At 40.6% G+C, this 105,932-nt stretch overlaps 3 protein-coding genes across 7 annotated transcripts; 1 reads left to right on the top strand and 2 right to left on the bottom strand.

Annotated features, from left to right (window-relative positions):
* Window positions 1-22,472: 22,472 nt before the first annotated feature.
* On the bottom strand, window positions 22,473-58,913 carry TOR1AIP2 (torsin 1A interacting protein 2). Of its 3 annotated transcripts, XM_009439175.5 has the most exons (6): window positions 46,940-47,025; window positions 37,625-37,737; window positions 34,202-34,376; window positions 32,413-32,931; window positions 29,088-29,189; window positions 22,473-28,380 (listed from the first exon to the last, which is right to left on the bottom strand). In XM_009439175.5, the coding sequence occupies exons 3-6, from the start codon at window positions 34,233-34,235 to the stop codon at window positions 27,623-27,625; spliced, it is 1,413 nt and encodes a 470-aa protein (XP_009437450.1). In that variant the 5' UTR covers window positions 34,236-34,376; window positions 37,625-37,737; window positions 46,940-47,025; the 3' UTR covers window positions 22,473-27,622. The 3 variants fall into 3 exon arrangements, with proteins under 3 accessions (XP_009437450.1, XP_513042.2, XP_024206136.1); XM_513042.8 differs by lacking the exons at window positions 37,625-37,737; window positions 46,940-47,025 and adding an exon at window positions 58,779-58,913; XM_024350368.3 differs by lacking the exon at window positions 37,625-37,737 and having other exon boundaries at window positions 46,940-47,076.
* On the bottom strand, window positions 43,972-46,941 carry LOC104003910 (torsin-1A-interacting protein 2). Its single transcript, XM_054656383.1, has one exon. It carries the CDS (start codon window positions 46,678-46,680, stop codon window positions 46,285-46,287), a length of 396 nt encoding a protein of 131 aa, XP_054512358.1. The 5' UTR covers window positions 46,681-46,941; the 3' UTR covers window positions 43,972-46,284.
* Window positions 58,914-63,467: 4,554 nt separating the features above from the next.
* TOR1AIP1 (torsin 1A interacting protein 1) lies at window positions 63,468-101,502 on the top strand. 3 transcript variants are annotated; one of them, XM_063810734.1, is made up of 11 exons: window positions 63,468-63,663; window positions 63,826-64,502; window positions 66,211-66,288; window positions 70,828-70,887; window positions 81,623-81,664; window positions 82,796-82,882; window positions 85,463-85,519; window positions 89,274-89,315; window positions 90,058-90,126; window positions 95,432-95,488; window positions 98,881-101,502. In XM_063810734.1, the coding sequence occupies exons 2-11, from the start codon at window positions 64,028-64,030 to the stop codon at window positions 99,666-99,668; spliced, it is 1,755 nt and encodes a 584-aa protein (XP_063666804.1). In that variant the 5' UTR covers window positions 63,468-63,663; window positions 63,826-64,027; the 3' UTR covers window positions 99,669-101,502. The 3 variants fall into 3 exon arrangements, with proteins under 3 accessions (XP_063666804.1, XP_063666802.1, XP_001143381.3); XM_063810732.1 differs by having other exon boundaries at window positions 63,504-63,663; window positions 63,767-64,502; XM_001143381.8 differs by lacking the exon at window positions 63,468-63,663 and having other exon boundaries at window positions 63,751-64,502.
* The last annotated feature ends 4,430 nt before the right edge of the window (window positions 101,503-105,932 follow it).

Here is a 105,932-nt window from a genome sequence, read left to right as displayed (position 1 = left end):
GTAATCCCAGCACTTTGGGAGGCAGAGGTGGGCAGATCGCCTGAGCTCAGAAGTTCGAGACCACCCTGAGCAACATGGTGAAATCCTGTCTCTACTAAAACACAAAAAATTAGCCGGACGAGGTGACAGGCATCTGTAGTCCCAGCTACTTGGGAGGCTGAGGCACCAAGAATCACTTGAGTCCTGGAGGCGGAGGTTGCAGTGAGCCAAGATTGCACTACTGCACTCCAGCTTGGGCTACATAGTGAGACACCATCTCAAAAAAAAATTAAGTGAGCTGACACCTCACTTAATTTTAATGGATACAGTGGGCATTATGGTCCCAATGTGACACCTCACATTAATGATAATGGCACATGTGGTAGCCACTATCATTAGCAGTATAGCCAAGTCCAAACTCTACCACTCACAACATGACAGCCAATAAGTTGAGAGAAGGTGTTGGGGTACGGAAGATGACTTTATTTCCGGGCGCTTCCAACTGAGAAGATGGAGGACCAATGTCCTAAAGAACCTTTTTTTTTTTTTTTTTGAGTCAGAGTCTCACTCTGTTGTCCAGGCTGAAGTGCAATGGCACAATCTTCAGCTCACTGCAACCTCCACCCCCTGGGTTCAAGCAATTCTCCTGCCTAGGCCTCCCGAGTAGCTGGGATTACAGGTGCCCGCCACCACTCCCAGCTAATTTTTGTATTTTTAGTAGAGATGGGGTTTCACCACAGGCTGGTCTCTTGGCCAGGCTGGTCTCGAACTCCTGACCTCGTGATCCTCCTGCCTAAGCCTCCCAAAGTGATGGGATTACAGGCATGAGCCACCGTGCCCAGCCAGAACCAACTTAGATTGATAGATTTTTTTAGGCTTCTTTCATATTAGAGGAAGAGGGACCATGCAGGGGGTGAAGGTCTGGAGGTGACTGGAGGCCACAGACATCTGGCTGTCATCAGGGGTCCAAGGAGGTTGCAAAACTTCTTTGTTCATGGTCAACTGCTTGTCAGATCCACCTTGTTGCTCTAAGTCTTTCAGACAGCACTGTTACTTGCGTGCACACTTCCTCATCTCCTCAGGAGTCTGTTTCAAAAGAGAGGTGGTCATTAGTACTAGCGTTAAACTGTAATCAAAATGCTTTTCGTGGTTAGCTTGGCCTGTGTGTAGGGATGAGCAAAGGCAGTTGGCTTATGAGGTTAGAAGCAAGATGGAGTCAGCGATGTTAGATTTCTCTGGCTGTTACAGTAGGATGTACAGACAGAACCGAATCTGGAGGCAGCAGGGCCCCCCACAGGGGCTACTTAGGCAACAGGAAGGAAGGCTCCCTCTGGGCTCTCCCATTCTCCCCACTGCACCAATGTCCACACCTGCACTCAGTCCCTCCTCCCTCGTACTACTTGGTTCTCCACCCAGTGAGCTGCCGGGCGATGAAGGATGGATGGCCGTTGGGAGGTGGAGAGAGGGGCCAGCTGGGGCCAGCCTGTGCCCCCACTGCCAGGTCCACCTCTCTCTCTGTGTGGAACCTCCCACCTCTGCCAGTAACTCTGCCTGTGACTCATTGAGGGACCCATGCTCCCAGCAACCTATGACTGCATTTTGGCCTCATATTTGCCCCAATAAACTGAACGAATGAAGGAGAGCATTCATATTTCAACTAAGAGCACAGGTCTCTGCTTGGAGACAGAGACTCACTCTGTCACCCAGGCTGGGGGTGCACTGGCGCAATCCCAGCTCACTGCAACCTCCGCCTCTGGAGTTCAAGTGATTCTCCTGCCTCAGCCTCCCGAGTAGCTGGGATTACAGGCACCTGCCACCATGCCTGGCTAATTTTTGTATTTTTAGTAGAGACAGGGTTTCACCATACTGGCCAGGCTGGTCCCAAACTCCTGACCTCAGGTGATCCACCCGCCTTGGCCTCCCAAAGTGCTGGGTTTACAGGTGTGAGCCACCACACCTGGCTGCGCTTCTTGTTTCACTAGCTTTCAAGTTCAAGTCTTGGGTTTGAAAGCTGGTTCCGAAAGGAGTCAGAAGACCCCCAGCTCTTCCTCTTGAGCCCGAATTCTTCGGCCCATCCATCCCTGGCTCCACTGGGCTTCTCCCAGAACCTGCCACACATTCTGGCTTTCCTACTACCAGAAGTGGGCAGGGACTCCAGATATCACTGAGCAGGTGAGAGGGGAAGGAAGGGCAGGAGAGAGGAAGCCCAGATGTGCAGGAGGGAGGGAAGGAAACGGGCTCAGGCAGAACATCTGCATCTTCACAGTTAGGAAACCAAAGGAGAACCACCTGGAGGACTGGACCTGCCACACGCCTGTCGCTCCTGCCAGTGCCGGCTCTAAGGGACCTGCCTTCCCTCTGCTCTGAATCCTCCTCCCTCGTGTCCTGCCGGGCTCCACGGAGAAGCAAGAGGGATGATGGCACAGCTGCACACCCAAACCTGTGGGTCACAGGGGGCTCCATTCCCCTAACCGTCAGATAATCGCTTACATCCCATGGATATAAACTTTCAAGAAATAAAATTAAGGTTATCTTTCTCTATTCAGCTTACAAATGGTTCAGCTGACTCTGAAGCCCTGCTGCACCCCTCTTCATTTGACAGACACAGATGCTTTACTTACAATGGGGCTACATCCCAATAAGCCCATCCTAAGCTGAAAATATCATAAGTCAAAAACTGATATAGCTAACCTACCAAACATCACAGCTTAGCCTACCTTAAACATGCTTAGAACACTGACGTTAGCCTACAGTTGGGAAAATCATCTAACACAAAGCCTATTTTATGACAAACTCATGACTATCTCATGTAATTTATTGAAAACGTACTGAAAGTGAGAAACAGAATGGTTGTATGGGTGCTCCCAATGTGGTTTCTACTGAACATGTACTGTTTTTGCACCATCATAAAGTCAAAAACTTGTAAGTGAAACCATTGTAAGCTGGGAACCATCTGTGCTGGTTTTGTCACACTACTTACTGTGTGATTTAGGCAAGTTTTCTATGTAATTCTAAGTTGTTTGGGGGAATGTCATATGAACAGACTTATCTCCACTTCAACATGAGCTGAGGCAGCTTTCCTGGTTCTAGGCAACTGAAATAAGGGAAATAAAACTCTGGGGACTGAATTCTGCCAGTTCTATAAAACAGTATCAAACCTCCACTGACAGCCTTGGAGGAGGATGACCGGCAAGATTTGAACAGCCACCAAGCGCCACCAAGCTCCCCTAACCACCTGCATGCACCTGCCTTCATCTCTTCTGGGCCCTTCCATGGGTGCCAGTGGAGCAGGGCTTCTTCAAAGCAGCTCTCAGCACCTTTGCCTTTTCCCCTTGACCCTTTTCTTAGGGGGAGTGAAGCGTACTTTTTAGAAGTACTATTTCTGCTAGAAGAAATAAAAGCTGTAAGTATGCTCCTTAATACTTTAGTCATGAGAGTTTTTATTCTAGATCCAACTGAACAACTTGAGCTTGAACAGACGCCTGACACCCTCACAAAATCTTCTGAACTCTTCCCTCAAGCACAGGGGCCCAACCAAAGGGACAGGCCTTCTCCAGGTAAGCAGCGTATGCTGTTAGCCACCAAACAGTCAGCTAAGGAGGCCATGGCTCAGACCCCAGGGAGGGGTATCTCTAACTCTTCCCAGGCAGGAATCTTTTTTTGTTGGTTATTTATTTATTTATTTATTTATTGAGATGGAATGTCACTCTGTCACCCAGGCTGGAGTGCAATGGCGTGATCTCGGCTCACTGCAGCCTCCGCCTCCCAGGTTAGAGCGATTCTCCTGCCTCAGCCTTCCAAGTAGCTGGGATTACAGGCACCTCCCCCACCACACCTAGCTAATTTTGTATTTTAGTAGAGTTGGAGTTTCACCATGTTGGTCAGGCTTTTTGTGATTAGCTTGGCCTGCATGTAGGGATGAGCAAAGGCAGTTGGCTTATGAGGTTAGAAGCAAGATGGAGTCAGCGATGTTAGATTTCTCTGGCTGTTACAGTAGGATGTACAGACAGAACCAAATCTGGAGGCAGCAGGGCCCCCCACAGGGGCTACTTAGGCATCAGGAAGGAAGGTTCCCTCTGGGCTCTCCCCTTCTCGCCACTGCACCGATGCCCACACCTGCACTCAGCCCCTCCCCTCAAACTCCTGACCTCAGGTGATCCACCTGCCTTGGCCTCCCAAAGTGCTGGGATTACAGGCATGAACCACACTGTGCCTGGCCCAAAGCAGGAATTCTCAGGCAGGCAGAGCCCTGGAGAGAGGGATGGGAGGAAGATGAGAGGAAGGATGGAGGCCATCTTTTTAAAATTTATTTTTATTTATTTTATTGAGACAGGGTCTCACTCTGTCCTCCAGACTGGCGTGCAGTGGTGTGATCATAGCTCAGTGTAACCTTGAACTCCTGGACTCAAGCAATCCTCTCACCTCAGCCTCCCTAGTAGCTGGGATTACAGATGTGTGCCACCATGCTCAGCTAATTTTTTGTAGAGACATAATCTCACTATGTTGCCCAGGCTGGTCTCAAGCTCCTACCCTCGAGTGATCCTCCCTCCTCAGCCTCCCAAAGCCACCATGCCCAGCCAGGAGGTCATCTTCATGTTCCTAGTCCCTGAAAGGCAAGATCTTCTAAAGCAGCTCCATTCAGGCTATAAAAAGCTCAACCTTCTCCAAATATGTGAAATTATTGTCCAACAAACATGTTCCAATACATTCAGCATAAAGACACCTGGGATTATTCATAAGGATAACATTTCTGCTTCTAAACTCATTTGTTGGGCAGCCCTGAACTCTTTCTGAAGCTTAGGAAATGGACATCCAGCCAGGGCCGTGCCCTAAGCAAGGCAGAAGCCACCCCTGCAGAAAATCCCCCTCCACAATCCCAGGTGCCTCGCTCCCAGGATATCATTTGCCAAGGGTGGCTAGTCCCTGCAGGGAGCCTCTCCTAGGCCTCCAGGGAACTGCTTGGCCTCCCACTTCCTCTCTAACCTGTCAACAACTCCCCCCTCTCCCCACACCAACAGAGGGAACCCAGCCACAGCTGATAGATGAGGCAACCCTGAACTCTCAGGGGAGAGGACAGTTCCGGTCTCCACAGGGGTGGATGGCCAGAGGCTGGGTGGCCAGATTGCACTGGGCATGTGAGGTTGCCTTCCCATCCAGGTGTAGACAGAAGACGACGTGGCTCCCCCGGCCCTGGCCACAGGCACCTGAGCGTGTCTGGGACTCAGGTGCAGGCCTTGGGTACAAGCCAGGTCTGCATCCACTCTCACCCATCCCTGCAGGGACCGCCCTCCTGGGCTTTGCCTTGACCCAGAGTTTTTCCATCCATTGGGAATTAGATCCTTATTCCTAAAACTAGCAAAGAACCACTCACTTCCCCAACAGGATGTTTGTTCTGGGTCTAATGAGACATTTTGAAATTCAAGTCCCTCTGAACTCTTTCCCCAAACTAAAGGGCTCCAGAATGATTAGAAGACTCCAAACCCCAGGCCCCTGGATACTCAGGTTCCCACCAGCTCCCCCGCCCTTCTCTTAACTCTGCCTCCCTCCCACCCTGCCTGGCCCCTCATGTCCCCATCAGAGGAGGAGTCATGAGCTGGTGAGAATGAATAGGAGGAACCTAAAAGAGAAAAATTAAGAATTGAGAATTTTACAAAAGATGCAAGTTATAATATAAAATGGAAGTAAAGAAAAACTGGAAGGACACACACACAAAAACTAATAAAAATAGTTTCCTATTGGGAGGGAGCAAGGAATAGAAGACACAGAGGCAGAAATGAGGCTTTTCAATTCATGCCTCCTTGTTATTTTGGTTTTTGTCAGTCTGCATTTCAAAAAGAAATTTTTCCGAGTACAATTATACAAAACCCCACCTGAGAATTGAGTGCATTCTGGGTATTCTCCCGCAGGGGCAAGACGACGGAGGTATCTGCTCTGATCATTGAGCCCTGAAGGATGCCTTGTTAGTGGAGAGCAGCCTCCAGCACATCCTGCGTGTCTTAGGACAGGACATGCCATGACTTCCTGCTCTGGAACAGGGACTTGGCTCCCTTTGAACCTCTCTGGGGGCTTTCAACAGGCAAAGGGCCTGCTATGCTCCAACTGCTGAGCAATTTTCTCCCCACAAGGTCAAGGGCAGAAGGCTAGAGTGAAAAACAGTGGCAGCTGGCACAGGTTCGTTCATATTGTATGAATTTTTTTTGTTTTTGTTTTTTATTTTTTTGAGATGGAGTCTCACTCTGTCGCCCAGGCTGGAGTGCAGTAGTGCGATCTCGGCTCACTGCAACCTCCACCTCCCAGGTTCAAGCCATTCTCCTGCCTAAGCCTCCTGAGGAGCTGGGATTACAGGTATGTGCCACCATGCCTGGCCAATTTTTGTATTTTTAGTAGAGACAGGGTTTCACCATGTTGGCCAGGCTGGTCTAGAACTCCTGACTTCATGATCCGCCCGCTTTGGCCTCCCAAAGTGCTAGGATTACAGGCATGAGCCACCGCGCCTGGCCCATGAATTTTTAAAAAATATTTTTGTTTGCCGGGAGCGGTAGTAGTTCGAGACCAGCCTGGCCAATATGGTGAAACCCCTTCTCTACTAAAAATACAAAAATTAGCTGGGTGTGGTGGCATGCGCCTGTAATCCCAGCTACCCTGGAGACTGAGGCAGAAGAGTCACTTGAACCCGAGAGGCAGAGGTTGCAGTGAGCCAAGATTGTGCCACTGCACTCCAGCCTAGGCGACAGAGCAAGACTCCATCTCAAAATAAATTAATTAATTAACATTCACAGTGTTGTGCAACCATCACCATTATGTTTCCAAAGATTTTTCTTTTTCTTCTCGTTTATTTGAGACAGGATACAGGGTCTGGCTTTGTTACCCAGACTAGAGTGCAGTGGTGCAGTCTCAGCTCATTGTAACCTCTGCCTCCCAGGCTCAAGCGATCCTCCCACCTCAGCCTCCCAAGTAGCTGGGACTATAGGCACACACCACCATGCCCAGCTAATTTTTGTATTTTTTGTACAGATGGGGTTTCACCATGTTGCCCAGGGTGGTTTCAAACTTCTGAGCTCAAACAATCCCTCCGCCTTGGCCTCCTAAAGTCCTGGGATTACAGGCATGAGCCACCGAGCCCGGCCTCCAAAGATTTTTCATCACTCCAAGCAGAAACTCTGGAACCATTCATGTTTGAATTATTTTTAACAGATATGTTCAATTTTTGTATGTCAGCAAGGCCTGGAGGTAGGTTCATCTTGTCGGGAGGATGGGGCTCAGTAAATCTGTAGGTAGGCAGGATGATGAGGGGTCATCCCTTCTCTTCTCCCAAGTTGAAATCTCCTAAGCAAACACTGACTTCAAGGAACTCCAAATATAAAGGGATTGGAATGCAGCTTCACAGCCTGTCCTGGGGGACATGTTGGGGCGGTTCACGCAGGCAGCAGATTTTAAGATGAAAAGAAAAGGGATCTAGACAGTGGAGAGACGTGAGCGAAGCAGGGCTAGAGGAGACCAAAGTGGAGAGAAGGCAGTGAGACACCTGGGAGGGGGAAGGCGCAGGGCAAAGGAAACAGTGGTGGGGTGGGCGGCTCAGCCTTATGCGGCCTGGCCTGGCCTCCTTCCTCCCAGGCTGTGAGCGCACTGAGGTCCTGGGCTGTGCCAGCTGAGGAGATGGATGGCAGAAGCCTCGGGGCAGACCACTCACAGGTCCCCAGGCAGAAGCTGTTCACTGGGGTAGACCCCACAGCCTTCTCTCCAGGCCTTGCTGCACTGGGCCATCTCCTCGTGGTCCCAGGATGTCCCAGCAAGTGGAGCACTGACCACAGGAGTAGGGGTGAGGGAACAAACCAGGCACACACTCCTGGCATCGCCAGACCTTGGCCCTGAACCCCACCCAAACGGATCCATCTAAATGATCCTGAGGTCTAGGAACCCGCTGGGATTCGACAGAAATGTGAGCCCATCAGGTATTCAAAAAGGGTCTGTGCCAGTCCCCTAAATAGTTTAAAAACAACAACACTAGAAATTTTCTCTATCCACCTGGAATGAGTTTTCGGTTACAATTCTGACCCCATGCACCCTTCTCCACCCACCCAAATCCTACCTGTCCTTCAAACCTTGTCCAGGATTCTATGATTTATTCCCCCTGAGGCCCCTGGAAGCAATCACTCCCTTTTCTGGATAAGCAAAACATCCTCTCTCCACCTCCCCGCGTGTTGCTGGATTGCTGGTATCTGGCATGCCCTATATTTTCCCTTGCAGACAGGTTGTTCCTTGAGGCTGGATTCCCCACTGCACTGGCCCCAGCACCCAACACAGGCCTTGCACACGCTTTGCAGCCAGCCAAAGCCAGCTGAAGGAACCAGATGCACTCCTGTCTTTCATAGGCTGGAGGGTTTTTTTTTTCTTTTCAATGTCTTTCACTGTGGTAAAATACACATATAAAGCTTATCACCTTCACCATTAAGTGGGCAGCAGTTCAGTGGTATCAAGCACATTCATAATGTGTGACCGTCACCACCATCCACTGCCGTGACTCTTCATCTTGCAAAACTGAAACTCTATACCCATAAAACAAAAGCTCCCCATTCCCTCAACCCCCAGCCCCAGGCAACCACCATTCTAACTCTCTGCCTTTATGATTTTGCCTACTCTAAGTGCCTCACATAAGTGGAATCATACAGTATTTGTCTTTTTGTGAATGGCTTATTTCACTCAGCATAACGTTCTCAAGGCTCATCTCATGTGGCAGGTCGGAATTTCCCTCCTTTTAAGGCTGAATAATATGTCACTGTATGTATGCTATACTTTACTTATCCATTCATCTGTGGATGGATAAATGGGTTGCCTCCACATTTTAGTTACTGTGAATAACACTGCTATGAACATGGGTGTAGAAATACATCATTGAGAGCCAGGCGCAGTGGCTCATGCCTGTAATCTCAGCACTTTGGGAGCCTGAGGTGGGCAGATCACCTGAAATCAGGAGTTCGAGACCAGCCTGGCCAACATGGTGAAACCCAGTCTCTACCAACAATACAAAAATTAGCCGGGTGTGGTGGTGGGCACCTGTAATCCCAGCTACTTGTGAGGCTGAGGCAGGAGAATCGCTTGAACCCAGGAGGCAGAAGTTGCAGTGAGAGGAGATTGCGCCATTGCACTCCAGCCTGAGAGACAAGAGGGAAACTCCATCTCAAAAAAAAAAAAAAGAAAAGAAATACATTGTTGTTGAGACCATGCTTTCCATTCTTTTGGGAATTCTACTTCTGTCCCTAGAAGTAGAGTTGCTGGATCATGTGGTAATACTATTTGTAATTTTTTGAGGAACCACCATCCCCATCCCGTTTGCCACAGCAGCTGCAACATTTTGTGATCCCACCAACAGTGTCCCAGAGTTCAATTCCTCCACATCCTGTTAGGTTACGAGGTTTAAGAGGATGAAATACTGGGGCTTCATTTACACCCAAGCACATGATGATGGTAGAGGTTTAGTAAGATTGTAGTTTGAACTCCTGGGGAAAATGATTCCACAGTCCATTTGCAACAAACGGGGTAATTTGAGGACTTGGAGCTGGGGCGTCTGCTCGGACCTGTACCTCAGAGCACTCGGAGACCTGCCAGGGCTTTCCTCATCAGCTTCATGATCTGGAGCACGAAGTATTGAACAACCAAAGCCACACTCCTTTGGTAGCATCTGAGTTTTCAGTTTCTTTCTCCCTGCTTCTCTGAGCTTCTTCCCTTTTGGGAATTACACAGCAATCGGGACCAACCTAACAAAACTAGCTGGTCATTTATAGATTCTTCCAGACTGGAACTCCCCAAAGCCAACTTACCCAATATGGTGCCACCACCCTTCTTGCTTCCATGTCCAGCTGTGAAAGGTAGGATTCTAGAGCCATTGGCAGCAGTCTGGAGGTCAGGGCTGGGACTTTTTCAGGTGCAGGTTTTTCAGGAGCTGCTGACTGACCTGGGTATCCAGGTCCAGAGAGGTATCCACAGACACTGCTGTCTCCCAAAGGCAGTGGCATGAAACCAAGAGCACTGCAGCAACGTAAAGCACCCTGAGTGGCCAGGCAGGGCTGCAAGCACATGAGGCCATGGTTCTCTCCTGGAGTGGACACACTGAGGACAGTCAGCCTCTTGGTACATCAGTAGCAACTGTAGCTCTGCCCCTTGCGCAGGAGCATGGGGAACAAACACGCATCTGTCCAGCCTGAGACCAGTGTCTAGAACCATTCCCAGCCCAGCCAGTGGAGACTCCAGGGCCAATCCCTCTACTTCCAGCTGCACATCAGGCCCTGCTCCTGGGCTGTGCCTGCCCAGCGGCTCTGCTCACCCTGCCTCCTCTGCTACTGACTCCACAAAGCCCCTCAGGCCCAGCTGGAAACCTGGAAGTGGCATTTCCCTGCTGCTGACATATCTGATAGTACTTGGACTGGCGGGGACACGGGGTGCAGTTTGGATTCTGGGATAGAGCACAACGGACCTCTGCATCATGTGGGTGGGAGGTGCAAGGGAGCGCCAGAGTGAGGGCTTCCATCAGCCCCCGCCATGGCCCTTCCCAGGCTGCCAGTCCTGCAGTTATGGGTGGCGTAGACAATACGCACCTCCAAGCGGGGAGATGGGGTGGTGTACTCTGTAAAACAAGAATGCTGAGAAAGCCTCAAATGGAGGCAAACAGCCATTTCCCACACCCCCAGATAGTTCAATGGTAGGTTCTTGTAAATACTGTACTTCCCTGGCTCACTAAGGTTTCCCCACAGTGGAAAGACCAGTGGCCTTGGGCCCAGGATCTAGGTTCTGGGCTCAGGTCTACACTGTAACCTGTGGCCTTAGGCAGTCACTTAGCCCCTTGGTTTCCCCATCTGCAAAATGACCCTTTCAGTCATTCCATGTTACTATTTCATGCCCCCTTTTGTTTCCTAGACTTTCTTGACTTACAGGCCTCTAGGCAAAGAAACTCAAAGCCAAAGTGTAAGAAACCTATTAGTGACCCAAGTCCAGTCAAATGAAGCTAGGACATTTCAATAAAGACGAAAGAACGTGATTTTCAGAAATCCAACTCATCTACAACTTTCAGGAGTCTCCGTGTTGCATGAAGTTATGTAGAAAGGGGCCGGAAATGATCATTCTCTTGGTGAGCCCAGTGGTTTCCTCTACGATTGAGTCCGCAACTTTGACCCCTGAGATCCGTTACTCTAATGGTGAACCGACGTGCTCCTACGCTGAAGTGTGCAGTAAGCCCAATCCGTGCCTGGATTTTGAAAAAACTGCCATTAGAGAGGAGAGTTAACAGAGAGAAAACTGTTTATTCAACTAACATTTATTGAGGACCTAAACTAGACACCAAATGTTTGTGTCAGGTGTTAGAGAAATAAAAATAAAAATGCCACCCCTGCCCTCAAGGAGCTTATTAAATTCCAGGGTGGAAAATTAACATGTATTTTCACAGGTGAGCTACTAAACCTTCCCAGGTATTTACTTGCTTGAGACTAAAATAAGCTACAGTGGAGACTGCAGGTAGAAAGTGGAGTCAGGTGTTCAAAGACTGGCCATAATCAGAGACTGGTGGGTCCATCTGCCTGCCAAATGTGGAATCATTACTTTAGGAAGCTGATGTTAGCCTCAGTGTTTCTTTCCCACCAGACTTTGTCCTCGGGAAAAGAGTGAAATTACTACGGATGGGTCTAGATCACTAGAGGAGGGGCAGGGAGCTATTGATCAAAGCGTTTTGTAGACAGTGAAGACAGACTTGCTACCAAGCAATGGGCTTACTGCCCGACACACAGAGAAGCCAATACTATGGCTTTGGGCTTTGAGAAAAGAAAGGCTGGCCGGGCACGGTGGCTCATGCCTGTATTCCCAGCACTTTGGGAGGCCAAGGTGGGTGGATCACGAGGTCAGGAGTTCAAGACCAGACTGGCCAACATAGTGAAACTCCGTCTCTACTAAAAATACAAAAAATTAGCCGGGCGTGGTGGCGGGTGCCTGTAATCCCAGCTACTCAGGAGGCTAAGGCAGGAGAATCACTTGAACTCGGGAAGTGGAGGTTGCAGTGAGCCGAAATCACGCCACTGCACTACAGCGCGGGCGACAGAGTGAGACTCCATCTCAGAAAAAAAAAGAAAAGAAAGGCTTTGTTCTGAGGTCAACTGCTAAGGGGACAGCAGGCAAAACTCAAATCTGCCTCCCAGATCTGGGTTTTGGGGCAAGTTTTATGGGTTAGGAAGGACAGGTTGGTATGTGAAAGTGCTGGCAGGGCAGGATTTGATTGGAAGGACTTCAAATGAGACGACTTTTGGTAAGGTATGGGGAGGGGTCTTATCACCAGAAATTCCTAGACAATTGACCCCCCACTTTTGAAAATGTTCCAGTGTTCAGGTTCCACATAAGTCCCAAACGTTTAGTTCCATGGTTGGGGAAGAGACTTTAGTTCCCAGTGTCATTTGAGGTCGAAGTTTTCTTTTCTGTGCATGCCCTGGCTGCGTAAGTTGCAACTTCTTAGCTCTGTGTCTGCAAAATAACTGGCCATTCTGTTATCCACAGAGTAGGGCCAGATAAGACTGGTCTGGTGGTTACAAACTGAAATTCAACCAGAGATGGATGCAGATATACAGAGGATGTGCTAGGTGAAAGGCTACAGTCTTGAGAAGGTAGACAGAAATAATGTGGTAAATGAAAGCAATAAGAGGAGAAAGAAGACAGATGCTAAGATATGCTCCTGACCATTAGAATTACAGAGTTCTAGGGCTAGAAGGACCGTCAGAGGTCATCACATCCACCTCCACCTCAATGCATGACCACAGAAACCATCTGACAGGAAAGGGTGTGTCCAGTTTTGAAGGATAATCAAACAATCCTGGAGTGCAAGGTGTTCATTACAGAGCAAAGCCAGCCCTGGAAGAGCCTGACCCATGGGCACTCAGCAACTATTATTGAGTCAACCAGCTGCAAAGGCTCAAGGGAAGGGGTTTGCATTTGCCCTTCTCATTCCTCTCAGAGAACTCAAGCACCTGCTACCTCGTTGTAAAAGGGAAGAAAAAGACTGAGCTACGGAAGATACATAGGCAGAAGATACTTAAAAAGGGGTTATAACTCCCATGCGTTCATTTCTTAGACACTGGATCCACACAGGGACTAAAACAGGAGACCCAGAAGTGGCTACAGGATGGGAAAGAAGCAGATGGAAGATGCAGGACTTCCTACATCTTTGTGATTCTACAAGAAAGTGTGTTTACAGGAGCTGGATAAATGTAGCAGGCTTTGGCCACAGGGGCACTTGGGTCTGTACCCCACATGGCTAACAGAGCCAAAGCCCTGTCACAGCATTGTCGTGGTTGCAGCCATGAGGCCAGATCACAGCCAGCCCAAGACCGTGTTGAGGATGAGGAGAAGGTGGAATCTGGCACCCCTTGGCGGGGCAGCTACAGGTGGCCGTCGTAGTGAATCAAACCCAGCAGGAACCACTCAACAAAACTACCTTCACCTCCCAGATAGCCACAGCTCACTGGGCCACCGTCATTCTTCAGCATCACCTCACGGCAAACAAGCCAGTTCTCACTCCAGTTTTTAACATTTTAAGAATGTGAAACTAGAGCAAATTTTAAATAACAATGCATAGTTGTGGTTTTCCTCACAGGGATGTTTCTACTCCTCCCATTGGCACCTGCTTTAAACATTAAGTGGAACATGTGATCTCAAAACCACTGAACGACTTTGATGTTCGGGATGAAAAAGAAAAGAGTGAAGATGGTAAGCAAGGGACCATTTGCTAATTTTTCCCAAATGCCTCTGTGAACCCCTCCCCCCATAAAACAAATCTGTTTGCTTTTTAATATGGTGTGTTTTCTCCAGATGACTGTGAAAATTCCTGCTCATTGATGCGACCAGCTGGGACTGGTGGATGGAGAGTTAATCAAAACAACTACGTAAATCTACAGGTTCTCATCCTTCCTCTGCAAAAGGTTGTCTATGCACCAGAACAAGCCATCTCTCTAGTCTTTTAGTGTGACAAAAACTTATATGCAATGCTGCCCACCAGGAAGTAAGGTAAGGCAAAATGATGGGGACTAAATGCTGTCTGAAAAATAGCCGCTCCAGCCTGAGCAACGTAGTGAAACCGCATCTCTACAAAAAAAAAAAAAAAATTTTTTTTTTTTTTTTTTTGAGACGGAGTTTCGCTCTTGTTGCCCAGGCTGGAGTGCAATGGTGCAATCTTGGGTCACTGCAACCTCCGCCTCCTGAGTTCAAGTGATTCTCCTGCCTCAGCCTTCTGAGTAGCTTGCATTATAGGTGCCCACGACCACCCCAGCTAATTTTTTGTATTTTTAGTAAAGACGGGGTTTCAGTATGTTGGCCAGGCTGGTCTTGAACTCTTGACCTCAGGCAATCCACCTGCCTTGGCCTCCCAAAGTACTGGGATTACTGGCGTGAGCCACCACGCCAGGCCAAAAAAAAATTAAAATTAGCCAGGCACGGTGGTGCATGCCTGTGGTTCCAGCTATTCCAGAGACTGAGGTGGGAGGATTGCTTGAGCCTGGGAGGTCGAAGCTGCAGCGAACTGTGTTCGTCCCACTGCACTCCAGCCCAGGTGACGGAGCGAGACTCTGTCTAAAAAAAGAAAGAAAGAAAAAAGAAAAACCCTGCTCATGGTCTTCACCCAGTTTTTACTCCCCATCAGACTACAGCTCTTCATCTCTTCAAGACCTTTCTGCAAAACAGCTGCTGCATCCCCATTGGGCCTGAAAGGGTCACCCCCTCAGATGAGAGGCATGTTTGCATTTTCTTTCTACCTGGGTTTTGACCTGGGTTCTGTGCATGAAAATTTGTCAGGGGACAACCAGCCCAAATCACAGCTGGGAATATCATTATCTGCTGCAATGAGTAGCAGATAATGACCCATAGGGCCTAGTGGATTAATTATTTCTAATGCAGGGCTGGTTTCTCCTCCTGTATCCTCTTCGAAGCATGCTGCTACAAAGTCTCAAAATGTTGATCCACTTTGAGACTTTGAACAGCATATTGCTTATGGATACCCTATTGTCAGCAAAAAAGGACATCCTCCCAAACTATATATTCTTAGTCCTATTTCCCATAGATAGAAGAGGGAGGATCCTATTCAAAGGTTACAAACCTTGGGGTGGAAGGAAATATTCACCCAAACCTTACGAGGGGTTTTTTTCTCCGTATGTCATTAGGATAGTTGATGTTCAACTCAGTTGTTGGCACATGTGGGTATTCGGTAAATATTTGCAAATTGAATGTGTAGCCTCATACCCAAGATTACAGAAAGCAAAAAAGTCGGGAGACAAAAGGATTACAGAATTAGGAATACTTGGAGAAGAACTAAGGACCACCAGTGGCTTTGGTATGAGGGTGTTTATATTCTTATTCTAGGAATAAATATTTTCACAGAGCTTCTATTATTCAACATCATTTGTAAGATAATCCAGTAGAGAGGGGTTTCCTTTCACAGAAAACCATGGCAGTTAGGAAGCAACTCAGGCACTGTTTATCTCCACGAGGGTCCTCAGTGAATTGAGTCGTTCCAAAGATGAATAAAGATTCCTTGTTTCCAGAAAATGGAAGGAAATCTCACAGTGCTGGAGGGAATAGGGGAAGCAGAGATAATCCATTCTCATCTTTCATATTTGACTATGAAAAAGAATTGGTATTTTAAACAAACTTAGAACTTCACCAGATGTGGGTTTTTAGATTTGAGACACAACACTTTGTAGCTGCTTCCAGCCATAGTAAAATCATAAAAACAAAGCTACCCAGAACAGAGTTTGCTTGCTTCTTGGATATGCAGACTTAATGTCATGAAGATGCCAATTTCCCACCAGATCACTAGAAAAATTAATGCAATCCTATGAAAAATATTTACTTTTTAGACAAGGTGATTTTAAAGTTCATTTGAAAGAATAAGTAATAATGCTAGAAAAATTGGGAAAAAAAAATGAGCCACCACCAGATATTAAAGCCACAATAATTAAAACTGTGTGGTACTTATGCCTAATCAGCCAGGTCAATGGATCAGCATAGAACATTCAGAAAATAAGCACAAATACATATGAGAATCCAGTATGTGACAAAGTGGCATTTCAAATCAGTGAGGAAAAGATGGATTCTCAATCAACTATGTTTGAACAGTTATAGCAATTCAAATGAAGCATGTCATTGATTTGTTAAATTTGAATATTCACTTTCAAATATATAAATGCAGTCTATAATGTAACTTGAAGTGGAAATCACCTTGTGTGCATTAAAAATCTACCATTCAATTTAATAAACAGTTATTACTGCAAGAATAAAATGCTGCAATAATTTATGATCAAGAAAGTTTATGTACAAAAATTATTATGAACCTGAAAATAGGGAAATAAACTGGCAGTCGTTAACATTGAGGTATCTTTAGAAAAATATTAGATTATTTTTCAAACAAATGCCACGTATTAAAATGTAAATAATACAAAGCAGACAAAAAATTAGACATAATTCTCATCTTCATATGATTATTTAGGGTACTTTTAACAGAATAGTCTTTAAAAACTGTATTTAACTTTGTTTAGGCTATGAGTCTTAAAAAAAAAAAAAAAAGTCCTATTAGGAATTCTTCACATTTTGTAAAGATGTATTAAAAATGTCAACTTTGTCCAGATGCAGAGCCCCAGGCCTGTAATCCCAGTACTTTGGGAGGCTGAGACGGGCAGATCAGAAGGTCAGGAGATCGAGACCATCCTGGCTAACACAGTGAAACCCCGTCTCTACTAAAAACACAAAAAATTAGCCAGGCATGGTGGCATGCGTCTGTAGTCCCATCTACTCGGGAGGCTGAGGTGGCAGAATCGCTTGAACCTGGGAGGCGGAGGTTGCAGTGAGCTGAGATGGTGCCACTGCACTCTAGTTGGGCAACAGAGCGAGACTCTGTCTCAAAAAAAAAAAAAAAAAATAGGCTTAGGGCTGCGCTCCTGTAGTCCCAGCTATTCACAGGAGGCTGAGGCAGGAGGATCACTTGAGTCCAGGAATTTGAGTCCAGCCTGAGCAACATAGAGCTCATCTCTTAAAAAAAAAAAAAAAAATTATGAAACTGACTTGTAGCATACTTTATGTAAGACATTCAAACAAGATGTTTTTTTAAAGGCTGTGTGAAAACTAATTACTGAATATTTGCAGATAACAATACCAATATTGCAGGGCTTCTAACAAGCAATTTGTATACATAACCTGGTGAGCCTCACGTGGAGAACTCGTAGCTCCAAGCCCCCAGCAGCCTGTCTGACTTCAAATGCAGGGTCCAGTAGGCCTGTGACTTCAGCCCTGCTCACCACTTGGGAGTTTTTATTCTGTTTCTGATCCTCAAAGATGCATCTTGTTTTTGAGCCTGGCTCTGTCTTCTAAAATTTTCCTTGAAATATTTTACCTATTATTGTTATGTGTTTGGAGTTACAGAGATGTGCCAACTCCAGGTGAAAGCTTCAAACGGCATCTCACGTAATATTGTGTCTGCAATTGGACGGTTCTCGGTCTCACCAACTTCAAGAATGAAGACGCGGACCCTCGCGGTGAGCGTTACAGTTCTTAAAAGCAGCCCGTCCAGAGTTTGTTCCTTCTGATGTTCGCATGTGTTCGGAGTTTCTTCCTTCTGGTGGGTTCGTGGTCTCACTGGCTCAGGAGTGAAGCTGCAGACTTTCGCAGTGAGTGTTACAGCTCTTAAGGCAGCGCGTCTGGAGTTGTTCCTTCCTCCCGGTGGGTTCGTGGTCTTGCTGGCTTCAGGAGTGAAGCTGCAGACTTTTGCAGTGAGTGTTACAGCTCATAAAGGCAGTGTGGACCCAAAGAGTGAGCAGCAGCAAGATTTATTGCAAAGAGTGAAAGAACAAAGCTTCCACAGTGTGGAAGGGGACCTGAACAGGTTGCCACTGGTGGCGCGGGAAGCCTGTTTTTATTCTCTTATCTGGCCCCACCTACATCCTGCTGATTGGTCCATTTTACAGAGAGCCGAGTGGTCTGTTTTGACAGGGGGCTGATGGGTGCGTTTACAATCCCTGAGCTAGACAAAAAGGTTCTCCATGTCCCCACTGGAGTAGCTAGATACAGAGTGTCGATTGGTGCATTCACAAACCCTGAGCTAGACACAGGGTGCTGATTGGTGTGTTTACAAACCTTGAGCTAGATACAGAGTGCTGATTGGTGTATTTACAATCCTCTAGCTAGACTTAAAGGTTCTCCAAGTCCCCACCAGAGTAGCTGGATACAGAGTGTGGATTGGTGCATTCACAAACCCTGAGCTAGACACAGGGTGCTGATTGGTGTGTTTACAAACCTTGAGCTAGATACAGTAGTGCTGATTGGTGTATTTACAATCCCCTAGCTAGACGTAAAGGTTCTCCAAGTCCCCCACCAGAGTCACGAGCCCAACTGGCTTCACCCAGTAAAGCCCCCACTGGGGCCGCAGGTGGAGCCGCCTGCCAATCCCACGCCGTGGGCCCGCACTCCTCAGCCCTTGGGTGGTCGATGGGACTGGGCGCCGTGGAGCAGGGGGCAGCACTCGTCGGGGAGGCTCAGGCAGCACAGGAGCCCACGGAGTGGGGGAGGCTCAGGCATGGCAGGCTGCAGGTCCCAAGCCCTGCCCCACAAGGAGGAAGCTAAGGCCTGGCGAGAAATCGAGCGCAGCGCCAGTGGGCCGGCACTGCTGGGGGACCCAGTACACCGTCCGCAGCCGCTGGCCCGGGTGCTAAGCCCCTCATTGCCTGGGGCCGGCAGGGCCGGCCGGCTGCTCCGAGTGCGGGGCCCGCCAAGCCCACGCCCACCCGGAACTCCAGCTGGCCAGCAAGCATCGTGCGCAGCGCCGGTTCCCGCTCGCGCCTCTCCCTCCACACCTCCCTGCAAGCTGAGGGAGCCAGCTCCGGCCTTGGCCAGCCCAGAAAGGGGCTCCCACAGTGCAGTGGTGGGCTGAAGGGCTCCTCAAGTACCGCCAAAGTGGGAGCCCAGGCAGAGGAGGTGCCGAGAGCGAGCGAGGGCTGCGAGGGCTGCCAGCACGCTGTCACCTCTCAGTATGATAATAAAAGATGTTACTGAATTAATGGTTTATCTTAAACATTGATTTGTATACTTAAGAATTAGTGATCCTAGAAAGTGTCAGATATAGGTCAAAAAGACAAAGTGTCTTTTTTTTTTTTTCCCTGAGACGGAGTCTTGCTTTGTTGCCCAGGCTGGGGTGCAGTGGCGCGATCTTGGCTCACTGCAACCTCCATCTCCTGGGTTGAAGCAATTCTCCTGCCTCAGCCTCCAGAGTAGCTGGGATTACAGGCACCCGCCACCACGGCTGGCTTTATTTTTAGTAGAGGCAGGGGTTTCACCATGTTGGCCAGGCTGGTCTTGAACTCCTGACCTCATGCTCAGCCCACATCGGCCTCCCAAAGTGCTGGGATTACAGGCATGAGCCACTGCGCCTGGCCTTTTTTTTAAGACAGGGTCTCACTCGGTCACCCAGGCTGGAGTGCAGTGGTGCAATCATGGCTCACTGCAGCCTCCACCTCCCCAGGGTCAGGTGATCCTCCCACCTCAGCCTTCTGAGTAGCTGGGACTTACAGGCATGTGCCACCACATTCAGCGAATTTTTGCATTTGTTGTAGAGACAGGGATTTACCATGCTGGCCAGGCTGGTGTCAGACTCCTGGGCTCAAAGGATCCACAAACCTCGGCCTCCCAAAGTGCTGGGATTACTGGCGTGAGCCACCACGCCTGGCTAGTGTCTCATTTTTAGTGTGTGTATGGGGGCCTTCTGTGAGCCCTAAAGTCATGTGGGCAGATTCCACAGTAATGAGTGCCCTGAACATATACATAATAGGATCTGCCTACTCATTTCCTTTTCTTAAAGTAGATAATACCTTGGACCAACAGCTAAGATCTTTTCTGCTTAGCTTGATGGAGCTGCTTCTGCACCAAACATTCTATGACTCGAATTGCAACTTCAGACTTGAAATCATTTTTATTGTATCCTGTTTAAAATGACAATTCCTACAGCAACTAAATAATTCATAGCCACTCACTCCCTTATTAATCAGTATTGAGGCCTGTTCTAGTGTATGGTAGAACACTAGTATGTAATATCCTCTAGTGGTAAGTTTATGCATTAAGAAAATCTCGTTGCTGCTAATCTACTGTCGACGTTTGTGGAATGAGTATTAGGAAATTCTGTGTTCTTTGCCTTCAGGCTCATCTTATCGCTTGACTTTAGCTCCTTTCAGTGAAAGCTCATATGTTAAGATATGCTAACTCCCAAAGTTCCTATTTTTCTAAACTGCAAAAACAAGTCTTTCAGATTTTCAAAATTCAATTCAGATTTGTTAGAAAATGATTCTATAAAATGTGTTAATAAGACCTTTGGTTTTAGTTGGGTATGGATGGGGGTGGGCGGAGCAGGAAGCTGGGAGAAGGTGGGTGAGGGGCTGAGATGGGTATTCAGGTGCTTCTGCTCTGTAATTCTGGTTTGGCAACATCTTAAGGCAGAAATTCTGAACACACCCCCACCTCCCCTACTCCCAAAACATAAGGTAAGGGATATCCACACTTAAAAAACACATTCGGCAGGGCGCGGTGGCTCATGCCTGTAATCCCAGCACTTTGGGAGGCCGAGGTGGGTGGATCACAAGGTCAGGAAATCGAGACCATCCTGGCTAACACAGTGAAACCCCGTCTCTACTAAAAATACAAAAAAATTAGCCGGGCGTGGTGGTGGGCGCCTGTAGTCCCAGCTGCTTGGGAGGCTGAGGCAGGAGAATGGCATGAACCCGGGAGGTGGAGGTTGTAGTGAGCCGAGATCGCGCCACTGCACTCCAGCCTGGGCGACAGAGCAAGACTCCGTCTCAAAAAAAAAAAACAAAAACAAAAACAAACAAACAAACAAAAAAAACACATTCACAGGCTGGGTGTGGTGGTTCACGCCTGTAATCCCAGCACTTTGGGAGGCCGAGGCAGGCGGATCACCTGAGCTCAGGGGTTTGAGATCAGCCGGGACAACATGGTGAAACCCTTTCTCTACTAAAAATAGAAAAATTTAGCCCAGCACAGTGGCCTGTGCCTGTAGTCCCAGCTACTTGGGAGGCTGAGACAGGAGAATTAATTGCTTGAGCCTGGGAGGCGGAGGTTGCAGTGAGGGGAGATTGCACCACTGCACTCCAGCCTGGGCAACAGAGCAAGACTTTGTCTCAAAACACACACACACACACACACACACTCACACTCACAACAGCACACCCTGGGATAGCAGCAATTCCCAGGGATCTACTTACAACCCCAATGTTTCTCCCATACTCAGGAAAGCTTCGTTAAGTAGGAATAGCATTCCAAGAATGCTACCCAAGAGCTGCAACAGATTCTAGGCAGGGTCTGCCCTGTACCATTTCACTGATGGCCACAAAATGCCACCTGACAACCCTCACAGGATTCTCTAGCTCCTCAGCTTACTGCCATATGAGGGCAGTTTCCTTTCCCACCATTAATCACCACATGCCCATTTCTATAAACCTGCTATTTGGGGAAATTTAATCAAGAATCAGTCCGCTGAAAAAAAATCAGATTTATTCTTTATTCTGGTAATGGCCAACTAATCTGAATAAGGCACATCATCAGCATCCATAAGAAACAAATACAAAAGCAATCCCTGTTATACAGAAAGGGAGTGCAGAGAAGTGGGACGTTAGTATTGGCAAAGCACACATATTTTTTGTTAAGCACAAATAAGCAAAATGCAATTGGGTTTGAAAGTCAATGTGCTGTTTCTTTTATGACAGGAAAGGCAAATAGATTTAAATTTCCTGTGCTCTGATGAACCAGGAGCAACTGCCTGGAGCTTTGTGTTGATGTGTCCTCAGGCCTAGAAGGAACACAGAGAGTAGGGCTGTGACTGCCGGGGGCTTGGCCAACTCTGCCCCATGCAATGTGACTCAGCCTGTTGCTTCCCAAGTCTAAAATGTTCTTTTTGGTTCATGTAACTGCTCTTAGCCAAAGGCAAATTTAGTTTATAAGCCTCAGTGAGGAAAAGCAGGAGACCATTTGCCAAAATAAGAACCAATTTATGGGCTTTTCAAGACATCAAAGCAAGTGGGCACAGATAATGCAGATAATACTGGAAGGAAAGGTACTGAAGACTAAGGTATTTACCTTTTTGCAGATTAGGGGATACTGATTATGTTCTCAGGCCATTTGGATTGGCCTATAGAGATATAGAAGTTATAGCACAGTTTACCAAACATCGCATGTTCTCACTTGTAGGTGGGAATTGAACAAAGAAAACACTTGGACATAGGGCAGGGAACATCACACACTGGGGCCTGTCAAGGGGTCGGGGGCTGGGGGAGGGATAGCATTAGGAGGAATAGCTAATGTAGATGACGGGTTGATGGGTGCAGCAAACCACCATGGCACGTGTATACCTATGTAACAAACCTGCACGTTCTCCACATGTATCCCAGAATTTAAACTATAATAATAATAATAATAATAAAGAAGTTATAGCACAGTTTATTAGCTAGAAATGAATTTTAACAGCCCCGTCTCAGTCTGAATGAGGCAAATTTAGGCCCACATCATTAGGTATTTCACAACTTAACACCTAAAATTTAACATAAATTTACAAAAATAAGGCTTATTTTAAAGTCATCTGGAGAAACTGTTTTACAGGTATCTTAACTTTATTTAGCTCTCTCTAGAATTAATTAACATCTTTGCAAATATATTATTCAACCAAGCATTTGCCATAAAGATAAGCATCAACTTTCCCATTGGACAAGTGATAGTGTTCAAGCTACTTGACTTGTGAAAAACAAAAAACCACCATGACTTCTCAACAAATACATTTTAAAATGAAATATGCTCAGGCTGATAAACAAACAAGATATTAAAATGGAGACTGACATTGAACTACATAGTCAACTTGAAAAACACAAGAAGACAATGCTCCTATAAAATGATATATTATTGGCTTTACAAAGACATACTGGTTTATGTTTACAGCTATGTTTTATTTTCAAATGATAAAGGCTTCATGTTGCTATTTGAAAGTACTTCTCAACTAGCCGGGCATGGTGGCGTAATCCCTGAAGTAGGAGGATCATCCCCTTGAGGCCAGGAGGTCCAGGCTGCAGTGAGCTGTGATTGTGCCACTGCACCATAGCTTGGGTGACAGAGTGAGACCCTGTCTTTAAAACAAAAAGAAAGTACTTCTCTGCAAGTAAATTTTATGGATATAATCTTTATTCTGATTAAATAAATGATTACCCTAATCAGCTATTATTTATTATTTTCTATTTAACATTCATTTTTGAAGTGCCAGAGACCTGCCTATGTCGCATAAAGTTTGGTCAGATATATGCAAATGCAGTGTTGGTGAAGATCATCTGAATAATGATCACTTTCACATGCCATATTTGTTATATTTTAGTATCACTGCTCATTGTGCTTCCTCTCTTTAATAAAGTATAAATCAAGCAATTAAAAGCTGTGTAGGCCAGTCGCAGTGGCTCACGCCTGTAATCCCAGCACTTTGGGAGGCCGAGGCGGGTGGATCACTTGAGGTGAGGAGTTCGAGACCAGCCTGGTCAACGTGGGGAAACCCCGTCTCTACCAAAAATACAAAAATCAGCTGGGCGTGATGGCACGTGCCTGTAATCCAGCTACTTGGCAGGCTGAGGCAGGAGAATCGCTTGAACCTGGGAGGCAGTGGTTGCAGTGAGCCGAGATATCGCACCATTGCACCCCAGCCTGGATAACAAGAGTGAAACTCTGTCTCAAAAAAAAAAAAAGGCTGTTAAAGGGTCAAAACCATCTCAGCGGCTAGCACTATTTAGTGGAGTCACTAGCTAAGAGAATGGTGGGTTACCAGCATGCTGAGCCTCATTAACCACCATACACTTGGGGGCTTCCAAATGAAATGTATTGAAATGTCTTTATTGATTGCTTTTTAAAATAGAAATATGAAACAAATTAGCTTTACTATTTTAGTGATATGAACACCTTTAGTGATACGAACTTCTCTGCCAACTCCTGGAAACTAACCAGAAAACCTAAAATTTACCCTAAGGGAAGAAAAACCTCAAGTCCAAAGACAGTTTCTGATTCTACCAATTGGTTCTACAATTCTGGGATTACTCAAGAAGTAATTTATATTAATATACAGCGTAATGAAAGTTGTTCTGTAAGAGTAACTAAATGGCAACGTTTAGGTACCACATACAATATTGTATGCCCACAAATCATTTTTCTAAGTCAAATAAGCAAATTATCTTTGACAATAAAAGACGAATTACTAGACACACAAAAGAAAATCTGAAACCTTAAAAAATGTCAATAGGCCGGGTGCGGTGGCTCACGCCTGTAATCCCAGCACTTTGGGAGGCCAAAGCGGGCGGATCACGAGGTCAGGAGATCGAGACCATCCTGGCTAACATGGTGAAACCCTGTCTCTACTAAAAATATTTTTTAAAAAATTAGCCAAGTGTCGGGGCGGGCACCTGTAGTCCCAGCTACTTGGAAGGCTGAGGCAGGAGAATGGCATGAACCCAGGAGGCGGAGCTTGCAGTGAGCCAAGATTGCACCACTGCACTCCAGCCTGGGCGACAGAGCAAGACTCCATCTCAAAAAAAAAAAAAAAAAAAAGTATAGAACAAATAGAAATTAACCTAATACATTAGATAATAGATTTGAATTATCTGTACATTTATAAAATATGGTCTTATGTTTAAAAATAGTCATTTTAGTCATGAGAAGGCCCAGAGCTAATATACTGCTTCTTTTAAAAATGATTTTTGAGGCCAGGTGCGGTGGCTCGTGCCTATAATCCTAGCACTTTGAAAGACCAAGGCAGGCGGATCAATTGAGGCCAGGAGTTCGAGACCAACCTGGACAACATAGCAAAACCTCGTCTCTATTAAAAATACAAAAATTAGCTGGGCATTGTGGTGCATGCCTGTAATCCCAGCTACTTGGGAGGCTGAGGCACAAGAATCACTTGAACCCAGGAGGTGTAGGTTACAGTGAGATGAGATTGTGCCACTGCACTGCATTCCAGCCTGGGTGACAGAGCAAGACCTTCTCTCAAAAAAAAAAAAAAAAAAAAAAGAAGTTTGGTTGGGTGCATTGGGTCACATCTGTAATCCAAACACTTTGGGACGCTGAGGTGGGAGGATCACTTGAGGCCAGGAGTTCAAGACCAGCCTAGGCAACACAGTAAGACCCTGTCTCTATACAAAATAGTGTGGTAGAGTGGTGTGGTAGTCTGCACTTGTAGTCCCAGCTACTCAGGAGGCTAAGGTGGGAGGATTGCTTGAGCCCAGGAGTTTAAAGCTACAGTGAGCTATGATCAAGCCACAGCACTGCAGCCTGGGAGTCAGAGTGAGACTCCATCTCAAAAAAAAAAAAAAAAAAAAAAAAGACTTTTGAAATAGCAGACAGAAAACTGACAACACCCTCAATTGATTGCACTATACATGGAAGGGAAAATGTTTTTAAAAAGGCTAAATTAAAAAATTATGACTTTAGAAATTTATTTTTCTAAATTATTTTGAAGAGAAATGATGAAAAACCATATTCAACTGAATGAAGAAACAAGAATATGCGACATACTGGTTCCTTGACAGATCTGAGGTAGCACAGGTCAGCAGGCCAATATAATAGTTATACAAGGCAACACTGGTTTTGTGGATGTAATGCTAGCATCTAAGATCTAAAAAGACAGAAAAAATGTGCATATGGTATACAGATTTTCCTTCAACTTCCTCTGCTTTTATACTGGATTGACAGTGATATTACATTCACCATGCTTTAACTTTTTGTTCAGGTCTTTTCCCAAATCTCTTGGAAGCTTCCTTCGAAGTCCCAAATGCAAATTCTTCCTTCAGGTATGCCCCTACACTCAATTGAGCAATTACTCAATTGTAATCTTTTTAGGTATCAATAAAGATCCCTGTATCTTCTTAGTGTTTCCTAAAATCTTTCCATACTTTAATCAGACTTCTTAGATATATACATATGATCTCATATAATGGAGAGGCCAAAACCCAGTTGAAACAATCCAGGATTATGGTGATAGTCTATATAATGGAACAGACCCTTTGTTAGGTCGAGATCATTTTACTAGAGTTCTGCTTTCAGAGCTCAAATGCTAATCAACTACTATCTCCATACAAACTGTTTTCAATCTTTCTTACAATCACAGAACATGGTCCGTCAGTACTGAACATCAAAACCTCTGAGAATCTACCCACCATTTCTGCTTCCTCTCACTAAGTATAACATCTCTTAGATTTCTCTAATTTTTAACCTAATGGTACTTCTATAACTAGTTGGTCAAGAAATGAGCTGCATTACATAATGTTCCATCATTGCATAGAAATAAACTGGTAAAGTTATGCCAAATGTTCATATAAAATTTACTATTAAATTGGTTATTCAAAAATAAATTTTTAAAATAAAACAAATAAATTGGTTATTAAAATCTGTTCTGCTGAGAGTCTACAAACTCTTACCCTAGACAAGTATAAAATTCCATGCAGAGGGGACAGAAATGACGATTAACAGAAATGAACAAAAGCATCAAAGACATGCTAGTAAATGCTAGCTTATACATTCTGCTGTTCATGTATAGATCTTTATCCTTCATAAATAATGTATCTATACAATAAACCTGTATTTCATCTTCCTACTCATAAGATTTAATACATTCATTTTTTAAACATATTTCCTATCTTCTAAGATGTTTTTTCACTTAATCAATGGTTTTCAAACTCGAATATCAGTGAAACTCTTTGTTCCAATGAAATCTCATAGAGAACCCCAACATATAAAACAGTTAAAAGCAGAACTGCTCTGATACAAAGTGGAAGGGTGCCAGTAGACACAGTTTGAAAATCACTGCTGTAAATCGTTCAAGAAAAGCTGAAGTAAAGATATAGCCAATTGGAATTTCTTCATTTCCAATGATTATAAACAATTTCCCCACTGGTTCTCATTTTTAAGAACGTTTGAGTACAGCTGCTTATACCTCAGCTGAATGGAATAAAAGCACAGTGCCTTACATGTAGTATTTAGGTAGGTACTTAATGGTTTGAATTCTTATTTCTTTTATCATACTACTCAAAACTGCAAAATTAATATAAGATATAATCCCGTAACTTTAGATTATTAAAGTAAGGTTTGAAAATATTCAACATGTGATAGAAAAATTTTCTAAAGGTTATCATTGCTTCATAATTCTAATTGCTTTAGTCCAAGTCCAAACATTATCGAAAAGGCTCTTCAGAGTCCCACTCAAGAAAAAAAAAAATCACTCTGTAGTTACTCTAAGAAGTAAGAGTATCTTCCTGTGCAATGTTGCTATATTTTAGAATTTAAAAAAAATTCTCATATATATCATCCATATTTCAAACCTGATTTGGTCCAAAGAAAAAAAGTCAGGTTAATTTTTAGCTTTGTCAAGGCTTACATTAGAAAGATTTTACAAGGAATAAAAAATAAAAACTTGTTTCTAAAATAAGCTCATCTTTGTTTTTCAGGCTATTTCCTCAAGCTATTTTATCAACCTCCTTCCATATAAATGGAAGGCCTTTAAACAAACTTTTTCATAAACATATACCTTCTGTAACCAACTCTGTGCTTAGCTTTAGAAAAGGCACCCCTGTTCTTCTATGCTACTCACTGGCTGGACTGGCAGTACCAGGTGTGAAATTCGGCTCCACAGCCCACTCAATTTGTCTGAGTCCATGTGGTTGAAGGAGCTGGGAGTGTCAGAGTTGGTAAACTTGGCCCAGAGTAAGTCTCTCACTTTTTCTTCCGTTTCCCTTGGGCCTACACTTGCTTCTAATGTTTCCTCCTCTAGCAGAACAGTCAGGACCAGGGCCACATCTTTAAAGGCAGCATTCTCATGATCACAATACTTGTAGAAGATCAAAGTGGAGCCGGCAGGGAAGGATTCGAAGTGGTGTACCACAGCAGCCTTCTGGCCATTCTCAAACCCATAGCTCAGCTCCAGGTCAACCAACAGCTTGACCGTGTCACTGTCCTGCCAGGTCCTTCCAGCCCCATCAATCTGAATGGGAGAGACTTTCTGGGAAGAGGTGTAGGCATCTGCAACATGGTGGCTCAGGCACTTCAGGGTCTCTCTTCCCTCCCGAGCTGCTGTAAATATGATGGTGGCTGGCTCAGTGGGGTTGGAAGCATTGAGGTGCTTCTGGAGAAACTTCCGTCCTCTCTGCCACAGGAAGGAACTCTGGCCTGGAAATTTATCTTCCAATTGGCTAAACTGGGCCAAAAAGGCCTCCAAAGCTGGATTTTTGGGCACTTGCTGGGCTGGAGAGGAATAGTAGCTATTCACAGAACTTGCCACAACAGCCACAACCAGGACGACAAGAATCACAGGGCCTGTCAAAAGAATGAAAAAGGAATAGAAAATTACAGAGAACACAAGCCAGAAACAAAGCCTGTGGTAAACTGAAATGAGGCAGAGATACCGGCAGGTTTTACTAGGAGCAATAAGTTTCTTTTGCATAAATTGTTTAAACTTTCAATCCACCAGAAGTACCTTTTCTCTAATCTCTTCTCAGATTTAATTATTTGAAGATATATCTGTTAAAAGATAAAAGCTACGTGGAAGAGTTAAGTACTCAGTAAAAAAATTTTAAAAATAAAAGGTAAAAGCTGAGTCTATGTATTTGTTATTATAACTAATGATGTAATTTAGACATGAGTGATCAAGATTTTTTTTCATCTTCTCAATGCACCTACTACCTATAGCCGACCATTTTTTTTAGGAGTCATAACTTTAAAGTGCACTTGAAAAATTAATATTCTCTAATTAGAAAGGCAGTTTTTGTTTCTTGTTTAGGAAAAGCCTTTCCTATTGTGAGAAATTCCATTTTGTTAAGCACAGCAAAATATCAGCCAGCACCCGTAAGGGAAAAATCCCTAAAACTCTAGTGTACTATTTTACTATGTCTCACTACCAATCATTAAGTAAGTATATATAAACACAATGTTAAAACTGTTTAAATCTGCTAGTTTTCTAGGCATTTTCACTGAGGATTTCTGAAAGTGAATCAACACTGCAGTAAAACCAGGTTTGTTCTCACCATAGCTCCAAAAACCCTTTTTATTAATCTGTCTCATGGTGTCCTGTGCATTCTCTTTAATTTCTTCCAATTTTTGTGTTTGTTGTGGATGACTTCCAGCCTCTGGAGAGGAAAAGAATCAATATTATTTTTAGGCAGTACACTAATGACAGTATGTATACCTTTATATCTCTCACCAAACCAAAGAATGATTTGACTAAAAGGCTTTCTATACCTTGGCCAGGTACGGTGGCTCATGCCTGTAATCCCAGCACTTTGGGAGGCTGAAACAGGTGGCTCACTTGGGGTCAGGAGTTTGAGACCAGCATGGCCAACAAGGTGAAACCCTGTCTCTACTAAAAATACAAAAATTATCGGGCATGATGGCGGGCGCCTGTAATCCCAGCTACGTGGGAGGCTGAGGCAGGAGAATCGCTTGAACCTGGGAGGTGGAGGTTGCAGTGAGCCGACATCGTGCCACTGCACTCCAGCCTGGGGGACAGAGCAAGACTCCATCTCAAAAAAAAAAAAAAAAACCAAAGTTAACATTTTTCCTGTCTTTTCTTTAAGACTATTACTTTTATTCTACTTAGAAGAATAAAATGAAATGCTGTGAAATTCATTCAAGGATAATGTTGCTATATTCACAATTCCTTACTGCCTCTTATATCAAAGACAAAGACATTTAAATAGTGCGGCCAAACTTACCTAAAATGTAATTCAGCAAAATGTATAAAATCAAGAAGGGATTTAAGAAATGTTGGCTGTACACAAGATTCAACTTCACAGGGTAATTGTGCTCTAATTCCAGTGTTCGAGTTTCACATGGTTCCTCAAGACCCCGAATATAAAAATAACAGAGGCACTAAGTTCTAAGATAGGAGAGATTAGTGTACAGTTGCAAAATAGCTTACAAAAGCAAATTTGAAACTCTTAGTGAAGGAGATATACAAAGCAAGGAATATAAGGTGAAGAAAATTCACGAAATATGTAAAAATCCAGGTGTAGGGAGGGCATGCCAAGCTTAAAATATGTGGGTGAAAAGAAGGGCAACAATTTTTAGCACTCTAAGCTAAATCACACTAGAATCTAAATTTGTGCTTAACCCCAGCCAGGTACTTCTATTAGCATAGATGAGTAGGATCATCTTCACTTATAAAGAATTGTTCCTATCACCCCAAAAAGTAGGTTCTTAAAATATCATATCATAGAATCTAAGAACTGAAAGGATCTATAATGGACACCTACTCCGGCCCCATTACTTAACCTATCATGAAAAAAGGTCCAGGGATATTAAAGATCTTGCCCAAGGTCACATAAAGAGATGTAGCTGGCCGGGCGCAGTGGCTCACGCCTGTAATCCCAGCACTTTGGGAGGCCGAGGCAGGCGGATCACAAGGTCAGGAGATGGAGACCATCCTGGCTAATACGGTGAAACCCCGTCTCTACTAAAAATACAAAAAAAAAAAATTAGTTGGGCACGGTGGCGGGTGCCTGTAGTCCCAGCTACTCGGGAGGCTGAGGCAGGAGAATGGTGTGAACCCGGGAGGCGGAGCTTGCAGTGAGCCGAGGCAGCGCCACCGCAGTCCGGCCTGGGCAAAAGAGTGAGACTCCATCTCAAAAAAACAAACAAAAAAAAAAAACAAAAAAAAAGAGATATAGCTAAGTTGAGATGAAAACAAGGTTTCTCATCTCTTAGAGTATAGATAACCTCATTCAACTATATTAAATTGCTTTCCATACATAAACTGCATTTTTTTTTTTAAAGACAGGGTCTCACTCTGTCAACAAGGCTGGAGTGTGGTGCTGAAATTTCGGCTCACCACAGCTTCAACCTCCTGGGCTCAAGCAATCCTCCCACCTCAGCCTCCTGAGGACTATAGGTGCATGCAGCTGTTTTTGTGTTTTCTGTAGAGATGGGTTTTTGCCATGTTGCCCAGGCTGGTCTTCCTGGCCTCAAGTGATCCACCAGCCTTGGCCTCCCAAAGTGCTAGGATCACAGGAGTGAGCCACCACCCTTGGCCTAAACTAGATTTTTTTAAACAATATTTTTTCTACTCACAGTGAACCTGCCTAACAGTGAATTTTTTTTTAAGAGATGGGGTCTCACTAGATTGCCCAGGCTAGCTAGAATGCAGTGGCTATTCACAGGGGTGATCATAGCACACTCCAGGCTTGAACTCCTGGGCTCAAGCAATCCTCCCAACTCAGCTTCCCAAGTAACTGGGACTAGAGGTGTAAGTAATTGCACCTAGTTCATAACAGTGAAATTCTGACGCAGGTCATGGTCCTTACAGATCACATTCATTCATCTGACAAAATTCATAAAGGTGTTTCTATGTGCCAGGTGCCAGAGATACACAATGAATGAGAGGACATAGTCCTTGCCTTCACTGAAGTTACAGATTATTCTAATGATTAATAAATAAAACATATATTTGAGATTAGTCATTGATTTGCAGTGAAACATGAATTACTAGCCCTTGCTGAAGTCCCTGATGAACAGAACATCTTATATTTTATATTCTTTTGCACTGGCAAATGGGCATTTCAGACTGAGCTCTTCAGAGTGCTTATAAAATACAAACCCACACAGACAATCACAGAAGGTGAAAGCTAGAAGAATGTTTGGATATCATCTTGTCCAACTTCTTCATTTTACAAACAGGAAATTGAAGCACCAGGAAGGGAAGATTTTCCCAAGGTCACCCAAGTCAGCAAGTGGTAGGGCCACAACTAGAATTCACACCTCCAGTTCCAGTTAAGGATTTAGCACACTGCAACGCTTACCTTCATAAGGGAAGACATGCTTGTTCCTCTTAACATATAGGCAGAAAAAACCACGTATAGAGAAACTAACTGACTTACTCAAAGTCCTATAAAACTGAAACATGACTGAGTTAAGGATACTGTCCCATTAATGCTCATTTTTAAATATACCCATCTCTTGATTTATGTAACATTTAGTTTCCCAAAAAGTAAAAGATTTTAAAAATTGTAAGTCAAAATATTCTCATAAGAAATAAAAAACCAGAAGTGAATTTTTTAAAAGTCATGCCCCTTTTTGTCATATCACATTAATATAAACAGTTAATAAAAACATGCTTAGAAATGCAGTTTATGTGTAGGAAGCAACTTAATATAGTGGAATGAGCTAGCCTAGATGAGAAACCTCATTCTAAAATCAACTCAGTCATGGCTTGGTGTGAGCTTGGGCAAGGCCCAAAGGCCTTAATCCTATGAAAGATAGACAAAAGTTCTCTGGATAGAAGGCCTCTGACTTCTGCTGTGTTCTCAGTTAACAGAGCAGTACAAAACAGGAGGGTAGTTCAGGGGGTTCTCTTACCTGGGGCCAGCAGTCGCCTCCTCAGTGTATCCTCACCCTCTTGCCCTGCACTGGAATGACCAGGACTCTGGGCCTCCTGGGAGTCTGTAGTAGGTGGTTCCTGAGATGCTCCAGTTCCGTCACTCGCTTCCTTAGGGAGGGCCACAGAGCTGCTCCCTAAGTGTGCATCTGCTCTTCCTACCTTGTCACTTGGAGAATGGCTGGGATCTGGATCCAAGGGTTCTTCACCCAGATTTTCTGAAGGGAGGTGATGCCCTTTTCCGCCATCCAGAAAACTCTGCTTGTTCTCATCTTCTGTTTTATCCTTTGGATGTTTCCCCACATTTGCTTCATCTGGACTTTTTGATTTATCACCTGTATCTGCACTTTCTGGACCTTCTGTCTCTACCTCTTGGTGGTCTTTGCTAAGACCACAGGCAGAGTGTAGGATCTCAGCTTCTTCAGCATTACTTGCTATGATTGTGGTCTCCTGCGCCTGAGAATTTACTGATGGATCATTTTCCAAATCCTTTTGAGAGTCTATTGAGATAAAAGTTTATAATTTTTATTGGAAAAAATTCCCCATAAATTTATATTTTAACAAGGTCCCTGTTTAATAATAATATTTACATAGATTTTCATGGTTTACAAGACACTTCCTAAACATTATTTCTCTTGGCTCCCACTAAAGGCGATTAAAACAACAACAACAAAAATCTTATCATGTTAATAAATATAAAATGACACTAATATAAAACAAATTATATGACAGAACAAACTTTTGGCTATATTAAATATATCCTCTTCCCTAATGAAAGGCAATGCTCATCAATGGTAGCAAAACCTTATGCAAAAGGCTGATAGGGACTTTTATAGTGGATGAGCCAGACTGACAACTGCTGAACCCAGTGACCAATCTTCACATCATGAAAACAGGGAAACCCAAACAGATATCATTTACTTTCTAATACAATGCAGTAAGAAGTACTCTAGACCACTTGGGAAGTATTTTTGCCAAACAACTAAACTTAAATCTGGTAAGCTTCTAGGGCAACCAGTTTCCAAGAAATATAGGGATACAGGAATACATTAAATTATGCCTCAAGAATATAATCAGCAAAACCCAGCACGTGGGAAATTCCAAAAGACTTTGTTTCTTTAATAAAAGTAAGAATGGCCAGACATGGTGGCTCATGCATGTAATCCCAGCACTTTGGGAGGCCAAGGCAGGTGAATCACCTGAGGTCAGGAGCTCAAGACCAGCCTGGCAACATGGTGAAACCTCGTCTCTACTAAAAATACAAAAATTAGCTGGGCGTGGTGGCAGGCGCCTGTAATCTCAGCTATTCTGGAGGCTGAAGCATGAGAATCACTTGAGCCCGGGAGGCGGAGGTTGCAGTGAGCTGAGATCACGCCACTGCACTCCAGCCTGGGTAACATAAAAAAAAAAAAAAAAAAAGAAGAAGAAGAAGAAGAAAGATACCTTCTAAATATAGCACATCACGGGATATATATAACTCTAAAGATTTGTCTACCATCATTTTTTAAAGAAGCATTGTATTTTTCCATTACTATAAGTCCTTACTATTGGAGTCTCTAAAACACTTATCTTCCTTATATTATAATTAGGGTCTCGCATTATAGTAAAATTCAGTAAATTTGAAAGAATAAGTATAATCAAAACAAATGAACCCACTGAATTAGCTTTTTTACTTCAAAACCTCAGATTTTAGTCATCAGAGATTTTCTCTCTCTGCACACCCCTGGTTTCCTACAGCAGCACCCTCAGTGCTAGACAAATCAGTCTTACCCTCTTGAGGTTCCCTAAGTCCACTGTCGGCCATGTTTGTGTTCTATCAGAGTTGGGAGGATACTTTTTTTAGTACTTGGTTTTCCTTGTGAAGATGTCTTGTTTTCTTCTTGTCCCAAGTCCCAACAGACTCATGCTTCCCATGGACCCAGGAAATAAGGCATATATACAGTGACTAAAACAAAATGAAAAAATATTAAATGACTTTTTATCCATACAAGGGAGAAATGCAAGTATCAGCTTTATTTATTAAATATGTGTAGCTTGAGTACTATTTCCTCTGTGAAACTTTTTTCATGAAGAAAATTTCCTTTCATGAGAATCATATCCAAATCCTAGACTACTGAAAAAAGCTCCAGATTATTAATCTTTCACGAATTTCATAATCTAATATATTCCAGCATAGTTGAAAGAGTATAAAAAGTATGATCAAGTGACCAGAATCTTCAACAGACTAGCTTGAATTAAAATAAAAAATAAATCTAAGAGTAGAAATTTAAGTCATTGCTGAAACAATCACTGCAGATTTCCTGGATGTCTTCAATTTCTGTCCCAGATAATTTTCTCATAGTCTGCCTATCAGGAGCTTTCACTTATATTAAAAAGTAACAATGCACAGGAGGTTCCCACAAACTGAGATGGCTGCTTTGAGGTGTACCACTACACATTTGGACTGACTTTGAAGTGGTTTTCTCGAAGTATTCTTTTGTAAAATATGGAGACAGATATTCCTTTATACAATGCCTTTTTATGCAGTGCTCAAAGACAGACAAAGAAAATTATTAAGGTTTACACAAAAGGAATCAAAATCAAAGGCACTTTATAAGCAATAAAAACAATCATATTTTATAGTTCTTATTTTTTTGTCAAAAACAAATTGATCAATAAAGTTACTTAACATTTATTCCCTATAAAAATGAGAATAATGATATCTATGAGGTTTAAATACAAAAATATATAAGAAAAACCTGTGTGAAGTGTTATAGTTTTTGACAGCCTAGCTGGAAGGCTAGCCAACTGGCTGTCTTTATGTTTTTCTCAGTACTCTTTTGTAACATTTAAATTTACACATTAAAAACTTTGATCCCCAATGCCTACACGGTGCCTAGTGTATAGTAAGAACTCCATATTTTAACTTAAAAGCTTATGAAAAAATAAATGAATGTATAAATAAAGAGTGATGCCATAGATAAATTGGAAGGGAAGAGAAGAGTTAGGGACAGACCCTTCTTTCTGCCACTGTGAACACTTAGCGAAGTGTTCGGAGGGTTCCTTGTCACCTCTTTTATCTTCTTCAAGCTCCTGGGATTGGGCTTTCAAGCCATCATATGTTGGAATGAAGTTTTCTCTCCTATCCTAGCTCATGACAGAAAATAAAAAGTCCCCAGTCCTTTTTAAGTTTTGTTAAAAAAATTTTTCCTGCCAGCCAAAACCAAGAAAATAGGCTAAAAGTTTCCTATGTACCAATAACAAAAATTTTCAAAAGGAATGATGCTACTCACAATAACCATAAGGAACCTAGAATAAAAACTAAAAGATACCTAGTAATAAATCCAACAAGAGATATGTAAGATCTTTAGACAGTGGTGAATTTTATGGTATGTAAATTATACCTCAATAAAGCTGTTTCTTTAAAACACAACTTTAGGGATAAAAATATAGACCTTTATTGAAGTCTATAAAAAAGAGATAAGTAAACAGAAAAAAAATATATCATGCATAGACAAATAAGACTCAAAACCATTGATGCCAATTTTCTCCAAATTAATCTACAAATTTAATGCAATTTGAAACAAAATCTCAAGTTTTTTGATTATTATTGGTTTCTAGTGAAATGGAAAAGTGGGTCCTAAAATTCACAAAGAGCAGCAAAGGATCAAGAAGAGTCAGCATAATTCTAAAGAAGAAGGGGGGCAATCTTTACCAGATATCAAACCTTCTTTAAACTTAAAAATAGGCTGGGCACGGTGGCTCATGCCTGTAATCCCTGCACTTTGGGAGGCTGAGGCAGGCAGATCACCCAAGGGTCAGGAGTTCGAGACCAGCCTGACCAACATGGTGAAACCCCATCTCTACTAAAAATACAAAAATTAGCTGGGCATGGTGGCGCATGCCTGTAATCCCAGCTACTCAGGAGGCTGAGGCAAGAGAATCGTTTGAACCCGGGAGACAGGGTTGCAGTGAGCCCAGATTGCACCACTGTATTCCAGCCTGGGTGACACAGCAAGACTCTGTCAAAAACAAACAAACAAACAAAAAACTTAAAGTAATAAAAGCAATGGAGCACTAGCACACGAATAGACAAACAGTATACAGAATAGAGAGTCAAGAAATATATGCATACATACATAAGGAAATTGGCCAATTCACAAAAGGGAAATAATGAATTAGTGAATAAATAGTTTGGGGACAACTGACTATTCAAATAGGGGGAAAAATTAGATTTCTGTCTCCTATTCATATAAAAATCAACTCCAGATTAAAGACCTAAATGTAAACAGCAAAACTTTTAAACTTTGAGAATGTCAAATATCTTTATAACTGCAAGGGTTTCTTAAATAAGATATACAATACACAAACCAGAAAGGAAAATTTGACAAATGTGACCCCATTAAAAAATTTTAATTTCTACACAAGATATCAAAATTAAAAGGTAAGTCTCTGACTAGAAAAACATCTGCAACACATAAAACCAGTAAGGAATTAATATTGAGAACACATAAAGAATTCCACAAATCAGTAAAAGACAAATAATGCTATGAAAAGTGGGTAAAGGGATGAATAAGCAGTTCAACAAAGAGGAAATATGAAAACCTAATGAATATGAAAAAAGTCAAAGAAATACAAAAAATAAATTAATGGTGAGATAACATTTCACACCAGCAGACTGGTAAAAAGTCAGGCTATATCAAATGTTGATGAGGATTTAGAGATACAGAGAGCTCTTAAACCCCTAATGGCAATGAAGTAAACCTGTTACTACAACTTTAGAGAGAAATATGGCAAGGAAAATTAAGGCACACACTCTACAAATCAGCAACTCCATTTTTAGACGTATAATAGAGAATCTCATTAATACGCCCCAAAATGTCCATTGCTGTATTGTTTAAAATGAGGAAAAAATTAGAAAATCTAAATGTTCATTAATAAGAAAGTGGGTTTAAAAAATTGTCATATTCTTACAATGTAATATTATGCATAGCAATTAAAATAAATTAGGTTATCTTTAAAAGTTGTAAAATTATAGCAGTGAAGTACTGCTGACCAGGCACAGTGGCTCACACCTGTAATACCAGCACTTTCAGAGGCCAAGGCAGACAGATCGGTTGAGCTTAGGAGTTTAAGACCAGCCTGGACAACATGGTGAAACCTCATCTCTACAAAAAAAAAATACAAAAACTAGCCAGGCGTGGTGGTGCATACCTGTAGTCCCAGCTGCTGAGGTGGGAGGATCACTTGAGCCTGGGAGGCAGAGGTTGCAGTGAGGCAAGATCACACCACTGCACTCCAGCCTGGGCGACAGAGCAAAACTCCGTCTCAAAAAAGAAAAAAAAAAAGTTTAATATCTTTACTGAGGTGGTGGTTCCATTTGTTATCAAACTTAAAATCTGTACATTAATTGTATGTGACATAGATTATCCTCAATAAACCTTATTGCAAACAAACAGAACTGAAGGTTTTCAAAAATGTATTACTTGGTTACTAGGTTGCAGTCCAAAAGAATCTGCAAAGGTGCCATCACAGATATTTCTATTATCTTACAAATGCTTGACATACACCTTTCCTGTCACAAAGCACACACAGATCCTACAGCCCACTTCATTCAGACCTTTTGTAACATATCATCACTGTTCATAGTTGAAATGGCATTTCCCTTACAGTACAAGAAGTGGGACAAACAAGGAAGTTCTTGACAAATCCTCAGAAAAGGTCACATGGCAGGGTATCTGAGAGATCTGGAGGCCACTGTTTCAGAGGCAGGTCAATCTTTTTTTTCCCCCCCAAGATAGAATCTCACTCTTTGCATAGGCTGGAGTGAAGTGGTGTAATCTTGGCTCACCGCAACCTCCAACTTCCAGGTTCAAGCGATTCTCGTGCCTCAGCCTTCGTAGCTGGGACTACAGCTGCGCACCACCATGCCCAGCTAATTTTTGTATTTTTAGTACACACAGCGTCTCACCATGTTGCCCAGGTTGGTCTCAAACTCCTGGCCTCAAGTGATCTGCCTGCCTCAGCCTCACAAAGTGGTGGGTATTACAGGCGTGAGCCACTGCGCCCAGCCAGGCAGGTCAATGTTTTGAACAGTGTCTGATCCCTATCAGGGTATGTGTTCATTAGGAACCTCTGGACTGCATAATGGAAGTGAGGCAGAGCCTCATCCTGAAGGAAAATGCAGTAGCTGGAGACTTTCTACAGCTGTAGGGAAAACCACTCCATAAGCATGCCCCAAAATAGATGCTTTTGATAGTATCTTCTACAAGGAACTGATGAGACCTGTGTGCTTCACATGGCAACAAAAGACATTCACTCTGAGTGAATCCCTTGCAAGTTCAATTACAAAATGTTGGTGTTCAGTGCTCTATACATGGCGGTTATAATGATTTATATTTCTACTTAAATAAAATGTAGCCTCATTGCTGACAGTCATTTCCACTTCCTCGTGACGCTGAAATCTGCAGCAAAACTTGTATCATTTTGCTTTAGTTGTCTCCATCAAGGCTTGTAACAGGTGAAGGCTGTAAGGTTTTATTCTCCATTTATGGAGAACCTACTAGACGCCGGCTGAGGGATGCCTTGCTTAATTTCTATTTCCTGGGACTTTTCTAAGAGGGACACAGATTTGCCTCAACTGCTTCCTCTGTAAATGTGGCTGCCTTGTGCTCTGTTTTCTAAGATGTATCCTTTCTACTTCATCTCACCGTAAAATGGTAAATGCTTTGACTACCTGGTAGGTGACATTGTGTGGTATACCAAATGACTTTTTACATAACCAAGTTTAGAAGATTCCAACATACAATATTAAGTGCTATAATGCTAACTACAATTCAATACATATTACATGTTTATAAATTTGGGCCAGGTATGATGGCTCATGCATGTAAGCCAGGATGTTACAATTCTGCTATGAAAACAAGTAGTAACATATAAAGCATACACAACTATAAAAGTTACTATTTATTGAGTGCTTTCTTTGTGTCAGGCAGCATTCAAATCACTTTATGTATTAACTCATTTAACCTTCACAACACTTCGAGAGGCCAAGGCAGGAGGATTGCTTGAGTCCAGAAGTTCAAGATCAGCCTGGGCAACATAATGAGATGATGTCTCTACAAAAAAAATTTAAAAATTAGCCAGGCATGGTGTCACATGCCTGTAATCCCAGCTACTCAGGAGGCTAAGGAGGACGATCCCTTGAGCCCAGGAGTTCAAGGCTGCAGGGAGCTAAGATCACACCACTGCAATCCAGCCTGAGTGACCCTGTCTCGGGGGAAAAAAACAAACAAAATAAATATATGTACATACATATATATGTTTGTGTATGTATATATATTTGATACTAATGAAGGTTTGAAAGTATTCCATTTTTTGTCACTACAGAGTGATATGTTACAGCATGTACATGTACAGAGAATAATGTACAGCATTATTAACATATATAAATTTATAACAAAACATAAATACATAAATGGAAAGGATACATATCAACTTCCATTTAGTGCTTGCTTCTGCAAGGAATAAGAGAGGGTGTCAACTGTACACATAAAGTTTCCTTAAAAAAATAAAAACATCTGAGGTAAATAGGATAAAATGTTCATATATTTTAGATCTGGGCAAAGGTCTTACTATATTATTCTCTGCACTTTTCTGTATGTTTGATGTAGTTACTGCCTTTTTAAATGAGTAATAAAATAAATCAGTCTCTGTAAAAAAAAATTAAGTATCAAAAGGAAAGACCTGTAATGGAAACTCTTTCAGCCTACATGCAATGACCTTACATTACGGAGTACGCTTCCACCATAGCCTCCTAGACATTTTGTCACAACCAGCTGAGAAGAGACAGGACACGGAAAAGCTGCCTGTGAGAACAAAATCAGAGCTGGGAGAGCAAAAGGACCTTACCCATCCTCCACTCCATCCTGCAAATTGCTAGCATTGCCATGGTGACCAGTGAAAAAGAGGGGAAGGGATGGTGACCTGGGGAAAACCTGGGGAGGGGAGGCATGGTAGGTATCAGAAAGTACTAAGACCATTTTTTAAATGGAGAAGGAAATTAGAAGTTTAGCAGCCAAGAAGAGCACAAAAGAATCAGCCATTCCAGGATGGTAGTTTAGATATAAATGCCATCATGACAAATGTATGACAGTTGGGGTAGAATTAAGTATATATCTTTATTTTTAAACACAATTTTATTTTAGTGAATGATGCCATTTTAGGCTCTAGGGATAAAAAGAAACTGGTATCTTGGCCCTGAAACAAGTAGTTACAATCCTGCTATGAAAACGAGTAACATATGAAGCATATACAACAACTATAAGAACTACTATTTATTGAGTGCCTTCTTTGTGCCAGGCATCATTCACAGCACTTTATTAACTCGTTTAATCTTCACAACAATCTTATGAGGTGTAGACTATTAACATTCCTACTATTTTAGAGATGAGGAAACTGAGATACAGAAAAGTTAAGAACGTTACCCAAGAACACGTGACTACTGAGGGCAGTTAGGATTTGAACTCAGGTAGTCTAGCTGTGGGACCTAACCATGACACTTTTAAAAGCTTGTATTAAGCATACCACAAGCACCCTGACTCTGGAAAACTTAAATCTAGGTTTGAATTGTGACTCCAGCACATATGACCTGAGTGAATTTGTACATATCCTTCAACTTTTCTCTATTTCTTTTCTTTTTCCTTTTCAGGGACCTACTACTTCAGGAATTTGTTTATTTCAGTGTTGTGGAAAGTCTCAGGTGATAAAAGTCATACAGCAATTATATCTACCATAATTAAGATTATAAAATGGGCCTAAACATTGTGACAAAAATCTGCCTTGGGTCATCCATCCCTCCAGGCCTTTTAATCTTTACACCTAAGACCATTTGACTTATACTACAGGCTCAACCTCATCCCCAAACCAATCTTGTCCTTCATCAGGAGAGATTTAAGAAGTTTTTTGTTTTTGTTTTTAGATAAAGGGCCTCACTCTGTTGCCCAGGCTGGAGGGCAGTAGTACCATCATAGCTCACTGCAGCCTCAAGCTCATAGCTCACTGAGGCTCAAGTGATCCTCCCACCTCAGCCTCCTGAGTAGCTGGGACTACAGGCACATACCACCACATCCAGCTAATTTTTTTCTTTTTAAAACTTTTTTGTAGAGTTGGGGGTCTCACTATGTTGCTCAGGCTTGTTTTGAACTCCTGGGCTCAAGCCATCCTCCTGCCTCAGCCTCCCAAAGTGCTGGAATTACAGTGAGCCACCAGCCAATAAGTTTATAATAATTCAGCCATCAGTTCAAACAATTGGCTTAGTTCTAAAACTAAGACTCGGTGGACACGGCGGCTCATACCTATAATCCCAGCACCTTGGGAGGCCCAGGTGAGTGGATCGCTTGAGGCCAGGAGCTCAAGACCAGCTTGGGCAACATGGCGATACTCCATCTCTACAAAAATAAAAAAATTAGCTGGGCGTGGTGGTGCAAGCCTGTAGTCACAGCTACTTAGGGGGCTGAAGTGGGAGGATCACTTGAGCCCAGAAGGTCAAGGCTGCAGTGAGCCATGATGGCGCCACTGCACTCCAGCCTAGGTGACAGAACGAGACTCTATCTCAAAAAAACAAAACAAGTAAGACTCTACCTTATTCCCCAGTTCTAACTTCTGCTTTTGCTTTCTTGCCCTACATCTTTCCTCATCCTAAAGATTTAGTATGTGCCATATGTTTGGTATATGTTATTGCACTTAAACCTCACAACAGTATGAGGTAGGTATTATTACACAACCTTTTTCACAGATGAAGAAACTAGATACAGAGAGGTTAAAATGCCTAAGGTCATTTAATAGTATCAGAATTAGAATACAAACCCAGCTGGCTGCAAGGCCATTATTTTGCCTCTATAAAAAGCAATTTTCAAGCTGTGTCCCCAAAATTCCATGGAGACTCAGGGTTGCCAGGGAGACTGGAGAGATGAAAGGGCTGCAGCTCATCTCACTTTTATAGACAGCTATGACATGTGGACTGCCACATATTCTTTGGATGCCATGGACTCATTTCTGCCTTCCTGTTTGCCTGGGCTTCCTTCACCTGTAACTCAGAGATGAATCTTACCTCACTCACTCACATCCCCCAACAGCCACCTCTTTGGTGGATGTATTTTCTTTCCGGTCTGCCCTTGCATGTTTCCATTAACCTTTTCACTCACTGGTCTGCCATAAAATAACAGGAAGTAGTTATAATGATCATTTTAGAAATGCTACCATAACATATAAGCAATATTACCAACTCTTCCACACTATAAAAATAGAGACGAGTGTAGCTCACACTATTTAAAACACTGGATAACCCTCCAGATCATTTGTCATTACAATTAATTTTACCAACATAGCATTTATATTTTAATAAAATTCATTATTCATATCAACTATGGAGTATTCTAGAATAACCTGCAATATTTTAAGCCATATGAAGACATACTAGAAAGACCTAAGGTGAAAAGCTTTGTTCAAAGGCTTCCTCAATTTTCTCCTTTGCTCAATTTTATGAGCTCTACTACATGATGTTGATTTCTGACAGCTTATCATATAACAGGTATGTGATGTTTGAAGGCAAAGTAACCCTCTAAAATTAATATTTTGATTCATTTTTCTTGCCCATATATTCACATAGTTTATAATGACACCGAACAAAACTGTTTGTGAAGAAGACTGAAACATTCCTGATTAGTTTAATTAATGAGAAAAATGTGGCTGAGTTATGACCTAAATTATTAACAGTGATCTTCAGTCTGACATGAAATCTCTTTTTACATAGCCAGTATTACCAAATAAATGGTACTATCTTGCAGTACTATGAGTATTCTGCTCCCATCCTTTTAAGCCAGATAAGTAAACACTACGGACGTATTACTACAGCATTTCTCAAAGTGTGGTCTAGAGAGCACCTGCATCAGAATCTCCAAAGGTACTATTTATATCTTTTATGTTGTTTTTTTTTTTTGAAAGAGACAGTGGTCTGACTATCTTGCCCAGGCTGGTCTTGAACTCCTGGGCTCAAGTGATCCTGCTGCCTCAACCTCTGAAGTAGCCGTGATAACAGGTACATGCCACGGCACCCGGCATGAGGTGTTATTTATAATATGCAGATACCTGGGCCCTACAAGCAACCTGAGGAATCAAAATTTCTAAAGCAGACCAAGAAGTCTCCATTTTTAAACAAGCTCTCACAGGTACTGCTTAGGTATTGATTTGAGAAATCAATGATATAAATCCTTTTAATCTGATCTTACTATTTAATGGAGATATTGACTAAAACAAAAACAAAAACCTTTTCTCTATTTTGCTGATATTTAAATTTTCACATTTGTAGAATGTTTCTTAGTATATGTCCTTGTAACATAAGCATTCTCTAATAATTAAAAAATTTAGGGGCAATAATACTGATCATAATACTATTCTCGAAAGCACTCTCTCAAAGTAAATTTTCACTTTTTAGGAGGAGTTGTAGGATAGTGAAATTCTTCATTAAAGAGTTAGTGATAAACTAACTAGTCTTCAGTCAATTTAGCAGTTCACATAGTTTATTCAGCAATATAACAGGAGAGAACCTCCATTGTAAGAGACATAAGGCAGATACAGGGTGCATCTCTGGGGTACATTCTTCATACAGACTAACAAATAACTTAAGGTTTCACAACATGTAGCAAGTATGATTTGTTGCACACCAACAGCCATTCATTCCTCACGTTTTCCTTGCTAAAAGAGCCCTGGTCAGGCACGGTGGCTATGCCTGTAATCCCAGCACTGTCGGAGGTCAGGGCAGGTGGATCATCTGAGGTCAGGAGTTCAAGACCAGCCTGGCCAACACGGTGAAACCCCGTCTCTACTAAAAACACAAAAATTAGCCAGGCATGGTGGCGGGCACCTGTAATCCCCACTACTCGGGAGGCTGAGGCAGGAGAACTGCTTGAACCTAGGAGGTGGAGGTTACAGTAAGCCGAGATCGTGCCACTACACTCCATCCTGGGCAAGAGAGCGAGACTCCATCAAAAAAAAAAAAAAAAGGCTGGGCACGGTGGCTCATGCCTGTAATTCCAGCACTTTGGGAGGCCAAGGCGGGTGGATCATGAGATCAAGAGATCAAGACCATCCTGGCCAACAATGGTGAAACCCCATCTCTACTAAAAATACAAAAATTAGCCAAGTGTGGTGGCGCACACCTGTAGTCCCAGCTACTCGGGAGGCTGAGGCAGGAGAATTGCTTGAACCCGGAAGGCAGAGGTTGCAGTGAACCAAGACTGCCACTGCACTCCAGCCTGGGCGACAGAGTGAGACTCTGTCTCAAAAAAAAAAAAAAAAAAAAAGCCCTGATTTCTTCAATGGAGGCAATGTGGCCTACCCAGGCAATGCTAACCCTATTCCCCTTTGCCAAGGTTTCCCAGGCTCCCTTGTAAACTGGTACTTTCTAATGAGATGTAAGAAGAAATTTGCTAGGGATTTTTGGGAAAGACTTGATTCCCAAATAAAAGACTGACTTGAAAGAAAGCCTTTTGCTCTCTACTTCCAGCCTTTCCTAGGGATTAAAATGTCTGTTACAACAAGAAGTCATATTGTACTCATTGAGAAAAAAAAACCTAACGATAAAAAGCAAACATGGATCCTAGGCCGGGTAGGGTGGCTCACGCCTGTAATCCCAGCACCTTGGGAGACCGAGGTGGGAGGATGGCTTGAGCCTAGGAGTTGGAGACCAGCCTGGGTCATACAGCAAGACTCTGTCACTATTTTTTAAAAAGCAAAAAAAAAAAAAAAAAAAAAAAAAAAGATCGCAAGGGGGAAGGACACAAAGAAGCTGGGACCTTGATAATATTGATAATATTGCTAAAAGCACTAGATACCTAGATACCTGGCATGTTAAGTGTAATTTAAAAATTGTTCAGTGGCCTTTGAGATGTTTTCAACAGCTTTTTCTAAGTGGCTTAACCCCAACTCTGGGTCCATGATTTTCATGAAAGTCCAGAATGTGGCCAATGTTCAGCAGACCTCCTTAGTTCTAAGAAAGATGCTTCCTCTAGACTGTTCATAATATATATGAAGTCAGGCTTGATAATTTCTTTTGTCATACATCTCCTGATAGGTACTTTTCCATTTCCAGGGGAGGACGTTGTAAATTCAGTCACCACAAAGACAAGACAGTCTTTTGTTTATGTAAAGCCACGTAAGTATGGACAGGTGGCATTTCTGCATGTTTCTGCATAACCTATGTAGGTGTTTCCTAATAGAACGTGATTTATCTGACAGTGACCAGTTATCAATAATCTCACAGCCACACTGAGGATGGGCCAAACAGGGCCAATGATGAATAAATGGCTATATAAGAACAAATTTTATCTATCTATCTATTTATATATATATCTCATCACTGACCAATGCATAAGAGGTGAGTTTACAACAGTGTAATTTCTTATTAAAATTCACTGGACTAATCTAGGATCCAGCTATAACGAGGCTGCTTTCCCACAAAAGTTATCATTAGAAATACCACTATGAAGCACACAGTATAGGACTTCCCCTCTAGGACTACTTTGTCATATGACACTCATTAGGTTGCAGAAATTTTTTTAGGAGTGATAAGTTAGTTCCAAAACAGTTTATAGGAAATACGGATTAGCCTCAGTCTAGATGAACAGTCTGGCTGGAATACTAACTAAATTCATGTGAATAAAATATGTATAGGCCACGGAAGCAGATCCAACAATTTAAGCAGTTCCCAAAGTAGTGACAATCTGGGTCAGACTTAGAAATGAATTATTTTTCCATCTTCCTTGGGCTACCTACACAAAAGCCTCTAGACTTGACAATTTTGACTATTATAGAAGCTATTTGTTTTGGCCCAGTTTTTTGTTTAAGGTTTTATCTGTTCTGGTCAAGATTAACTGTAATGCAGGGTTAAAACCAGCTACTCGAGAGTCATGTATTCTTTTTCTAACCAGTGGAGGACCCAGAAGAAATGGATGGCAAGCTTTCTCAAAGGTCCATCTGGTGAGATTCTGGGGAGCCCACTCAAGTGGGAAAGACCAAGGAAGAACAAGGCTTCTATTAGCAGGATTATCAGGATAACACTCAGGACAATAATCAGCTCTGTTAATACGGTCTAAGAATACCTGGTAACATTCATTTTCAACAAGTTCAGTTTGGTACAACCAGTGGCCTAGTTCTAAACTAGGGAACCACTGTTGTCCACAATCAGGGCAATGTGAATTATCTGAAAACATCTGGACCTAGAAAGACAACACAGACAGCAATGTGACAGCAAGAGACAACAATGACAGAGAGAGACGCCCAAACAGCAGTCCTATTACAGGTTTCGTTTACCAATTTCTTAGTTCAACCAATATTATTTGGAGAGCCAAATAAACTTGGCTTGCACCTCCGTGCAATTCTTCAAGATTTCGTTGTCTATTTTTCACTCAATTGCAACTCAGTCTCTGAACTCAGGGACCGATCCAGTTTATAATGTTATCAGTCACTTACTAGCAGTACAGATCTCAGGATAGCTCCTTCAAATCCCAGCTTCTCAAGAAGAGATAGGGCTCTAGTCTAAATTAGTTATATTTTTCTTATGCGTTATCAGCTGCTGGTGGTGTCACACAGAGGCACTTGGCTTACTCTGCTTTGTTGGTAAGGTTATTGTGTCTGCTTGGTGAAACAGAGGAGCTGACAGGTCCAATGGGTCTTTTGTTGGCGCTGGCACTCTTGCCGTTGTAACACACGTACCCAAGTCTTAAGGCCTTGGCACTTTATAGCAATGTAGAGGGGTCAGAAAAACCTGGCAGAGTCCTCTTGATCGTGGATCCAATGAAGTCTGTCTTGGGAGGACATTAATCAGGACCCAGTTGCTGTGAAGAAGCTGATGCTCAGTTGGCTGAAGAGTCTGGGAATGCGTCACATACCTGTAAATGATAAAACTTCAGACGACTCATGGGTTTTGCAGTTGTTCACATTATTATTAGAAACATGCATTTGGAAATTATTCAGGTTAGTTAAGGCAGATAAGAAATGTCTCATGGGTTTTCCCATGACTATTTAACATGGGTTCAAACCAACTGATATGTTGGCACTAGGAAGAATTCTGGATCATTTATACTAGAACTAGCTTAATTTCTTAGGACTATATTTCTTCTTTACTCCATGTGTGCCTTGGGAATAATAAGGTCTGTATAATCACGTCTAACCTGGTAAAACTTAGCGATCTCTTGTACATCTCTTCTGTGAAATGGGTGCCACATATGGTATCCCCATAACGTATGGGATAACATTAATGATGACAGCCTTTCCATAATAGGTTTCAATCCATCCAAAAAAAAAAAAAGCTTACACAGTTTTTAGATAATATTCTTAAAAGCTAACCATAGAAAGTTGGATGAAATCCTTTTGAAGGCTAAAAAAAAAGTCAAAAATCAAGAGGGGCAAGTCTCATTGCTCACCATCTAGTTGTTTGTTATTCTTGTTTTTTTTTCTTTTTGAGACAGAGTTTCATTCTTGTTGCCCAGGCTGGAGTGCAATGGCACAATCTTGGCTTACCGCAATCTCCGCCTCCTGGGTTCAAGCGATTCTCCTGCTTCAGCCTCCCAAGTATTACAGGTATGTGCCACCATGCCCGGCTAATTTTGTATTTTTAGTAGAGACGGGGTTTCTCCATGTTGGTCAGGCTGGTCTCGAACTCCCGACCTCAGGTGATCCGCCCACCTTGGTTTCCCAAAGTGCCGGGATTACAGGAGTGAGCCACCGTGCCCGGGTGCCCACCACCTAGTTTTATTGGTTTATACACAGTGTCATTCTGAGAAGGCAAGTAAGGCACAGCCCTGAGCAATAGTCCTGAGCTATTCTTGGAAAATGCATAGTAAATAAGTTGGAATTTGCAGATGTTATCATCATCTTTGCATTCCTTCATGACACTGGATGTAGCATGTAAATAAGGTGGGACAGTAGGATGTATGGAGCAACTAGAAGGCCACCTAGAGAGTATCACAGAATCAGAGTACTATATATACCATGCCTTTCTCCAATGTTCTTTTTGTAAATTCTGAGACTTGATCCTATGAGAGTAATAAGAGACACTGGGGAGGGCATGAGTTAAAATATAAAGATCTGGCCTGAAAAATAGAAGGAATTATAGCCTTAGTTGTGGTAAGCCAAAGCACTTTCCTTACAGAAGTAATAGCTGTGATTCTCAGATTTTAAAATGGTAAATTTAAAAGGCGAATGAAGAGGCTCTGATAGTGCTACGACAACATGGGGCCCATATTTTGATGGAAGTCCCAGAGCGGGTGAAATAGAGTCAAGTAGACATACTGATGTGTTTTCTGAGGTTAGGTAACAATGTACGGGTGAGGGCTACTAATTCAGTTCCTCAGGCAGAGTGGACAAAAGGCTTGGTTTCCGACTCAATGACTAGATACTTGGTGCTGATAGCACAGGGCATAATAGATTTCCCTGAGGGTCTGCTGATAAGAGCTACCAGTGAAAGCTTCAGCTACTGAATTAAATCTTGGGTCTCTAGTCATGGTACAGAGAGATGACGAATAAAACTCCCACAATGGTGGATAAACACAAAAGATAAAAAATTAAAAGTCTGACATTTAATTGATCAGATTTTACATTTTTAGAGTGAAATCAAGTATATGCAACAAGATACTATTGTAGTGTCAGCAAGATACTATTTCACATCTACCACACTACAAAAACTGACAAAGGGGGTTCCACATACTATAGCAAAAACCACTCCTCCCAGAGGACTCTATTGGTAGGAGTCAAGAGAAAGCCCTAAAGCTCCAAGTGCTCAGAATAATTCCATCCATTACCCAACCTTCAGTTTTACAACTTCAAGAATCAAACAAGCACTAGAATTCCACTTCAAGAATCAAACAAGCACTAGAATTCCAAGTATTCCTGCATCAAGAGAACTCCACCATTCCATATGTTTCAGACAAGTCTTCCCTCCTCTCCTGGTCCTTTAAACCTCTGTAGGCAAGAGCCAACAGGGGGCCCCAGAACTCCAAATGCTCAAAATAATACCACCCATTACCAGCTTCCTCACTCATTCTTTAGCCTTAGAGCTACTGGATGAGGAGTGAAGAGAGGGGCCTGGGAAAATGCTCCTGGCAAGATTCCTAACCCCCATCCCCACCCCAACACTCACAGCTTCAATACAGCTTCAATTATCTGCTTGAAAGCATCAGGACCAATCTCATACCTATATCTCTGTTCATGTCAATCACCACCTGAAACACAGGACTTCTTGGTTATATCCCATCCCCTTAGCCTCAAATCCCCCCATATGGCTCTATCAGCAATGCAATAACAAGTACTACTAGGCTTGCTTTATTTTTTTCACATAAAACAGGTACCATTTTGCTATATTATTTATTTTGGCTATTTTTCTCCACTAAAATATAAACTCCCTGAAAGCAGGACATTTTACCTTTCTATTTACTGCTATAGTGTCCAATAAATATTTCCGGAATGAATAAATGACAAAAATAAAATGTAACTTGAATTCTTATAGTCTAATGACAAGACTATAAATCTGTACAATCACTTTTGGAATTGGCATTACCTAGTAAAACTGAAGATGTGCATTTCCTATAACTCAGCAGTTGCACTCTTAGGCACATATCCTAGAGAAACTGCACCTGTACATTTAAAAACATGAATAAAAATATTCATGGTAGCACTGTGTAATAGCAAAATAACAGCCACAATGGCCACGAACAGGAGAATGAATAAATTAAGGTATTGCTGTACAACAGGATACTGTCATTCTAAACACAGATGAAACTCAAGAATGTTGAGCTTAAAAAAAAAATGCAAGTAGCACAAGGAAAAAAATAAACACATGCACACATTCTTATATAAACTTTCCACTTACATAAAGTTTCAAAAGGATATAAAATTAATGTGTTGTTTAGGGATATTTTTTTGAGACGGAGTTTCACTCTTGTTGCTCAGCCTGGAGGGCAATGGTGCAATCTTGGCTCACTGCAACCTCCGCCTCCTGAGTTCAAGTGATTCTCTTGCCTCAACCTCCCGAGTAGCTGGGATTACAGGTATGCACCACCATGCCCGGCTACTTTTATATTTTTAGGAGAGACGGGGTTTCTCCATGTTGGTCTTGAACTCCCAACCTCAGGTTAACTGCCTGCCTCAGCCTCCCAAAGTGCTGGTATTATAGGCATGAGCCACCACCCCAGCCCAGTTGTGTATTTTTAGTAGAAACGGGGTTTCTCCATGTTGGTCAGGCTGGTCTCGAACTCCCAACCTCAGGTGATCTGCCCGCCTCAGCCTCCCAAAGTGCTGGGATTACAGGTGTAAGCCACCGTGCCCGGCTGCAATAAAGCTTTAAAAAAAAAAAAAGAAGTATTAAGTCCAAACCTGAGGATAATTATTACCTCTGATGGGAGAGGGAAGGGTGGGGGATGGAGGGCATTCAAAGAATTTCAAAGATAATTGTAATTTTGTTTTCTTTAATTGGGTGAAGGTACAAGAATACCCACTGTATCATAAATCCTAATAGCTTACAGCATCTCTATTCAATATTTTATAATGTTTAAAAGAGAAAGAGGTTAATAAGCAAAACCAAACTTTCACACTGTGGACAAGACCAGTAGCAGTTAATCTGCTCAGAGTCAAAGCAGGTAACTTACATTGGGATAAAGAAGAGCAATATAGAAGGATATGGATCTTTGTTTTCCTCACAAAATTTTAAGCAACCATCTCTTCATAGAAATAAGGTAAAAGAAGCCTACCTAATGGTTGTACAAAAGAGGGTTTATCTTAGCATACTCTCTGAAGGCATGAATTTCTGTGTAGGGAAGTTGCTATTTCACATGACGCCTTTGTACAAATTAGAAAAAGGCACAGTTCCTCCAAGCAATATACAACTCAGAAAACTTTATTTGGCAGGATATTAAACAGTATACAGTAACCCTCTGTCAGATAATAACACTTAGTAGCTAACACTTATGGAGTGCTATTTTCTGTTCTAAACACTTTATTCGTATTAACTCATTTAATCTGCTCACAAAGCCAAAGGATACTCTTCCACTATGAATAAATATTGGCGGTGGGAGAAATCACCCCTCATAATTTTTCACTTCCACACCAAAAAACAGGATAAACTTCCAGGAGTCCTGAATCCTCTGAAATTACATGTAAAAATCTTTACGGCTGGGCACGGTGGTTTACGCCTGTAATCCCAGCACTTTGGGAGGCCAAGGCGGGTGGATCACGAGGTCAGGAGATGGAGACCATCCTGGCTAACACATGGTGAAACCCTGTCTCTACTAAAAATACAAAAAAATTAGCCAGCCGTGGTGGCGGGCGCCTGTAGTCCCAGCTACTCAGGAGGCTGAGGCAGGAGAATGGCGTGAACCCAGGAGGCGGAGCTTGCAGTGAGCCGAGATCGCGCCACTGCACTCCAGCCTGGGGGACAGAGTGAGACTCCATTTCCAAAAAAAAAAAAAATTTTTTTTACATACACATGTGCATTTTTTTCCAAAAAGATGGTACATCCTTTTAAACTCCCAGAGGAATCTGAAATGATTCAGGACCATTAGGCACTATGGTTCCTAACCATTTTGCTATCAAAGGTAACTTTTTTCCAATCCCACCCCTCCTCCTCCATTTTGGAAAGATGTCCAAACAATCTGCAGTCTTGTAATAATTTCGTTTTCTCATTTTTAGTAATCGGATATGTAGATCTGCCAAACAGAAGTTCTAATAAAACAAAAAACTAATGCTACTAGCCTTGGTTTAAAAACTTCCATTATTTTAAATTAGACAAAATACTTTATATCCCTATAACACAGAGTTGGAAAGATCTGGATATCCTAAAACTGGCTTCCTTTCTCAACTTCATTAGCTTAAGTCCAAAGCAGCTGATTTAAGGTAAGTATATGACTATCATTAGGTTTTTAGAAATGCTAAATAAAAATACCTTGAGAACTACCATTACTTTATGATTGTTAAACATAATTGTTTCACTTATTTGAGGAGCGCACCATGTGCTAGGCCCAATGCCAAGTACTATGGATACAGAAAGAACAATCATTCAGGACTTCTAGATGTCTAGGGAATCCAGACTGGAACCAGTGATTTAGGTGAAGGCTAAGGGCTCTTAGAGGGATATAAAAAGATCCCCTGTAGGCTAAGGGCTCTTAGAGGGATATAAAAAGATCCCCTGTAGAGATCACAGGAAATTTAGGGAGGCCCACAGCAAAAGCTGGGATGCTTGTATTTTCAAACCTCCTTCACTAAAAACAGTGAGCAAAAAAACAAAATTTGAGGAGCTTCTCTACTGCACAAATGCTATACAAAAGAAAATACAAATCAGGGGTTTTGTGTATGTAAACTAAAATAAATTTAAGATCCTTCCTGAAACTTTATTAAAAGAAAATTTAGAAAAGAAAATAGTACTTTCACACCAAAATAGAAAATGTAGTTCTATTTAATCCACTGAAATTTACATCAACTAACCATGGCAACTTTTTAATTAACTTCTCTAAATAGTCTATCTTGTTCTTTGCTATTTCCTGAATGTATGTTAGTAAGTTCAAATCTGCCTTCAATAGATAAAAATTCCCTTATTCTTTTTTGTGGTAGCATAATAATTAAGTTTCAGACTGAGTCTGGATTGGAATGACTTTTCCAGGCAATTTATCCCTTAGACTTCAGCCTCAACCAATTCCTCATATGATACATAAAATCAAGATAGGCACATAGAAAAAGTATAAATGCTTTAAACTCTCTTGAATTCCCATTTTAAATATTTTCTTCTAGGGGGTACTACAGTCAAGGCTAATCAATAATCATAACTTTTTTTGTATGAGATGGTTTCTCCAATAAGTTTCATACACAAAGTGAAATCTTAAGAGTTTCCTATTTCACAACTACCTTAGATAATGAGAGATTAAGGAGTATGAAAAAAGGAATCATTCTTCTTTTTGAATTCATATAATCTAAAATAATTTTTTGTTGAAAATAAAATGCTCCTGGAAAAAAGTCAACTTGTTTTGTGAGAAACTACTTTTAATTTGGCAATCTTGAGATCACTGAGAGAAGGCATATGGATGACAATCTTCAGTACTATTTAGTACACACACTGTTCCCTCTTTAGAACAGAGAAGCCAAATAAAAAATATGACCCAAGGTTAGAAAATAGCTGCAGAATGTTCTCCTCTCTCTTGCCCCAGGAACTGACAAACGAAACAGGTGTGTATGCATTGCTACCATACTTTTTGAGGGGGATGGCCATAAAGGAGAACAACTGGTTTGGAAACTTACTGGTACATTTCTATCTATGTTGCTCTAATGCTCCAAAAGCCCATGGTCCAAATTCTGTCTACAATTTCACTTCAAAACACCAGCAGCCAAACCTTTAAGGCTAATACACAACTTTCAACAGTCAGATCTGGTGCCAAGCTTAGGTATTTCTATAACTTGTGCTAGCTATTTATTGTCTGTCTAAAACTAAATTTCTAAGTCTTGCCCACTCCTCTGTACCATATCCACTGTCATAATATCCCAGCATTATTATTTTCACAATTTTTCGTTTCTCTGTATTTTCACTAACTGGTGACTTATTCTAGATTTTTGAAAGGAAGTTTGAAAAAGTACTAGCCTCGGAACAAAAAGCACTCTACTTCCTTAGGGAATTGTTTTTTACACAGGAACTGAATGCCTGGCGCAGATCAAATTCTACAGATATTCTCCAAGTGCAGAAAGCCTTCCTTTCCTACTTACCCTTTTTCATACTCCCTCCCAACTCCTTTGACTTGTAGCTCTAGTTTCGGTTGACCATGTAGAGGTATTAAGCTATGCACGAAGGATCTAAGAGTTTGCTAAGATTTCTGACAGTGGGTGGCACAACTGACTGCCAGGTTTAGTTCAACTTCCCTGATCACTTTTAGTATCTACTTCAAGTCAACATATTTTTATTAAACTTTTTATTTTGAACTAATTTTAGACTTACAGAAAAGTTGCAAAAATAGCACACAGTTCCATTATATCCTTCATCTAGCATCTTATATAATTAAAGCATAGTTATCGAAAACAAGAAATCAACATTGGCACAATTCAATTAACTAGAGGCCATATTCAGATTTCACGATTTCTTTTAGTTGTTGTTTTTCCTTAGTGTCTAGTCTATGACAGTTCCTCAGTCTTTACCTGTCATTTGTGACCCTTTCTTGTCTTTGTGACCTTGACACTTTTGAAGAATACTGGTCAGTTATTTTGGGTTTGGTGTTTTTTGTTTTTAAAAATAGACATGTGGTCTTGCTATGTTGCCTAGGCTGGTCTCGAACTCCTAGGCTCAAGCGATCCTCTTGCCTTGGCTTCCCAAAATGCTGGGATTACAGACATGAGCCTCTGCACCTGGCCTGGCCAGTTATTTTGTAGAATGTTTCTCAGTTTAGATTTTTACAATATTTTATCATGATTAGAAAGATAAAAAGATTATGCATTTTTGGCAAGAATAACAAACGTCACAGAAATGCCGCTGTGTCCTTCTCACTGCCTCTTTGGGTTCATGATGTCCTTGTCTCATTACTGGTGATGTTAACCTTGATCACTTTGTTAACATAGTACCTCCACTGTCAGATTACTATTTTTTCTTTGTAGTTAATAATTATCCTGGGAGAGATACTTTGAGACTTGTAAATATTCTGATTGTCCTCTAACTGGATTTTGTCTGCAACAACTACTATGGTACTGTTTCCCTAATGGTGGTTTTGTATTTCCTTCTTTCCTTCTGTGTTTATTAAATGGAATTCTTCTGTTAGAGTTGTCCCTTCTCCCCTACTTATTTATTCACTCAGCAATATCAGTATGAACTCATTTTATTTTATGGGTTAAAGTCCAATACTATCATTATTCATTTTATTGCTGAAATTGTTCCAACCTGGATACCAGGAACTCCTTCAAGTTGGCTCTTGGGTCCTTTCGACAAGGTCCCTAACTTTTTCTAGCATTTCCTTACTTTCAAGCACCATAAGATTTTTCAGGCTCATCTTGTATTTTCTCTGCTCCCGCACTAAATCAGCCACTTCTCTAAAAAGTCCTAGTTCCTTTAAAAACCAAGATCTGAATGCTCAGTGCTACTGGGGTATAACTATCAAGTCAACAATATGGACAACAAGTGTTTGTTTCCTTACTATATTAAACTCACTAGCTGGGAATCATTAGCATTACCTGGGAGCTTGCTAAAAGTACAAATTCAGGCCCCAACCTAGACCCACTAGACCAGAATCTCTGAGAGCCTCCTACAGGAAGTTATGTTTTAACAGATTTGCCAGATGACTCTGGTGTTCACTATAAAGTAGCTGGGTGTGGCAGTGTGTGCCTGCAGTCTCAGTTATTTGGGAGACTGAGGTGGGAGGATCGCTTGAGCTCAGGAGTTCAAGTTTGCAGTAAGCCATGATAGTGCCACTATACTCCAGCCTGGGCAACACAGCAAGTCCTTGTCTCAAAAAAAAAAAAAAAAAAAAGATAAAGGAAAAGAAAAGAAAAAATAGTTATAAAGTACCTTTATACAGTACCTTCAAAATATACTGTAGTCAGGTATGGTGGCTCATGCCTATAATCCCAGCCCTTTAGGAGGTTCAGGCAGGAGAGGACTGCTTGAGCCCAACAGTTCAGAGACCAGCCTAGGCAACATATCGAGACCTTGTTCATACAAAAAATACAAAAATTAGTCAGGTACGGTGGTGTGTGCCTGTAGTCTCAGCTACTTGGAAGGCTGAGGTAGGAGGATCACTTGAGACTGCGAGGTCAAGGATGCAGTGAGCCGTGATTGTGCCACTGCACTCCAGCCTGGATAAGAGAGAGAGATCCTATCTCAAAAAAGAAACAAACAAAAAACTGTAAATACTGTTACTTTTATACAAAGAAAGTTATAAGTCAGCCTCCAGGATCAAGTCCAATCTACAAATATGACCTAACATCCATAAAGCAAATCTACAAATATAGAACCCAATATAGCACTATCCTCTAAGGTCAGACTGCCTAGACCTGAATGACTGCTCCAGCTTCTGACTTGGTGTTCCTCTCTCTCTCTCTATGCCCTTGGTTTTCTTTGTTTTTTGTTTTGTTTTTGAGATGGAGTATCGCTCTGTCGCCCAGGCTGGAGTGCAACAGCGCGAACTCAGCTCACTGTAACCTCCGCCTCCCAGGTTCAAATGATTCTCCTGCCTCAAGCCTCCAGAGAAGCTGGGATTACAGGTGCCCGCCACCATGCCCAGCTAATTTCTTTGTATTTTTAGTAGGGACAGGGTTTCACCATGTTGGCCAGGTTGGTCTCAAACTCCTGACCTCAAGTGATCCACCCACCTTGGCCTCCCAAAGTGCTGGGACTATAGGCGTGAGCCACTGCACCCAGCCCCTGGCTAATTTTTTCCTTGGTTTTCTTAATTACAAAATGGAATAATAGTACTTAGATGAAAGAGGCAGTGTGAAGATCAAATGAGATAATGTGCAATACTGGCAACCACAGGGGCACAAAAGAAGTCCTCAAAAACCGTAAATAATTATTATTTGAACTATTAAAGGCAAAACCAGACAGCTTCATTTATATAATTAAAACCCCAGAAGACACCAATGTTTCAAAATTTGACTTTTTCCAAAAATGTCATTACATTTACATGATAGATACTCATGGTCAAGGGCTGAAGGAAAATCTCTAAAAATCAAACAATTTGATTTGTTGAGGTAGTGGAGTTATAGGTGAATTTTCTTCCCAGAAATTTCGATTACCAAAATTATGTGCACAGTTCATACCAGAGCCATGGCACCAAAAAAAAAAAAATCATGTGCCAGCTCCTTTAAATATTAGTAAAGAGGAAAACAGCCCACACAGTGACAAAATAGGAATTCAAACCCAGCTATGACTCCAGTCTATGCTCATTACCAATGTTAGGGACACGCTTCCTTATTCCCAAGTGCTTGATTTCTGTGCAAAATTTATGATAATATATGATCGCCCTATGAATTCCTTCTTGTAGGACACAGTTTAATCCAGTAGTTCATATGATGTAGAAATATTAATGAAATTTTAACACAATCAAAATTCTAAATGGTAAATAAAACAGCCAATTCTTCATTCTTTAAATTTTTTTGGAAGTTGTCGAATCTCCAAGTTTATGGGCCTTCACAGTTGACTTAGTGAACAACCTCAAAGTGATAAAGCAGACAAGGCTTTTTGAAGCAAACATTCCTTCAGGAAACTCAAGTGGCACTTCAAAGAAGTGTGGACTTTCCTGGAATAGAATTTTGACTTCTGTGTTCCATGGAAATGAATGGAATACAGAAATTACTTCTTAGGCAAAAATAAGTTATATACAAGATACAATACATTATTAAAACACCCAATAATCCTCAAATAATTAGCTACATTCTGAAGTTAATTTATTTATAAATTATTGAAGCTCTCAAGCTAGCATTACCTCTACATTAGGAAAGAAACTAGATAAAATAGTTCTTAAATGAGTCACGCAAGGTTGCGTAACAAACCAGCAGAAAAACAGGTAATCAAGTTGTGGACTGCACGTTCAGCATAATAAACATTACTGAAGACAGGCACTCAGTTTTCATAGCAAATGTTAGTTTTTCAAACTATTCTAATCCACACAAACTCTTCCAAAAACATCTGTAGTTACTCTACCATGAAGTTCCTTTTTTTATTAAATGTTTCCACTGGCCTTTTATATCCTCATCTTGTGCTCAAAAAATAAAGCTCAAAAAACATGGATAACTGCCACAGCTTAAAACAAAGAAAGGATCTCTCATACAGATCCAAAATAAAATGTGTTAAAACCTAAAGACAGGTAAAACAAAGCCAGTATGTTTAATCTATGTAACTCATTTCTGGATCTGTGTAACAGTATAAAGTCTGATAATTAAGCATTACTCATAAAGTAGAGAGTACTATGAAATTTGTTAAAAGAAGGAAAAGGCACAAACTTTTTCATCAGGTATTAAATACAATTGGGAGAATGGTACATATATAATATGTAAGCAAAATGGTAGGAGGTCTTACTAAAACTTCAACTTTGCCCTTTTTAGCACCAATTTTTTTTTTTAAGTATTATCTTTTCAGGATTAAGATTATGAATGTCGAGAACCTAGGCATGTTGGGCACGGAGTAATCGCCGCCTACACTAGTAGGCAAATTTCCCACTTACATTTCGAACCCTAAAATAATTCTGCTTCTCACCTTAAAGTCTAAACCCAAAAATTTACTCACATCTTAACCCATTTAATATTTATAAGATTCAGTTTCTTTTTATCCCAAAACAAAAATATACCCCCAACCTACCTCGTTTACTGTTTGAGTGAGGCCAGGCGTGGTGGCTCACGCCTGTAATCCCAGCACTTTGGGAGGCTGAGGTGGGAGAATCGCTTGAAGCCAGGAGTTCGAGACCAACCTGGGCAATACAGTGAGACCCTGTCGCTACAAAAATAAAAAATAAAGTAATTAGTAGGGCATGGTGGTGCGGGCCTGTAGTTCCAGCTACTTGGGAGGCTGAGGCGGGAGGATCCCTTGAGCCCAGAAGTATGAGGCTGTGGTGAGCTATGATCACGCCACTGTACTCTAGCCTCGGTGACAGGGCAAGTACCTGTCTCAAAAACAATAAAAATAAAAATACCATTTGTGCGGTACGAAGGTGGGGGTGGGGAGGGACCGTTTCTGAAAGTCCTTTTCAAAAATTCAAGATATCAGTTTCAATACTAAAACATGGAAAAGCTGCATAGTCATTTTGTTTACTTACAAATTCTGGCGAAGTTTTAAATCGTAAAACTGTTAGTATCAGGAGAGCCCTTCGAGTATTCTCTCCGCTCCACACCGCTCGGCTGCACCCAGCGGCCGCCGCGGCCCGAATGTCGTCCAGGGTCCCCGCCCATATGACAAACACTTTCCGCCGGAAGGCGCCCGTGGAATCCTGGGACTAGTAGTCTCCGTGCCCTGCCTTCTGCCTTCTCCATCCTTCACCCTCTACTGCCAGGTCGTCTGACCCAGCGACAGTCGCGGTAAATGCGCGACCAAACCGCAGAGGTCCCATGCAATCTCATGCTGACAGGATTACAGGCATCTCTGTAAGACGTCGACCACCCTGACCTGAAATTCATAGACTGAAGAAACTCATAGGACCAACACAGTGAGCAGCAGTACCAAATGATAATGGCAAACACCATGTCCTGGAACACACCCTCTGTGCCATTAAGAGGAGCATGTAATCCAATGAGTTGCCTAATCTAAACCTCAGTTTGCTCGTGTGTCAAATGGGGACAACGTTACTTACCTCATAAGTTTGTTATTAGTAAATTAGATGACGTATGCAGCATGTCTGTTAAATGACAGTAGTGACAAAAAATAGCTATTGTTTTGATCTACTAATTTTATAAATGTGAAAATTAAGAGATGGTGAGCAATTTACCCAAGAACATACAATTTGTTGGGGGCAAAATGAAGTAAGTCTAAAATTCCTGTTCTTGACCTATACCAATTCAGGACAAATCTAACCAAATTTCAAGAAGAAATCTACTCATGTAAAACTCCCTTCCCCTTTCCTCTTTTTTTTTCCATAACAGTCCTGACCAACACACTATTTTACTTATTTTGATTTTTGCCCGACTCCTCCCATAGAATATAATCTCCAAGAAGGCAGGAAACATTTTTTGTCTTTTAGTCTATTTTGTTCACTGCTGTATCCCCAGCACAGAGAACAGGGACTGCCTACTACATAGTAGCTCAAGTATTTATTGAATTAATAATTCCTCATTTAATGTGATTTTTGGTGCCTTCACTTCTCAATCACCCTCTTTTGGCAGAAGTGACAGGATTTGGTAACACTCTTGGATGGTGTTTAATAATTAACTGCAATTCCTAATTCAACAAAAATACTATATTCCATTCACTTTATTGTGTTTAATTAATTTCAGTATAACATTTCCAGGTATTTTCATTTGTATTGTCATTAAAATATTTTTCTATCATTTGTAAGACTGGGGAATAAATGGAGCCAGCTACTATGTCTTTAATTAACTTCCTCCTGTTTAATATTTTAATCATCTTTTCCTTATTAAAATTGTTTGCCTACTTCATTTCTACTACTAAGTCACAACGGATAGATTTATCTCTTTAAATAAATGAATTTCTGCTTACCCTAAAGCAAAAAGTTCCTGTACAAAAAATTTATTGTTCTAAAATGTTTCATTTAAAATAATTATTTTGGCCAGGCGTGGTGGCTCACACCTGTAATCCCAGCACTTTGGAAGGCCAAGGCGGATGGATCACCTGAGGTCAGGAGTTCAAGACCAGCCTTGCCAACATGGCAAAATCCATGTCTACTAAAAATACAAAAATTAGCTGGGCATGGTGGCAGGCACCTGTAATTCCAGCTACTTGGGAGGCTGAGGCAGGAGGATCACTTGAACCTGGGGTTGGGGGAGGCTGCAGTAAGCCGAGATTGCACCACTGCACTCCAGCCTAGGCGAAAGAGCAAGACTCCATCTCTAAATAAATAAATTAATTAATTAAAAATGAAATAAAATAACTGATTTAGGAACCCAGTCTCAAGAGCACAGGATTTCCAGACCTAGCCCTAATAGTTAAGTGTGTGAATTAATGGCATTTAATCTGAATTGTAATTTTTCGTGTTCCTGTCGTTCCCAATAAATGGCAAATTCCCTAAAGGTAAAGCAGTCTTCCTCATTGCTGGCACACGTTTGATAAGTAAATGAATTATTAAGTGTATTCTTTGTTTTAATCATTTCTTTTCTTACCGGTCTTCTTTTTTGGGTCACTGAATTCCTCCAGATTTCTCAAATTCCCAAAGTAACTAATATCCAGAGCTGAGGCATCCTTTTTTAGTGGCCCAGCGCATCCCTTATAATATTGGCTATGAGTCTACTGTCACTGTAATGTCACCTCTTTTCAGCCACTCTTATAGTCTCGATAATAGCTACAGCAGAGTATCTAGTTTCGTAACAGTTTAGCTTTGCCTCAGAGCTAGTGATGAAAGTTTCGTATCTGTAAGGTTTCTAGGTGAAGGAGGCAGTCACAGTAGAGGTAGGTTTCCTTATGCTTTCAACCTAGACGAGAGGGAAAATCCGATGCATATATATATGTGTGTGTGTGTGTGTGTATGTTAGCATTAAAGTTACCATACCTCTAATTTTACATTGTCTCATTAATTTAGTTGAAAGGCCATTCCTAAGCCTTTACAAGCAGTTTTAATTACAAAATATGCATATTCTGATTATTCAATAATATGCAGAACCTCTCCTCTGATTGTTCAATATGTAGAATCTCTTGTCTCTTTTTTAATTTGTCCCTCAAACCTAAGTTTTACAAGCCTGTATCCAAGTTTTATAAGCTAGTATCCCAGTTTCTACATAGTCATCTGTCTTGGTAAAATGTTTCAAGGAGGCTTTAATGTTCATAATATGAACTCAATATATTACTATAAAATTTATATTTAATAATTAAATCTCTTAAGGAACTTATACTATTGTGTTACTAATGAGTAATGTAATAGCCACCTTAAAGAGAAAGCCCTGCTTAAAACATAAATAAAAGCCACGTATTACCATATCAATACTTTTGAGCATTTTGTTGGAAGAGTAAATCTAGCTAATTTCCGAAATATACCATCTAATCCAGACTGACAAGGAAGAGTATCCTTTTCATTTTTCCTTAAAAGACAAGAAGAAAGAAGAGAGACAGAAAAGAAAGAAGTCTCTCTTTTGTTACTGCAGTTTTTAAAAGCTATATTGTATATAAAGCTACAGTAAACTAAGCTCCTAACAGGCCAAACCTTATCTCACTCTAAAACTGTAATTCCTCCTGCCTGTTGCCAAATTTATGGACAATATTAGTAAAAACATAGTACACAGTCGGGCAGGGTGGCTCACGCCTGTAATCCCAGCACTTTGGGAGGCCGAGGGGCGGATCACGAGGTCAGGAGATCGAGGCCATCCTGGCTAACACGGTGAAACCCTGTCTCTACTAAAAATACAAAAAAATTAGCCAGGCGTGGCGGCATGCGCCTGTAGTCCCAGCTGCTGGGGAGGCTGAAGCAGGAGAATGGCGTGAATCCGGGAGGCAGAGGTTGCAGTGAGCCGAGATCGCGCCACTGGACTCCAGCCTGGGTGACAGAGCAAGACTCCGTCTCAAAAAAAAATAAAATAAAAATAAAAATAAAATAAAAACATAGTACACATTACGACTTAAGTAGTTGAAATTTGTGCCAAGTTTGAGCAACAAATGAGTTGCTCAGAAACATTTTAAGGTGATTACTTGGAAGAATAAACAAACACCTTCAAACTTTTCAGAATCGCTCATTGTAACTGGTATCCAAATTACAATTTTTTAAATCTATTCACTCCAATCATACAAAGCCCTACAAGCAGTTGTATATTTGAAGGCAATTTAAGCTTTCTTTCAATAATTATTCAGACTTTACACGAACTTAATCGACCTTCTCTGAATGTGTCTAAATTTGGTTAGGTATTTGCAGATTAGCCACATCTGTAAACATTTGTATAAGGAGGTGAAACAAATAGATTTTACCATGCTTTCTTATTCCATAAAGTCCATAAAGCATTCTAAATCAAATGTAGAGTATCAAGTCACATCCAGAATAAAAGTAAAAATAATGGATCACAACTTAAAATTACAGTGCTGTCTTTAATTTAAAAACTTGTTCATTTCTCACTGTGCACAATGTAGCACTAACATGGTCTTCCGAACACTGCTGCTTGGTATAAAACCGAGAAATATTAAAGACCAGGAATAAGGTTATGTGTCCTATGGGTACATTTCGGAAAAGAAAATACATCCAACGAGTATGACTCTAGATAGGATTTTGTACACCCTCAACAAGTGACAAAATTTAAAACTAGGTAACCGCCCTCATAAGGTACTTGAAACTAAAATTTTTGCCACGAAAACATGGCATGTGCAAAAGTTATCTCTCTGGCCATCACTCCTGCTAAGGACACTGGGAAGGACATGGTCAACGTAGCAGTCGATCAAAAAGATTCCAGGGAAACTGCGCAACAGCCTGGGGCCGAGAAGCGAAACTTGGTCTTCTCCACCCTCGTCGCACTCGTTTTCCCCGAGACTTGGTACTGGGAGATAGGACGGGAGTCTCCTACACGCAGTCAACACTTGCCACGAGCGGCTAGACTTAGGACAGGCAAGTTGCCCTGCCACCCTTCTATCGCCCCCACCCCTCCTTTACTTAAGGGCGATGGCAGAGACGTCCTCCTCCCCCTTCTCCTCCTCTTTGGTGCCTCCAGCCAGGAGGCGGGAGCGATCCACAGCAGCTGACCCAGCTCAGGCACTGCCTCTCTCACAGCCCTCAAGACACACCATGGGCCCAGAGGCAGCTTTGCTACACAGCAGCGACGACGCAGGCGGCGGCCCCAGCGACTCGCAACTGCCTCCCTGACCACAGCGGCCACCGCCTAACACCCCCGAGAAGCCATCGCCACCACCGGCAGGAGAACCTAGGGTCCATAAAGCCATCTTCGCGATCGACTAAAGCTACGTCAACAACTATGGCGGGCGACGGGCGGCGGGCGGAGGCGGTGCGGGAAGGATGGGGTGTGTACGTCACCCCCAGGGCCCCCATCCGAGAGGGAAGGGGCCGGCTCGCCCCTCAAAATGGCGGCAGCAGCGATGCGCCTGCGTACAGAACTCCTCCGTCGCGCCAGGGCCGGCGGGAAGTGAGGTTCTCGGACGAGCCGCCAGAAGTGTACGGCGACTTCGAGCCCCTGGTGGCCAAAGAAAGGTCCCCGGTGGGAAAACGAACCCGGCTAGAAGAGTTCCGGTCCGATTCTGCGAAAGAGGAAGTGAGAGAAAGCGCGTACTACCTTCGGTCTAGGCAGCGGAGGCAGCCGCGACCCCAGGAAACCGAGGAGATGAAGACGCGAAGGACTACTCGCCTTCAGCAGCAGCACTCAGAGCAGCCTCCGCTACAGCCGTCTCCTGTTATGACCAGGAGAGGGCTGCGGGACTCTCATTCCTCTGAAGGTGAGGACCGCGGAGGTAACAGTCCCAGCCGCGAGCCAGGGAACGCGCGGGGGCGGGCGCGCGCCTCGGTGGAGCTCATGCCCGCCTGGGTACTAAGTACTGGGATTGGCTAAAGGGTATTCCTCAGCCCCCTCTGGACTTGTGCCGCCGTGCAAGGGCCACCCTGACCCGCAGCGGGGAAGGAAGCGCCGACCGGAGGAGTGGAAAGATGGTCGTGTGGAGCGACCCGGGCAGGGCTGGGGCGCTCTGCCCAACATCGGGCATCAATTTAGGGGAGTCAGAGCTGCCTTTTTCTGCAGGCCTTCACGAGGGGACAGCGAATTACTGCAGGGTCGGTTTCATTTCGGTTCCCTCTACCCTGCGGATGTTTCTACAGAAACCACTTCCATTTCCTTCTTTAACGCTCGCGGGCCAGAGTCCCCAGCTGAGGATCTAACCTTTCAGTCTTTTTCCCTCCTCACCCAGGTGGGCAGAGAGGAAGGAGAAATTTTGTGAGTGGGCATTTCGAGGGATTGCTGAGTTTAGTGAATTGATTTGAGACCTCACCCAATACTTTCAGCGAAATGGGGTAACTCATTTTTCCTGAACTGATGTTCCCCAGTGTTTGATAAACTTGAGCTGATTGCTGTTTCTCCAGTGTGGTGGTCCCTGCCAAAAATCTGCCACTTTGGTGGCCGTCACTGTAACCTCAAGTAGTCTGGCAAATCAGACTGACAAAGTAACCTGAAAAACAAGACTATTAATTAGAGTTTTCGTCTAAATGGACAAAAGGGATGCTGACAAAGTGAGTGTATAGTGTTAGGTAAGTCATAGGTGAATCCGTTTCCTTAATCTATCCTCTCCCACCCTGCCCCCCCATTTTAGGACCTAACACTGAGTCACAGATGAAGTTTCATGTTAATCCCATGTAAGGCACCTGTGAGGTAAAAATCAGCGGACCTGAGTCACAATGGGATGACATAGTTTGTGGTAGACTATTGATATGCGGAGGAGTGGGTTTTCAGCTTAGAGCACGGTGATAGGCTGCAAGTTTACCTGCTGACTCGTGAAGGTACTGACAGATTTGAAGACTTGATTTTGGAAACTTTATGTTAAAGTTATGTCAGTTATTTTTGGGTGTAGCAACTGAAGACAGTTTAGCCCATATATGTGTTAGTTTTTTCTCTTAAGATTACAAAGTTTTTGCAGACAAGGAGCCTATCATATATTTGATAGTAATTTAAGTACTTGGTTTAATTCAGTATTTTTCAGTACCTGGAAGAATGCTTTGTACATGGTAGGCAAAAAATATGTTACATTGTATTGAGTTCCACAGAGCCTAGTGCAGTTATACAGGCTAACTTTTTTTTAACAAGTAAACAATTTACCCCTATTTTATTAAATCTTTAAGGATCTAAACATTTTTCACTCTTCTGCTTTCTTCCACATCATTTGTGACTCTCTACCCCATCTTTTTGATTTTCTGAAGTAATATATTTTTGTAAAACAACAATGGCAAATATTATTATATTCTGTTGAATTCATTTCTGTCTCAAGAGGAGTTCTGACTAGTATATTTCCTAAGTTTTGGTAAACCTAACCACCTGTTTCTAAAGAAACGAATTTCTTGCATTTTTGCTTATGTATTGTTACAAAAATGCATAATCTGTGCCATGATCTCCCAGGTCATATATTCTGAATTTTAACTCTTGTTACGTCTGTTTTTTAGAAGATGAAGCATCTTCCCAAACTGATTTAAGCCAAACGATCTCAAAGAAAACTGTCAGGAGCATACAAGAGGCTCCAGGTAAGAATAGTTAACTTTTTGTTTTTCTCCTTACCTACCAACTTTTTAAATGTTCATTGAATTAAGCAATGTAAGTATGTGTAAAGAAAAGACAAGGGCAGACACGTGAGTACTCAAGAGTACCAGCCACCCATATAACCTTGTAAGATAGGTATTATACCAATTTCATAGAAGAGAAAACTGAAACACAGGGAAGCTAAGACAATTCTGTAAGATCACATATGTGACTGAGCCAAAATTCAAACCCAGGTTTGTCTTCTCCAGAGCCCTTTCACTTTCCCCCCAGGTGCCTCACTGTCATTCTCTCATGTCATAACTAGCTACTCAGTAAAGTTTGTTCAATGTCAAATGAATGAATATGTTATACTGCCCTGTGTTTAAAATGGATTAACTTTTCTTCATGGTAAAATCTTGACACAGTGTGATCAGTCTTTTCAGTTTAATACTGTGGTTTATCAAATCTTAAGATGCTATTGACTATAAGAAACACCATCATTGTTTTATGTACCACCTAGCAAGGGAAAATGCTGCCAATTTTTTGGTAATTTGTAGTAATATGCCATAATTATATGATGCATCCCAATTTCAAAGATGTTAAAGTGTTTAAAAAAATTGTCAGAATCAATGTAACATGGAAGTAGGCTACATTTAATAGTTCACTTAAGTTTTAAAAGCTGATTAAAATATTTTAAAAAGCTGGGGAAGGGATCAAGTCCAGTTATTAATGCTTTGGGTTTTAGTTCCATTTAATTTTCAATTTGCTTTTTTTGATATTAGGAAAGTCTCACAATAATAAACAATCATAGCTATTAAAACTGATAATCCTTGGTTTTTAGTACCCAGATCCTGACTTATTTACCTGTTTCTAATAAGATTATGCTTTATAATGTGAACTATTGTATTCTAAACTTAGAATAAGTATGTCTGGTTCAAGTTCAGTTTCAAATAAAAACACCTTTATGCTAATTTTTTTTTCTTTTTTCTTTTTTGAGACAAAGTCTTGCTCTGTTGCTCAGGCTGGAGTGCAGTGGTGCCATCTCCACTCACTGCAACCTCCACCTCCCAGGTTCAAACAATTCTCCTGCCTTAGCCTCCTGAGTAGCTGGGATTACAGACGCCTGACACCACACCTGGCTAATTTTTGTATTTTTAGTAGACATAGGGTTTCACCATGTTGGCCAAGCTGGTCTCGAACTCCTGACCTCAGGTGATCCACCCGCCTTGGCCTCTCAAAGTGCTGGGATTATAGGCATCAGCCACCACGCCTGGCCTATCCTATATTCCTTGAATAGTCTATGTTACTGTGTTAAGATTATAAACTATCTTAGAAAAATGCTTTGAATAATGATGATATAATCAGATTTTCTGGGCCATTTTGGAAAACCATAATCTTGAATTTATTTGCAGTAGATTTTATGATATACCTGGGAAAGAGAAAATGTCTAATTTTAAATCTAGAGTAATTTATAAAAATTATGGAGTTAAGTAAATTGGTATAATGAAGACTACTGAGTGCTAGCCTCTGGACCATTATAAAACTATTAAGTAATAGAATGTCTTGAATAGTCTTTTTGGAGTTTATATTAGGCTCATATTTAAGAACTGCTAATGAGGTACACCATAGCTGCATGAGGTTGTGGCAAGAGCATTGGACCTCAGTGAAGTTACTCACTCATCTTGAGCCTTAGGCCTTTACCTGTGTTATTTGCCCTGCATAACTCACAGGGCCTCTGAAGAAATGAGATAGTACATTTGAAATCACTTTGTACCCGGTAAAACATGCAAGTGAGGTTTTTTTTTTCTCATAGCCCTTTACAAGAGATGTGAAGTTCATACAATTTTGCTTAAGTGTATCCTTTTTCTCAAGAAGCTTATGCTATAAATAGAAATTGAAAATGTTTACCAATATAAATGACAGATTAAATGGAATCTGCACATAGATTACCTGGACTGTATCGATAGCATACTGTGCATTCAGTATTACTAGAAATAAGAGTATGTCTGTCTTTGAGAGGTTTGAGATACTCAGGGTTTTCTTCCTCTAAAAGGTGCTTTTATACTACATCTAATACTTGGCATATTCCCATCCCATGCCTCTTAATGAAAGGAGAGTTTAGGGAATTATTAAATGCTTATAAAGTCTAAGAGAAATTATTTAAATGGAGTCACTCTTTGATGGAGGACTGCTTTAAGTACAAGTTTAAGGTAAAGATAAGCCCTTCTTCCTCATAGAATGATAGACATTCAGTTTAACTTTGATATTCAAAATAGTGCTATAATTGTATATAAGGCTACCGGTGTGGTCTGACAGAAAATTATGCAAAGATGCCCTTACGAATAAAGACCTAGGCCCGGCATGGTGGCTCACGCCTGTAATCCCAGCACTTTGGGAGGCCAAGGTGGGCGGATCACGAGGTCAGGAGTTCGAGACCAGCCTGGCCAATATGGTGAAAACCCCATCTCTACTAAAAATACAAAAACTAGCCAGGCGTGGTGGTGGGCACCTGTAATCCCAGCTACTCGGGAGGCTGAGGCAGGAGAATTGCTTGAACGCGAGAGGCGGAGGTTGCAGTGAGCCGAGATCATGCCACTGCACTCCAGCCTGGGTGATGGAGCCAGAGTCCGTCTAAAAAAAAAAAAAAATACCTAAACCAAAGGACCACCTTATAAAACAACGTAGTAAAAATATCTACATCATTTGGTTATCTTGTTATTGGAAGACTTGAAAATGTTGATTAATTCAGAACAGGAATATAGTTTGAAATCTTCTCGTTTGAAATTCCATAATTGAGTTGTTTTCACTTAAAATAGCCGTTAGGTTGTTTAATCAATTCAGGTTATATATACCTACATAACAGTTATTCTCCTATGGCCAGATTCATTTCTTTCTGGAAATTATGACACTAATTTTATAATCCAAAAATATATTAGGACAAATTCTATTTACTTTTCCAGAAGTTAAATGGGTATTTTTGTTCTACTAGTGTGGTTTCTAGCTAAATAATCAGATAGTTGTTCTTAAATGCTTACTATTTTATCATGAACATTTGCTTCTCTAGCTGCTGTAGTTAGAGCATTCATTCTCCAGATAATTATTGAGCACCTACTTTGTGCCAGTCTCCATGCTTTGATTTGAGGGTGCAGTGGTGAACAAAAGCAGACAAGTGAGGAAGCCTCCTACCAAAGAAGGGTACTTGGTATTTTGTTCTCTCATACCTCTCTCTGGTACCCTGTGTCTTTCAAGTACTTTACTTGGCTATGGGCTATGTATATAGTAGCACATGCAGGAAATGCTTCTTAAATGAAAAGATGGGAACTGAAGTAGTGATTGATGTCTGTAGAGTCAGTTTGATTAAACATAGCTTAGTAAAAGCAGACAAACCAAAAACAGATTTTAGGTTTTAATTAAACCTGAAAAGGCTAGAAGTATAGAGAAGAAAAAGAGGAAGGTAGTTGTAATATGTGGAGTAACAGGAACTAAAATTTGCCTTTATTATCATGTGTGCAGGGTTTTTGTTTTTGCTTTAAAGAGACAGAGTCTCACTGTCACCCAGGCTGGCGTGCAGTGCAGTTATACTGCAGCCACAAACTCCTGGACTCAAGCTATCATCCTCCTGCCTTCGCCTCCCAAATAGCTGGGATTACAGGCACACACCACTATGCCCAGACAGGGTCTCAGTATGTTGCCCAGGCTGGCAAGATTTATTTTTAAAGATATCGATATAAGTTCTAAATACTTGATGTGTGAAATACTGAGATAGATATTTCATAGAATTTTAGAGCTGGAATATTTAAGGGGATCATCAAAGTTCCAGAATGTGGTTTTTGCAACTCAGAGCTAAGACATAATGCTTTTTTATACAGATGAATGAAACAAAACATAATAGAATCCAAATTTTGATACATGTTTGGTTTTAGAATATGTTATGTGAGGTACTTGGAGAAAACATACTTTTATAGGTGGTTTTCTAGACTAAAATTAACATTTTAATAGGATCGGCTTCTCTGCTATCCCTATGCTATTGAACTATAGATGGTCTAAAATAAACCCTGGCCCACATTAATGTTTTTATTTAAAATTAATTTGCATTTCTTCAACACAAGGTTAAATAGAATGAGCGTATTGAATCTCAGGATGTTAACCCTAAAATTAAAATATTCCATAAATAATCCACAATGAGGGTCAGTCACAAATGGAATAGATAATTGAGTTGGTACCATAATACAGATTTTGGTTCTTAATTGAGCAATTTAGAAGAATTTTATTTAGTATTTCTTTCCTTCCTACAGCTACGGTTTGCTGAGAAAAAATGCAAATTTCTCCATCAAGACTATAAATTTTATATGGCAGGAAACTTGTCTCTAGTTCACTATCATCACTAGTTCACAACAGTTGTCACTTAGAAAGCTTGTCTCTACTTCTCTAGCATAAATAAAAGCTCTGTAAACCTTTGTTGAATAAATAAGGGATGATCATGTAATAAAGCTAGTATGTTTCACATTTTATATATTTTTAAATGTTTTCTCTTCCTATATTAGCAGTGAGTGAAGATCTTGTAATCAGGTTACGTCGACCCCCTCTAAGATACCCAAGATCTGGTAAGAGATTGTTTGTCTGTTGGTTTACCTTTGTTATAAATACAGTTTTATTTTTAAATATGGTTGTACATGTATTCATATGATTCAGAACTTAAAAGTTACTGTAAATATACATTAAAAAATCTCCCTGTCCCCTCTGTCGTTCAGCCAGCCAGTCTCTCTTCATCAAAAGCAACCAATGTTGTCAGTTTATATTTTTTGGAGATATACAGAAATTCATGGATGAAATTATCTTGTCCTTTTTATAATACAAATTTTGGCTTTATAAACTCTCATTTCTGTCTTTTTTTTTTTTTAATTTGAGACAAGATCTCGCTCTGTCATCCAGGCTGGAGTGCAGTGGCACAACCAGGGCTGACTGCAGTCTCAATCTCTCTGGCTCAAGCAGTCCTCCTGCCTTAGCCCGCCAAGTAGCTGAGACTATGCATCCACCACCACGCCTGGCTGATTTTTGTATCTTTTGTAGAGATGGGGTTTTGCCATGTTACCCACATAATCTCAAACGCCTGGGTAAGTGATCCACCCACCTCAGCCTCCCAAAGTGCTGGGATTACAGGCATGAGCCACGGCACCTGGCTTACTTTTCTGTACTTTCTTGTTTATTTTTACTTAACATATATACAGAGATATTTCTATATTCATATATAAAAAGCTTCCTTTTTTAAAGAGATTGTTTCTTATATATTCCTGTGATTCTTTATGATGATTTTAAACTGTGGTCAGGGACTTTATTCTTCCAGTATACTGCTAACAAAAAATTCAAGTTGGAGCTCTGTGGCACAGAACGACAAAATGTCCCTCCCTCAGTTATCTTTTTGACTAAAACGATTAAAAGTATTGCCCTGAAATTGATTTCATGACTATGAAGAAAACTAGTAAAGCCACTCCAAGCAGTCTACTTTTACTTCATTTTCCTTGTTTTTTTGGCTCTTAAAGATGCTTTATCATGGGAACTGAAAAGGAAATGTATTTATCTTTATATTAGGCTTCTGTAGCTTCCCATTCTCTTTATCAAAGAATGATGTTGATTTATTTCGATAGATAGTTGACTATCCTTTTAAGTATTCCAGTGGTAAAGATCTACTAAGGTTTTGTTAATGAACCTGTGGTAAAGAACCATATGATGCATTTCCTTTTCAACCCTAATCATTCTCTTGCTATGTCTCTTGCAGATTCGACATACAAAACAAATAGAAATACTAAAATGAGTGAATTATGTTCGTTTATTTCTATTCTTTTTTTTTTCCAGGCAGGGTCTCACTCTCACCCAGGCTGGAGTGCGGTGGCGTGATCTTGGCTCACTGCAGCCTCCTCCTCCTATTGTAGTCCCAGCTACTCTGGAGGCTCAACTGAGCCTCCTACTTCAGCCTCTGGAGTAGCTGGAACTACAGTCATGCATCACCATGCCAGGCTGATTCCTGTGTTTTTTATAGAGATGGGGTTTCACCATGTTGCCCAGGCTAGTCTCGAATTCCTGGGCTCTAGCAATCCACCCGCTTTGGCCTCCCAAAGTGCTGGGATTATTGGCATGCACAACTGCGCCCAACCGTATGTCTAATTCTTACAAGGTCTCTTTGAGGGTCCAGATTAATAGAATACAAGAGTATATATATCTAGTCATTGGCTTGAGAATACTAATTTATTATGTCAGCTTGTGGGGACACAGTCCCTATGACTAGGACCTCCCATAAACAGCCTTGGTTTTTGTTGTCTGTAATTATGCCTATGTTATTGCTTAAATTCATATAAAAACATGTAATCAATTTAGTCCTGCTAGTCTTCATTAAATTCACACTATTAGGAAAAAGGAGATAACAACTTACCAATTAAGGTTTTTCTCTTGATTTATTTTTTGTTTTTGTTTTTCTGAGACAGAGTCTTGCTCTGTCACCCAGGCTATAGTACAGTGGTGTGATCTCGGCTCACTGCAACCTCTGCCTCCCAGGTTCAAGCAATTCTCCTGCCTCAGCCTCCCAAGTAGCTGGGATTACAGGTGCCCACCACCACGCCCAGCTACTTGTTTTGTATTTTTAGTAGAGACAGGGTTTCACCATGTTGGCCAGGCTGGTTTCAAACTCCCTGACCTTGTGATCTACCCCACTTGGCCTCCCAAAGTGCTGGGATTACAGGCATGAGCCACCACGCCCGGCCTTTCTCCTTGATTTTTATTTTTATTTTTTATTTTTATTTATTTATTTATTTTTATTTTCTTGAGACAGGCTCTTGCTCTGTCACCCAGGCTGGAGTGCAATGGCGTGATCTTGGCCCACTGCAACTTCTGCCTCCCTGGTTCAAGTGATTCTCCTGCCTCAGCCTTTCAAGCAGCTGGGATTACAGATGACCACCATGACACCCAGCTAATTTTTGTATATTTAGTAGAGATGGGGTTTCACCATGTTGGTCAGGCTGGTCTCAAACTCCTGACCTCAAGCAATCCACCTGCCTCGGCCTCCCAAAGTTTTGGGATTATAGGCGTGAGCCACCACACCTGGCCCTTTCTTCATTTAGAAAGTGAATTCGATACGTTGTTCACAGTAAGTTCAGTGTCCTTTGCTGTAATACGTTCGTTGAACGAGTTTTAATTCATTTCAGTGTCTGCCTGGCTATAGGACATGACATACCATGATTTGTGGTTTTAAATGAATCTACGTTGAATGTTGTTAGACTTAGTTTTTTTTACATTTTAATTATTTTCTAAATTTGAAGATGAGCCAAAAGGGAAACGCTTCATTTTTCTTTATAAATCATTGTACCTTCCTCTAATTCATCTTTCACTTAAGTTCAGGCCACTTCTTTAGAGACTTAAAAAAGCTTTTTAGGCTGGGTGTGGTGGCTCACGCCTATAATCCCAGCACTTTGGGAGGCTGAGGTGGGCAGATCACCTGAGGTCAGGAGTTCAAGACCAGCCCGGCTGGCATGGCAAAACCCCGTCTCTACTAAAAGTACAAAATTAGCCAGGCGTGGTGGTGCTGTGCACCTGTAACCCCAGCTGCTTGAGAGGCTGAGGCAGGAGAATCACTTATACCCAGGAGGCAGAGGTTGCAGTGAGCCGCGATCACGCCATTGCACTCCAGCCTGGGCAAAAAGAGTAAAACTCTGTCTCAAACAAAAAAAAAAAACTTTTTTGGGAGGCCAAGGCGGGCAGATCGCAAGGTCAGGAGACTGAGATCATCCTGGCTAACACGGTGAAACCCCGTCTCTACTAAAAAATACAAAAAATTAGCCGGGCATCGTGGCGGGTGCCTGTAGTCCCAGCTACTTGGGAGGCTGAGGCAGGAGAATGGCGTGAACTCGGGAGGTGGTGCTTGCAGTGAGCCAGGATTGCGCCACTGCACTCCAGCCTGGGGGACAGAGCGAGACTCCGTCTCAAAAAAAAAAAAAAAACTTTTTGAAAAAGAGAACTTGGAACTGAAATAACCTAACACTCTTTGCTAGATCATTTTTATAAGCACCTTGTAATAAAAACTTTGTTTTTTATTGTCTGAAATTATGTCATATTATTTAAATTCATTTTTTTGTGTGATTGTAAATTTAAAAAAGAGATTTTCATTTTAAAGTAATTTTCTGTGGGTTTAATAGAAAGAATGAGGCTGGGTGCGGTGGCCCATGCCTATAATCCCAGCGCTTTGGGAGGCCGAGGCGGGTGTATCACCTGAGGTCAGGAGTTTGAGACCAGCCCAGCCAACATAGTGAAACCCTGTCTCTACTAAAAATACAAAAAATTAGTCAGGCATGGTGGTGGGCACCTGTAATCCTAGCTACTTGGGAGGCTGAGGCAGGGAGAATTGCCTGAACCGGGGAGGTGGAGGTTGCAGTGAGCCGAGATTGCGCCATTGCACTCCAGCCTGGGCGACAGAGCGAGATTTGGTCTCCAAAAAAAAAAAAAAAAACAAACAAACAAAAAAAACAAAGAATGACATTTTTCAATTCCTTTATAGTAATGTTAGTACACCTTGGAGTATATGAAATGGCCATTCGTGGAGCTTGAATACTAGTGATATCACCAGACTATTCTTTGCTCTCTCCTGCTGCCCCACTCTTGACTCTGTTCTCAAAAGCGTGATTGGCATCGAATAGTCTTTTTTTTCTTTTTTGAGACAGAGTCTCAATCTGTCACCCACGCTGGACTGTAGTGGTGCGATCTCAGCTCACTGCAACCTCCACCTCCCAGGCTTAAGCGATTCTCCTGCCTCAGCCTCCCAAGTAGCTGGGATTACAGGCACATGACACCATGCCTGGCTAATTTTTGTATTTTTAGCAGAGGCAGCATTTCACCATGTTTGCCAGGTTGGTCCTGAACTCCTGACCTCAAATGATCCACCTTCCTTGGCCTCCCAAAGTGCTGGGATTTACAGGCATGAGCCACCATGCCCAGCAGATAGTCTTAAAACTATCTGTACCAGGGGTTAGCAAGCTACCGCTTCTGGGTGAAATTGGCCTACAATCTTTTTAATCAGCCCATGAACTAAGAAGGAATTTTTACACTGCTGAAAAAGACAAAGCATGTAACAGAGACCTTATGTGACTCACAAAGCTTAAAATATCTACTATTTAGTCCTTTATAAAAAAAGTTTGCTGACCCCTGATTTATACTGATGGCAAGAATAAAGACAACAAGGCCGGGCACGGTGGCTCACACCTGTAATCCCAGCACTTTGGGAGGCAGAGGCGGGCGGATCACGAGGTCAGGATATTGAGACCACGGTGAAACCCCATCTCTACTAAAAATACAAAAAATTAGCTGGGCGCAGTGGCGGGCGCCTGTAGTCCCAGCTACTTGGGAGGCTGAGGCAGGAGAATGGCGTGAACCCGGAAGGCAGAGCTTGCAGTGAGCCGAGATCCCGCCACTGCACTCCAGCCTGGGCAACAGAGCGAGACTCCGTCTCAAAAAAAAAAAAGAATAAAGACGACAAATCACGCAAATGGTCATTTGTTTGTTGTCAGAGTAAATTCAGGAGTTATATACTTGCTCGAACATATATTTATTACAACACTCCATACTAGGTTGTACCCAGAGCACAAGAAGAAAGGAAACAAGCTGGGCCTGGTGGCTCGTGCCTGTAATCCCAGCACTTTGGGAGGCTGAGGTGGACGGATCACCTGAGGTCAGAAGTTCAAGACTAGCCTGGCCAACATGGTGAAACCCTATCTCTACTAAAATTACAAAAAATTAGCCAATTGTGGTGGCAGGCACCTGTAATCCCAGCTACTTGGGAGGCAGGCAGGAGAATCGCTTGAACCTGGGAGGTGGAGGTTGTAGTGAGCCGAGATCGTGCCATTGCACTCCACTGTGGGCAACAAGAGCAAGACTCCATCTCAAAAAAAAAAAGAAAGAAAGGAAACAATGACTCCTGTGTTCTATCCAGTATTCCTTTGAGAAAGCACAGTAGTCTTATTTATATTTTCATGTCTTTGTCCCCAGACAAAACACAAAGTAAGCCAAGTTTATGTTTTCTTGAGTGGCCTTTGCTCCTCACACCAAGTACCTCCCACAAATTTATAGGAATAGCAAAATCTACAGGAGAAATGTAGATGCTTTGGCACCTGGGCTTTCAAAATAACTAGGGAATTTTATAAGTTGTAAAAGGCCGGGTTATACCTAAGGTTTGAATTCCTTAAAAACTGTGGCCAAGTAAAAGAAAGTAAACAAAGTGGCACAATTAATGCTTGGTTTTCACTAGAGGGGATGACTGTTAAGTGATCTATCTTAAACATAAAGACCTCGGACTTCTGAAAGTAGCTTTTCCTAATTGGTTGAGGTTACTGGAAAATATAACACCTTCTTAAACAGCATGTTTAATTACCATTTGTCTATATATTTGCTAAAGCCACAGCCTTTATGATTTCTTTAATAATGTTTTAATATTAAGGATTTTTTGCTCAAAATATGATTTTAATTCTCAAAGCTTCTGTATGAACATTGGGAAGAGTAATACCTTTTTTAAAAAAGTATTTTTTTAAGGCCAGGCATGGTGGCTCATGCTTGTAATCCTAGCTGTTTGGGAGGCCAAGGCAGGTGGATCGCTTGAACCCAGGAATTTAGCCTGGGCAATGTGGCGAAACCTCGTCTCTACGAAAAAATGCAACTGTTAGCTGGGTGTGGTGGCACGTGCCTATATTCCCAGTTACTTGGGAGGCTGAGTCTGGAGGATCACTTGAACCCAGGACGCAGAGGTTTCAGTGAGCAGAGATTGTGCCACTGCACTCCAGCCTAGGCGACAAAAAGAGACCTTGTCTCAGAAAAAAGAGGCTGGGCACGGTGTCTCACGCCTGTAATCCCAGCACTTCGGGAGGCCGAAGCAGGTGGATCACCTGAGATCAGGAGTTCAAGACCAGCCTGGCCAACATGGCGAAACCCCGTCTCTACTAAAAATACAAAAATTAGCCGGGCATGGTGGCACAAGCCTGTAGTCCCAGCTACTCGGGAAACTGAGGCAGGAGAATCACTTGAACCCGGGAGGCAGAGGTTGCAGTGAGCCGACATTGCACCACTGCACTCCAGCCTGGGTGACAGAGTGAGACTCTGTCTCAAAAAAAAAAAGCAAAAACAAAAAACAAAATCTAATGCTTTAACTTTCGACATGTAGCAGCCAAGTTTAAAATAGAGGTAGGTGAAAAACAAAAGAGGGAAATGAAATTAAAGCTTATGTAGTCATGGCTACTGATTCATCATCAGATCGCACTTAAATATTTATTTCCATTCTTTGCAGCTTGGGTAAAAAGGTGGAATGTTTAAAACCTTGCAGGTATCTAATTATTAAGCACTAATTTCAGACTTTTTCTTAAGTTGCTAAGTAACGTTAATCATAGTATGAGAAATATTAGCAAAAATCTGGACTGAACATCTTTATTCTATAATCATAAAATCTATTTTATTCATGGAACAAACTTTTTTTATTTTTATTTTTTTTGAGACAGGGTCTCACTCTGTCACCCAGGCTGGAGTGCAGTAGCGTGATCTCGGCTCACTGCAACCTCTGCCTCAAAGTGCTGGGATTACAAGGCATGAGCCACCATGCCCAGCCAAACATTTTTAAACACCTTCTTTATGTCAGTGACCGACCTAAGTGCTAGGATCATAAATAGCCATTCAGGTTTTTTTTTTCCTACCTCTTAGATGTACGTGATGTAATGGAAGAGAAAAACAAGTTTACAAATCTTTTTTTTTTTTAAGTGCTGAAATAGTGACATATGTCTGCGGGATCCTAGACGAGAAGCACCCTACTCAGTGGAAGAGGTTGAGGTGGTTTTATGAGTTGGAAATGACATTTGGATTGAATTTTGAGGGATGAATAGCAGGCAGAATGAGGACGGAGACTTGCAAATACTACAGTTTGCTTTATAATAGACATTTTACCTTTAGAGAGCATGCAATATGAGAAATTAAAGTCTTTTATATTATAGACAATACTCTCACACTAGCCATAATTCTTTATCTGAGACATTAAATAATGTTTAGAATGACATTCGAAATCATAGCAGGCTTGGGTTTCTTGAGCTTTGTTTACCAGAATGAAAACCTTGTTTTAAAATGTATCTGTAGCCAAGACAGTAGATAACCTGATTCAATAATGATTGATTGTTAAATCTACGGGGATTATTATTATTTAAGATCTAATTCATAGATATTATTGGATTATAAAACACAAAATAGTACTTTTTTTGTTTTTAGTGATGGGATCAAGATAGCATTGCATAACTAGTTATTCTTGTTTTGAATACTATTGATAAATATTTGTTAGGAACATAGAATTCTAAAAAAGGATCTTTAGTTACTAGATTAAATCCAAAAGTCTGAAAAGTGTTGAAAAATGGATAGAATCCATGATTTATTAGATACTTCAAATATAATAACATGTTAGAAGTATTAAAATCAAATGGGGAGCTCCCTTATGTAAGCTGGCTAAAAAATAATTATTAAACCATCTCTCCATGCTAATTAGATAACACATAGATAAGCAGAAAAAAGATTGAATTTTAGGCAACTTGATATATGGAGAAATGACTGTTAAATGAATTGGCTCTAGACAAATTGACCTGGAACTTCAAATGTGTACAGAAATAAAACATATCTTCAAATGTATACAGATAAAACATACCTATCGAAAAAAGGGATTACTGTATTAGTCATACTACTGTACTGTGTACTGTACTGTACTATTCTGATAGCTCAACAAATGAATGTAAATCTCCAACATATCTTTTCCATTATTATAGATTCTAAAATCTATTCAGCCTTAGTTAAAGAGGTTTTGTCTACCATATAATTTTTAGAGTAACTATGTAAAACATAACACTGAAATATAAATGGGACCTTAGTAAAGCCTACTGTATTACATGAATTACACTTAGAAGTTTGTTGGAACCTCTCATATTAGGAAAAGTTCAGCTGTCAGCCATTTCTTTATTCATCTATTCAAAAAATTGGCCAAGTGCAGTGGCTCATACCTGTAATGCCAGCACTTTGGGAGGCTGAGGCAGGCAGATTACTTGAGCTCAAGAGTTCGAGACCAGCCTGGGCAACATGGCAAACAAAACCTTGTCTCTACAAAAAGTATAAATATTAGCAGGGTGTGGTGACATGTGCCTGTAGTCCCAACTACTCAGGAGGCTGAGGTGGAAGGATGGCTTGAGCCTGGGAGGGAGGGATTGCAGTGAGCCAAGATCACACCACTGCACTCCAGCCTGGACGACAGAACCAAACCATGTCTCAAAAAAAAAAAAAAATTATTGATTGTTTACTATGTGCTGTTATGAACAAGACTGATGAGGTGGTAGGATTGTAATAGACTGGAAGTCAGAAGAACCTCCGGTCTTCTGGCTTTTTTTATTATTAAATTAGACCTATACCCTTAGACAAGTCACTTGATATCTATGAACCTTACTTATGAAAATCTTCCCTTATGATGAGATGGGAATCAGATGACATTCATGAAGGGTTTTTTGAAAATCAAATAGCATCATGCAAATATTAAGGACTTAGCATTTTAAGATAATAACAAAAATATGATTATTGATTCTTAAGAAAGCATCTTGTATTTGCATGCTATGTGAATAGTTACGTAAATGAATAAAGTAAAACTGCTATACAAAAATATGAAGTACTATAATAATTATGCACTTAGAGAATAAAACTTCAAAAAGAGAACAATACCTTTTTGTAGGAATGGAAATATTAATTAAAAATTTTTGGCCAGCTGTGGAGCTCATGCCTGTATTACAGTCTCAGTACTTTAAGAGACCAAAGTGCTGGGATTACAGGCTAGGAGATGGGAGGATTGCTTGAGGCCAGGAGTTTGAGACCATCCTGGTCATGATGTAAAACCCCATCTCTTGTTTTAAATTAAAATCTTAAAAAATATTTTTTTGTTTGACTTTTCCTTTTTCTCCCTCAAAAAAGAGAAAAAGAAAGGACAGTGTTCCTAAGAAACCTAGAGCAAAATAGTACTTAATACACCAGAGTCTAGCTCTTTAAGAGTAACATGGTGTTATCAGCAGTTTTCTCTGGGTTAGTTTTTTTTTTTTAAATAAAAAAATGTTGGCAAATATATTTCAGATACTGATTTGCACTTGCCACTGTCAAGAGGAAGTATTTTCAGTGGAACTCAAAGCTTGACTAGTATTATACTAATCTAATTAAATGGATTTAAAATAAATATTTTCAAATTCACCATATAATGTGTTAGCAGTTGCTTTCTATAATACTATTGTCCCTTTTAATAAGCAAATTGAGGTTAAAATCAGTAGAGATAAAAGCTGAAATTTTCTCAGCTTTGTTGAAGAAGTCTAAATCATGCTACTTCTCTACATATGATCCTTCAGCGATATTTTAACCCAATTGTGAAATACCTGCATTTGGGTACATCTCACTATTTTTTTTTTTAAGTTTCAGAATAGCCCATGTAAAAATACTATGTTCCAAGTTTATTTGATGTGTTTTGCTTATTTATTTTTGTTCAAATTCTCTTTTGCACTGGAAAACAGTGACATACATGGACCCGCCAGAACTAGACGTTTCTTTACCTTTCTTCCTCTTTGGATACACCAATGCTCGAAAGAACTGGGTTATCAGTCCAGTTAGTGTAGTTGGTTTTTAAAGGGAGTATAGGGGATTTGGCAAATAAGAGAATGAGAATATAGCAAACCTATACACACTAGAATATTTGTCAATGTAGAATTTAATGTTTTTTTTGCATACAAAGGTTACATTTTAGAGTAAAAATAGACCGGTGACTGAAGGAAAATTAAGCACTTCATTTCCTTTTTTTGTTTGAGACAGAGTCTTGCTCTGTCGCCCAGGCTGGTATACAGTGGCGTGATCTCGGCTCACTGCAACCTCTGCTTCCCAGGTTCAAACTATTCTCCTGCCTCAGCCTCCCGAGTAGCTGGGATTACAGGCACACACCACCACTCCTGGCTGATTTTTGTATTTTTAGTGGAGACAGGGTTTCACCATGTTGACCAGGCTGGTCTCAAACTCCTGACCTCAAGTGATCCACCCACCTCGGCCTCCCAAAGTGCCGGAATTATAGGCGTGAGCCACTGCACCCGGCCAATTCTTAGTGATTTAACAGAAAAAGAATTTATTTAATGTGTCCTCATGTTCATTTTCCTAAACGAGATGCTCTTTTATTTATTTCTAAGCTTTAACTTTTTTCCTAAGCTTTTGTTTATTCCTAAGCTTTAACTTTTGATGTTATATGTTTAATATTTGATGTATGCTTTTTTCTTCTAGAAGCCACCAGTGTCCAACAGAAGGTCAATTTCTCTGAAGAAGGTATTTTACTTGTAAATATCATATAATATATACTTTAAGTCTTTTTCTTTACATTAGAAGCCATTCTGATAGATATTTAAGAAGTGGGAACAGAGCCGGGGACTGTGGCACATGCCTGTAGTCTCAGCTACTCGGGAGGCTGAGGCAGGAAGATCACTTAAGTCCAGGAATTCTGGGCTGTCTGTAGTGCACTATGCCGATCAGGCGTCTGCACTAAGTTTGGCTTCAATATGGTGACCTCCCGGGAGCGGGGGACCACCATGTTGCCTAAAGAGGGGTGAATCCATTCAGTTCAGAAACGGACCAGGTCAAAACTCCCGTGCTGATCAGTAGTGGGATTGCAACTGTGAATGGCCACTGTACTCCAGCCTGGGCAACCTAGTGAGAGCCCATCTCTTAAAAAAAAAAAAAAAAAGAAGTTAGAACAGAAAATAATGTGTTTTTCTTCAAGAAAAAAAATGCATGCTTATCTGAACTGTTAACTGGGCAGAAATAATAGGACAGATAGAATGAGTGATGACAGCCTTACATTTTAAGCATCTTTTGTCTATTTGGGTTCATTTTAAGCAAAGATAATATTTTCTATTATGGTATTAAAATAATCAGTTTTCCAAATTCTCATAACCAGTTTATGTTTGAAAAGTACAGGAGTAAAATTTAGTTTTTGTTGAAGCTCAGCATAATCTGAGGGTGGTCACTTGCATAATAGAATGTTTGTGTGCAGGTGTGTGTACACTACCCCTCTACCACCAACACACACACACAAATACACATCTGAATTTAACTACACACTAATTATATGTAGTTTTCCTCCCCATAAACTTTTTCCACTGTTTAACGCTCATCTGTTCATTTTTGACTCTACATTAAAGCCTTATAGTTTTTTAGATATTACTCTGAATATTTGTTTAGGAAAGTATTATGTGCCCCAGAGGACACAAATTGAGATAAATTTTAGTTCCTTTGGAACTTTGGGATTCAAAATAATAAGCATGATAAACAAACAGTAGATCTATATCTGATAACTTAAAAGCCTTCTTTTAATGTTAAATTATTTGCTTGGTTTTTTTAAATTCAGATCTTCTGAGCATTAAAATAGACTATATTAGTATATTGTTTACTTCTCTTTAGGAGAAACTGAAGAAGATGATCAAGACAGCTCTCACAGCAGTGTCACTACTGTTAAGGCCAGATCCAGGGATTCTGATGAATCTGGAGGTAATATTGCTTTATATACATATGACTCTTCTCATAGAACTATCTTTGGTATTCCACGAATTTGCTTTTTAAAAAAAACTTTCAAATTTTTATTAATACTTTATAAAAAGTCGTGAATTTTTCTTTAAATATTTATTAAAATTACTGATTTCGTGTGTTCATCCGATTAATACTATGTCATGATATCTAAACAAATCACTTTTAGCTTTTTTTGATATTTGTGGAAAATAAGATATTTTTGTGCTCAAAAGAAGAGTTACTTGTTGTTTTTGAATTTTATAGAGAAACTAATCACATTGCCATTGGGACTGACAACACTATCTGGAGTGTTACTTTTAGGAAGTTTTCATTTAATTAGATAACTAGCTTTATCTCTGGATTTTCAAATTCAAACCAAATTATTAATTAACAAGTTCTGATTGTTTATGTGAATTTAAGTTTATTCAATGAAAGAGTTGACTAAAGAGAGAAAAATACCAGTTTGAGGCTTAAGGTAATGTTGAACAAGACCCTCCCCCCCCAAAAAAAGATAACGCTAAACAAATTTGTAAACTCTGTAAATAATGAGTAATTTTATACTTTAGTCCTGCACTTTCCCTTCACCACCTCCTTAAAATTTCTGTAATTCCAATTCTTTTTTTTTTTTTTTTTTTTTTTTAAGGCAGAGTCTCACTCTGTCACCCATGCTGGAGTGCAGTGGCGCAATGTCGGCTCACTGCAGCCTCTGCCTCCCGGGTTCAAGTGATTCTCCTGCCTCAGCCCCCCAAGCAGGTGGGATTACAGGTGCGCACCACCACATCTGGCTAATTTTTGTATTTTTAGTAGAGATGAGATTTCACCATGTTGGCCAGGCTGGTCTTAAACTCCTGACCTCAGGTGATCCACCTGCCTCTGCCTCCCAAAGTGCTGGGATTACAGGCCTGAGCCACGACGCCTGACCTGTAATTCCTATTCTTTACCTCATCATTTCACTTTAAAAATAAGTACATAAGCTGGTTTGGTTTTTGTTTTTATTTTTTTGAGACAGGATCTCTCTCTGTCACCCAGGTTTGAGTGCAGTGATGCGATCATGGCTCACTGCAGCCTCGACCTCCCAGGCTTAAGCAATTCTCCTGCCTCAGCCTCCCAAAGTGCTGAGATTATAGGTGTGGGCCACCGTGACTGGCATTATACGCTGGTTGTTGGGCATTTGGTATTCTGTGTGTTTCCCACCCTTCCTCATTTTTCCTATGAATTCTTGATACAGAAATGGAGATTTGTAACATGCTGGTAGTGTCTAGCTAGAATTCCTGGGTTCCATTCCTTCACTTTTTAGCTGTTTGCCTTTAGAGAGTTATTTAACTTCTGTGTTCCTCAGTCTTGTCATCTGGATTGTTGTGGGGGTTAAATTAATTCATATATGCAAAGCACTTACCTGGCACATAGTAAACACTAACTAAGTGCTGTTATTAGTGTTCATACATATTACATGAAGCTCTAAAAATTAGAGGTTAATTAAGCCATTTATATAGCCAATAGTTTGCTGCCATTGCTACCAGCATAACTATTTGGAAGTACATAAACCTCAGGTCCTGTGATTGCGCGATCGCACTTCAGCCTGGGCAACAGAGCGAGACTCCATCTCAAAAAAAAAAAATATGGGCACTTCACCTTTTTGTATCAATGTGTCTGTTTCCAAAACAGCAACCTGATCACTTTTAAACTAATTTAGTTATAAATTCTACTTTTATATGGGAAAAAATGTTTTTAAGAAGAGTAGACTGAAAGCAAGGCATGGTGATAGGTACCTATAGTCCCAGATACTGAGGAGGCTGAGGCAGGAGGATCCCTTCAGTTCAAGACCAGCCTGGGCAGTAACGTGAGACTCCATCTCTTAAAAAATAAGAAGAAGAAAGAAAGAAAAAGAGTGTACAAAAATATTGCCCACTTGCAATAAAAATTTAAAGCAAAAATGGATATTAATGACTTCAAGATGATCCACTGTTGTAAACTTTGAAAATTTTCCGCAACTCAAAGGTTTTATTATGTCATTACCTTGGGGCATGTTCTGTATCATAACAATTTTTTAAGTGGCTATTAGCTAATATTTTAGATGTGACATGACTCTTTAGAAACTTTTTTAACCTTTTTTTTTTTTTTTGAGACAGAGTCTCACTCTCTTGTTCAGGCTGGAGTACAGTGGTGCGATCTCGGCTCGCTGCACCTCTGTCTCCCTGGTTCAAGCAGTTCTCCTGCCCTAAGGCCTCCCGAGTAGCTTGGATTACAGGCACGCGCCACCACGCCCAGATAATTTTTGTATTTTTAGTGGAGACGGGGTTTCACCACGTTGGCCAGGATGGTCTCAAACTCCTGACCTCAGGTGATCCGCTTGCCTCAGCCTCCCAATGTGCTGGGATTATAGGCAAGAGCCACTGCACCCAGCCTAGAAATTTTTTAAATAAATTATGCATCCACGTTTTTAACCACCTGGGAGTTACCCAAATATTTTTGCTCTTTTTATTAATTTCTCACTGTTGTCTTGTAAAATGTGCAGTTTAAAAGTTGGATATTATTTATAGTGTACTGTTTTTTATTTTTTAGATAAAACCACCAGATCATCTAGTCAATATATAGAATCATTTTGGCAGTCATCACAAAGTAAGTAAAGCTGTGTTTACAGTGTCTTCCTGTGAGCTTGGTCAAATGATGTTCCTATTTTTGAAGATCCTCTTTTGAAATTTAATGTAAATATTAAACAAGAGGAATAATGAATGCTAAAAAAAACTTATCCGATATCTCTCTACCACTTGACCTTGCTTATTGAGTTATTATTCTCTATACCCAAACCTGAATTTGAACTTAAAAAACAAACAAAAAACTACTACTTCCTGTGATTTGTTGAATGTCTTTGCTAGCAGTATAAATGGGTTGATTGCTTTTATTTTAACAGACTAATGTAGTAGTTTGAGCCTATTTATATGCACTTATTCTAATAAGGACATAAAATTTTATATTAGTACAATTTCAACTCTGTTGTAAAAGTTTGGAAGGATGAATAAATAAGTGATAAAGCACATGTAATAAAAAGTTAATGGCAAGCTTGGTTATGGGTATATAAATATTCATTTCAGTCTTACAACTGAAAATTTTTGTGATCAAATATTGAGAAAATATAACAAAAAAAGATTGGAAAGTCATATACCAAAATGCTAATAATGGTTTGCTTAAGAATCATTGGTGACATTTTTTTAATTTTATTATTTTCTTTTTTCTTTTTTTGAGACAGGTTTTCACTCTGTTACCCAGGCAAGTGTAGTGGTGCGATCATGGTTCACTGTAGCCTCGAACTCCTGGGCTCAAGGGATCCTCCTGCCTCAGTTTCCTGAGTAGCTAAGACTACAGGCACGTGCTACCATGCCCAGCTAATTTTTAAATTTTTTGTAGAGATGGAGTCTCACTATCTTGCTCAGGCTGGTCTCAAACTTTTGGGTGCAAGCATTCCTCCCACATCAGCCTCCCAAAATGCTGGGATTGCAGGTGTGAACCATTGCGCCCAGCCACCTTTATTATTTTGTTACTACTGTTTTTTTCTTTTGACATTTTTAAATCAAGTCTCCCAAAATCTGAGTTAGTTATTAATCAACCAAAAATATCTTTGTATGTAAAAATCTTCAAGAACTTTTTTTTTTCTTCCACATTACTTTCTTTTCTTAAGAAAAAACTTTTGGAAGGCCAGGCATGGTGGCTCATGCCTGTAATCCCAGCACTTTGGGAGGCCATGGCGGGCGGATCACTAGGTCAAGAGACCGAGACCATCCTGGCCAACATGGTGAAACCCCGTCTCTACTAAAAATATAAAAATTAGCTGGGCGTGGTGGCGCGTGCCTGTAGTCCCAGCTACTCGGGAGGCTGAGGCAGAAGAATGGCGTGAACCTGAGGGGGCAGTGCGGAGCTTGCCGTGAGCCGAGATTGTGTCACTGCACTCCAGCCTGGGCGACAGAGTGAGACCCTGTCTCAAGAAAAAAGAAAAAAAGAAAAAGCCTTTGGAAATCTTTTTTAAAATCATTGTATTTATAGAATTCAATTTTATATTTTTTATTTTAATTTTTAGTAGGTTCTGGGTTTGTGACTATAAAATGAGACATAAAATGAATTAGCTGCTGGGAAAAAATCAGTTGTGGAAAATTACTCTTCGAATTATTTTATGTATTTGCCCTATTTTACTCCAAATCTTTGATCTTTGGAAACTCTTAAATGTATCTACCCGTATAAATGATATTATACCCATGCAGTGAGATACTATTTAGGCCAGGGGCGGTGGCTCACACCTGTAATCCCAGCACTGTGGGAGGCCAAGGCAGGTGGATCACTTGAGGCCAGGAGTTTGAGACCAGCCTGGCCAACATGGTGAAACCCCGTCTCTGCTAAAAATACAAAAATTAACCAGGCATGGTGATAGGTGCCTGTAATCCCAGCTACTTGGGAGGCTGAGGCAGGAGAATCGCTTGAACCCAACAGGCAACGGCGGCAGTGAACTGGGATTGCACCACTGCACTCCAGCCTGGGTGACAGGGCAAGACTCCATCTCAAAAAAAAAGAAATACTATTTAGAAATGAAAAATGAGTTAGTTCATTGTATCCTAATGAAAAGTTGATCAAGATATATTTCATTGACTTTAAGATACTATTGATTTTATGTATCAATGAGAAAGAAGAACCATCCAGTTAAACTATGCCATACCATTAATTAAAAGATACATCTGTAGATCAAAGGGCATTTTTTTAAAAAGTATGTCTTAGAATTTGATGAAAATATTAAAACGTATGTATCCACTTTTTTAAAAGTATATTTTTAGTATAGGCTGAAAACAAAGCTGAGAGAATATCTGTCTTATTTACCATAATATTTCTATGTTCAATGTTGTGCACATAATAGGTACTTAACAGGTAGATATTCATGAATTTTTAAATTAAGCATTTCTAGAATGGCCCCTTTTTTTAAACAGCTAGCACATGTTTGTATTCAGAAAAAGTTGAAAATAAATAAATGTAAATCGATACTTGTATTTATCATCAAAGAGTAACTCATTTTCTCAGGGCAGATTTGAAAATTTACCTTGTTATAATTGTAATGTCATTTTTTAGTCATCCCATTGTGTCATTTTACAGTTATCCTTAAATACCACCTCAAAACCTGAAGTAGCATGTTTTACTTCACAGCTACTTTGCAATGTCCATAAATCTGCATAGATAGTACATACCATTTCTTTATGGTATGGTATGTGGTATATGATATGGACTGCCTGGATTTGTATCTCAGCCCGACTACTTTTAGATATATAATTTTGGAAAAATTACCAATTTTGGTTTCCCCCCCCCACTTTTTTTTTTTTTTTTTTGAGACAGAGTCTCGCTCTGTCGCCCAGGCTGGAGTGCAGTGGTGTGATCTCAGCTCACTGCAAGCTCCGCCTCCCAGGTTCACGCCCTTCTTCTGCCTCAGCCTCCTGAGTAGCTGGGACTACAGGCGCCCACCACCACGCCTGGCTGATTTTTTATATGTTTAGTAGAGACGGGGTTTCACCGTGTTAGCCAGGATGGTCTCGATCTCCTGACCTCATGATCCACCTGCCTCGGCCTCCCAAAGTGCTAGGATTACAGGCATGAGCCACCGCATCCAGCCGATTTTCCCTTATTTATAAAATACGAACAGTAATAGCATCTACCACATAAGAATTAAGCAAAATTGGCTGGGCATGGTGGCTCATGCCTGTAATCCCAGCACTTTGGGAGGGCGAGGCAGGCAGAGCATTTGAGGTCAGGAGTTTGAGACCAGCCTGGCCAATATGGTGAAACCCTGTCTCTACTAAAAAGACAAAAAATTTGGTCAGGCATGGTGGTGCACACCTGTAATCCCAAGTACTTGGGAAGGTGAGGCAGGAGAATATCTTGAACCTGGGAAGTGGAGGTTGCAGTGAGCTGAGATTGTGCCACTGCATTCCAGCCTGGGTGACAGAGTCAGACCCTGTCTCAAAAAAAAAAAAAATAATTAAACAAAATTATACTTGATATATATGACTATATGTAGTTTTTATTTTGATGGTACTGATCCTAAACTAACTCCTTGTTGTTGCCCAATTCCTAAACATTTTGAAGTTTAGAAATGAGGGGGAAAGAAATACACACACACTTTATATATATATATATATATATATATATATATATATATATATATAATGTATGTTTTTTATATATATATACTTTATATATTTATATGCTTGGAATTGATGAGAGAATGTTTTTTGTTTGTTGTTTGTTTTTAGTATCCACAGTAAACAAGCAAAATGTCTGTGCAACATCTTTTTTGTTGTTATTTTCAAGTATTCTATGACCTTATCCCTGTTTTCTGTTTCAGGTCAAAACTTCACAGCTCATGATAAGCAACCTTCAGTGCTGAGTAAGTAGTTGGTTGTCTGCTCTTTTTTCAGCCAATCAATTCTTTTCTATTTTTTTTTTTTTTTTTTTTTTTAAACGATGTCTTGCTCTGTCGCCCAGGCTGGAGTGCGATCTCGGCTCACTGCAAGCTCCACCTCCTGGGTTCACGCGATTCTCCTGCCTCCGCCTCCCAAGTAGCTGGGACTACAGGCGCCCGCCACCACGCCCGGCTAATTTTTTGTATTTTTAGTAGAGACGGTGTTTCACCGTGTTAGCCAGGATGGTCTTGATCTCCTGACCTCATGATCCACCTGCCTCGGCCTCCCAAAGTGCTGGAATTACAGGTGTGAGCCACCGCGCCCAGCCTCAGTCAATCAATTCTAACCTTGCCTTATTCTCCCAACAAAAGTTGTAATAAGATTTTAAGTCATTTTACCCCTCTTTACCTTTTTAATTCACCACGGATTGGTACTACCTATAATAATTACTCTGTGATATGGAAATGTGTTCAGGGCTATTTTACCACAAGTAATTTGTATTATGTGATAATATTATTTATTTGCTACCTGCTTTGCTGTAGGAAGTGGTTCATCCTCACTGATACGATCCTTTGAAATTATCTTTTACTTATAAAACTATTGCTTTTATTGTTTTCTTCCCCTACTTTATTTTGTCTTTCTGATAGATTAATTTTATAACACTGGAATATGGTATAAACTTTCAAAGTATGGGAAATTATCTTTTGATATATGTATTTGCTTCAGGCTCAGGATATCAAAAAACTCCCCAGGAATGGGCCCCACAAACTGCAAGAATAAGGACCAGGATGCAAAGTAAGTAGATAAATCTCTGTTATTGAAATAATCTTGTGTATTTGCTATGTTTTTCTTGACAAAAATATTTAGTTCTTCAGATAAACATTTAGGTTGTTTGTGATTTCACTAATAAAGTACAGCTATGATTACTAGTTTAGTAATTTCTTGGACTGGCAGCACATGGGCTGGGTGTAGAATGTAAATAGTGGCGTGAGAAAACCAGAGATTGGCCAGGTGCGGTGGCTCACGCCTGTAATCCCAGCACTTTGGGAGGCCGAGGCGGGTGAATCACGAGGTCAGGAGATCGAGACCATCCTGGCTAACACGGTGAAACCTCGTCTCTACTAAAAATATTTAAAAAAGAAAAATTAGCTGGGCATGGCGGCGGGAGGCTACTCGGGAGGCTGAAGCAGGAGAATGGTGTGAACCCAGGAGGCGGAGCTTGCAGTGAGCCAAGATTGCACCACTGCACTCCAGCCTGGGCAACAGAGCGAGACTCCATCTGAAAAAAAGAAAAAAAAAGAGAAAACCAGAGATCGATGGATTTTAACAAGCTGTCAGTTCTAGCAGCAATACAGTCTGTATACAATAATGAAATTCTACTCTTTTGACAATACTTATTTTTTGCTTTTAGCAGATTTTGGAACAGCTTTGTATACTCATAATTTTACATAATAAAGGCTGAAATGCACAAGTTATATTTTCATGTTTAGGGTTTTTTTTCTGTTTTTTGTTTTGTTTTGTTTTGTTTTATTTTGTTTTGTTTTGTTTTTGAGATGGAGTCTCGCTGTGTTGCCCAGGCTGGAGTACAGTGGTGCAATCTCGGTTCACTGCAACCTCTGCCTCCCGGGTTCAAGCAATTCTCCTGCCTCAGCCTCCCAAGTAGCTAGGACTACAGGCGCGTACCACCACACCCAGCTAATTTTTGTATTTTTACACGCCCGGCTAATTTTTGTATATTTAGTAGAGACAGGGTTTCACCATATTGGTCAGGCTGGTCTTGAACTCCTGACCTCATGATCTGCCTGCCTTGGCCTCCCTGAATGCTGGGATTACAGGCTTGAGCCACTGCGCCCAGCCTTTCTGGGTTTTTGGGGGTGTTTTGTTTTGTTTTGGGTTTTTTTTGAGATGGAGTCTCCCTCTGTCACCCAGGTTGGAGTGCAGTGGCACAATCTCAGCTCACTGCAGCCTCCGCCTCCCACATTCAGGTCATTCTTGTGCCTTAGCCTCCTAAGTAGCTGGGACTTGCATGCATGCGCCACTGTGCCCAGCTAATATTTGTACTTTTAGTAGAGACGGGGTTTCGCCATGTTGGCCAGGTTGGTCTTGAACTGCTGACCTCAAGTGATCCGCCTGCTTCAGCCTCCCAAAGTGTTGGGATTACAGGCATGAGCTACCACACCCAGCCTCATGTTTAGGTTTTGGATGGATTAAATGTCACAGAATTTAAGGAATACTATAAATTGATGTGATAAAACCATCATACTTTGAACTCACTTTCTATAATTTCTATGGAAATGCGTCCACATTAAATCTCGACCATATTTTTTTAAAGTCCATGCATATTCTCTGCCTTAAGTGACCTTTAACCTCCCTACTTTACTCATCTAACCACAATAGGTCTTGAGGTCATCAGGTATTCTCTTACTTTTATTTAGGTAATGTAAAAATCCACATCTTATATCTCTTGCTCATGGGATGATTAACTGTAATTGGACCAAATGACATGCGTGGCTCTGCTTTCCCATCAGTAAAGTAGGAGTGGTCATAATTCATTTTTTCTCAGCAGTGACGTTTTTAGCCCACATGTAAGTGAGTTCTTCAGCAGTCTAGAACCGAAATAACTTTTTGCCCTTGTCTTACTGTTGGTTGTCATTTCTTATTGCTGTGATTATGTGCCTGCTATTAGAAAACCATTTCCTCTTATAATTTGCTCTTCCTGACCTATTATAGTTAGGAAACCAAACATTAATTATTCAGCTTATTAAAATTATGTTTATAACCAGAATCAAACATTAAAATTAAATTTGAAGACCCAAGAGATACTCTTGGATGTAAAAATGCATGAGTTTTAGTGTATATAATGTGAAAAGCTCAGAGGCATCTTATGTCATTTCTTAGTTCTTAACTGTACATTCTGAGTAATTAATATCAGATAAATTCCAGATAAGTGAAGTTAGTACATACTTATCAGAAAATCTTTGCATAATTTTTTCCTCTAATAAGACACTGCAATACAGAAGGAAACATAATTACATTGAACATCTAATAGAAATGCAGAAATAGATCTTTTTAGTTGCTAAATTGATAGCTAATTTTTAGTATTTTATCTGTTTGCATTTCTACTTTGTCTTAAGTTACTATGTTTATTATGGCTTACAGAATTATACATTGGTTGCTAACCACCTACCATATATAGATACCACATTGAGCTTTCAGAGTTATGTAACAGTAACATACCAGAAGTGTGCATGTAATAGGATCTTTTAGACTTTCAACCACATGAGGACTTTAAGATAGAACGATGAGCAAGAAGAAAATATTTTCAATGGAAGTGGAAGACTACAGTGATTTTTCAAACACTGTTATATAATAGATTCCTCTTCAAGAATATTAAAAAAATGTTTTCCTAGCATTCCACATTTTATCTCTCATTCTTTAACTATATATTTCTGCCCGCTTTGGTGAGGGAAAAAAAGTCATTTTTAGAGCTGAGTGTTCAAGAACCTTAGGCTATAGATTCTACCCCATGGAACATTGTCACCCGACGTTAGCAACAGTTTCCTGTAGACAGGTCCCAGTTCAGGCTTCTGCCTGCATCCAAACCTTTTAGGAAAGATGGAACCACTGTCTTTACTTTTTCCTGTTTGCCAGGTGATAAAACAATGATTATAGAGAAGAATATATGTGCATGGAGAGGTCAGAGAACTAATATAAATGTTTTGGAACCTGTCTCAGAAATTTAGATAGAGAAAAGAAGACAATTTGGAGTTAAAGCTCTTGAGCTCCAGTCCTAGCTCTTCCACTTACTAATTGAGTAATCTTGGTAAAATCACTTAACCTTTGTGAACCTCAATTTTCTTGCCTTTAGAGACAGTAGTGCCTATAACTAGATTATTGTAATGAGCTTATATGTGTAAACACAATTTTTTAAAGTCTAAAATCTCATAATTATCAGGGCTTATTTATTGTTAATGTTTTCTGTAGAATCAATAGCAACTATGGAGGATTTGTGCCCTCTACTCTTGATGGTTATAGAGTGATTGATTATTACCATACTCTTTAGACTAGAAAAGCTTGAGTTTTTTATTTTTCTTTTTTTTCTTTTTTTTTTTTTTCTTTTTTCTCTTTTTTTTTTTTCTTTTTTCTTTTTTTTGAAACGGTCTTGCTCTGTTGCCTAGGCTGGAGTGCAGTGGCGTGATCTCAGCTCACTGCAACCTCTGCCTCCTGGGTTCAAGCGATTCTCATGCCTCAGCTTCCCAAGTAGCTGGTGGCGCACCAATACACCCAGCTAATTTTTGTATTTTAGTAGAGACAGGGTTTCACCATGTTGGCCAGGCTGGTCTCAAACTCCTGACCTCAGGTGATCCACCCACCTCGACCTCCCAAAGTGTTGGAATTACAGGCTTGAGCCACTGCGCCCAGCTGAGTTTTTTCTTTTAAAAAGATGTTTTTTAGAATTGTTGTTAGCATCTCTAGTAATGTTGATAAAAAGGATAGCAGTTATACTTTGGACAATGTCCTGCCTTGGCAGTATATACCCTGCTGTGTATGTGTTTGTGTTATATGAATTATATAAACATTATATATGGCACATAATTATTATTTAGCTGTCCTTCATCATTAACATCATAGAATTGCACTTCATAGCATTTTTGTATATATTATCTCATTTGATCTTTGCAACCATGGAGTGAAGTATTCAAAATAAACATTATCTGATGGATTTGGGTTTCATGTGGTTAGGTATTTTTATTGTTATTTTAGTTGTAACTTCGATAACCTAACTTAGAAGCTTCTAAATAATGAAATATCCTAAGCTAAACTAGTAATTGAAAAACAGTATTCCTCTTACAGTTGCTGTCATTTTGTCTTACTACATCATTATGGAGTTTTTTGTCATATGATCAAAAATAAGGCTATTTCTGAATCTTAGCAGGGCTAATATTATTCCTCCAGTTATTCCAGTGTTTCTCAAATGAAAGTTGTTGATATAACGCTAAGAAGATCCACCAGGAAGTTCATTTATATATACAAAAGTTATAAAACTCCAGGCAAGTGATAGACGGCAATACTAGTAATATAGGTCATACAAATGAGATAACTCAGCCTCTCCACCTTCTGAAGCCTGTCCTTCCATTTCCTCTCTTAGATTTTAAAACCTGTTGGTATGCTAAGAAAGATGGAAGGGAAAGGGAAGGGTTAGGATCATTTTTAATTTCTTTTCTTGTTTTTAATTTTTTTTTTTTTTTTAGAGATGGGGTCTCACAGTGTTGCCCAGGCTGGCCTTAAACTCCTGTGCTCAAGCTGTCCTTTCACCTCAGCCTCTTGATTTGTCGGAATTACAGGCATGAACCACTGTGCCCGGCTTAATTTATTTTCTAAATAAATTTAGATGAAAGTAGAAATTTGACAGAGTTGTGAGAAAATTATTTTTGAGCTCTATTGTTTAACCACAAGCCTAAAACAGAATTACTTTATTACTTGTCTATTAACAGAAATGATGAGAAGTTTTTAAATGTGATTTTAAAATACTACTAGTATTTGAAATGGTCAGAATCCCCAGAGGAAATATTGAATCAGTTTGAGGTAGAAAATAGTGAGGATTAAGATTTTTATATTAAAACACCTTATCCAGACAGCTCAGTAGTCTGTAATCCACATTTTGTCCTTATTTTCCCCCTCTTTACAGCATCTTCACCAGGCAAGAGTTCAATATATGGCAGTTTTTCAGATGGTATAATATGTTTCATTTTATTGTGGTGTGCTTAGTTTCTTTGTCCTTTTTATCCCGGAAGTTTCACCAATCCCATTAGATACTTATGGGTCAAATACTTCCAAACTTTCTCTCAAAACTAATTATTGTGTGCTTTGTACTAGACCCCACCATATGCTGTGAAAAGCTATGAAAGAAATAGGTCATGTGTTTCAAGGAGCTCTCAGTCTAATCGGCACTCAGATATTCTACTTTTTCTTCTGCTTCTGGCTGATCTCTGTCTTCTTTTTTTCCTGGTGGAATTTGTATCTTCTTTGTCTACTAGAAATAAATACTCAAATTATGAAGCATAAGTTGATAGTCTTATTTTATTACTCTCACCATTAGATGACAGCATTCTGAAATCAGAGCTTGGAAACCAGTCACCATCAACCTCCAGCCGACGTAAGTTTATGTATTCAGTTTTTATTAAATATTTCTGTAAAATTGGTATTCCATAATTGTTTAAAAATGTTTTTTGACAGCAGTATGAGTCAATGCTATTTGAAGAATCACATTTTAAGCACTTGAGAGGAAAAAGTATATATTCTACTAGCAGTGAAATTCTTTATAGACAAACTATATGAGACAACATCTGGTATTGCTCTTCACTTAACTGTCTATAAGACCAAAAATAATAGCTAAAATAAGTAAAGCTACTAATACTGTTAACTGAGAAAACCATGCTGAATTGAAAGAAAGATAGCCAGAGCATGACTTTATGGGATTACAATGGCTTTCGGAGTCTGCAAACCTGTATTTGAACTAGATTGGACCACTTACCTCCTTTACGGCCTTGTGGCAAGTTTCTTTAGTTCTCCAAGTCTTATTGTCCTGAAAGAGTACTAAGAAAATAAATTAATGGGCTGAGCGTGGTGGCTCATGCCTGTAATCTCAGCACTTTGGGAGGCCAAGGCAGGCGTATCATGAGATCAAGAGATCGAAACCATCCTTGCCAACATGGTGAAACCCCATCTCTACTAAAAATACAAAAATTAGCTGGGCGTGGTGGCACACGCCTGTTGTCCCACCTACTCAGGAGGCTGAGGCAGGAGAATCACTTGAACCCAGGAAGCGGAGGTTGCAGTGAGCCGAGATCGTGCCACTGCACTCCAGCCTGGCAACAGAGCGAGACTCTGTCTCAAAAAAAAAAAAAGAAAATAGATTAATGATGATTCTGAAATTTTTTGTTCTTGGTACCGCTTTACACTAGTAAAGTTATTAAGAACCTCAAAGAGCTTTTTGTTGAAAATATGGGTTATGTCTATCCATATGTACCAGGAAATTAAAGTTGAAACATTTTTTAAAATATGTATTAATTTATTTTAAAATAATTTAGCAAGAAGAGTAACAGATCAGATTGCTTTGCATTTTTTCTAATCTCTTTAATGCCTAGCTTTAAAAAATGGATTTGGATTATCATATATGCTTCTGTATGCAGTCTGTTACAATATATTATTTTTGTTGAAGTATCTACAAAAAATCCAGCTTTTATACAGATATGAAAAATTTTAATAGCCTCTTCAGATAATTGTGGCTATTCTTTTTTGAACTCTCCAAAACTCAACAAGTGGTAGTTTCTTAAATGTTACTTGAAATAGGATATCTAAAACCATCTTACTGAGCTTTTAGTACTCTATTACATTAAAAGTCATTGGTCTTTCTTATACTTTGAATGGAGTATCATGCACTGGTCATTTGGAAAACATTGGTTCACTGAGAAATGCAGATTTTCCAAACATTGACACATTAGGAATGTAATAAAAAATATCACATTTGTTAACATCACTGCCAATCTCAAGACTTTAAAAAAGTGTTAAAGGGTGGGGTTCATGGCCCATGCCTGTAATCCCAACATTTTGGGAGGCCCAGGCGGATGGATCACCTGAGGTCAGGAGCTCAAGATCAGCCTGGCCAACATGGCAAAACCCTGTCTCTACTAGAAATACAAAAACATTAGCTGGGAATGGGGGCACGCACCTGTAATCCCAGCTACTTAGGAGGCTGAGGCAGGAGAATCACTTGAACCTGGGAGGCAGAGGTTGCAGTGAGCCAAGATCGCACCACTTCATGTCATCCTGGGCCACAGAGCGAGACTCCATCTCAGAAAAAAAAAGAAAGTGTTAAAGTACAATATTGGGAGTTGTCAAGCTCATGGTGGCAGATTTAGGATTCTAAAATCCTAATTTTCACTTGAAAGCAAATATCTGCCAAATACACAAGTCTGACTGTAGTTTGTTACTTGTTCTTTCAAGTAAAAAATAGTATTCCATGAAAAATGTGCTAATTCGCCTTGTAATTCATTTGCACAAAATTCTTTTCCTTGAGACAACCATGGTACTTATGATGCAGCAGAAGTGCTTTGTGCATACCTTCCATTTGTTCAGAAAGAATATTGACATATGTACTCAAGGATTCAGATTTAATAAGATAAATAATTAACTGCTTCATAAAGGACATTCTTAAGTAAAAGAATGTCCCTTTGTTAAATCTTGAATGCATGGCAGTGAAAAATAACAATGACTACACTCGTACAGTTTGGTGCCACTGCCCTGTAACTCATGCTAAGGCATCAGAAGTTTTTCCCACCATTGCTTTTGCGTCATCAGTGCAAATGTCAACACAAGGTGAAAATCAAATAACATCTTAGTGTTAGAAGAATAGCTTTAACTTCATGGACCCCCCTCCCCACAAAATAGGGTCTTGAGGTACCCCACAGACCACACCTTGAGAATTGCTTCTCTAAAAGGTCCCTACTAAAATTAATAGCCTGAAACAGTCAATAAGTAAAAGATGTAAAAGTATTATTGTTACTATCAACTGAATAAATGAAGTAGAATATGAGAAAGTACTTTATAAACCGAAAAGCACTAGATAAATATAAATTAATACTATTATTATTGCCAATAGTAACTAGGGATGAGTCACAAACTAAATTTTACCAGTGTTAACTTGCATACCACAAAAGGCATCAGTGAAATTAATCTAAAGGGACAGCTAGCTATTATAACACATAGAAGATGTTCATTTATATTGCATCCTTTTCTTTTTTTTTTTTTTTTTTTTTGAGATGGAGTCTCTCTCTGTCACCCAGGCTGGAGTGCAGTGGCGTGATCTCGGCTCACTGCAACCTCCGCCTCCCGTGTTCAAGTGATTCTCCTGCCTCAGCCTCCCAAGTAGCTGGGACTACAGGTGTGTGCCACCACACCCAGCTAGTTTTTTGTATTTTCAGTAGAGACGGGGTTTCACAGTCTCGATCTCCTGACCTCGTGATCCTCCCTCCTCGGCCTCCCAAAGTGCTGGGACTACAGGCATGAGCCACCACTTCCAGCCTGCATCCTTTTCTTTATCCCTTTATGTACTTCAGAAATATTTCACCTTGAATAATTAGCCATGTGAATGCTGAGTTACTAAATTAAAAAAATATTTTATAAATTGTATTTTAATAGTCTATTCTCCCAACTATTAGCAGTGGAAATAATAACTTCGCTTTATAAACTATTATTTTTCTGACTTGTTTATGCCATTTCATATGTTTAAAAACTTTTTTCCTCAAAGACTTATTTTTATATTGAAGAGACATATGCATATTTGTACACATAATTCAAAGCCTATGCATGTAAGATTTTCTTGAGAATGTGATAAATTATTTTATTAAGAAAATTATCAGCTTTCTTCTTTAAAGTCCTTCCTCTTTTACCTAATGTTTATAAAGACTGATATTGATTTTAAAAGTCCTTGCCCCTGAATCTAAGAAAGTGGTATTTATATCTGTCATTTCTTTTTTGTCTGAGTAGAAGTGACTGGACAACCCCAAAATGCATCTTTTGTCAAGAGGAACCGGTGGTGGCTACTTCCTCTGATAGCTGCTCTTGCCTCTGGGAGTTTTTGGTTCTTTAGTACTCCTGAGGTAGAAACCACTGCTGTTCAAGAGTTCCAGAACCAGATGAATCAACTTAAGAATAAGTACCAAGGTCAAGATGAGAAGCTGTGGAAAAGGAGCCAAACATTCCTGGAAAAACATCTTAATAGCTCCCATCCTCGGTCTCAGCCTGCTATCTTACTGCTCACTGCTGCCCGAGATGCTGAAGAAGCACTTAGGTGTCTGAGTGAACAAATTGCTGATGCCTATTCTTCTTTTCGTAGTGTCCGTGCCATCCGGATTGATGGGACAGATAAAGCTACTCAAGACAGTGATGCTGTCAAACTAGAGGTAGACCAAGAACTGAGCAATGGATTTAAGAATGGCCAGAATGCAGCTGTGGTACACCGCTTTGAGTCATTTCCCGCAGGCTCTACTTTGATCTTCTACAAATATTGTGACCATGAAAACGCAGCCTTCAAAGATGTAGCCTTAGTCCTGACTGTCTTATTGGAGGAAGAGACACTTGGAACAAGTCTAGGCCTAAAGGAAGTTGAAGAAAAAGTAAGAGATTTTCTTAAAGTCAAGTTCACCAATTCTAACACACCCAACTCCTACAATCATATGGACCCAGACAAACTGAATGGCCTCTGGAGCCGTATTTCTCACTTAGTTCTGCCTGTGCAACCTGAAAATGCCCTGAAAAGGGGCATCTGCTTATAAGAAGTGAGAGAGAAGAAAAATCATGTCCCAGGTTCTGAGAATTGTTCACACTTTCTAACCAGAGACAGAATTCAGAGCTCTTTTTGAAAGAACTAGTTTCTTTTTAAAGAAGTTAAGTGCTTACATAAACATGGAACATATAAATCATTCATTCAACCTAATTATCTGTGATATGAGAGAATCATTTCAGTTTCCATTGAGAGCTGTGTTAAAGGTATCTTAGGAGTGCAGATTATATGCAGTTCCTTAGAGAATCTGTTTTGATTCTGGGCTGAGTTATTACAGTTATGGTATGACCAGTGAGAGGGATTTGTGTCCTTTCTTATGAACCTTCCTGATTTTTTAACTTAGATTTCTCACTAAGTTTCCTGAGTTATTAGTTAAGATTGCTCCCTAAATGTAACCAGGGATTTTCCCATTATGTTCCCTTTTATACCATTTAGGTGTGAGTTCCTTAGCTTCTGCCTATAGGAACATAAGTAATGAAAGGTCATCTAGGTGTGTGTTTGGAATTTTTTTCTTTTGTTTTTTGGAAAATGGAAAGAACAAGGCAAGGAAGGAAAATTAATGGGGAAGCTGAAGGGAGGAAATGTTACAGTAATCCACTGAGATGTAGTTTAGTCAAACATAGGTATATGAACTGTTAATCTTGGTGGATTCCATTGGGATTTGTTTTTTACATCTCCTTTTTCCTTCCTTGAAGAAAAATTCTTGGCCATCCCAAGGATCTTCATGTATATTGCAAAATTTAATATATTTGTTCACTTGAGTCTTAAGAGTAGGTCAGGCCAAGGCAGGTGGATCACCTGAGGTCAGAAGTTCAAGACCAGCCTGGCCAACATGGTGAAACCCCGTCTCTACTAAAAATACAAAAATTAGCTGGGCGTGGTGGTGCATGCCTGTAATCCCAGCTACTTGGGAGGCTGAGGCAGGAGAATTGCTTGAACCCGGGAGGCGGAGGTTGCAGTAAGCCGAGACCATGCTTATTGCCCTCCAGTCTGGGCAACAAAAATGAAACTCCGTCTCAAAAAAAAAAAAGGTCAATTCGTAACAGTTTATTTTGGACACACCCTGAAGCTTTTGTTTTGAATTAAGAAATGAGTTTCAGGAATTGACAAACCATTTGTTAACCAGCTGTCCTGGGCTATTGAAGAAGATTTCATTTTCCGCGCATCCACTTGTTGCAGTCCAAGTCCTCTAGTGCAACGCCATAGCAAATATAAAGATTTACTATGCACGTGATACATTTTATGGAGTGCCTCAAGCCAAGATAGTGAACTTATATGAAGGGTGTGAAAAGTATTTCTTTACTACTATAGTAGTTTAGTTATAACTTTGCATCTATAATTGAGCTTTCTCATCTGTCAAATGCTATGGTTTTCTTAAAATGTTACAATTCTAGATCTATCCACCTTGTTTTTTTATTGTCTACAAACCATTAAATGTAAATATTGTTTTTAGAGTCAGTCATTGGCTTTGTCATTTACCCTTTGAGAGTTCCACAAGTGGTAGTAGAGTGGTTTAACGTCTTTCCTCTAGTACTACCAGTATTCATAAATGTATACCCCTTACTGTAATTTGTTCCTCTTAGAAGTCAGATCATCTGATTTATAGAGGATTATGAAAACCAGAGTTTTTGAAAAGGCTTATTTTATACATACGTATTATATAGAGAAACAAATGTTTTTATTAAATGTTTCATTGACCCAAGTAATTTAAAAGTAATATGTTATCTATGTCTTTCAGGAAAAATAATTATAGCAGCTGATCTGTAAATGACTTTAAAAGCTATTTTAGTAATTTAAATAAATTTACTTTCTTGGTTTATACTCTCTATGTGTTATAAACTTAATGATTTATCATCTTTAAAAAAAGAAATCCAAGTATTTTCCTTGAACAATTTTAGCAACTCTGGCTAGGAGAAACAAAAACCAAAGAACTGGAGCCATTTGCAAGTACATTGGTTAGAAGTGGAATAGCCGTAACTTTCCATTTTATCTCGGCAATTAGGGTTTTTAAAAATACAGTTAAGTTAGATATTCCTGACTTGGCAAAAGAATCTCCACAGCAGCTTTTCTTTTTTTTTTTTTTTAAGTAGACATGGGATCTCGCTATATTGCCCAGGCTGTTTTTGAACTCTTGCAGTCCTCAAGCAGTCCTCCTGCCTAAGCCTCCTAAGTAGCTGGGATTACAGGCATAAGTCACTACACCTGGCTTCTTAACCTTTTCTTTATCACCTCCCTGAAGAACTTTTTTAGATTTTTTCTTAGTCACCCCTTCCCCATGATATTTCAACACCAGATATATACTATGTATCTGTTTATGGACTGTAAATGTTTTTTGCTTTATACAAAATAGAATTTTTTTTTGTCCCCAATGAACCAATTTTCACCCCCATTGAGAATGCATGCTCAAGAGCATCCACGTTTTAGATAATTGCTGCCTAAAATGTTCTATTTGCTGTTCATGTTACTGTGATCCTTTTAGAAGGGAAAATTTATTTTTTATTTTTATTTTTTTAATTTTTTTTTATTTTTGAGACAATCTCACTCTTGCCCAGGCTGGAGTGCAGTGGCGCAATCTCGGCTCACTGCAACCTCCGCCTCCCATGTTCAAGCGATTCTTCTGCTTCAGCCTCCCGAGTAGCTGGGATTACAGGTTCACACCACCATGCCCGGCTAATTTTTTGTATTTTTAGTAGAGACGGGGTTTCACCATGTTGGCCAGGCTGGTCTTGAACTCCTGACCTCAGGTGATCCACCTGCCTTGGCCTCCCGAAGTGCTGGGATTACAGGCATGAGCCACGGAGCCTGGCCTAGAAAGGAAAATTTAAGTAAGATACCAGCTTCAAAATAGGAGCTAGGGTCTAGAGAAATGGAGCACATTGTAACTGGCTGACAACAGTGGCCCAGGAAAACCACAGTAACTTAATTTGAAACTTAATTTGCTTCCCTTGTTTTAATGACTTTTTAATATTTAAAGATGTTTTCTAAACCTCTAATCCTCAAAACAAAAATTGGAAGTAAACTGATTTTCATTCAGTGAACTGCCATTTAGAAGTGATAGGGGTTTACATACTTTGTACCATTAGTTAACGCCTAAGCTAAAAGTATATCCAGTTTCCCTATGATCTCAGGTTTATGGAAAGTAGCCTTTCTTTTGGCAGTGTAAACAAGCAGTTATATTAAATACGTAAAGATAATGCATTATTCTGCTATTTTGTCCTTATCAAGATCATGTAGTAAAATTTTGTGGTATAAGAGGATAGGGTTTTTCCCTAAGGAAGAGGATTTTATTGGCATTAACCACCAAAGATGGGGTTCCTGAGCCTGGAAAACCAAGCTGAGAAGGCTGCCATTGACTGGAAAAGGAGGAAATTCCTCCCTTGAATGCCCTCTTTCTGGCCTGGATTCTGAGAATTCCTTGTGTGTTTAAGGACCCTTGTGGGTGGTAGAGAAACTAGTTCTTGTCACCTGAGCATAAACAGAAGAACCCCTTTGTACTCTACACCCCAGACATAATGAACTACTTGCAATTTCCTAAACACATCATTCACTTGTCTTTTGCACATTCTTAGACTCTTGGAATACTTCATTTCCTGCCCTCTCGCTTTCTCCAATCTCATGTTCTGCTAATTTTTATTTGTCCTTAAAGTCTTCGTTTTCTTAGGGCAGCACTTCGGTGAAATCTTTCATAATTCCCTTCCCCCAGATACTATTTTAGGTGCCTCCTGTTTTTTTCTTTCTTTCTTTCTTTCTTTCTTTTTTTTTCTTTTTTTGGTAGCTTAAACAATAAGACCTTTATTGTTACAAAACCCAGCAGCGTGAGGAGTTCCTGGGTTGGGTGAATTAGAGGCTGGAAAAATTCATCGCAAGCATTACAAGATAACCAATGATACCCCTGATGAAAGAAAACCTCTGCAAGCTGCTAGCTGAAGCTAGCTCCTGTCCTTTTATCCAAAACTGGGTAGTGTCCAGCCAAACCATTTTGGGGGTTGAATGAGTCACTTCAAAGGGTTCAAATGACTGGTGAATCTTCCAGATAAAAGGAGAGAACACAGACTTTCCTGCGCATTTTAAAGTGACCGAGGTGCTCCGCACTCTGATTTATTCTTTATTACCCTGTGGCAGCATTAGCATACCCCTGCTACCACATGCATCTTGCAAGCAGTGATGTGTCGTCAATATGTGCACCGTGGCAATCACAGAATGCTCAAATATTTATTGAATAAAAAGAGCAAGCCATACCTAATTATAGCTAGGTAAGTTGCATCTTAGTGTTTTATTTGCTTTCCCCACCCCCATCCCCCATTACGCCTAAGCCCTGTCTAAAAGCTGTATATAACTCATCTGGGTTTAGCAATGCTATGAATAAGGAAAAACAAAGAGGACCAATCTACGCCGTGGAAGGGAAATGCACTTCTCTGATAGAGACAGTGATCATTACAGGTCCTCAAGGGAAAGGTGGAATATCAAGGGAAAAGACTGGGAAGCTGTGAGGTCTTTCCACAGTGATATTTGGCATTTGCATTTTCTAAAAATAGCTAGCAAGTATTCTTCCATCTTTTTCTGTTGCCTAAGAGGGTATTATAATTCAGATAAAAGATGGCTATGGATGTACGAACAAGATGGATAAGAAAAATATTCGAGAATTAGAACTGACCAGATTTGATTGACTGTAGAAGTGCTGAAAATTTCTCTTTGTTCTGTTTAGCTCATATATCTTCTCCCCAGATACTAAGCACAAAGTGATAGACTAAATTCCTATCTCTGCATGTCAATATGTTGACTTTTAGTTTGAAGTAGAGCCACACATATTTGGTCAGAAATTGATTGTAGAGAATAAAAACCCTGTCCAACCAGGAAATGAGCAAAAGAGGGCTGGGGTAAAGATTGCAAGAATATACATCTCAGACTCCAGGAAAAGGAAAATACAGGAACTGTGAAGACTGTTTTCATTTGGAGACCAGCAGCCATTCCCTCTGTCTCTCTATTGCTGCTACCCAATTAGCAACTTCCCCTTTGTGACTTAAATGCCAAAAAGATGACATTAATGGCTCAATTCAGTGTATGAAGGATTCCTGAGAAGAATATATGATAAAGCATAGCTTCCTAGGTCACCCTTTTAACAGGGACCAGGAGTTTGGGTTGTGGTAGGGCTGTGTCCTGAGGTCAGGCCAAGAAGTGGGCTGATATGTTAAAGGACAATTGAATACTTCTTCAACTATATAAAGACCTTTTATATGTAATGCCATGCTATGTCATTAATGGCATTTCATTTTAGCTTTTTAAAAAACCCAACGAAGGGAAATTCAAGGTAATGGAAACATTTTAAGTTTTAAAATCTGAGTCCTGGTCATGGGTCTACTACAAATGTGATTTCTTCCTATTGCTTCTGTTTCTCTAGGCTAAACCAGGAAGATAGTTGTCAAAACTTCGGGTACTATTTTAACATACATCAGCACTTGTTAATTTGCTGTAATTCCCTCAATAGAACACCAAGCTTTAGTTTTTAGTATGTTTCTTGGGCAAGTGAGGTGGTAGGTGGCCATGTACTAGATTCAAACTTGATTTTCTAGGGTTTGTTCTCCCACTTTTAGAGAATACCATTCTTAGGCTAAACTCAATACAGAATCTACTGCATGCTATACAGCCCTCTATAAAAATATTTACCCTGAGTAGTTAATTATGTTTCTTAATGGGTAAATGTTTTATCTAGTCTTTTTTTTAAATTTCATAAAATCCAGATCTCTCAGAGCTTAAATACACTTCCTCTTATTTTCCCTACAACAAATATGGAAAAGATCTATAATATATATTTGAATATGTATTAAGTTGTTCCTCGCCCTTTTCTATTTTTATTAGCTATTGAGTGTTTATTAATGCTTCACACACTTCCAAGTGCTTTATGTATATTAACTGATTTAATTCTTAAGTTACTCTATGAGATGGTATTATTATCCCAACTTAATAGGAAACTGAAGCACAGTGAGCTAAAGTAACTCTCGAAGTGTTGGAGCAGAGAGATGAACCCAGGCAGTCTGGCTTTAGAACATCTATGCTTACCACTATGATGTTCTCAAGGACCCCATTCTGAATATAGGAATAAACAAATTCAGTTTCTCCCACTTTAATCTCACAACACCCTTCTGACTCCAGATGTGTGTGGAGGGGGGTTCCCCACGCATTAAGCAAATAAGCAATTTTGCAGCAGACACCAGCTGGGTGTCCTCTAATTCAATTCACTTCTTACACTACCTGGAGA

The sequence above is a fragment of the Pan troglodytes genome, chromosome 1, assembly GCF_028858775.2.
Source record: "Pan troglodytes isolate AG18354 chromosome 1, NHGRI_mPanTro3-v2.0_pri, whole genome shotgun sequence".
Lineage (NCBI taxonomy): Eukaryota > Metazoa > Chordata > Mammalia > Primates > Hominidae > Pan > Pan troglodytes.
This window is presented reverse-complemented; position numbering and strand designations above follow the sequence as displayed.

Bases quoted from the DNA above. Each gene is read 5' to 3' on its own strand.
- LOC104003910 (XM_054656383.1), bottom strand. From the start codon at position 46,680: ATGTTTTCAGATAATTCACATTGCCCTGATTGTGGACAACAGTGGTTC.
- TOR1AIP1 (XM_063810734.1), top strand. From the start codon at position 64,028: ATGGCGGGCGACGGGCGGCGGGCGGAGGCGGTGCGGGAAGGATGGGGT. The intron at 81,665-82,795 runs GTATTTTACTTG...ACTTCTCTTTAG, and splicing joins GGTCAATTTCTCTGAAGAAG to GAGAAACTGAAGAAGATGAT. The intron at 85,520-89,273 runs GTAAGTAAAGCT...TTTCTGTTTCAG, and splicing joins ATTTTGGCAGTCATCACAAA to GTCAAAACTTCACAGCTCAT.
- TOR1AIP2 (XM_513042.8), bottom strand. From the start codon at position 34,235: ATGGCCGACAGTGGACTTAGGGAACCTCAAGAGG. The intron at 32,932-34,201 runs GTAAGACTGATT...TTATCTCAATAG, and splicing joins ACTTAGGGAACCTCAAGAGG to ACTCTCAAAAGGATTTGGAA. The intron at 29,190-32,412 runs GTAAGAGAACCC...TTTCCTCTCCAG, and splicing joins GAGGCGACTGCTGGCCCCAG to AGGCTGGAAGTCATCCACAA.